The 125,677-nt window shown below is 48.0% G+C and overlaps 3 protein-coding genes, 1 long non-coding RNA gene and 1 pseudogene across 8 annotated transcripts in view; 3 read left to right on the top strand and 2 right to left on the bottom strand.

Moving 5' to 3' along the window:
- Positions 1 to 30,921: 30,921 nt before the first annotated feature.
- Positions 30,922 to 80,721, top strand: Cyth1 (cytohesin 1). Its single transcript, XM_010618507.3, has 13 exons — positions 30,922 to 31,083; positions 49,329 to 49,411; positions 50,634 to 50,698; positions 55,299 to 55,365; positions 55,672 to 55,790; positions 56,088 to 56,168; positions 57,095 to 57,207; positions 58,500 to 58,648; positions 59,058 to 59,169; positions 64,219 to 64,295; positions 76,050 to 76,121; positions 76,856 to 77,010; positions 78,911 to 80,721. The coding sequence occupies exons 1-13, from the start codon at positions 31,056 to 31,058 to the stop codon at positions 78,987 to 78,989; spliced, it is 1,200 nt and encodes a 399-aa protein (XP_010616809.1). The 5' UTR covers positions 30,922 to 31,055; the 3' UTR covers positions 78,990 to 80,721.
- LOC117287385 lies at positions 38,341 to 40,868 on the bottom strand. 3 transcript variants are annotated; one of them, XM_033767978.1, is made up of 4 exons: positions 40,453 to 40,868; positions 40,214 to 40,324; positions 39,709 to 40,073; positions 38,341 to 38,590 (listed from the first exon to the last, which is right to left on the bottom strand). In XM_033767978.1, exons 1-4 carry the CDS (start codon positions 40,527 to 40,529, stop codon positions 38,460 to 38,462), a joined length of 684 nt encoding a protein of 227 aa, XP_033623869.1. In that variant the 5' UTR covers positions 40,530 to 40,868; the 3' UTR covers positions 38,341 to 38,459. The 3 variants fall into 3 exon arrangements, 1 of the variants encoding a protein (XP_033623869.1); XR_004518709.1 differs by lacking the exon at positions 39,709 to 40,073; XR_004518708.1 differs by lacking the exon at positions 38,341 to 38,590 and having other exon boundaries at positions 39,668 to 40,109.
- LOC117287457 lies at positions 76,133 to 76,265 on the top strand (annotated as a pseudogene).
- A 13,172-nt stretch (positions 80,722 to 93,893) lies between the features above and the next one.
- Positions 93,894 to 101,980, bottom strand: LOC104858359. Of its 3 annotated transcripts, XR_004518529.1 has the most exons (4): positions 100,388 to 101,980; positions 98,833 to 99,079; positions 97,150 to 97,269; positions 93,894 to 96,259 (listed from the first exon to the last, which is right to left on the bottom strand). It is a non-coding gene; the product is annotated as an uncharacterized LOC104858359 (long non-coding RNA). The 3 variants fall into 3 exon arrangements; XR_779122.3 differs by lacking the exon at positions 100,388 to 101,980 and having other exon boundaries at positions 98,833 to 99,386; XR_779121.2 differs by lacking the exons at positions 98,833 to 99,079; positions 100,388 to 101,980 and having other exon boundaries at positions 97,150 to 98,070.
- Positions 101,981 to 109,889: 7,909 nt separating this feature from the next.
- Positions 109,890 to 125,677, top strand: part of Dnah17 (dynein axonemal heavy chain 17) — a 119,743-nt gene continuing 103,955 nt past the window's right edge. The window contains exons 1-14 of the mRNA XM_010618733.2: positions 109,890 to 112,444; positions 113,146 to 113,276; positions 114,350 to 114,422; positions 115,296 to 115,458; positions 117,999 to 118,369; positions 119,636 to 119,829; positions 120,709 to 120,901; positions 121,017 to 121,116; positions 121,332 to 121,417; positions 121,649 to 121,774; positions 122,411 to 122,563; positions 122,676 to 122,762; positions 124,258 to 124,425; positions 124,627 to 124,743. Of these exons, the coding sequence (XP_010617035.1) occupies positions 115,440 to 115,458; positions 117,999 to 118,369; positions 119,636 to 119,829; positions 120,709 to 120,901; positions 121,017 to 121,116; positions 121,332 to 121,417; positions 121,649 to 121,774; positions 122,411 to 122,563; positions 122,676 to 122,762; positions 124,258 to 124,425; positions 124,627 to 124,743 (1,614 nt within the window). The 5' untranslated portion in view covers positions 109,890 to 112,444; positions 113,146 to 113,276; positions 114,350 to 114,422; positions 115,296 to 115,439. The remainder of the gene's footprint in view (positions 112,445 to 113,145; positions 113,277 to 114,349; positions 114,423 to 115,295; positions 115,459 to 117,998; positions 118,370 to 119,635; positions 119,830 to 120,708; positions 120,902 to 121,016; positions 121,117 to 121,331; positions 121,418 to 121,648; positions 121,775 to 122,410; positions 122,564 to 122,675; positions 122,763 to 124,257; positions 124,426 to 124,626; positions 124,744 to 125,677) is intronic.

Raw genomic sequence — 125,677 nt, 5'->3', positions numbered from 1 at the left:
TTTTTTTTTTTTTTTTTTTTTTTTTTTTGGTGGTAGTGATACTGGAGATCGAACCCAGGGAGTGCAGAGCTACATCCCTACCCCTTTTCAAAATTTTTATTTTGAGACAGGGTCTCACTTGGTTAACACAGTTGGCCTCAAATGTGTGATCCTCCTACCTCAGCCTCTTGAATAACTCAGACTATGTTTTTTCTTCACCTCTTCTCTTATTCCCTTCCCCTCATCACTTAATTCTGTATCTGTGACAATGAAATCTTAAGTTTGCCTTTGTCCAGACTGTAGTGACAAAGCATGGAGGAAATGAAATTCTGAAAAGATTGCTAAGGTTAGAATTGGGAGATTATTTTATAGAGTTACAGAACTAGGCTTCCATTTTGAACCCTGGTCTAACTCAGAAGGAGCCAGAACTTCCTGGGTGTGTCCTGAGTGCACCAGGAAGGCCCCTGGGCCTGTGATGCCTCAGGGAGGCTCAGCTCATCCTGCTGTTGCTGCTGTTGCCTCTCCTCTGCCTCCTGCTCAAAATGCCTCCTCACGTGCTTGGAGCAACACCTCCCCTCCTTCCAGTTGAAGTTTTGTGCTGTCCTCCACCTCCCAGCACCTGCTCAGATCTGCATCCTCTCATGACCTGCCTGTCTCTCCCATTTCCCTCACAGCTCTCATTCCCTGGAGCCATGCTAGGTATATCTCAACCTGCTCTGAGGCAGCAATCTTCATCTGTTGTTTATCTAACACAGTCCACGGGACTAAAACAGACCCGGGACCTGAGCACCAGGTATTTGGTGACTGAATCATTAAATCTATACCCCCCCCATCCATCTTGTAAATTTTTATTTTAAAAAATTTTTGGCAGTAGTAGGGGTTGAACTCAGGGCCCTGACAATGTTAGGCAAGTGGTCTGTTACTGAGCTATATCCCTGCTTTTGTTGTTGTTTTTTGAGACAGGAGTTTCACTGTGTAGTCCAGTGTCGCGAGCCGGCGACGCAGAGCACTGTCCAGCAGTGTCTCAAACCTGAAAGAGCAGCGGGGTGGAGATGGGGCAGAGAGAAAGGAAGGACGCCAAGACAAGAGTCTGATCAAGGCGGCGTTTATTGCCGGCAAGCACCGGCCTTTTAAAGCAAAAAAAACACAAACTATTATGGGATGGGTTTACCATAGTAACTGAAAGGTCACACAGGAAAAGAGCAAACAGGTTCACCAAAACAACCCACCGTGAGTAGTAGTAACCCGGACAACCACACATCTAAAGGTCAGAGACAAGAAACTGTAACTTTCAGGAATTCCACAAAGGAAACACTCTACCTGCTAAACTGGAGAAACTTAACACATATGGAGTTACTAGAGTTAACAATACTTAAAACCAATACTCACGATCCCCACAGTCCAGGCTTGCCTTGAACTCACTTTATAGTCCAGGGTGGCCTAGAACCTGTGGCAGTCCTCCTGCCTCAGCTTCCTGAGTGCTGAGATTACAGTTGTGTGTCACCACACTGGACTTCCCCATTTTAAAATTTAATTTAATTTCTTTGTTTATTTATTTTTGTGGTATAGGGCCTTTGCTCTAAGCTGTAGCCCAAGCTCTTTTTACTTTTTATTTTGAGACAGGATCTTGCTAAGTTGCCCAGGCTAGGCTTGAAGAGATGATCTTCCTGCTTCAGCCTTCTGGGGTGCTGAAATTACAGAAATAGGCTTCCACACCCAGTTCTCATGTTTTGTTTGTTTGCTTGTTTAGACAGGGTCTCCCTATGTTACAGAATTTGAGATTGGTGAGCCCAGTGGGTAACACAGGAATTTGTTTAGTGTGCACCATCCCAGGGGATTTATTTTATTTTATTTTTTGGTACTGGGGAATGAACTCAGGTTCTTGTGCTTGGGAGGGATACTGTGGAACCACTCATCCTAGTGGATTTAGATCCACAGGCTGAGCTCTGAACAAGAGAAAGAAGGGCTCTCGTTTTATACGTGTAGTCGATGGGGTTTGTCTACTTAGTGGTGTGAAACTGGTGGGTGGGCAGGCCGGTTTCCAGAGGCAGGACAAATGCAGTTAATCAAGTAGTGACACTTTTGCAACTTAGCATAACTTGGTGGGAGATGAAGGACCTTACAGAAGAGACGGTTCTTAAAACCTTATTTATAATAACAAAGTTAACAGCAGACACGGGGAAGGGAGAGGCCTGAGGGGGAACTGTTTAAGGTTGGGGAGACTTGTTTTTTTGTTAAGTTTTGCTTCAGCTACGCAGTTCAGGCTGGCCTTGAACTTTCCATGTATCTCAGGTTGGCCCTGAACTTGAAGCAGTCCTCCTGCCTTATCCTTTTGGGATGACAGGTGTGTGCCACCAGGACTGGCTTCCCATGTGTTTTTGATAGTAGAAACTAAGGTCACTAGAATTGCTCAAGGGCCCTATGAGTGGTCATTGAAACTGGGGCCCTTTTACTTCATTCATGTGAAGCCCCCCCTTGTCATCGTTGTGTTGTTTTGTGCTTACTTGGAGGCCTGGTCTTGCTGTAGCTGGCTATGGGATAATCTGTCAAGTTCTTCACCACTGATGTGTAGGAGGATAATGGAGATACTTTCTGTGCCTTCAGGATTTCAATGCAAATCCTTTAAAAGAGACATTTACTTCTGCCACCTGCCTCACAAGCACAAGGTTCTGAGTTTGATCCTTGGTACCCCCCCCCAAAAAAAAATTTCTGAGGGCTGGGGATTTAGCTCAGTGGTTCCACCTCCTGCCTCACAAGTGCAAGGTCCTGAGTTTGATCCCCGGTACCAAAAAAAGAGACATTTACAGGCCAGGGATTTAGCTCAGTGGTTGCAGTGCCTGCTTTGGAAGCACAAGGACCCCAGTTCGATCCCCAGTACCACCCCCAAAAAAAGACAGAGAGACATTTACTTGAACACTGATTATTCTGTGCTTGAAAGATAAATGTAGCAAATAAATTATTTAAAAGGGGCTGCTATAACCTACATTAAGATGATTTGTGGTGTGAGTCCACTTTAATTAGGAAGTATTAAGGTATTTGACAAAGGCATCTTTAAAAATTTGTAGTTGGGGTGAAAATTTGTAGTTGGGTTGGGGTGTGTGTGTGTATTGAGTTGAACTGGGGTGTATGAAAAACAAAAAAGTTAAGAAAGTGGTGTGGAAGTCTTGGTAGGATGCTGCTTTGACTTGGGAATCATTTTTGGACCTCGGCAAAGTAGAGAGACAAAAGAAGTGGCTCCACTGTGAAATTAATTATTGTTGCTTTAACAGGGTATCACAAATTTAGTGCTTAAAACTGATGCTTTTATTATTGTACAGATCTGGAGGTCAGAAGTGAGGAGTGGGTCTCCCTGGGCTAAAATCAAAGTGTCAGCAGGGCTGCATTCCTTCGGGAGTCCCTGGGAACCATCTGCTTCCTGGTCTTCCACCTTCTCCCGGGCTACAGCCCCAGCCCCTGCTTGGCACTCAGCCCCTTCTTTGGCTTCAAAGCCAGCCCTGGTTGGGGGAGTCTCAGTCCGTCCACGGTGCTGACAGCGACTCTCCTGCCACTCTCTTCCTCTTGTAAGGACTCTTGTACCCTCCTGGATGAAGGTTAACCTGACTCCTTCAAGGTCTGCTGGCTAGCAGCTTTAGTTCTGCTTGCTACAATCATGTATGCACAGGGTTCAGGGATTAGGGTGTGGATGTCTTTATTGATCATTATATTACCAACCGCATGTAGCCTGGTGTCTTTGCTCCTGGAAGTTTCTGGTGAGGACAAGCAGTTAAATTCTTTCTGCTGGTCTGTTTCATCTGAAGTAAGTGTGGGTACCAATATTACAGTATTGATATATTTTTTGTCTAGCTATAGAAGAGCCTTCCTAATTCTAGGAGAAGGGAAGCCATGTGCAAAAGCAGCAGTAAACCTTGACCCTTGCAGCCTGTGTTCTCTCTCCTGTCAGCAATTCTGTTTGTCATCAGATTACTGGGTCAGAGAATTTCTTGAGTCAGAGTGTTATGTTGTTGCTGCCCCATTTTAGAATGTTTTTGTGCTCCCTGAGAGTAAAGATACTTTTTCCTGTTTTCAAGTAATGGAAACATGCCTCAACAATGGCGTTTGATAGGAAAAAGTAGCCTGTTACTCAGAAGGAGACATTGGCAAAGGCATTATTTGGTGATTATTTCCGCAGACACCTGCCTTTCCCCCATGTCACATGATGGATACCTCTTGCAGAGGAAGCAGGCTGGGTATTGTTATTCTTTCTCCGGGTTGTGTGAGAGGCTCTGTTGGCTTAATTTCCCCCTAACAGATTTAAAGGACAGAAAAGTAAGTTTCTGGCGAAATGCTGCTGTTCTTTCTTTTATCTGCCATTGTTTTAATCTCCTGTTTTTCTTAAACATAAAAATGTATGTGTCTTTTGTATCCGACTATGAGGAATTTAAACTTATACTGAACGGAAATAACATACATCACTTTACACTAACAATCTGTTATAGAGAAAAGCACAGTTAAAAATCACTTGATTTTTGGTACCAGGGATTGAACTTGGATCCTTGCATTTCAAGCTAGGGGGTGGAACCACTGAGCTAAATCCCCAGCCCCCCCAAATCACATGATTTTTAAAGGGGGTTTAATGGGTTTTTTTGAGGTTTGAGTAGTTTTACTTAACTATATTATCTTACCTTCAGGGTCAGTTGATTTCTGCATAAAAATAGGTCATGCATCACCTGTCTAGAGCAGAACTCCTAAGGGAGTTCTTCACCCTTGAAAAAAATCAGTTTGGAGCGAAAAGCCGGAGTGCTTGTGTGTGCAAGCGTAGGTATGCGAGCAGGATGTTTGCTCCCAGCTGGAGGCACTAGGAACTTGGAGCCGCTCGGCATTAGCACTCACTGTGTTATTACAGGTTCATGCTGTAGCACATTAGGTGACCATGTGATGCAGAGTGAAAAAACAGTTGCTCAAAAAATATCCCATTTATGAAGAAATATACTTTATCAGCTCTCAGTTGTGCGTGTGCAGGAAAATTTTTGCAGCCTTCATAAGGGATTCAGAACAAACCCTGACAACAAAACTCTAAGCCCTGGACCCACAAAGGGAGAGGTGGCAGAAGGGGGCTGGGCACGTGTATCTTCTACCATTTTACACATAGGTGTGGACAGTATAAAAATGAATATTAAATATTGTAGCCTCTGAAAATGATGGGGCTGAATAATTAGATAAATTTTGCTTTTGTGAAGTGATGTCATTTGACTTAATTTGGTATCAGTAACTCTTATTTTTTAGTTTTTCAGTGCTGGGCATTGCAAACCCTCAGCTCTGTGAAAATTGAAATTACTTTTTCACTTCCCAGAGTGCTGGGATTACATGCGTGTTCTACCACACAAAGCTTGGTAGATTTGGATTGAGATAGTCTTTAGTAGTCTGCAGGGTCACCTGGGTAAGTTTTTTTCGAAAGCATCTTATTCTGCATGTCTTCTCTAGCATATCTAATGGACCGGGACCTTCGAGGCCAGGATCTAGGAATGAATGTGCACACAGGCACACATATTGTGCAGTCATACCTTGGGACTGGATTGCTTTGAAACTCCTTGGATTGGATACATTTTGTCCCATCAGTCATTTGTTAGGAACTTGATATAAGCTAGAACTCACTGGTGTCACTCACCTCATGACTCGCTATCCTTTCCAGCCAAGGCTCTGTGTTTGGTACTCATTGGTTTTGGTATTTGTCATGCCTCCTGGAACCAGTTAACAAAAGTATTGAGACACCACTGTGCACGTGTACATATCTTTAAGGCTTCTATAATCGGGAACCCCAGGTGTAGAAGACCCTTTCAAACTTCAGCCTGCTCTCTTCAAGGTGAGACTACAGTACATTTCATTGCTGGCTCTGACTGGCTGGGTCAGAGAGGTTCCAACGTTTCCTGCATTGGTTGTACAGGACTGTGAAGGGTCTGCTGGGCCATGAATGTAGAGAGGGGTGGCTGAGTGCAGAATGCCCTTCTCCAGCTGACTTGTGTGTTTTGGGCCATTCACTGTTCCCTTAGAGAATTGTGGGTATTTTCAGAGGTTTTTATGAAGAGGCTCAACATATCAAAGAGACAAAAAATAACTGAGCTTGAATTTTTAAAAACTCCTGTATTATACTGTAGTTACCAATTTAACAACCCACCTACTTTAGCTTCCTCCAGTGTCTTTGTGTGGTTTTCTGTTTTGTTCCTTTGAAGGGATGAACCTCCCCTTATGCTGCTGTTGTTGCTAGGCAGCCCCAGGACGGGTGCCAGCCAAGAGCCCTGGTGTACAGCAGAGGGGAAGTGGCCCAGAAGAGCTGTCCACCTCCTTCCTTCTTGGACCAAGGAGAGGCTGGGCACCAAGACAGATTGCTCAGCATCAGAGACCTGTGAAGAGTAAAGCTGAGTCACTTGCCCAGGGGTCTTCTCAGTATGTTTTCTCCTCTCAAGGCTGTTGTTGATGGTCTGGAGACAAGCGGCTGCTGGCCATGTGCCAGGCTTGGCTGGGATTGTGTCTTCTTACATAGTACTTGGACAAACCTTGAAAAAATTATGATTATGATTATTATTTTTGAGATAGGGTCTCACTATGTAGTTCAGACTGGTCTTGACCTTACTATGTAACCCAGGCTGGTCTTGAACTCATGGCAGTCCTCATGTCTCAGCTTCACAAGTGCTGGAGTTGTAGGTGTGCGTGCACCACCATGCCTGGTGAAAGATTATTATTGCAGAAAATTTCAAACATATGCAGAAGTAAAGAGAAGAATGTATGAGCTCCCATAATTGTCTCCTTTCACACTTGGCCTGGTCGCCTTTCGGGCTTTTTTTATTCGTATTCCTGCATGTTCACCTGTCTTGATTGCTTCCTGGAAAATGTGAGATGTGGGATATTTTGTAATTTGCTTTTTACAGATTTTTTCTCCATCATTAAAATTCATATGAACATAATATTCAGTGATATCCCTTCCTCGCGGAGTTCAGCAAGGAGGAGCAAGACTCCAGCAATGACAGCAACACCAGGAAGTAGCTGGCTTGCCACGTTTTCACAGATGCCAGCTCAAGCTCACAACCCAGCAAGTGGCAGGAGTCCTGTTCCCTGACCTCAGGTCTCGGGGGACAGGAGGCCCACACGGTAGTGGCTGCGTGTGAATTGGTTGTTCTGAGCAGACCAGTCAGTCCCCTGCTCACCTGGGCGCTTCTTTATCCTCATCGCTAGCTACAGGAAGGTGGCCATGCCCTGCTGTTTGGCTCTCCTGGTAAGGACTCGCAGGGGTGCTTGGGGTGAGCAACCTCAGTCAAAGGTAGCACAGATGGATGTGTCATAATTTAATTAGCTATCCTTTCTTGTCCGTATTCAGCACTTTCCACTTTGTGCCTGCAATGAGTAATCCTATAACATTCCTGTTGGCAAAACTTTGTCTGCATTTCTCTTTCTCTTTTTTTAGGTTGCATTGCTGTAATTAGACCCACTGGGCTGAGAGTTTAACTTTTTAGTCTCAGTGTGCACTACCAAATGAATTTCTGGAAAGTTCTGTCAATTTATTTTTCATACTAGTAAGTGATTGGCAGTATATCATCCCCTTCCCAACCTTGAGTTGTTTTGTTTGTTTATTTGATTGTTTTGAGACAGGGTCTTGCTATATAGTTCAGGCTGGTCTTGAGCTCACTGTGTAGCCCCGGCTGGCCTTGAACTGGAAGCAATCCCGGTGCCTCAGCCTCTTGAGTGCTGGGATTACAACTGTGTGCCATCATGCCTGGCTTTGATTTTTTTTTTTTTTAATAGCTTCTTGTTGTAATTTTAAAATGTTTTCTCTGTGTTGGTGGGATGAACTTCATTCTAAGAACCTTGTCTCTTGTTGGTATTAGTCAAAATTATAGCAGCTTCTTTCTCAGGCCATTTTAAAAAAAATCACTTAACAGATTTTTGTGTGTGTGTTTATTTGTTTATACCAGGGATTGAACACAGGGCTTTGTACATGCTAGGCAAATGCTCTACACAGAGAGAGAGAGAGTGCTACTCTTCAGCAGATATTGATTGGACACATAGTATGAGGTGGGTCCTCCACAGCCTTTGAGATGCAGGTCAGAACAGAACTCTCAGGTACCTTAAGTTCTGGGCAGAAAAGAACTTTGAACTTTAACCAAGAAACGAAGCTCATTCCTCCCTGCAGTGAATGCTCTATCCAGTTGTATGTCTGTTGAATTGACAGGGTTTCCTAGGAGTTAAAGTTACAGTAAAAAGTCATTTGTTTTTCCACCTTGTGAATAATCTTTGTGTAATTTTTGCTGTGTTTGTTGAACACAGGACTGTGGTTGAACTTTTCCTAACTTCTCAGCATTCCTGTGTCCCCTTGTGACCAACACAGCATTTTTTGTAGATGCCTGTGTCCCCAAAAGTGCATTTGAAAATGAGTCTGCAAAAAAAAAATATGATTTAGTTCTAAGAGGTTTCAAAATTATTTTGTATTTGTGTAGGGAAGACACTGCCTGTTCAGGACACCTGGTTGGTAAACGCCTCGTGACCTCTCTCAGCTTTACTTGGTGACTTTGTCCTTTTGATGCATCGTTACGGACCTTTCATCACTTGGCTGTAGTTTTACCTGCCTCTGACACAGTCCTCTCATACCTCGGGCGCATCATCTTCTCTAAGGGACATGTTCCTCCGGAGTTGGGGCAATGGCAGGGATGTGGGGTGTGCTGGGGCTGTTGTGAAGAAGGCTCTGACTTCAGTCTGCAGGGCTGGCATCAGACACCGAGCAGGTGCCTGATGAGTGGCTGTTGTCATCAGCAGGTGCTCTCAAGGACTTCAGACCCTCAGCAGTAACTACAGATGCTAAGTGACACTTCAGACCTTTAAACTAGTGGTAATGAGTATATTAGTTTTATAGCCATTTCCTGCAAACTTTTCAGGTTATTTCTTGTAGCTTTGTTTCGGTTTTGGTTTTTTGAGATAGGTTCTTGCTGTGTACTTCAGACTGGCCTTGAACTCACTATATACCCATACCCCAGGCTGACCTTGAACTCACTGTGATTCTTTTGCCTAAGCCTCCTGAGTGCTAGGATTACAAGTGTGCACCACCACACCTAGCTCCTTCTTGTAGGTTTTTTTTTTTTTTTTTAACTTTTGGGGGCTTGAGAGGATGTAGCTTGGTGATAGAAAGCATGTTTATTATGCAAAGGGACCTTGGTTTAATATGCCATGCCCCATTCAACTTTTTTGAGGTATTATTTACATATAATAGGTTGTATCCTTCTAAAGTATATGACTTAATTATACATGCCTCACAGATTTGTATAACAAGGAAACTACTATCACAGTAAAAATGAAGAACATTTCCGTTTGCTAGAAATATTTAAAGTCCATCCTTCCCTCTGCCCCTTGCCCCAGGTGATCACTGACCTGGTTTTTGTCACTACAGATTAGTTTGCGTTTCCTAGGATTTTGCACGGGTAGAATTACACAGTATGTACGCCATTGCGCCTAACTTTCACTCAGAATGACACATTTAGGTTGGTTACGGTGCCTTGGCTGCCCCTCTTTATTGCGTGGTAGTGCCCTCCAGGTGGCTGTCCTAGTCCTCTCCTTGGAGTGCACCTCTGCCGCTGGGGCTGTTGTGAGTGCTCCTGCCCATGTCCTGTGGGTCGTGCAGCACCACAGGCAGGATGGCTGTTGTATGGGACAGTTTTTTGTTTTTCCCTGTAAAAATGTTATACTAAGCATAAAAGGCGATGTAGGTAAAAACCAATAAATGGTGTATATAAATAGTATGTAACTAATTTTAAAATAAGTCTTTAATATAAATATAGAAATCAGTTGAATTCTTAAGTATGTTATTTTGTATTGATAAAAAATTGTAACTGGAAACAAGTACATAGGAGAGTTTTAATCACAAACTTATGCAGTTTCTTCTTTCTGTTATTGTATTAAAATCACAATTTTGTACTTCCTTAAAATGGCGGGGAGGAATGTTGCAGAAATTCAGAAGTGTAATTCTTATGGCTGGCAGATCTGCGAAAGAGCGTTCCTTGTGGAGCACCGCAGAGGTCAGGAGACTGTGTTGCCTGTGTGCTTTTCCCCTTCGGAACTTGTCTGTCTGGACGAGGTTCTCTCCACCGCCAGTGGCTGTGTCTGTGACATTGATGATGCACAGCCCGGTGAGGCCTGGCTCTCCCTCTGCGCCCAGGGTAGCTGCGGGCCAGGAACATTGCATGTTGTCACCTGGCCCACACTGTCTCCATTCAGAGTGGGGATATACTTTAAAAATATGTGTTTTAAAAGACCATTTGAGAACAACTCTGCTTACAGATTTTGGTATTTTGAACTACGAGGTAAATGATCTACAGTGCTTTGGAAAGGTTTTAATGAAAGGTTATTCTAAGGAATCAGTGATGAGTTAGATGGCAGGAATTAAAAGTAATTACACATAATTTAAATTCTGTAGAAATAGGTCCTTTCATAATTGTAATGTGGTAAATCATTTAGTAATCTGTTATGTTACTGTGTGCGATTTTCCATCCTGTGTGTTATTACTGCATGATTAATGTTTGTGATCTGTTGGTGGAGTCCCTGAAGGCAGTGTGTAAACTGTACGTGACTAACCAGGGATGTTCCAGCCTTTTCAGACCCTTCATTTCCAGGTCTGTCCACCTGTCCTCTTGTTCCTGGTGACTCCAGTGCCCTTTTTCCATTCCAGACTCACTGAAGTACACCCTTAATATTTCAGGATGAGCCAGGTGTGGTGCATGACTATAATCCCAGTACTTGGAAGGCTGAGGCAGGAGCATTACTTCGAGTTAGAGACCAGCCTGGGCTACGTAGTGAGTTCAAGGCCAGCCTGAACTATATAGTAGAACCCTGTTTCAAAGCAACAACAAGAATAATAACACCAAAAAATTTTGGGGGAAGTGGAAGAGTAAATCTTTGGGGGAGATTGGTGACACTATATGTATTCTTTTCTTTTTTGTTTTTTGTTTGCTTGTTTGTTTTTTGGTTTTTTGAGACAGGGTCTCACTATGTAGTTCAGACTGACCTGGAACTCACTATGTAGCCCAGGCTGGTCTCGAACTCACAGTGATCCTCCTGCCTCAGCCTCCTGAGTGCTAGGATTACAGGCATACACCACCACGCCCGGCACATACTGTTTTCTTGATGTGTCCTTGTGGGTCTTGTTACCTGCCATTTTGGCAAGAAGGATCTGGAAGTAGCACACATAGAAAGTTTCATGCTTTACAGTGCTACCTATAGATTAGATTTCTATTGAATTATGTTCAGTCTGTGTACTGCTTAGCTGTGTAAGGCTTTGTGATGAGGGTGTGCTACCACTTCCACCTCCCTGATCGCATGCAGAGTTCTTAGTCCTCCTCAGCTGCCAGCAGACAGCATGCTGATCACTGCAGCCCCAGAATCCAGTAAGGGGTGGGAGAGATGTTCCCCGATTAAGTCAGTTTTAGATAATTTCTATGAAAGTCTCTATAAAAAAAATGAAAAAAAAAACTCATTTTGTATAATAAGAGCAATAAACAGTTTGTTTCTTTCCTTCCCAAGCATGAACCACTTAGAAACAAAAAGAAATCAGAAAGTAGAGAGCAGACCATTGCCCCTCAGGCTGGCGAAGAGCAGGAGGAAACACTCCTCTCAGCCTTCATGCGTGTAGGGAGTATGCTTCATGTCTGTAAACAGGGTTCCTTCCCAAGAGTCGGATCATTGAACCAGACTATTTGGAATTAAGTTGTCAGCAGCTTTAAGTACTACATATACTCTGATGTTTCTAAAATGTAGACAGTCAACCCCCATTTTTTTGTGGCATCCATATTTGGGAATTGTCTACTTACTGAAATTTAGTTGTAACTCCCAGACCAATACACAGTGCAAAATTGGTGCTTTTGTGGTCATTTCTAGACATACACAGAGCAGTGAAAAATGCCGGCAAGCCCATTTCCCACCTTTCTTGTTTTAGCTCTCACACTGGGAGCAAGTATCTGTCCTGTGGCCTTTCAGCACTGCTTTTCTCTTTGTGTGCTTTTTATTTGTACTGAGGTGTTTAAAATGGTCCTTTTGCATGTGCGCAATTGCTGAGTAGTGTCCTTGAACGAGGGCAAAGGACTAGTGTGCTTTAGGGAGAACACTGGTGTGTCCGGGACACTTTGCTTAGGGCCGGTTGTAGCATTCTGGCCATGAGTTCAGTGGCTGGTGAATCAGCAGTTCCATTAAATAAGGCTTCTTTCACAGAGATTCAGAAAGCAAGGTTTTGTATTAATAGGTTAAAGTTGTGACTAGAGGCTTTTAGGGACTCAACCTTGTATTTCCCCTAGGAACAGATTTCATCCTGAGCTACACAGTGAGACCTTGTCTCAAAAAACAACAAAATTCAACTACATGTAGTCCTTAATTTACCGTGGTTTGACTTGCCAATTTTTTTTCCTTTACAGTGGTATGAAGTTGGGTGTGGTGGAGTATGCTTATAATCCCAGCACAGGAGGCTGAGGCCAGCCTGGTCTACATAGTGAGTTCAAGCTAGCCTGCATTACAGAGGGAGACCCTGTCTCAAAACAGGAAAAGAGAAAAGATGGTGTGGAAGTCTACTCATAACAACCATTCAGTTTTTCTCTTTTAAAATATAGTATTAAATAAATCAAATCAGATAGTCAGCAGTTCATTATGAAATAGGCTGTGTTGGATTCTTTTGTCTGATTGTGGGCTAAAACAAATGTTCTGAGCATGTTTAAGTTACTTGGTTAGTCAGGTTTACTAAGTGCATTTTGGACTTTAGGTATTTTCAGTTGATGATGGATTTGTTGGGACAGAACCCCGCTGTAAGTCATGAGCCTGCGCAGCCCTCTTCTTGCTCCTAAGCTTCAGGCTCTTCTATCCCACAACCTTACTTGGTATCTCCTCTGTGATGTCTGGAGTGTCCCTCACACCCACTACACCCGCAGCTGAGCCCTGTTCCTATCTTTCCCACATAGGACCCAGCTTGTCTGCCCACATACGTGTCCAGTCAGTGTTGAGAAATCAATCCTCATTGCTTCCATTCTCTCCTATTCCCTACCCACGTTGTCAGCGTCCTGTCCATTTTGCCTCTAAAATATATCCCAGAATAACCTGCCTTTCTGCATTTCTCTTCATCCGTGTTATGGAGACTGGCATTGCTCACCTGGGTGCGACAGTAGCCTGCTGCAGGGGACATTGCTGTGTGCACCCCTATCTCATGTTCTCTCTCTTCTGGGCACATGGAAGACCATACTTCCCATCCTTGGCAGTTGTTTAGCTGTCCCTTTTATAGCTAGATACACAAAGAAAAGTCTGAGAAATATTCCATGGAATAAATATTTGGTACTCTTGTAGGAGTACTTAGTATTTTTTCAGGTAATGGTAGCTTCTGCAATTTGAAGACTGCTTCTAAACCTTCTGGGGATGTTTTTGGGACTGGAATGGAATTTTTAATAGAAAATAAACATTTGAACAGCTTAAGGATAAATTTGTGGGGGAAGAAAAGCCCACTTTAAAAAGATTGTTTTAGAGGGTTTGTTTGTTTTTTTCCTCCTTCTTGAAACTACCTACCTTCTAATGCAAGGGTTTAGACCAAAAAACAAGGGTTTCTGCTTCATTTGTTTTCAGATCAGTGGCAGGGTGATGCCAAGGAGTTGCATGGCTGACTTGGCAGGGCTGACCTTGGCCTGACTATGGGCTCCTCTGTTACATGTGTAGAAGTGGCAGGCTTCACTGGTTCAGCTGCTCTCACAGCTGAGTAAGACCATGGGTGGAGTGCACAGATTTTGTAACGTTGGCCTTGTGGTTTTGCAGAGAAAGGCAGAAGGAGAGCAAGGAAACAGGAAGGGAATCTGCAGTGCTTGTGGATCAGAGCAGGTCTCCAAAGCAAGAAGAAAAGCAAGCCAACCCCTTCCCCATGCCCACCCTATTCTTACTTACTCATGTTGGAGTTGTCACACAGCTTTGCTTTCATAAAACAGGATAGAATTTCACACCATGACAATTTTTATAAACTTTTTAAAAGTTTCAGTGAAGGCTAGAATTTTTTTCTCCTAAAAACTACTATAAATTTGGTTTAGAAATACAGGGATAAGCTGGGTGTGGTGGTGCACATCTTTAAATCCCAGTACTTGGGAGGCTGAGACAGGAGTATCACTGTGAGTTCCAGACCAGCCTGGGCTACATAGCGAGTTCCAGGGCAGTCTCAACTACATAGTGAGACCCTGTCTCAAAAAAAAAAAAAAATACAGGGATAAACCGGGTGTGGTGGCACGTGCCTGTAATACCAGCCACTCTTAGAGGCAGGAAGATTTCAAGTTCAAGGCCAGCCTGGGCAGCATTGTGAGATCCTGTTTTAAGAACAAAAAATAAAATAAAACAAAGCAAAGAGAAAGGCCAGTGAAATAATTTAATTATCTCTTATTCCTTCTCCAGAAACTTATCTTGTACTCTCCAGCTAGCAGAAGTACTGAAGAGATCATTTTGGAAATGTGTACTGTTTTATTACATGTCTGGAATTTGTATATAACTTTGATCCAGTTAAAGAGCAAGCTTTTACCAGGCACTCTGGTGATGGAGGATAAAGCAAAAGGATCTCCATGCTCGAGGCCAGGCTGGACATCTTAGCAAGACCCTCTGTCATAATGAAGAAATATGAAAAGGTCTGGGGATGTAGCTTCGTGGTAGGGTGCTCCTGGGTTCAATCTCCAGTGCCACAAAACCAAAGCCAAACCAAACCAAAAGCTTACCTGGTGGCACAGTGACCAGTAGCTTCTTTGATCTTTAAACATTTTCTTTTGATCCAGAACTATGTTGAATGCATTTGCTCATCACCCAGTGGTATGGTCAGTAGGCACACTGTGCTAGTGAGGCACCAGATGGTCACCTAGAGCTACAGGAAGCTGGCCCAGCAGATATTTGTCATCTTGGAGAATGGTACCCTTATGCCTAGAGTATTTAGGGGTGAATCTTGGAAAGCACCTTTGATTCATTTCTTATGTCTGGGCACAGTGTGTAATAGAGCCAAGGGAGGAGCCTCTGGAGCTGGACTCTGCGAAAAGGAGGGGTTCAGAAAGAGAAAATATTTTAATGTTTATTTAATCAAAGTGATACACATTATAGTTTTATTTTATTTTTTGGTTTTTTTCCTTCCTCCCCTTTTTTTTTTTTTTTTTTTTTTTTTTTTTTTTTTTTTTTTTTTTTTTTTTTTTTTTTTTGTGCTGGGGATCGAACTCAGGACCTTGCACTTGCAAGGCAGGCAGTGGCATCACTGAGTTAAATCCCCAGCCCTGCAGTTTTGATACAAAATGGCTGAACTTTGAAATGGTATGTCAAATGGGGGGGGCAGACAGAAAAGCCATACATTGCACACAGGCAAATTCATGGAAATAGAAGGTGGTTAGTGGTTGCCAGGGTTTGGGAATGAATGGGATTTTCTTTCAGAGGCAATGAAAATGTCACAGAATTAGATAGGGGTACAGGTTATAAAACTGGATATGTCAAGAACCTCTGAATGTGGTTTTCACTGGTGTTAATTGAACACATTAAAATAATATATTTTATGCTTATGAATTATGTTTTGAAGAATTCTACTTTAGTGAAATTCAATATGTTGATACCATTTTAAGGTTAAAATCATTTTTCAAATATTGTTAAATCTTCATGTAAATAGTAGAGGCTTCTAAGTAACTAGGACTAATTCTTTGGAAAGACTAATTTTAGCTTCTCTTGTAAAACAAGATTGAAAATGATTTATAACCACACTGCCTTTCTTGTACAACTTTTTTTTTTCCTGGAACTACTAATTGCCTCAATTTGTCATTTTCCTGGTTTTCTTTGAAATTACTAGTTGTTTTTTTTTTTGTTTTGTTTTTTTGACACACTTTATCTCTGCCTCATGCTTGTTTGTAATATCTCTGTCTTCTTAACCACATCACTTGACTCTGGTCCCTCTGGGTGATACTCATCATTTTTCTCAAGTTTTGACTTTTCTTCAGAGTTATTCTGGGGCCACCCCATGTCACACCTCTCTGGGGGATCACCTTTTCCCACATCCCACGTCTTTCCTGTTTTCGGTGTTCTTAAATTTGGGAAAAAAAAAAAAAGAAAAGCGCATTCTCTAGAAGTTTCCTAAGAAAGGGTATTTAAGAGGTCTTTATTCTCATTTTCTCTGTCTTGGTTAGACCATAGTCGCTGTTTTTGGCTTTAGGGTAAAGTTCTTCCAGTAAAGTTTCCCTCCAAGTTTTGAAGGTTACTTTTGGTCTGTATAATGTTTATGAGGTTTGTCTTGTCCATGTTGTGTGTTCATTTTTACCAACATAAAGTATTTCACTGTTCTCATAAACCACAATTGAAAAACACCTGTTCTATTTTTGATGGATATTTAGGTAGTTTCTAGTTCTGCAGTAATACTGAGATTGCTGCTGTGAACCTCCATACTCATATTTCCTGGTATTCATGTGCAAATCTGCATCCCCATCAGTACTTATGGAAAAACCAGTCCGCTTGGCACTGATCTGCATTGTCTGCTCCATCATGTGTCAAGGGTTTCTCTCTGGAGAGATGTGTTTCTGGGCTCTGTATCTTGTTCTGTTGGCCTGTCTGATGCAAGTACAGCAATATCGAATAACAAAATAAACAAGTAAAACGTGCAGGGGTTGTGATTTGTGATGCCACTGAACCTGTACGTCATGTGGAAGAAATGTCTTTAGTGTGCCAGGTCCTTGTATTTGTGAGCACAGTTTGTTTCTCCATTTCTTTCAAGTATTTCCGTAAAGATTTTAGAATTTTTTCCCCATAAATACTGTGTACATTAGTGGTGGTTTATTAGGTACTTTACTGTTGGTTGCTAATGCATTGAAGTACATTGTGCTCTGTATATTGATTTTGTAGCTAGCGGCCTGGTTAAAGTCTGTTAAGGAGTCTAACAATTTATCCTTAGGTTCTTTTACCTTTTCTATATGGACAGTCAAACCTACTGAATAATAATGCTATCATTCTTCTTCTTCCTTTTCTAACCCCTGAGAGTGTTTTTCTTGCCTATTTGAATAGAACATGAGGGGTTAATTTCCTCTGGGATTCAGAGATTGGGGTAGAAAATCCTCTAGGATAGCGTGAATTGAGGTGTTGATAGTGGGCAGCCTTTTTCCCTGGGGAAATTTTTCACCAACATCCATAAAGTATAGTATTTACTCTGAGTTGCTTATAGACAGAAACCCTTAATCAAGTTAAAAGAAGTTCTTTTGTTTCTTCTTTGCCAAGATTTTCCTCAATCAAGGGTGGATATTCAGTTCTTTGAATACTTTTTCTGTGTGTGCATGTATTATAAGGTCAAAAGAATGTGCAACTAAGTCAATGAAGTAGTCCGGCCCCGTTTTGTCCTGTGTGGTAAACCACTTTTAAGCACTTCAAATGAGCTGCAAGTGTGTAATACACACAAAGAATGAAAAATGTGTGATAGTTTTTATGTTGATTATTGTTGAATGATAATGTCTTAGATATATTGGGTTAAATAAAATATATTATTAAAATTAATTTTACCTGGTCGTGTTAGTTGTTTAATATGATTACTCAAAAGTTTCAAACTATGCATTTGGCTAATTGTACTTTTAGGGACATCACTGATCTAGATAGGATGTTTGCATGTAAATTTAGTTTATAATAATCATAGCTAATATGGATTGTTACTAAATGCATATACTGTTTTAAGCACTTCCACAATGATGCTATAAAGTGGGAAAAACTTCTTTCCATTTTCTAGGTTAGAAAACTGTAAGACACTGATGAGAGAGCAAGCAGTTTGGATACAAATATCCTCAGATGTGGGCGAGATGGAATCAAAACCTAAGCAGTTGACCCCTGAGCCTTGCTGCCTCTGGTGACATTTCATATCATTTTAGTAGGTGGTGATGACTGTCAACTACCCATTCAGAAAAGTTGACAGCTGGGCATAGTGGTGCACGCCTGTAATCCCAGTACTCAGAAGGCTGAGGCAGGAGGATCGCTGGGAGTTCGAGACCAGCCTGGGCTACATAGTGAGTTCCAGGTCAGTCTCAACTGCATAGTGAGCCCCGGTCTCAAAAAACAAACACACAAAACAGAAAAGTTTACAATCCCTTTGTTATTCTGTACCTTAACAAAAGCAAGTATAGGTAGATTATAGGTCAAATGTATGAGATATACATACACACACATATATAATAAATTTTAAAGCAGATACTTTTCTAATTTGTTCAGTAGTTCATTAAGCCCAGAAGTCATAAAACAAATGAAATTGACAGATTATATGTGATCTTTTGTGTGACAAAAAAACTGTCAGATGAAGTTGAAATAGGCGGTGTAGTTGGAGAAAATATTTGCAGCACATGTAAGGAAAGGATTACTAGCCAAAATATAGGAAGACTACCTACAAACCAGTAAAAGTCAAACAATAAAAAAGGACAAAAGTGTAAATTCACAGAAGAAACAGCCAGTAAACACACTTTCAGTATTCCTAATAAGCAAAGAAATGTACAACAGCCCTCCGATTACCAACATGTGAAAGAGTGACGTGAAGTTGGGGGGTGGACAGCTGCACAGGGTGTGGTGGGAGTAACTGGTGTGGTCTTTTAGGAGGTGGCTGGGGAACATGCCTCTTACGGTCAGGATTGCTCTGGTGGGGCACTCATACCCTTATCTTAGTATCTAAATACCTACCATTCTTCATTAAAAAGATCTGGGGATTCTTGGGGAAGCACTTGATCCCGAGAGAAAATACAGAGCAGGCCTGCTGGGGCATTCCTGTGATGCCAGAGACTGAAAAAGTGCTCAAAATGATGAGGATCGTTGAAAGACTCAAGAACCAGCCTGAGGAAGTACTCTGCCATCGACTGGCATTGAGGTTAGTGGGCAGAACGGCTGGGGAGCAGGACGTATGTGTGCTCAGTATCTCCCAGCAAGATACCAACTGTGCTCACTGCTCAGGGGCAGCGTCGCTGGTAGAAAGATAAACGTTGTGCACCTGTGACCACCGAGAAGGGCACAACCTCATTTCTGGTACTGTTCTTGCCAAAATGGTGTGGTGTTAGTCTCATCAGATAAAACCTCAGACAGATCCAAATGAAGAACATTTTGCTAGTTAACTGACAAGAAGAGCTTGGCAGATGTGTCAGGTCCATGAAATGCAAGAAGGCTAAGGAACTCTCACAGACTAGAAGTGACTAAAGAGACACGATTATTAAACGCAGTGGGTCCTGGGCCGGAAGAAGGGCATCCGTTTGAAAACTGGCAAAGTTCAAATAGGATTGCTAGACTAGTTGTTAGTGTTGTAGTGTTGATTTTCCAGTTTCAGTCATTGTGCTATGGTTATGTAAGATGTTCCCATTAGGGGAATTTGGCTGAAGGGTAAATAGAAGCTCTCTGTTCTTGAAACTTTTCAGCCACTCTAAAGCTATTCAAAATAAAAAGTCAAATGAACATTCTAGTTGACTGTAATTCAGCTGTCTGATTTTCCTTTTCAGATACACTTCCTCAGGTGCAGAAAGATGGGTAAAGAATGTTCATGACAGCCTGGGTGGGGTAGCAGTCATGGAAACAGTTTAAAGCCTTTCCAGAAGAAATTCAAAATAAGGCATAGGCTTTTCTTTGGGTGCATTCGTTTAGAAGGCAAAAGTGAGCTGAACCTGGTGATACATTCCTGGAATCTGGGAGACTGAATAGGAGGATCACATGTTTGAGCACAGCCTGGAAAACTTTTTGTTGGGTGTGTTTGTTTGTTTGTTTGTTTGTTTGAGACAGGGTCTCACTATGTAGTTGAGACTGACCTGGAACTCACTGTGTAGCCCAGGCTGGTCTCGAACTCACAGTGATCCTCCTGCCTCAGCCTCCCAAGTACTGGGATTACAGGCGTGCGCCACCACACCTGGCAGCCTGGAAAACTTTTTTGAGACCCTGTCTTTAAAAAAAAAAAAAGTAGCTCAGTGGAAAGGCCCTGGTTCAGTTCCTAGTACTGCCCCTCAGAAACAACCTAAAGTGAAATTAGATTGCTCTGATACAGGGAAATTTCTTAGATACATTAATTGGAAAAAGGGAAACATACAAGCACATGTTATTTAACCTGCTATATAGAAAAAACTTACAGGGCTGAGGATTTGGCTCAGTGGTTCCAGCACCTGCCTCGCAATACAAGGACCCAAGTTCAATCCCCGGCACCCCTTGCCAAAAAAAAAGGAAAGAAAAAAAATTACACAGTACCTGCCTCGCAATACAAGGACCCAAGTTCAATCCCCGGCACCCCTTGCCAAAAAAAAAGGAAAGAAAAAAAAACTTACACAGCAGTTGAATATGGGTAAGTTTGTTGCATATAAAAAATGGTGGGAAGAATTGTATGAAAGTGTTGACAGTGATTTCCACTAAGGCCATCAGTGGGCTTGGGATGTGTCAGCAAAGGGGACTTTTAGCTTTTGAATTTGTATGCTCTACACTTCTTTCTCCAGCAGTATTTTAGAACATGTTTTCTTTTATGTAATTTAAACATAAGAAATTAAGTATGATGTAGTTTATTTCAGTGAGAAAATTATTTTTTTATCTCCTGTTAAAAAGAAAAGCTAAGAGAAACATCTAATATCTTTGCTTTATGTAATAAGCAGTGTACTTTGATAAAAAACAATAAAAAAGCCTGGAATGTAGTTCACATTTGTGGTTGATAAATTTGTTTTAGTGGAGAAATGTCATTTGTCAAACTGCACTCAAAGCCTGTGCATGTCTGCTTGGTTTCTGCGGCAGCAGTGTAGGTCCGGGGAAGGGAGGCAGCAGAGGAGAGTTCAAAGGGAGGGGTCCCAAGGAAGTAGTGAGGGTGAGAGCAGCATGGCAGACCAGAGGAATTGAGTAGGCTTTTGTTGGCAGGTCCGGGCTGGCTTTGCTTCACAAGGGAATTGTGATGCTCAAAAGAGATTCTGTATTTTTATACAAGTGTCTCTGTATTTCTTTGCAAGCTGTTACGTACTTTTTTTTTGTACCTGGATGGAACTCAGGACCTTGCCCTTGTGGTGCATGTGGCAGCACCACTGAGCTAAATCCCCGGCCCTGATACGAACTGTTAAAGCTTACCTGATCAGTTCTCAGACAGTAGCCTCCATCCCTCTAGCTAGCATTAACAGAACTTACCAGGCCATCTGGCATTGTGAGGAGCTTGTTTTCTGTTCAGACTCCATATCCTTTCACCTTTGAATCTGTGTTTCCGCCATCTCTGGTACATGTAACCTTTTCTAGGTTCCTTGATGAGGAAGAGAATTTGTGGTGCAGCTAACAGATACATTTGTTCTGGAACTTTGGGCATAACATTATTTTCCAAAGAGTGTAGTAACTGGACTAAGAATGTGTTCACCAGAGGAGGTCAGAGATGGAGCTAGATTCTTGTAAAGATGAAATGAAGGCCGGGTGTGGTGGTGCACGCCTATAATCCCAGCACTCGGGAGGCTGAGGCAGGAGGATTGCTGTGAGTCGAGATCAGCCTGGGCCACACAGTGAGTTCCAGATCAGTCTCACTACATACATAGTGAGACCCTGTCTCAAAAAAACAAAACAACCCCCCACAAAAAGAAAAGAAATGTCATCGTGTAAGTACAGAAGTTCAGGTGGAGACCGGAGATTTAGCTCAATGGTACTGACACCTGTCTCCCCCAAGTGCAAGGTCCCAAGTTCAATTCCCTGGCGCCCCCCCCCAAAAAAAGTGCAGGCGCCTCTCAGGGTGATGGGTGCACAGTGGGCGGCTGTTATAGATGAGGTTGGGGGAGCTAGGCAGTGCCAAGTCTCCAGGGCTCTTGTGCTGTGCAGCTCTGTCTAGAAAGATTCTTCAGTCCCAGACAGAGCCTCCTTACCCCAAAGGCTCACCTCCAGATTCTCCAAGATGGTGCCACAGTGCGGATCTCTCCAGATTGCCGACTGAATTGCCAGAGTACACCATAAAGTTGTGGATTTCCCCCAGACATTACCCTTCTTTGGTCACTTACTCAAACATTCTCCCAGGAATTTTTTTGATGTTATCCGTCTGTGATCTTGGAGCACCCTGGGCCTTCATCAGAGCACCCAAGGCCTTAGCATGCCTCGTAGTCATTTAGGTTGGTGCTGCCACCACTTGTGTCCTCCAGGAAACCACCATGTTTTGGGGGATGTGCTGTGTTCTGGTCATCTCTGTTGTCCTGGCACCTGTCTAACCTGGTTCTTAGCACAGGTTGATAGACACTGTTTAGGGTGAACAGAAAAGATCAACAACTCTTTGTTGAATGGGCACACAGTACCAGCATACACTTTCTCATTTTTATAATATGTAAAATATGCACAAACACCAGCCGAACAGTTGGAGGATGGCTGTTCTCAGTGTACAAGGTGCTTTCAGGTAGGCACAAGATGGGGAGACTTTTTCCTAAGAAGACCCAAGGAATAGTTGCTGCATAGTTTCTATTGGTCATAGCTCAGGCCTCCTTATGGAGTAATGGTCTTTGTGATCAAATCTCATATTGCATAATTTCATTAGTTTCTGTGGTGAAGAATAGAAATAAGTTCATAGAAGAGTATAAATATATTTTGTACATCATAGGACCTTGGAAAAGAAAAGCCTAGCTGCATTCTGAGGGGTGGGGAAGTAATTGAGGTTCAGATTTTGTCGTATCAGTGATGTCTGTTCTGACCCCTTATTTAATACTTACAGACCTTCCCCAAACCCACCACATGCTACTCATTTCTTCTGTTCCCCATTGCACTGCTCAAACATTCTGTTTAACTTACTGTTTAGTGTGTGTGTATATATCTATCTATACATATATTTTTTTGCATCAGTGCCTGACAATGGAAGTTCTCATCAGCAACTATTACCTACTCCCCCAAGTTAATATGTGTGGGGTGTTGAGATTGACAAAGTGTTTCCAAAAATAAGCACTAGGCCGGGCGTGGTGGCGCACGCCTGTAATCCCAGCGCTTGGGAGGCTGAGGCAGGATGATTGCTGTGAGTTTGAGACCAGCCTGGGCTACATAGTGAGTTCCAGGTCAGTCTCAACTACATAGTGAGACTCTGTCTTAAAAAAAACAAAAATAAGCACTAGTGAGAGCCCAGTATACAAGCCAGACGTGAATTGCCTGCTTTCTTCCTGCATTATGTTCAAAAGATAATTTAACATGACTTGCCTGTTAGCAGAACGGCTTTATCCTTTAAACAGTCTCTTCTTTTAGCCAGCAGAGGGCAGCACAGATTGAGCCTTCGCAGTCATTCATTCAATGTCTTTATTTCAAGTTTTTTGGTTTTGTTTTTAGCTTTTTTGACTATTTTAGGGGCCTTTAAAACTACCATAGCAACCACTTTCAGGTAGAGTTTGAAGTTTATTTCAGCCTCAAGGATCAAAAGATGCAAGATTCCCTTGTTTTTGCTGTCTTCTGCTGCCATGAGCTGTTGCCTCTGCCATGTGTCATTCTGCCTTGGAACCAGCTAATTATGGATGGAAACCTGTACATTGAGCTAAATAAACTCTTTCCCCTTTAACTTTTGGTGTCAGATATTTTGTCTCAGCAATAAGAGAGAAGTAACCAACACACTATCCAAGAAAGAAACATGGAAATCAAAGAATGGAATCTAGCATTGGACACTGGCCACTGGTGTCCCCAGGATGGTGGCTGTGAAAACAGACCTGAAGAGCCACCAGACGGAATGGTGTAGAGATATGGAGGCTTCCGGAGGGACATCCCTGAACACACACTATGTGGTGTGTCTGGCTGTTGTAGTCAGGATTTGCAAGGGAAATAGATTTAACACAGGACACATAATTTATAGGATTTTTATGATATCCACCCAAAAAGTGAAATGCAGAGGACTACAAGAGATCTAACCACACACCAGAGACCCAAAGAATCCAGCTAGGAGCATGGATCCCACAGCAGTGTTCTGCACAAGTCCAGTTGAAAGCCTAGAATCCAAGGCAATATCCTCAATGAGTCCAGGCAGAGGCCTACAGCCATGGCAGGGCTCAGTCTCATGCTTGCCAGTACCCAGAAGGCCCAAAGACCAGTGGTGGAAGCCAGAAAATCTGTGCTGGTCAGGTGAAGGATCTGTGCCACCAGGCTGAGAGATCTGCACTGGAGCCAGGAGGCGACACTGAAGGTGAAGATCAGAGCTCCCCACATGAGAACAGCAGCATTCCCGGTGACGGTGAGGACTAAAGCTTCTCTGAGGAGAACAGCCAAGCTTACTTCAGGAAAACCAACCGCAGCAAGCTTCTAGAAAATCGATAGCCCACTATCTTCCTTCCCTTCAGTTCTCTTTTTTTATGCCATTGGCAGTGACCCTCTCTCTGGTAGGCCTTCCACACGCAAACCACGCTGATTCATTTCTGCTGGGTGTTCCATGTTGACCATTAGTTAATCCACCACACTGGCCCTGCTGATGCCTTCTGTGCTATAGTAGAGAGTTTGGCAGTTAGTGACAGACGAGGCAAACAGGAAGAAAGACAATGCCTTTGTGATAATTTTAATCACAGTACACTGTGTAAGCAGTATTTATGGAAATGCTAAATAATGGGATCACCAGAAGTATACACGTATGTAACTGCAGGGCTGCGGAGCGAGAGAGGTGTGAGGTGTGTGTGTGTGGGGAGGCGCTGCAGCAGGCAGTTGGTGTCCTAGAATCGAAAGGTCAAGGGTTGGTGGTAAAATGTGTGAGGATTTAGAAACGGGGCGAGCATCCAAAGGGGCTGTCTCACTGAAGCAGGATTCAGGGTGGAGGGTTAGAGTTAGGCAGAAACTGTTGTTTTTCAGATTTAAGCCTTAAAAAGCCTATTTGCTTAAATTTTTTTTTGGTGTGTGTAATTTTAATTAAAGGAAAAAACAAAAACAAAATTAACAAGCCAAGTGTTGAAGGGTCAAGGCTGGAGCAGCAGTGGGGTCAGATTGGGAGGGGTCTGGACCCCAGGACGAGATGCTGGGACTGTGCAGCAGCAGAAGCGCTGTGGCAGGTTACAGCGGGGGTGCTGCGTAGGGTTGCTTGGGGCAGCTGGTCTCAGGGGCCATCGGGTCTGTCACTGTCCAGTGAGTGGACAGTGGAGGGAAGCAAAGTGGGAGTTACTCTAATCCCACCACCCAGAGAGAGGAGTTTGCTGTATGCTCTTCCAAGCTTCTTTTTCATTTTTAAAGAAAAAAATGAAATTTTACAATCCATATGTTGTTATATGGTTTATTTCCTCCAACAGGGATATCGTTTTACTAATGTAGATTTACTAATGTAGGTTTTACTAATGTAGCATTTTGTTTCTAAGTGTCGTGAACGGAAGGACGCATGTCCACATTAAATAAGCACAACGTCTGACATCACTGACATCACTGATAATCAGAAGTGTGAACATTAAAACAACACTTTTTGTGTTTTCTGCAAATGTTTCAAATGATAGTCTGTATTGGATATGAAGTGATGATAAGGGTAGCACTTTTGAAGACCGGTAAGTGGGAACAACTGTTTTGGAAATAATGTTATCTTTTTCATGTGTACTAAGTCTTAAAATAGTTTTGTATCTCCCCTTCCTTTCTCTCCACTCCCCTGTCTGTCTCTCTCTTTCTCTCAGAGTATTGCTGTATTAGCTGGGCGTGGTGGCGCACGCCTGTAATCCCAGCACTCAAGAGGCTGAGGCAGGAGGATCGCTGGGAGTTCAAGACCAGCCTGGGCTACATAGTGAGTTTCAGATCAGTCTCAACTACATAGTGAGACCCTGTCTCAAAAAAACACCAAAACAAAACAAAGTATTACTGTATAGTCTAGGCTGGCCTCAAACTCCCAGTGATCCTCTTGCTTCTTGGGATTGTAGTTGATACAAGTATCAGGCTTAAAAACAAACTTTTCCCAGAATACTACAGAAACGTTCCTGACATTTTTCTTCTGGTGTCATCTCTAACACTCCATGTTTGTATGTTCTTACCTCATCTGTCCTTGGGAGGAGAGTTTGGAGCAAAGGATTAAGTCTCCATGAAGCATTAAACATAAAGTATTTTAAATCAGAATACCTCTGTATGTAGGGTGAGCATGTCTAGAGATCTGTACAGCATGCACCCTGCTGGTGATCAGATCATTCTTTGTTTGGGATTCATGTTAAATGAATAAATTTTAGTGGTTCTTGTGATGGAGACAAAAGGATGATCATGTGAGCTGAGGGATGTGTTTATTTGCTTCGGGGTAGTGAACTTTTTATTTTTTATTACCTATATGTCTTCCATAACATAGTGTATAACTTAAGTATACGCAATAACATTTATTTTAAAAAAACAACCTCTTGCCTCAGAGTGCTCTGACGTGGTTTCTGTATGAGCAGCTATCAGGCACTCTCTTCCTCTCTGTAGGGCCTGTGCCAGCTCCAGTATCCGTCCCATGTCATTTGCTCAGATCCTGTTTTGTAATATGCTTGTATTTTTAAAAGTTATTTCAAAGTATATTGCAAAACTTCTCAACATGGCGGCGGAGTGGGGGGCAGAAAAAAAAAATGAGTGCCTGGCAATCTTCTGTAACTTTGGCACTGACATTGAGTAAGGTGGTTATACGTTCTGGTTGGTGGTGGACAGACCCAGTGCATGCTGGTAGGGTGATGTAATTGTTAATGATACCCACCTTTAATTTCAGAAATGTCTCCCTGTGGATGATAAATCATGCAGTCACTTTCCCCAGGAGTGAGTCAAACACATTTGGTGCTTCAGTAGTTAAATGTTTATTTTAAGGAATTTAAGACATACCTCTTCATTCATTATTTCCTTTTTTAGTATACAGTGTTATTTGTTGTTCTAGTTTGAGAAAAACAAATCAAGCGAAGGACAGCTTGGTGTGGGTGGGTCTGCCCTGCAGCACTAAGGTTTCAAGAGAAGCTGAAATTGGCTCACATGGCCCTGGGGCAGTTTTTCTGCTATGGCACAACCCTGTCCAGCCAAGCCTGTAAATAGCCTGCTGAGCCCATTAGGGAGACAGCTCTTACATGGGCTACTTCAATTCCCTCTTGAGAACAGGAACTGGGAATTACACCAAAAGTAGAGCAACAAAATGTGGAGCAGAAGCTGCGAGTCACAGGGCCCAAACAGGAGGGGACATGAGTGGCCACAGGGGGACTGAAGGACTGGGCTGTGTGTGTGAGAGAGAGAGAAAGAAAGAGAGAGGGAGAGAGGGAGGATGTTATTGAGGAAGAAGGTGGGACGGAGCCACTGTCCCCAAGGCACTTCAGCACCACGGTCACCTTCAGAGCGTGCCTGGAGACGGTTGACACACCTGCGTCTCATTCAGTAATGGGGACCTGGCCAGGGCAGGGTGCGGCCAGCTCTAGACCTCTGGTAAGTTCCACAGCCCTTCTGGGTGCCATTGTTCACATCTGTGGACTGGGCATTCATCCCATGGGGGCTTTCGCCATTACAGAGGGTAAGCCTGATCAGTCTGGGCCCAACCTAGGCACCGAGCAAGTCACCTCACAGTGACAGTGCCTCAGGTACCACTTGTTCTCCTTTTACTTGTTACTCACCAGTATAAATAATAAGTTACACAGTCCCTTACTTCTTCCCAAGAACACATGAGAAGCTATATTTGTATTCTACAGTTTTACTTCTAAGAATTTTTGTTTTGTTTCGGTACTGGAGATCAAATTTGGGTCCTTGAACTTGCAAGGCAGATGGCAGAACCACTGAGCTAAATCCCTGGCCCTCTAAGAATTTTCCTTTGGAGATAATTAAAGGGATGTGCCCAAATGGGTGCGCATGGGTATTGAGATTAGCAGAAAAATGGAAACCATGTGAAAGTCTTAGAGGGTTGTCTATATTACATTAGTCTGTATTACCTTAGACTCTGAATATAAAAAGTGTGATAGATGTCCATTTATAAGTGTGGAAAAAATGTTTGTTACAAAGAAAAAGGTGATTATAAAACAGCATGCAGAATATCCAATTTTGTGTATGTATTATGTCATAAATGTATTTTTCCTGTGTGAGAAATTTTATGTGTGCGCCTGTGTGTGTGTGTGTCTGTGTGTGTGTGTGTGTGTGTGTGTGTGTGTCTTTGTATATAAAATAGGCAATAAAAATCTGGAAAATAAAGTGTCATCAGTGTTTATTACTAGAGGACAGGGTTAAAGTATTTTTTATCTTTATTACTGTTTTCTACTTTTTTGGGGGGAGTACCACATGTAGAAATCAGGACATTGCACTTGCAAGGCAGGCATTGTGCCGCTGAGCTTAAATCCTTGGTCCTATTTTCTAATTTTTAACCATAAGTTTTTACTTATCAATATAATAAAATTATGCAGAAAGAACATTATGATTGCAACACATTAGCAATTAGATAAGAGATTCTACCCAAAGAGACTTACAGATTGAAAATAGTCACCATCAAAATCCAGTAGCTAGTCTGCTCCTCGGGATCATTACAGTTGGCCAGGCATGGTGGTGCATGCCTGTAGTCCCAGCACTCAGCAGGCTGAGATAGGAAGATTGCTGAGTTCCCGGCCAGCCTGGGCTACATAGGGAATTCAACCAAGGCCAGCCTGAACTACACAGCAAGACCTTGTCTCACGAATGAAAAAAAGAGATCATTTCAGTTAAGAGCAACTTGGCTTACTGTAGTCAGATTAAGCAATCAACACATAAACCCCAGGCAAGCAATTTATTTGACTTGTTCTTAGAAAGTACTGTAATTTAATCTGATTCTAGATCACTGTTACTTCTTCCAAGGATGTATTCATTTTAAATGAACATGGACTGAAAAAATGGCTTTCTTGTCAGAGATTAAAAAATAACTAAAATTCATATGGAACCACAAAAGATCCCTTAATCATCAGAGTATTCTGTGCAAAAAGAATAAATCTGAAAATGTCGCAACATCTAACTTTAAGACCTACGACAAAGAGATAGTAGTGAAAACAGCATGGTATTGGCATGAAAACTGACATAAAGGCTAATGGAACAGAATAGAGAAGCCAGAAATCACACGTCTACAAGCAGCTGCTTCTGACAAAGGCACCAAAAATAAGTTGGAGAAAGACCAATCTCTTCAATAAATAGCTTTAGGAAAACCAGATATCCATATGCAAAAGGATGGAACTTGATGCCATATCTCACCATATAAAAAAATCAATCCAAAATGGAACAGTGGCTGGGTATAGTGGCGCATGCCTGTAATCCCAGCACTCAGGAGGCTGAGGCAGGAGGGTCGCTATGAGTTCGAGACCAGCCTGGGCTACAGAGTGAGTTCCAGGTCAGTCTCAACTACATAGTGAGACCCTGTCTCAAAAAACCAAAACAAAAAACAAAACGCATCAAAGATTGAATGTAAGACCTGAAACTGCTAGAAAAAAAACATAGGGGAGGGCCAGGATTGTAGCTCAGTGGCACCATACCTTCCTGGCAAGCACGAAGTTCTGAGTTCAATCCCCAGTACTGGAAAAAAAACCAAAAGGAGGGGGGAGGAAACATTAATGAAACATTGTTATAGGTAATTTTTTGGATAAGACCCTAAAAGCACAGGTACTAAAGGCAAAAATAGACAAATGGGATGACATACTAAAAAGCTTTTCTGCACAGTAAAGGAAACAACAGAGTGAAGAGACAACTTACTGAGTAAGAGAAAATATTTGTGAACTCTTCAGGAACTAATATCCAGAGTATATAAGGAATTCAGAAAACTCAGCAACAAAAATAAAACCTAAATAATCCAATTTAAAAATGAGCAAGTATCGATCCCCGGTACCCCCCCAAATGAGCAAGTGATCAAAATAGACATTTCTCAAAAGAAGATGTGTAAACAGCTAACTAAATTAAAAATACTCAACATCACTAATCATAAGGACAATGCAAATAAACAGTAAAATAATCATCTCAACCCAGTTAGAATGGCTATTATCAAAAGACAAAAATACCAAATTCTGTCAAGAATGTGGAGAAAGAAGCCAATACAGCCTTGATGGGAAAGTAAATTAGTGCAGCATTATGGAAAAGTATATGGAGATTCCTTAAAAACTAAAAATAGAGCTGCCATACAAGCTAGCTGTTCCTACCTCTGGGTATGTATCCCAGGGAGATGAAAGCAGTGTACCAAATAGACACCCAAAGTGGGGCATATATCGCAGCACTGTTCATAACAGCCAAGCTATGTAATCAACGGAGGTGTTTACCAACAGAGAACGGCTCCAGCAAATAGGGTATAGTTACACAATAGAACATGACTTAGCCATAAGAACAGTGAAATCCTGTCATTCATGGCAACATGCATGAAACGGGAGGGCATTATGTTAGTCGAAGAAGCCAGGCACAGAAAGGCAAATACCGTATGTTCTCACGCATGTGGAAGCTAGGTAGAATAGTGGTCCCCAGAGGTTAGGAGGGGCCGGGGGAGGGGCAGATACAAAATAGTGTTAAATAGGATTACAGGTTATTACAGATATTATAAAGAAAGGTGAGGGAGTTCGGTTTCCCAACTGCCGGTTATCTCCACTGTGTGCCCGCGATTGTATACATGTATGAACCTCACTGTACTGCATTAATAGGTCCAGTTATGTGTCAGTTGAAAATAAGATAAAGGAAATCAGAATGGAGATAAGATTGAACTTACACTGATTGAGAGATTGGCCCTTGGATATTTATTTATTTATCTATTTATTTGCTTCTAAAACCTGCCTTTTGCTTTTAGCGTATGACCTCATAACATATTGTAATAATTGTGATCTTAGTCACCCTCTTGGGAAATGTGCTCTTCTCATCGTGAGAGGAACAATTTTGAGTGATTGTGTTTTAAGAAAGTGCTGGAAAGTGAAGAGGAAATGTGCAGTTAGCGCCATCCTTTGCTTTGGTGAGTCAGAAAAAAACTCAAGTGCTGTGGCTGCCGCTGAGGTGGGGCTTGGGCTTGACTTCAGGAACTAGGCGGTGGCAGTGACTGACTCCTTGGAGGCAACAGGCTGATTGGCCTGGGCGTGGCCAGCCATTTCTCCGTCAGTTCAGGAAGCAGCTCTGAGCTGTCCCTCTGACTGGACAGCCCCACCCAACCAATCTGCAAATTTGGCCATGAGTTAGCTGCGACTTTCAAGCTCAGACAGACGAGACTTTTCTGTGTCCTATTGGAGTGCAAGATGGTCCTTAAAACTGAAGCGGAGGATGGTGAGTACCAGCCCCAGACCAGGACCAAGGTGACCTGAGGCGCCTGGAGTGGAGTTCTGAGGGTCGTCTTCTATTCCTGTGTGAAATCCTGGGAGGGTGGCCCTTGGGGAGGAGTTAAGGAACAACCCTAACTCTGGTTTTTACCTTGTTCTCTTCAGGAGGAAGAGTGCAGAGTGTTGAGTGTTGGCATGCTGAGGCGGGGATGTGTGTGTGACAGAGCGGGCACAGTGTGTTTTGAAACCCTTTAAGACCCCGTCCCATCAGCTCCAAGGCGGGTGTTTCTTGGTGGTGCTCAGCCTCCTGCTGGGTGACTCTTCCTCTCTCTCAGTAGCAGTGGGTCAGGAGGTCTGGGAACTGCATGCCTCTAAAATGAGCCTGAGCTGAAAAGTAACACGTAAGAGCCTAGATTGAAAGTACCAGTGAGATTTGGGATAAATACTAGTAACTTTTGTTAAATGTAGCTAAGGGGAAACTTGGCCTTCCTCTTTCGTTGTAAGGTGGAAGCCTCCGGGCCTGCAAAGCTTCACCTCGCCCGCACTGTAAATCCGGAAGCTGTGAGTAAGGAGATGACCGACTCTGGCTTCTGACCCCAAAGGTTGTGCTGAAGATGAGCTCAGAAGGCCGGGCTAAGGGCAGAAGAGCCAAGTGGACATGTGTATGTCACAGTGACACCTTGACCTTGGTGTTTTAGTGCTGTAGGACAAGCTAGAGCAAAGTATATGCTGGCTTGTAGCTCATAATGAATGATAAGAATACGTTTGAAATAAAAATGAGGCTACATTTCAAAGTAGATTTCAGGAAAGTTACAATAAATTCTAGGAGTCCCTTGCATGCTTTTCTTTCTCTGGTTCATGTGTATTTAACCCTTTGGAGCCCACGGCTGATATGAGAGATACAAACTCAGTTACATGTTAAGGGTAACACCTGACCTCAAACTTCATGTCTCTCCCCGAGCCACAGATTACCTTGGACAGTGTCCATGGGGGCACTTTAGAAAGCTATGTCACATGTGAAAGATTTTGGAGAGAGACAAACAGGTGTTTGTAATAATCCTTTTGCATTTGAGGAAGGGGACAGTAATGAGATTTGATGTCAGGTCAGTGCTGAACTGCCCAGTTGGGAAATTTTGTATCTGAAAGGGGAGTCCAAGCTAGCCAAGGCCTTGAGTTCAGAGGGAACAAGGCTGAGGACATAGTCATGATAAAGCAGAACAGTAGATGCTAGAGCTCCTGGAGGGGCAGCAGTGACTGGTGGTCACCATGACACTTTCTTATGCTAACTTGCTGCTGGTCCTTCTAGTGAGCCTGGCTTCAGACCCACCCAGGAGATGTGGTTCAACAGTCGCTTCAAGGGCTGAGTCAGGTCACATGTCCTTGGCTAGAAACTTCAAAAGTCAGCAGTGGCTGCCCTGTGTGTGTGTGTGTGTGTGTGCGCGCGCGCGCATGCTTGGCCTCAGTGGGTCCCCAAGCTCCCAGGGGAGGGAGCAGCGCAAGTCAGCTTGGTGTGTCTCAGAGCTGCTTCTGCCAGGTTCACAGTCCTGGAGTTCACGCCTAATAGAGGTTAGATGAGGGTCTTTGAGAATGTTCTTGGAGAAGTCAGATTCTTTCTTGCTGTAGAATCTCAGACCTACAGTCCTCAAGTTGAAAGTGTTACCCTTTGTTTCCACCTTTACCTGGTGCCTACCTCCTCCCATGTTCGGGCCAGAACTGTAAGTGAAAATTAACCAATGCAGTCAATGGGGTGCTGTTTTCTTTAATTGCCATGAATTGGGGTTTTATTTTTTTGGTCTTATCTCTTTTTTTTTCTTTTTTTTTTTTTTGGCCCCACTGGGCATCGAACTCAGGACCTTGCACTTGTGCGGCATCACTGAGCTAAGTCCCTGGCCCTAGTCTTACCTTTTTAATGTTCAGTCCCCCTTAATTTGCCATTGACCCTCTTTCTGGGTTGAAACTCAAGCTTCTTGGTGTGGGCACCAAGGCCCTTCACAAACAGACCCTTCACTGTCTTCCCTGGGCAGCCCATCCCCAAGCCCTGACATGTGGTGTGCTCACCGTCCCCAGGCTCCTTACCTTGACCGGGACTGTCCATTCCCTCTGCTTCTCTATTTGGGGAGATCATTGGTCCTAAGCTTTGGCTCAGAGGCTGGCATCTCTGCAGCCTGTTGGCATGTCCTGGTGTTTCCTGAGTCCTTGATGTGTGTGGCTGCTGTGACTGAGTGGCCACTTACCTGGTCCTGTCCACTGGGCAGGGACTGGAGCTATTTAAATCCCAGCTCCAAGCACAGGGTGCTTTTTTTTTTTTTTGTACTGGGGATCAAACTGGGGACCTTTCACTTTAAAGGCAGGTGGCAGAACCACTGAGCTAAATCCCTGGCCCCTAGCACAGGCTGCTTCTGTGGCAGATGCTTGGCAAATACTGGCTGCATTTGAATTTGTAGATTTCAGTAGGAGAATAAAGAGTTGAGGTCTAGGCAGGGACAGCAAGTGAGAACTGGCCTCCCTCTTCTCTGGGAGAAGCTTACCTTAAATGTCTTATTTACCCTCATGGAATCTTGTACCTCATCTGCAAGCCGGAGGGAACAGTTCGTTGTCAGGAAATATGCAGGGCTCATAGTTTAGCTTTATTGTCCAATTTTCAGAAAGTGGACATGGAAAAACATATAAAGCCATAAGATACTATGTGGATTTAAAATGGTAATTGTTTATAGGAAAATAGGCCACATAGAAGTAAATATAGTGGTGCTGCAATAAGACATTGAGTTCTCAGGTTGCATCTGAAATGACTCACCTTAAGTTAGCTTGTGCCCCATTACTCTGTTCCTGTGTTCCAGGTGATTGTGCAGACTAGTTTTAGGTTGAAGTCTTAGCAGGAAGACATGGGGTGCGATAGCTCTAAAGTAATACCCTGTAGATAGTTTTACTCACTTCCTTACAGATTTTGAAGTCTGCAGAATGAAAAATGGTTACATCTTTATTTTTAAGCGGGAACATGTTTGGCATTGTGCAAAGTACATACCAGGGTAAGAAACCTGTCACCATCTGCTGTGACATTCTTGAAGTGGCGTTGCTCTGGCTGGATATTACAGGCTTTCTCGTTGAGCACACTGGGAACAAATGTGTACAGTGTCGTGCAGAGGTTTAGAACTGGCTTTTCTTCTTGGTAAAGAAGATGAACACAAATAAGGGCTTGGATTGTGTGCCTCTGAACAGTGTACCTTTATCCATTGACTGAGGGTTTCTGCAGCCTCCCAAGTTTTCCCCTTTGTAATGAAATATAAATGTGTGGGACTGGCTGCACTTGGTCAAGACCCATGGTTTAGTTAGAAAGTTTGTGGGAGGCAGCAGGTGGAATTTTGTAAGAAGCCCGTGTTGGTGGGAAGGAAAAGAGAAGGTATTTTAGGTCTTGGCAGGCTTAGGTGTGGGATCCTGAGCCCTTGTTCGCCTGCAGAATGGTTACCTGAGGTAAGGACAAAGCTGGGATCTGTGAGTCCAGATGGAGTGGGGGCAGTGGCCCCAGGAGCAGGAGACACTCTGCTTTTCAGCCAGTTCTCCTTGTGGCTTCAAAAGGCTCACCAGAATATATGTGTGGTGGGAGCTGGCAAGTCCTGGGTCTGTCAGAGATGGAGGGCTAGCCCTTCTGGAGGTGTTTGGGAGTATCCATCACATTTTCCCTTGTATCTTGGTGAGCCTCCAAAAGCTGCTTCATTGAAAGTACAGTGTTCTGATGTCTGCTCTTCCTTCTGTCTGATATTAGTGCAGCAAAGATTTCCTTTTTAGGAAGGGCCTTTCTGACTTCTGCCATTTTCTGCTCACCTTCTGAGGACCTTCAGCTTTCAGGACATTTATGTGACTTCACTGTACAGCCTGAGTGTGAAACGATTAGCTGGGACAGAGTCACTAACAGCAGTATAGACACAGATCTCTAGAGCTAGAGAGTACCTTTGGAGTTAGGTAGCCCAGCCCTAATCAGCTCTAAAGAGGGCCTCTCTGAACCTGCATCAGCCAAGAATACATTAAACTGCCACTGCTGGGATATGGTCATCCATGTCCTAATACATGTGATGGTTAACTGTGATTGTTGACCTGACTGGATTAGGGGACACCTAGCAGATTAGTGAAGCACACTTGTGGTGTGTCTGGTTGGGTTATGGTGGCATGACCTTGGCAATGATATTTGGTCCCTGGCTCCTTCCTCTCTGGCTCTCTCCCTGCTCTGCTTTCCAGCCACCATGAAATGAGCAGCTTTGTTTCACCACACTCTTCTGCTGTGATGTTCTTGCCAGCATATCATGAACCAAAGCTCTGAAACTGTGAGCCAAGTTAAACCTCTTCTCCTTTAAGTTGTGGCTGTCAACTGTTTTGTCCAGTGACAGGAAAGCTGACTAGTACAGTAAGTCATCAGTTAGCTTTTTGTCTTTCTCCTGCCTACACAGATGTTTGGCTCTGTAGACTGAGGTAGTGGGCTAGGAGAGCTGCAGAGGTGCAGCACCAGTTCCTCATGTGGGCCGGGTACCAGGATCCACGCAGCACTTTCGTCTTGTTCTTTACAGAGAATTCATAGAAGCTCAACACCTGACCTCAGAAAGATCCTGTGAGTTTCTTTTCCAAGTTAATGGCTGCCCCTGAATCCTCTTTCTCCCCTGGGTCTGAGCCTCTTTCCTTTTGTGTTTTTTTGCTAAGAGTCAGGATTCTGGGTCAGAGAATGAATTTGTAGGCCCCCTGTGCAACCCAGCCCTATGGGAGTAGTTACACCAGGGTGCATGGGTGTCAGAACAGCTCAAGGAGGAACACTCCAACATTAGTCTGGGTAGATGTAAGTGGCAGGTGGCATTTCTGCCTTTTCTCTGAATAGAAAACTTAATATTAACGGTTGTGTACATCGTGGATTCAGATATGCAGAATGGAGGCGAGGGAGGACTTGAAGCCTCCCTCCCGCCTATATAGTCCTTGTCTTAGTGGTGTTCAGTGATCTCCGGTCACGCATCATGCATGAGCAGACAGTGCTCTGAACAGTGCTCCGAACCGTCCTGTTTAGGGTGAGCTTTGCAGAGCACCTCACTCTGTAATCACCGTATACTGTTAAAATAGCTTTCAGTTTTTATAATTTTGGCACCATATCTGTTCAGTAAATTCTTAAATATAACTTAAGATTTTAATTGAGTGTATATTTAAGAGCTTAACCAAGCTCTCAGATTCAAATAATACTTAAGGTATGCACATTTTGTATGTGGGTAGTGCAGAAGGCTGTGCCAGTTCACACTGAGGGCAGCATGCGGGACTGTTGTGCACCCACCTTGACTGTCATTTATATTGCTACGCATTTCGATATCTGTCAGACTCATGGGAAATGGTATGTTGTTCATGCTGTCATTTGCACTTTTTAAAATTGAGTGTGAGTGCCTTTTCGTGTTTGACCACTTGCGTTTCTGTAATGTGCCTTCTACATCCTGACCTGGATCTCAAAGGCACAAGCCTTTGCCTGCCTCTGGCCTCCACCGTGCTGACTCTCCTGAGCCTGCCTCTGCTTCGGTTCTGCTGTTTCTTCTCTGTGTCATTCTCTTTCTGCCCGAGCTGCCTCCTGTGCATAGAGCCAGCCAGGAGCAGCCACTTCGGAGATGAAGCTGCCCCTCTGGCGCTGAGCCTGGCCAGGAGGCTGGTGTGCCACACTGCCGCAGCCTTGGCCTGATGCTGCTGAGAAGCTGTGGCCAGGGTGTGCCAGCTGCCGGGGCCTGGCCAAGACTTGGACAGCTGGGGACCTCTCCAGCGTTCTCGTGCTTCTCCTCAGTGCTTTCACTGCTGCTGTGCCTCTCTCAAACTTGGGCCCAGGACAGCTCTGCTGTGGGAGAACGTCTGGTACTGGGAGTCAGTATTTCTTTTCTTTATTATTATTATTATTATTATTATTATTATTATTATTATTATTATTATTCGGTACCGATTGAACTCAGGACCTTGCGCTCCCAAGACAGGTGTGGTACCACTGAGCTAAATCCTCTGCCCTGGGAGTCAGTATTTTTACTTTGAGATAAGGGCAGAAATGACTTCCCTCTCGAGACCTTGAGGCCTTCTTGCACAAGAGCAGATGCTAGTTGGTGCTTCTTTGAAGAAGCAGCTTATGCTTCTACTAGTACCGAACAATCATTTTTAAGTAGAAAGAACAGAATAGAATGATAAAAACTTGAAAGGGAGGGAGACTGAGAACCTGATTGTAGCCTGAGACTCTGCTCATTCTGCACTAGCATTGGAGCTGGGTCGGGCTGCTGGGGTGGGGCCAACACCTCTTGTGTGGAGAAGGTCTGTGAGCAGCATTGTGCATCCCAAGTTCACTGTGGCCATGAATTGAAGGATACAAGTTATGCCTCACAGTGTGCCTGCATCATCAGAAGTGCCTACAGCGACTGAATGATAGTGTGCATTTGCTCTGCACACTCGGCAGTCACTTCTGCTTCAGCTGAGTCTGTGTTCTAGACAGAGGCCGAGAATGGAAGTCAGCAGTGCCTTTGGAGAATTAGTATCAGAGAAGGAAGCCCTATGCCTGAGAGGGCAGAAACACTTGGCTTTGCTTCCACTTCTGATGTTCTGCGCGAACCTGGCAAATGACTGTGTCCCTGTACTTTTCCTTCCTGACCCCTGGAAGCTTTCCAGTCCTTTTCTTCTCAGGCACCTCCCTGCCACTGCTTGCCCTTCCAGGAGTTCTCCTCTCTGAATTGCACCCCCAGCTCAGCAGCAGAGTAGAATCAGCTGTCAGTGTCAAGTTCAGAGGCACCAGCCGACTCCAGCTTGCCTTCCAGACTTTCCCCATACAGGCCGCCCTTCTGCCTCTGCTGTCCTCATCAGCCCGCATGCCCTCTCCTTCCCAGCGCACCCTAAGGCTGAGCACCAGGCTTGGCGCTTGGTGAGGTTACCCTGGACTAACGGGTGCCACGCTCTTCTCATTCTCTGACACAATGGCACCTTGTGGGCATGTTGATTGGGCACTTCCTTCTTCTTACAAAAGCAATAGCGATGCATGAGCTCTTTGAGGGCAGAATCACATCTTACCACCTGTGCCAAGTGGTATTCCCTAAAAAAAAGGGGAGCTCAGTCCACATTTGTATTGTAAACTTGCAAGCTGAAGGCAGAAGTTTCATAAATAATTTTAGGGTTTGTTTTTCACAGACTCGGTATGATTTTTTTAACTGAGTTCTATCTTTTTTTTTTTTTTTTTTTTTTTTTTTTTTGGTACTGGAATCCAACTTGGGTCCTTGCGCTTGTGTGGCAGGCGGCAGACCCACTGAGCTAAATCCCCAGCCCAGCTCTACCATTTTGACACAAGAGTAAAATTATATTGTGCCTGTTTCTTAAAAGACAGATTGGAGCAAGCCCGAAGTATTTGGGTCAGATCTGGTGGCACTGCCATGGTGACGAGGATGTCCATCCACATTCAAGCTGGGCTGAGAAGGTCAAGTGGAAGGGCAGGGCTCGCAGAGGAAGGGGTGCCTTCTCAGCAGTTCTGTAATGGCAGGAGGCTGGAAGGGAAGGAGAGGAGAGGGTTTCCTGCTGGTGTTTCACTGGGGCAGTAACTGCCTCCAAAGGACATCTGCTGATGTCTGGAGGCATTTTGGGTAGTCACACCTTGTGGTGTGTGTGTGCTTGCATTTCGTGGGCAGTAGACACCCGAAAGTGCCTGAGGAGGAAGCCCCCACCTCAGAGAATGGTCTTCCCCAAGTGTCAGCGGTGCCCGATTGAAGAGCCCTGCCCTGGTCTAGTGCATTAATTTACTGTTCTCCTTTCAAACTTGTTTGGTACTTGTTTTAAATTCCTTATATCTCTGCTCTTTTGTCAGAGGCAGTGCTTCTCTCAGTGTGGTAGGTAGTCACCTTGGGTCCTGTTTCACTGGGAAGCCTGGGCCAATGGAGTGTATGTCTGGGGACTGGGCCCCGTCTCTGGATGTTTGACAAGTGCCCTTGGTGACTGTCATGTCCTCAGAGGTCAGAGAGCCGTCATCACACATTACCATCGCCAAGATGAACTTGCCTGACCTGTCTAACCTGGGCAGCCCAGACTGCCCACAGCAGCCTTGGTGCTGGCCTCACTGCTGGCGCAGGCACGTCCTTGTTGGCTGAGGGGTTGGAGGGTCCCATGTGGAGACTGAGTGTTTGACACCCCCCCACAGGAGGGTCACAGAGAACACTGCCTCTTGAGCCTGTTCGGGATGGTGTGAGTTGTCTGGCCAGTGCCACTTTGCCTGCTGGCCTGATGCAACGCCAGGGGAAGAATAGCATCTGCAGACCTGGCCTCTTGTTTGAGAGTAAGGGTTAACATCCTCCCAGTGAGAGCAGCCATCAGGTTTTGCTTCTACAGGGGAAAAGAAAGCAAGCGCAGCCTATGAGCGAATGGTAGTGGTGCCTCCCCTCCCCCAGGAGGCCGAGAGGGGGCGGCGTGATTGCATTCATGGAAATGAGCCTGCAAGGAGCGGAGCAGCACACACTGTCAGCCAGGGCTGCTGCTCCAGCCCGGCGCCCCCAGCCCCAGGGCCAAGGCAGCCTTCCCCACCAAGCTCCGCTCACTCCCACCCGTGGCTGGGCCGCTTGGCTTTTGTCTCCTCCCGCCGCCTCCTCCCTTGCCCTTCTGTGCTGGCACTCACATGCTGTCCCTGCTCCAGCTCTCCCTGCACCCAGGGTTGGGGGAGCTCCAGGGAGCCTGGGCCTGTGGGATTGCTGCACAGAGCCACCATGGCCTCTGACGCGGAGAGCTGTGACCAGCCGAGGCTTTGATGTTGCTGCCCAGGGCTTGCCAGGACACTGGGGCCACTCCAGAGGGAACTCGCCACGGGTAAGAGGTGGGGTGGATGGTGTGTGGAACCAGTCTGCAGCTCCCTCTGTTATGCATTGCTGCCGGCAGCAGGAGCTATGTGTGGAGCTGATTCTCTGCATGTCTGTTCTTGGGTTCCCATCCTCTGCTTTTGGGTAGGTAGTCAAGCATCCAGCATAGTTTCTTCTTGGACTGGGACTTAAGGATAAGCTAATAATCAATTTCTGGGCTCAGCTGTGGTGAGGTTAGAAGCAGGGTGGCAGAAAACAGAGGGACAGATTCAGGCTGAGAATCTTCCCCTCAAGGCCTGCCCACCTGCTTAGGAGATTTTTACTTACTCATTCTGCACTCTGGAGCCCTTCCTGGATGTCGGCAGCCCTGGTTCCAGTGATGTACATGGAAAGGAGTTGGAGTCATACATCCAATTTGATCCGAGGGGCCCTTTCCAGCTGCAGTATGAAGAAGAATGTTTAAGTGTACAGAAGAATTCAGGGTGAGACAAGGGGCGGCCAGCACACAAATAGATTTTAGAACAGGTGACACGAGAGAAAGCTGACTTCTTAAAACCCCACCAGACCTGTTTTGGAGACAGAAGGGGTATGGTAGCCCAACTGTGCCGGGTGATAGTGGATGTAGCCGGCAGCAGTGTTTCATCCAGGAGACACAGCCCCTACCCCCTTGGAGGAGGGGCAAGCACCATCATTCAGGTCTCTGGTGAAGTGGGGAATTCCCGGACCTCCCTGAGAGCTGAGTACACTGCTTGTCTGCTATCTCCGGAGGCTGGTGCAGGAGCGGACTGCTTCTCACTGACCATGGCCCACCCCTGCCTTCAGCCCCCGGATCTTCTTGGAAACAGCAGCTGTGACAGGCTTGATGCCCAGTGCTGGAGAAAAGCTGCTGCAAATCCCAGCTTTAAGGTTTTAGAAAAAGAAAACGTCCCTGCATTGATTCTCTTTTGGCCATTATTGAAAGCAGATGTTAAGTTTGTTTTTATAAACCACATTTTCAGAATAAAATTTTATGGCTTAATTTGTTACTACCTTGAAATTTGACCTCATTTCCCTCTAGTTGTTTAATCACAACATGTAAACTCAGTCTTGAGTTCTAAGACTTATTAGATAAAATTGTTGATTCCCTATAAGGTATAAATACCTTCACTTTATAAGTCAGTTTATGGAGCTTTAAAATATACATTCTCTTATTAAGAAGGATTGGGTCCCAGTGCCTGCTTGGCAAGTGCAAGGACCCGAGTTCAATCCCCGGTACAAAAAAAAAAAAAAAAAAAAAAAAAAAAAAGAAGGGTTGGGATAGTGACATCCCCATTCCCCACTTGCGGAAACTGGTGTGAGGAGAGGTCATGGTTTGACCAAGGTCACAGAGAAGTCAGTGCAATCATAAGTATTGTTTGGACTCCTCCCTATTTCACCCCTGGCAGTGCCCCTTCTGAACTCATGAGGCCTGATTGTCAGGATAGTTGCTGGAAGACTGAAAACAGGAATGAAGTCTTCCTTAAACATGCAGAATGTTAGGCAGCCATGGAATGGTGTCCATGCCTGTCCTCCCAGCACTCTGGGAAGCTGAGCTGGGAAGTTCACAAAGTTCAAGCACAACCCAAGCAAATTAGTGACTTAGATCCTGTCTCAAAATAAAAAAGTATTAGGGATGTATCTCAGTGAGAAGGCCCCACATTCATTCCTGAGTGCGCGCCCCGCATGATGCACGTGGTGGGGGGGGAGTACACACGCACATGCCTACAGAATGTGGCAATAAAATTTCCATGGACTTCTAGGCAGGAGACTGGGTAGTTTTGCCTAGAAAGAGTTTAAACTAGAATTGTCGAAATATCTGTATCTGCAGTTTACTAGAAGGTACCTCTGTCTCTGTTTAAAATCATTTATGCTAGCTGCATACTAATTTAATTCTTTTGGTTTGGTAGCGTGTATAAATTCTTTAAAAATCTCTTAGGCTGCAAGTGGTAGTGAGATTCTTGACGTGCTCCTCACAAAAGTCAAATCATATAGTTTCTTGGAAAAGGGGCCAAAGTTAGCAGAATTAGGAAGATTACTGTTTATTTTTAATTATGGTAAAGTACATATAAACAAAAGAAAACACTTTAATTATAAGTACACAGTTCAGTAGTTTTCAGTATATTCACATTGTTGTATAGCAGCCTCCAAAATTGTTTTATCTTGAAAAACAGAAGCACTATCCCCATTAAACACTAACTCCCAATCTCTGGGCAGCCCCTACTCTGCTTTCTGTCTATGAATCTCTCATTTCTTGAGGTCCTGTGGCTGGAACCCAGGGCTTTGTGCATGGTAGGCTGGTGCATCCTAACCCTAACTTCTGACTTCATGAATGTGACTGCTCCAGGGACCTTGAGTAAGTGAAGTCCAGCAGCGTCTGCCTATTTGTTTCTTGTTTTGTTTGTTCTTTGAGACAGGGTCTTGCTATGTAGTTCAGGCTGGCCTTGAACCTGAGGCAATCCTCCTGCCTCAGCCTCCAGAGTGCTGTAATTACAGACATGCACCACCATGCCAGGCCAGTATTTGCCCATTTGTGAATGGCTGTTTCACTGAAGTGACTTTAGCGCTTATCTGCGTTTTAGCATGTGTCAGAATTTCCTTCATTTTCAAAAGGAAGCCCGGAAGACATAATGTCAGGTCTTAGAAAGGATGCTAAGGTTTTGACTCAATAAGAAAGGAATGTACAGTCGACAGACTTTCTGTAAAGGTGTTATGTGAACTCAGCATTGTGTGACTGAGTCTCTGACTTTGGTCATACCCTTTTCTCTGACCACCCTCCCTTTGTCCGCCGATCATGAGATCAGTGATCCTGAGAACTCTGGATTTGGGGCTTTCCATGAAATTTTGAATCATTTCAGTTTTTTGTTTTACATCTGCCTTCTCTTACCTTTTGTCTGAAAGATTTCTCAGTTTTGGTTGCATTCTTATCCTTGTCTTAAAGACCCGACACTTTGTGCATTTGTCACTTGGCGTGGAGTTTTGTGAAAGGTGAAAGCTGCTTTTCTCAGTGAGGAAAACAGTTCAAACCTACCCACTCTCCATTTCCTGTAGTGACCCCTGAGAACTTCTTCACTGTTTTTGAGTTTGCACTGCTTTGTCTAGTGTCTGCCTCACCTGCAGTTCTTGGGGGCTTTACGGTGCGGTCCTCTTATTGTACAGCTTCTAATTCACCCAGGGTGATTTCACTCAGGTGGGCTGTGTTGCCCTGTGATATGAAAGCTGTATAAAAGAGGTAGACAGGATTAAGGAGCTGCTTTTGGAAGCAACTCTTTGTTATGCTGTGCCCTTGAGGTACACATAGCTGGGCTCGGGAGCCAAGGCAATCTGTCGGGGCCCCTGGTTGGGTGGAGTGTTGAGGCATGGCCCCTTAACAAGCCTCCTGAAATGCCCTATGTGACTGTAGGTATTTCCCGGGAAATACAGGAAACGGACAGGTCTGTGTCCAGCTGTGAGACAGTGGTACGTGTGGGTTCAGTGAGCACGGTGGTCTAGAAGGAAGAAACCGGACAGGAAGGGCAAACTGGATCTGCAGATAAGGCTTGGATGGGTACCTGCTTGTGCCTACTGTTGTGTTTTCCTTGGCCTGCGCTTGACTCTCACAGTGATGCCTGCAGTGGATAGTAGTAGTTCCATTTTACAGATGGGCAGAACCAAGGCCCAGTTGCCAAACATTGGCATGGCTCCAAAGCCTGAATTCTTTCTAGTACTTTGAAGTTTTTCTTCAGATTTCAAGTCGCTTCGATTTACTTACCAGAAGACAAGCTGGTTTGGGCCTGTAGAGGTGAATAGGCCCTGGCCCTGCCGTTGAGGTCTCCTAGCAGGGTACCCTCAGGAGGGTGGCTAGGTGATGCCCCATGCTGTCTCCAGGGCTCCCCGCCTTTGGAGTTCTCTACCCCGAAAGCACTGGGATGGTGCATTGGGGAGGCTGGAGGAAAATGTCCTCTTCACCAGGCGGCTTCCTGTGTCTACTTTTGACCCTAGCGATGTAGCATGGGAAGAGCCACCTGGACCCTCAGAACAGGCACCAGTTCATGCTAGCTTACCTACTGAGAGGTGGGAGATGAAAGGACGCTGGTTAATTATTTTGGTGGGAAAAATAAGGCAAGTGGTATATTCTAAAGCCAGGCAGAGGACCCTGGGGATAGCAGGATGATCTCAGAGAGTGAGGTCTTAGTTCCAGCGCATGCCTAGGACCTCTGACTTCACAGCACTCATGGGGATTTACCACAGCACCATCTGTTTGGGAAGCAGCTGCTGTGTGTCCACTGAGCAGAGCCTGCAGTCACAGGGGCTTCGTCTTCCATGGGCCTTCATCATGCTTTGCAGGTAGCTGCCGCGGCAGCAGAGCAGCGCCTTTCTTGGGCTCATTTACTTTCCCTTGCCTTGGACAGAGCGTGCTGTCCCTTTAAGACCTCCTCCTTTGTATGTGCTGGCTGCAGCCCATTTCAGCTCTGCTTTCTGCCGACTGTTAAAATCTGCAAAGCAACATTTAAATAAATAAATGAAAGCTTTCCTTGTATTGCTTTTCTATTCACAGTGAGCACAATGGCCCCTTATAGTTTATGTCACTTTAATCCCCTTCATTACATTGGAACCATGGAAAGGAAGGGCGAGGGGCCTGGTGCTGGACCATCCCCTGACTGCCAGCCAGACACCTTCCAGATTAACCTTTGTGGGCGTGGATTCCAGGGCCCTCAAGGGGGCACTGAGCAGGGGCGGTGCTGATGTGTGGGGACAGCTCCCTGTCTGATCCATCCCCATTGTGCTCGGGCTGGTGGTGGGGACAACCTGCTGCCCTCCCCAGCATCCGTTCTTTTAGAGAAAGGGTTTAGCTGCCTCCCTGGCACAGAAGCGTGGCTGCAGCACGTGGCAGTGGGGGAAGGAGCAGTTGTTTGTCGCTTTGCCATCTGGCCCATCAGGCTAAGCTGCTCTTGGTCTGCACTGATGGCTTCCCGCTAGGCCCGGGTGCAGAGAGGATGTGGCAGCCAAAGTCCTAGAACAAGCCCCACCTCCAGCACCCATAGTGCTGGTCCTCAGTTCTGTCAAATGAAACCAAGCCTCTTGTTACTGGAATTTCTTTTTCTCATGGGCAGATTAAGAATGAAGGCTTAAAGATTTGAGCCGGGCATGGTGTCTCACACCTGCATTCCCAGCACTCAGGAGGCTGAGGCAGGAGGAGCCTCATGAATTTGAGGCCAGCCTGGGCTACATAGTGAGTTCAAGGCCAGCCTGCACTACATAGCAAGGCCCCTGTCTTTAAAAAGAAAGGACGTTGCGTTGATTTGTTGAATCAAAAGGGAAGCAGTGCTGTTACTTAAGTATGAGATGAAGAAGTAATTTAGAAATCACGTGATTAATGTAAGAGCCTGGATCAAAATAAACAAGAACAAACGCCTTGCTTATTCTAACTGCAAATTGACTAGTAGCCTTTTCTGACTGCCTACAAGGACACAGAGGCTTGTCTTTTCTAGTAACCAGAGATTAATGTTTGTCTTTCACTTTCAAACCAAGTTGTACACATGTGTGTTTATTTTAAAGCAAGTGTTCAGGGGCTCATATGCCTCTTTCCCATTCCCAGACCGACTCCACAACAGCTGCCCTTAAGGAACTTTGTCTTTAGATCTGATAGGTCCTGCCAAGTTCTTATGTCACTGATAATTTTGTCAGAATTAAAGATTATTTTCTGACTTCTTCCTACCATGGACAAGAATACAGCTCACATCATTTTGTTGCTTCCTTTTTGATAGTTTATCACGTTTTTAGCTCCTTGATTTTCACCTTTGAAGTTTTCTTAGTGTTCTTACAGCCTGGGTTCCTGCCCCACGGTCCATACCCACCCTCCTACCTCCTGCTGGGCCCCTGCTTTCCCCTAAGTCTGCCCTCCCCTTTGGCATTTGTCAGCACTTCCTTCGTGTCAGCGTCACAGTCAGTAGAAGGTAACTCCTGTTGTTTAACCTGTGCCAGCCTCCTGTGCTTTGTCTACAGTTGACAATGCTCAAATAGCACTCTGACAGGAATGTGCATACCACTCCGAGAGCCAAGCGGGCCCTGCCCACCTCAGGAGCAGCCCCATCCCTTCCCCACAGGATGCTGCTGCCAGTAGCTCGCCCTGTCCCCTCCGTTCCCTTTAGTTCTGTTTTTCCTAATTCCAAATGGTGCCTCTTCATCTCACAGATATTTCACGGCTGCTTTCTCACCCCTTCCTTATCTCCAATCTGTGTCATTCTTTGTGACCACCTTCCATGCGCAGCCTTTTGGCTTCTTCCTGACCGGGTCTGGTTCTCTCTGTCCCTCCCAGGTGAGTGCGCTTGGCATGTCCCCAGGTCCCTCACCCCCTCACCCCTTGTACCCACATCTTGCTATCCTGACGTCATTTCTTTGGAAGAGGTGCATAAGAGACTGGCTTTCTGCTCCTCAAGTGGCTGAGATGATTCTGATTTGCCCCCCAACTCAACAGACAACTCTGGGATCGAATGATTCTCAGTTCCGAAGGCCCGCCCCCACTGTCCAGTGTCTACCTCTTCCTGACACCTGTCAGCTTCTTCCTTGTGGGTGGTCCGATGAACCACCTTCCCACTCCCTGTGGAGATTTTAGGATCTTTACTCTGAACTTCTGAACCTTTATTTCAAATACTTATTTCTTGGAGTCTCTAGAAATTTTACATACTGAATGGATAGATTTGCTTATTATTTTCAGATCTTTTCTTTTATTCTCTTCTACAAGAATTCCTCAACTTCTTCAATCCTTTCTTGACTTTTTTGGTTTTTAGACTTGTGCTTGGGGGCAAAAATGTTTAATGTGCAAGAGTGTGTTCTTTTTCTGTGATCGTCCCCTTTTTGTAACTTACTGTTTTAGTTTTCTTTTGCTTCCTAACAGTCTGTTTGCTACAGGATGGGTTTTTCTGTTGCCAGCCGCATTGTTTGTCACTGGTGTTTTAGGTCCTGATGAAACAAACTGTGCTCGCTGACAAGGGTTTGGTCAGCAGGGTTGGTCCTGAGCTGCCTTTGGGATGATCCCTACGTGCTCCAGGTTTGGTTAAAGCTGCTGCTGGGGGTGGCTTGGGCTCAGGTGGTTGTCTGGAAAATTCATGTGCAGCACCCTCCAGCCCCTGATGTAGAGAAATGCTTTCAAACCACAGCGCTCAGTGCTCCAGCAGCTATGAAATTTATTTAGGGACTTCAGCCACTGTTAGGGAAACTAAAGTGGTATAACAGAAGATATCAGTGCATTTCACGTTCTGTGAGGTATGGCGTTTAGTAGTTCTGTGTATGGAGAGTTCGGCTTGTGATGGAAAGTGCATTTCTTGCTGTCCATTTGGAGAAGTTTAAGGCACTGTGTTGGAGTGGGAAGGGAAGTCTGGTGAAGAGGAAGCCAGCTGTGGCTCTGGAGCTGCTTGCTGGGCTGCAGGCTCCGCGGTAGCCCTTGTTCCCACCCTCCCCTGTTGTCTGAAGTGATCTTTATGAAGTGTCAGGACGTAGCTGCTCTGACATGGCGGATGAAGCCTAGGTGCCACAGGCAGTATGTGAGCATCTGTGCCCTTGGACAGAGGGTCATTCCACCTTGGGGCTGCCCGCGGGGTACTGTGTGATTCACAAATGCAGTTTTGTGTGCTAGTGTCCCCTGTGGGGGCAACTCAAATAATACAGCTAACTGATCAAGTCACTATCCTGTCAGTGTATCGTCAATGTAAAATGCTCCTGAAGATGTGTATTATTTATTTTATATAGAAAGTGTGTTTCCAGGTGTGCAGTGGCCCCCAGGGCTTGTGGCCAGCACACTGCGGCACAGCTTTAGCCCAGCCGGACTCCTGCTGAAGAACAGGGGGAGTGGGCTGGGCTTCCCCCAGGTATGGGAGTGCCCTGGGCCTTGCCACAGAGGAGGGAGGCACTGTCATCATTACCCCCCAGTGTTCTGAGGATTCATTTGTCCTCAGTCACCGACAACCCAAAAATATTAAAAAGAATTCCAGAAATAAACAATTCATAAACTTTAAATTTTGAGTTGCATGCTGTTCTGAGTAGTGTGATGAAATCTTGGGTCCATCCCTTCTGTTCATGAACTTCTGTGAAATTGTAAGGCAAGAAAAAGAAACTGATGCAGACGCAGCCCACTTCAAATCTGGGCACAGTGCAAGGCAGTGTGTAGTTAAGGTAGAGAAGGTATTCAGTACATGCATGTGTGTCCAGGAAAGACACAGAATTTACAGGGTCCAATGCTGTCGTAGTTTCTGGCACCCACTGGGCTCTTGGAACACGGATAACGGTACTTCTGAATCGCTTGCGTTGTTTTCAAAACACCCTAGACTTTATTGACAATAAAATGTGGCCCAGGTAGATTAACTTCTCTGGAGGGCCTGATGTAGTCTGTGGTAGATTAGAGTTAGGTTGGTACCTGGTTCACCTAGTTTTTCCACGCGGCCACCTGGCTCCCACAGTGTTCCCAGGAGGGTCATCTTGGAGGGGGCCTCCTGCCCGGCCCTTATGCAAAGGGACATGGAGATTTAGTCACTGGAGGGCTGTGCAGCTGTTTCGTGGTAGGAACTGTGATCTGGGAATTTAAGTAGCTCTGCTCTGATGATGGAAACACCTTGTAAAACCATATTTAAACCATGTAGAAGGGTATAAAGCAGGAGAAAGTCTCATACCAGAGTTAAGTACTGTTTCACTGTATACACAGTCTCCAAGCCCCCATACCGCCCCAAAATGGCACAAAGCCTCCAAAACCCATTTCTCTATGTTGCAGTCCAACTCAGGGTCATGCAGTTCTGGTTTTTTGTTGTTTTGTTTTTATTTTGATTTGTTTTGTGGTATGGTGGGTTGAACACAGAGTCTTTGCACTGACCTACAATCCCCAGTCCTTTTTACTTTTTATTTTGAGTAAGGGTCTTGCAAAGTCACCAAGTGGCTCAGGCAGGACTCAAATTTGTGATTCTCCTGCCTCAACCTCCCAGAGTGTTGGGATTACCACCTCATAATTCTGCTTCCATTTTTAACCATGAGGCAGCTAAGATCAAATCAGCAGTCTGAAGTCTCCCAGTTAGAAGGGCAAATGTAGCCATGAAGTCAGCCAGCACCCACTGTTGTCATCCATGGCCTGCCTGACTTAACCCTCAGCAGTCTTCGTCTCTTTTTCTTTCCAAATGTTCCTTTCTAAGAACACTTCTGTGTAACTGAGGTCCCTTCCTTTCTTTAGCAAACCTGCTGAGAATTGGAGCCAGAATGATTCCTAGCAGTAGATCATAACTGAAGCAGGCTGAAGCTGGCTTCTGCCTGCCTCCCTTCCTCCCTTCCTCCCTTCCTCCCATCCTCCCATCCTCCCTCCCTCCCTTCCTTCCTGGTATCTGTGTCTCTTTGTGTTTTTGGATTTTTTTTTTTTTTTTTTTTGGTGAGGTGAAGGCTCTCAGTAACATTGGTCTTCTCTTCACAGTTCCTAGTGACCTAACTGAAGAAGAGCGTCAAGAGCTGGAGAACATCCGGCGGAGGAAGCAGGAGCTGCTGGCCGACATCCAGGTAAGAGGACATGGAGAGGCCAACTGAAGTAGAAGCAGATGTGATGTACTGTGTGTGTGCATGTGTCCTTCAGGGTGTCTCTTAAGTCGCACTGAACTCACCTCTTCTAGTTACAGGCGAGAAAGTGGGATCTTGGCAAGGTTAAGTAATTTATGAGGTTCGCCCAGCTGCAGGCCGTCAGAGCTTGGGGAACCCTGAGCTGAGTCCTCACATGTTTCTCCCTGACTGGAGGGCATTGAGGGGGTTGGGTCTCAGGTTTCCTGATCCCCTGTGCAGGTGCTGGTGCTGCCACTTTCCAGCAAGGTGATTTGAGAGAAGCGTTTAGGTTCCATGGACTTCACTTTCTTCCTTCTAGGACAAGAATGAAAAAACCCTCATAGGTTGATACAAGGATTGAATGAGCTAATATTTATGAACACTGAGTATAGTTTCTGGTTCCTGGAAATACTTGGTCAGTGACAGTAATTTTATTGTTTCTCCAGGTTACTTTGCATACCTGTCAAGCTTTGTAGGAACCAAGACATAGAAAAAAGCCACATGTTAAATTATTTTAGCCCTGAGGCACTAAATGTTACTCTTCTAGAATTCTTTGTAAAACTTCAGGAGTTGGGAGGGACCTGAAACCCTGAGCTATGAAGTGTGAGAGGAAAGACTGACTTGCTGGAGTGCTGGTGTGAGAACAGCTGGACAGTCTGCCTGGATTTCTTGGTCCCTCATTCACTGGCAAATGCTAGAAAGTGGAGCAGGTCTCACTCAGACCCCTTTACTGTGACAGTCCCTCATTCCAGGGCTGGCTGAAAAGAAAGGAAGGTGGCAGATGGCAGTGGATTTGGTCAGACATCCCCTTTGCCACCCACATGCCATTTGGGTTTGGTGAGCCACAGGCGTGTTGTGAAAGACAGGGTCAAGGCAGCCATCCCTCAGTGAAGATATGATTTTACACAGTGTATGTGCATATAAACTCCTTTCCCAGACCATGGACTCAGAGGCCAAGAGCTGTCTTTCCTCCTTGGTGTCCCTGCAGTGCTTACTCTCTCCTAGGAATGCAGTCATAGTTGTTGAGTAGATGAATTTTCTCAATCTTTGGATTCGTTATGTGCCCTATTTTTGTTTCACTCTGCCGTGCTTTATGTTATCTTGGGTGGACGGTGTTTAGGAGCTTTGGAAGTGTCCCATTGGCCCATGTCTCCCCTCTGGGTAATTTGGAACCATCTCCTTACAGAGGCTAAAGGACGAGATAGCAGAAGTCGCTAATGAGATTGAAAGCCTGGGATCCACAGAAGAAAGGTGAGTCTGCCCTGCCGGGGCCTCCAGGCATGGCTCCTCAATGTGCCCAGCCCTTCCCCGTGAGGGGAGTGGGTTTTCCTCCTCGACGTTTTGGGGTGCATACAGCCTCACCCTTAGCTGCCAGCCCACACACAAGGCTGGGGAGCATTGGCAAAGTGGACTAGAGAACTTCAGAGATCCCAGAAAGTCTTACAGTGCTCTGATTTTTGTGTGAAGTCCTACGTCTTGTCTGCAGTGTTTGTATTACAAAATTTCTGGTTTTCCTTTTGGGTAAAGGAAAGCCTAATAATGTACACTGCTAATAGAATTTCAGAAGGCTAGTGTGCTCAGTTATGTCTGGGCACATTTTTGAGCTGATTTGCACGTCTCTGTTACTAAAGGGAAGATAATACAGAAATTAAATTGTAGTGTAAAATGACAAGAACTCTGCACATGTGTTTTATGACATAAAACATTAGTGACTTTTGGGGTTTAGTTTTGAATGGGGGTTCCCAGACTGTTTTCTAAGTGCTTAATGTGGTAAGTGGACTGTTTCCAAGTCTGTTTTTCTAAGTCCAAGCCTTCCTGTCTGGCTTCATAAGGCCATTTGATGAGTTGTTTTAAACTCCTGTTAGTGGCACCATTAGGGACGAGTGAGGCTGTGTGTTCCAATTTATTCCTTCTCTGCTCTGAGTTGTCATCTTGGACTTTGGTGTTACAGCTTTCATACGTTCCATTAAAAAATCATAGCACAAAAGAAATGGATATTAGAGTTCATCAAAGTTTAAAATTTCTGTTATAAAAGATAACTGTTAAAAAGGAAATGAATAGGCAAACCACAGGGTAGGAGAAAATATCTGTAATGCGTATTTCAGAAAAAAGATCTGTATCCAGAATAGACAATACATGTAGTTCAGTAATTAGAATGCCTACCACTGGGTGTGGTGGCACACTCCTGTAATACCAGCACTTGGGAGGGTGAGGCAGGAGGAACGCTGTGAGTTTGAGGCCAGCCTGGACCACATAGTGAGTCCTAGGCCAGTCTGAACTACATTGCGAGACCCTGTGTCCAAAACAAAACAAGAAAAAAAACTGCCCAAGTAAAAGATAGATAAAACCCTGAACAGGTACTTGGCACAGGAAGGTGTATGTGTAATAGACACATGAAAAATACTTGTCATCTTTAAGTGTAAAGGGATGTGACATAAAATTTCCAGGAGATGCCACTTTACACCCTCTAAGATGGCTGAATTTAAAAAGATTTGCTGTACCTGGTGTTGGCGAGTGCTAACCAATATAAGAGAGAGTGTAACCACTTGGGGAAACAGTTTGTCAGTTCGTATGATGTTAAGTACATGTCTTGGCTGATTCTTCGCAGTTCAACTCCCAGAGAAATGAAAACATGTTTCCTAAAAGACTTTCACAAGGATACTTACAGCATTCTCATTTTAAAGTAAACCAAATAGAAAAGGCCTAATGCCTACCAACAGGTGAATGGCGGCAGGCAAGGGAACGGACTGATTTGGGAATAGAGAGTGAGCTGCTCACCTGCAGCAGTGTGGCTGGGCCTCGTGAATATCGCCTCAGTTTGGAGAGGCCATGGGGAAGCCACACTTGCAGTCTATGGGGTTCTGAGACAGGAGAAACCAAACTGGTGGTAGAATTCACAGCAGTGGCTGCCTCACGATGGCAAGGGGATGGCAGAAGGGACATGAAGAACCTAGAGGGAACAGGTTCCACCCAGAATGGTAGTCACGAGGGTATTTGTCAAAGCTGTGCAGTGCACACATAATATGTGCATCGTGTTGAATATAAATTATACCTGAATTTTTAAAAGAAAAAAATGGCCCCTTCTGGGGGGCGGTTCGAACTCAGGCCCTTGCACTTGTGAGGGAGGTGGCGGAACCACTGAGCCAAATCCCTGGCCCTGGCCCTTTTCTTATTCTAAAGGTAATATACATTTATTGCAGGAAATTGGTTAAATAGAGAAAAGCATGAAGAAAGCAATTTTTCCATAATCAGTTATTCGGGGAAGTTTTGGCATATTTTCTTTCTATGTGTTTTGGTGTACACATACACACTTGCAGGATTTAGAGTACCATTTGCTTAATTAAACTTCCGGGGGTGCCAGACGTGGTAGCGTACGCCTGTAATCCTGGCACTCAGGCAGCTGAGGCAGGAGGATCACTGTGAGTTCGAGACCAGCCTGGGCTACATAGTGAGTTCCAGGGCAGTCTGAACTACATAGTGAGACCCTGACTCAAAAAACCAAGAAAAAAGAAAACTTCTGAGGTCATTGTAGAGCAAGCAAGAAATGAAGATGTCAGGAGCATGGGCAGCTGGCACACTCAGCTGGCAAACTTACTGAAAACTGGGGTTCTCATCAGCTGCAACTGAAGGTGTGAGTCAGGCAGCTGTAATCTGGTTATTTATCTTTTAAATCTAGAACTTAAAATAGTTCTCCAGTATTGAAAGTCCTGCAGGGGAAGTATTCTGCAGATCTAGGGCATGCATACACATAGAATCTCTTAAAATCAGGTAGGCATTACCTCAATTCTGATTTTTCCACAAGACAATGGTCTGATGCCTAATGCCACTATTTTATAAAAATGCTCCTAAATGCTATTTAATCAAATAGAAATGATATACTTACCCTGCAAGATTAAAAACTTTGTAAAGTTCAGAGGCACCAGTTAGCTACAGTGACACAGTAGCAGTACCAAAGCCATTTTGGAAACCCTGTCGAGGTGACACGTGTGGAAAGTGGGGACAGCCTGTTAGAGAAGTGGCTGCTGTGGGCCTGGGTTTGGGCTCAGTGCTGGAGCTCAGTGCCGGAGCTCTGGGAAACCAGTGAAGGTAGTCAGCCGTCTCTGTGTGTGTCCCAGGCAAGCGCAGTGAGCAGTGATGAGTGATCATAGCCGCAGGAGACCTGGAGTATACTGCTGCAGGCAGGGTTGTCTGTACTGTGTTTCCTGGGGCCTGGAGGATTTCAGTTAGGGACCTCTCTGAGGCCCAGGACACTGAGATTCACTGCTGATTGTGTGCCCTGCCTCTGTGGGGCCATGAGGTTGTCCCACACTGTTGCAGGAAATCACGAAGCAGGCTTTCTCTTGAGGTATTTGTTTGGAAATGCAGATCAAAGTAAGTCTCCTGGATTTAGAAAAAAATAATTAATCAGCGATTTAGATTCAGTGGGAATTTCCAGACATCTGGTCTCAGCCATTTGTTCTAGCTCAAGTGAAACTTCATGTTCCCTTCATGACTATTCCCATGTGGACCTCGTCACCTTGTGTCTTGGTCCCCTTAGCATTCTCAGAGTTTTCAAGTACTCCTTTGAAAAACCTCAAGACAGGTGGATTCAGCCAGTGAGTTTAGCCCATGAAGACATGTTCCTCATGTTCCTCAAGGCAGTAATAGTTTAAATTTTAATTTCTGAGCAACATTTTTTCTCTGAAGCTATAAAATTACTATTGTCATTGACGGCAAGAGTTGCCAAATTAGGGTGCACACCAGAATTATTGGGAGGGAATTTTAAAAATTCGAATTCCTTGGCCCTGCCCCTGGAATGTCCTCATGACTCAGTGGCTCAGGCCCTGCTGCTCGGAGTCCATTTGTGGGATTGTGTAAAGCACAGACCTCTGAGCAGGTGTGTGAAGGAGAACTGAGACTCTCCAGAGACTCCTCCAGCTGTGGGTTTATGGACCGCACTTTGAGAAGTGTGTTCTGTGAATCTCCATTTTTCAGTCTGATGCAAGTCAAAAAAACTGCTTATTTGGGAGGTTTCTTCAAAAGTTGATATAAATGTGCTGTATGACCCAAGAGAAATGAAAACACACACCCAAGCCAAGAAGCGTGTAGAGATGTCTTGTGCATAACCACCCCAAACTGCAGACAGTCTAAATGTTTATCACCTGGTGTGTGGATGGAAGATATAACATATATGTACCCACATAGAAGAGTACTACCCAGCAACAAAGGGGAATGTAGTTCCATTACCTCCTATAAGCATGGATAAATCTTGAAAATGTTACGCTAAGTGAAAGTTGCCAGATGCAAAAGGCCAGTTATTGTATAATACTGTTTCTATGAAATGTCCAGAAGAGGCAAATTTGTACAGGCAGAAAGTAGGTTGATAAGTTGCCCCGGGGCAGAGGTAATCCTACCTCAAGGGATTAACTGGAAATGGGTGTGAGGAATTTCATTCAGTTACCAGAAATGATCTAAAACTGGATAATGGTAGCACAATTTAGCAAGCTTACTAAAAACCTTTCAAGTATACACTTAAAATGGTATGTTATAAAGATAGATGAATTATACCTTGGTGAAGTTTTTTTTTTTTTTTAATTTGGTACTGGGGATCAAACTCAGGACCTTGTGGTTGTGAGGCAGGTACAATGCTACTGAGCTAAATCGCCAGTCCCCCTTGGTAAATTTTTAAAAAATCATCAGAAAAGCTGATGAGCATGGAGTTCAGGATTTTTTTAGACCAAATTATGTTTGTTGCTTTTCTAGACCAATCTTTCAAAAACCTCTGTATGTCAGTGGCTGCATGTGGGGTCTGCACAGCTTCCCAGGACGTCCCCCTGCCAGAGCAGTAATGACTGTGGTGGTTGTCTTTCAGGAAAAACATGCAGAGGAACAAACAGGTAGCCATGGGCAGAAAGAAATTTAACATGGACCCTAAAAAGGTAAGCAGAAAGGAAATGGCAGACACCCGTAGGTTTTAAGATGGGGGTTTTCTGGTGTACAGATGAAAACCAGAGGTGTCTCTCCCAAGCTGCTGTTTCCTGGAGGGAATGTCATGTGGCATAGCCTGGTTGAATCAGGGGCCCTGGCTTCTGACCATGACACCCCGACCCTTTATATCCACTGGTGAATGTTTACCAGATACTTACGCTGTGTCCAGTGCACCCACGTGGTTGCTGCCCCTGCCCTTCCTTCCTCTTTCCAGCTGCTTCAGGCTGGCGTTATTGGCTTTTGTGATCTTTCTCCAGGGCATCCAGTTCTTGATAGAGAATGACCTGCTGAAAAACACCTGTGAAGACATTGCCCAGTTCCTCTACAAGGGAGAAGGGCTCAACAAAACAGCCATCGGTGACTACCTAGGGGAGAGGTGAGGTCTTGATGAACAAGCTCCTAAACACCCCACATTCTAGAGGAGATCGTTGTCTGTGCTGGCATTGGGTGGCAGTCTTCTGGAGAGCAGTGGCTGGTCTGTCTGGGGGTGGGGGCACCTTTAATATTTAGTCAGTAAACACAGCAAGCTGGACACCCTCCTGATTGTGGGTGACTGTGCCCAGAGGCCTGGCAGTGCTGGGTGGGACTCAGTTCAGGGACCCCACCTGGCATGGGTTAGGTTCTTGGCATCAGTGTCTGACTTCTGCTTCCTCTTCTCTCCTGTTCCTGACAGAGATGAGTTTAACATCCAGGTCCTGCATGCATTTGTGGAGCTGCATGAGTTCACGGACCTGAACCTCGTCCAGGCCCTGAGGTATGTCTCAGGGCTCCTTGGGGAGAGGCAGGCCTGGCCCTGTGTCCATCCCTTGCACCATTTGACTGAAGCTGCATCTGGGGGATGATTGTGAATGTCTCAGATATTCTGTGTGTGGTACCGGGGATTGAACTCAGGACCTTGCACTTTCCGGGCAGGCACAGTGCCACTGAGCTACGTCCCTAGCCTGTCTCAGATCTTCTGAAGGGAGGCAGTGTACTGGCCTATAAGTGAAAGGCTGGATGTTCAAGAGGCTAAATTGTGCTGCACCCTGCAGGCAGATGCTGTGAAGTCTTCCTCCAGGCTTTCACTTAGGTTTAGGAAACTAATGAATACTTACATTTTGGAATCTTTTCTACTCTTCAATTTTTAAACCCCTTAATTTCTTACCCTGGAATAGGTAGTTGTGTATTTTATTTCATTTTTGAAAGGAAAACTAAACTTTAATTTATACTAAATCTTCATTGGTGCCTTTTGAGAAGTTGTCCTCCCATGTTTTCACTGCTGTAGGTGTGAATAACAGGGTTGCCTTTTGTGCTGTCATTTAGATGAATGCAGAAAAAGCAGGATTAGACCCGCTGGCCATGGATCTTCTCTGACTTGCAGGGTCAGTTGTGCCTGCTTTGCCTGCCACCCTGCATCGTGGAAGGTGTAAAATGAGCATTTTTCTGTATTTCAGTCATGATTATTATCCTGGGGAGATTATTTATTTGAAATACCAAAATCTTAATTTCTCACTTTTTGTAAGCACTTTCCCTTCAGTTAAAGTAGTGATGAGGTAGCCTGGTATGCATCTATCTGCTCAGCGTTGCTGTAACAGAAGACTGAGGCCCAGCGGGTCTCCCTGTACCCTCTGATACTGAGAATCATTGACTCACAGATAAACTGTTTCCACAAGTCCTGAACCCAGCTGTCCTCTCTCTCAGGCAGTTCCTGTGGAGCTTCCGGCTCCCTGGGGAGGCGCAGAAGATCGACCGGATGATGGAGGCCTTCGCCCAGAGGTACTGCCAGTGCAACAGTGGGGTGTTCCAGTCCACAGGTGAGTGAGGCACCCTCTCGGCCCAGCACAGGCGGGCTCTTCCCACCTGGTCCTTTCTTGGCTTTGGATACTTTCTAAAATGAAAGGACTGAAATTCACGCATAGGAACATTTATTTAATATTATTTATAATAGTAAGAGGTTGGAAGCAATCCAAAGTTCAACATTAAGACACTAAGAGTATAAATGGTGGTTTCTCAACCATGACATATATAAGGATTAAAAGTCACATTTTTAGAAGCTGGACGTGGGGGCACATATGCCTATAATTGCAGATACACAGGAGGCTGAGGAAGGCCAACCTGGATAACACAGAGTAATTTTTTTTTAGTGATGTTTTAGGCTGGGCCTGGTGCTGCACACCTGTAATCCCAGCACTCCAGAGGATCACTGCGAGTTAAGGCCAGCCTGAGCTACCTACTGAATTCAAGGCCAGCCTGAACTACACAGTGAGACCCTGTCTCAACCTCCCTCTAAAATGACGTTTTTATATAGAATTTTTATTGGCATGGCAAAATGGCAAAATTAGCAAACAAGTATATGTGTATATGCAGATATTCCTCATTTCATGACCTTGTTTAACAGCTGTTTGGACTTGCAACCCATTTTTTTTCTTTGCATGGTTCTGTACATCTTGTTATAGAACTTCAATATCTTTTTACAGTATATCCTTTAAAAAGTATACTCTGTTTCCACAGTACTGTAATTTTGCTGATTGTACTGTACAGTACAGTGCGATAGTTTTGTGTTCTGTGTACAGTACTGCATGAAGAATCATGCAAATAAAAGCAAGGTGATCACATTGGAGCTCCCTTTGATGACTACTTCGTTCTGGCCATTGGAAAGTCTGTAGTGTGTACAGTTTCTCATTCAGCGACCAGTTCACTCCACCTAGTCGCAGGAACTGAACTTAGTTGCTAAATGAGGAGCGTCTGTATGTCCACTCGTATATATCAATATCTGTTTGACTCAAGTTATGTATCTGTGAGGTAGCATTTGTGATATATTACATAAAGGAGTATTTATATAAAGGAAATGAAACAAAATAACTTACTACCCAATAGTGAGATTATGGGTATTTGTACATAGTTTTTTACACTTTGTGTTGTTTTCCAATTTCCTGCAGTGGACATGTTGCTTGGTCCACATGCTTTTGTGTGCCCTGCCCTTTGCAGATAGCGCATGCCTGGGAGCAGTGTCCATTCACAGAGCCTGTCCCTTTCTTCTGGGAGTGCAACTTTATGACTCCAGGAGGCCCTCTCTGATCACCCTCTGCCTTTCTCCCATCTCCAGACACTTGCTATGTCCTCTCCTTTGCCATCATCATGTTGAACACCAGCCTGCACAACCCCAACGTCAAAGACAAGCCCACCGTGGAGCGATTCATCGCTATGAATCGTGGCATCAATGATGGGGGCGACCTGCCCGAGGAGCTGCTCCGGGTAAGCAGGGCCAGAGTGGATTCCTCTCCACAAAGGAAGATCATTTTTGTAGGAAAGTAGAAAGATGTGTAACTTGTTGAGTGCCTACTCCCTTACCTCACTTCATTATGTGAGTTTCACATAAGAAGTTGGCAGTGAGGCCCAGCAAGGAAGGGGAAGTGTTTATAAATCTGAAACTAAGGGCTTGGGCATAAGTCAGACTGCTTTTGTTCCTTTCTTAATTATCCAGTAGGCATCTTACTTTATCCCTGTGAGGTACCAGAAAGTAGACAATCATCTTCTTCCTCTAATCTTGACCCTCATGGGGCTCATGGTTTACTGCAGGGACAGTATGAATGTGAGTGGAGAGAGAGGGAGGAGAAAAGTTACTTCTGGAATCAGAGCCATGCAACGTTGTCTTTTACCCCAGAATTTATATGAGAGCATAAAAAATGAGCCCTTTAAGATCCCAGAAGATGACGGGAACGATCTCACTCACACTTTCTTCAATCCAGACCGAGAAGGCTGGCTACTGAAACTGGGTAAGTCACGCCCTGGGTTGAGTGCCACAGGAAAACTCAGGGAGGAGGCAGTGTGTGTACCACCCCCATGGTGCGCAAAAGGGGCGGGGCACAGGCCTTGGAGAGATTCTGTTCCAACAAAGGTCCGCCTCTGAAAGGAAGTGATCTGCACAGCCAGCCCCCTGTGTGTCTGTTCTTGAATCCATGGCCAGTTTCTTTCAAGCAGTTCCCCTAAGGACCTGGTCCCATGCCCTTCCCTGACCCCTTGACTTTGGGCAGGTGGCCAGCCATGTCCATCTTCCTACTCCTCATCCTGGTTTTGTACCTGGCACTCCTGCCCCACTCCGTACATCATCACCTCCTTCTGCATCTGGCTCCCACAGGCAGTCTGCATGGCAAACCTAGAGCCCTTGGCTGCAGCTCAATCCACAACACTCTTACTCATTCTCCGGGCAGTGGTTCCCACCCTTTCCAATCTGAATCAGCCACATTAATGATTTTGTTCATTCAGAAAAAATTAAGAGTGTATTCCTCTTCCTCTGCCGAACGTGAGTTTGTATTGCCTAGATTTGTGGTCCTGGCTTACCATGGATGTGACTGAGTAACCAGACAAACAAAATTAGTAGGTTTTTCATGCACATTCCTGTCCGCATATGATTACTGTTGCAGCACACAGAGAGATCTCTGCACTCTGGGGGCATAATGGTACCCATTTTTTTGGCCACTAGAGAGCATTTTCCCATGTCTTCTGCCTTTGTCTTTGATGAGCTGGAGCCCTGCATGAACAGGAGGTGTCCTTTTAGAGACCCTCCTTTCCCATCTCGGTTACTTGCCCACTGTTACCGGTCATGACCTTCTCGGCCATGACTGAAGCATCTAGAAAGGCCAGGGCAGACTCTTTTACTGCTGACTCGTGGTGATGGAAGTAAGATTTGCATTTCCTTGTGTTCATACATAATGACTTCATTCATAAATTCCCCTTAAAGCACCACTCACTGATCTCACCTTACATACCTTTGAAATCAGCCAATGCTTCACAGATCTTTAAGCCAGTACAATCTCTGAAGTTAAGGCTCTAAAATTACTAACCTCACTGGCAACCTTCTGTTCCGCATTCTCGTTTCCAAGCGGATAGAGTTAAAATGTACAAAATTTTAGAAATGTGTCTAAGTTTGGATTTACTTCCTCCTCCAGCAAAATTTGTTTAAATGCTAATGCTAAGTGTTAGCTCTGACAGCTTGAATCCTAAAATTAGAACAGGCAAAGATTATCTTGGTTCTTGCACCAGGATGACATGCAAATTCATGAGACATCCCAAATTTTTAAAAATTAAAAACTTAAGCCAGGAGCAATGGTGTGCTCCTATTGTTCAGCTGCTTGGGAAGCTGAGGAGACAGGAGGATCCTTTGAGCCCAGGAATTTAAGGCCAGCCTGGGCAACATAGGACCTATCTAAAAAATAATATATTTTTTAAAACTAAATGTGGGGCTCATTTTTGGGTCATTGCATTACTTTTTCTAAACCTTCACCATGCCCTTCACCAAACTCTTTGATACTGTTTTGCATTGTAGCACACTTGGAGTCACTCCTGTGTGTTCGTGTGCTGCGGAAGGCAGGACTTCAGCCATCTGTACTCTGTGTGTGTGTTTGTTTATGCATACAGCCACTAGCATGTATGTTTCTATGTATACACATACGTACTTGTATAGTCATGGGTATATGTGTGTGCATTCTTGCACACACTCTAAAAGTGACAGCCATCTAAATAAAGTCAGTAAAATTTCCCTGAAGTAATCTCTACCCTCTTTGCTGTGGATTCTGGACAAACAAACCTCAGCCTTATAAAAGCATTTATGGCACCACTGGGGCCAGGGTTCAGAGTGCCTACCATTTCACCTGTACCTGATGGGAGGAGGCCACTGTCCCCTGCCAGCTCTCTCACAGGCAGACATGAATGTGACTGATACATTGCACTTTAAGATGAAGGAATCGGCTTTAATTTCTTTGTTTTAATTTTCTTTTCTCCCTCATTTGTATGTTTCCATGATTTTGGCTCTCCTTTTCCTTGCCCCAAACTCCAGGAGGTATGTAACCCTGCAACCTGCTCGCTCGCTCTGCCCAGGCCACTGTCATTGCTGCAGTGTTTTCTTCTTTTGTTATTTTTGGTTATTTTGTTTTTTAATTGCTGGTGGTAGTGTTAACGCTGCTTCTAACTTACTGTACAGTCCCTAGGGAACTGGTCAGGATCAAGGACTTGGAGCAATGTCATGTTCTCCCTTCCTGGAGGAGAACATAGTGGAGCAGACAGCTAGGTGCCCAGACGCAGATTCACCTCACTGCACAGGCCTTGCGGGCACACAGCCCAGGGCGGGTCTGTAAGGCAGAGGGGGACCTAATGCATTCTCTTGGGAGGAGCAGCCAGGCACGTGCTGTTGGTTGAATTCAAATTGACATCCACAATCGATGTTATGAAAGGTAGTTTCTGAAGGGAGGAGAAAGAAGAGAATGAAACCCTGACTTCTCAAAGCCAGGAGCCTCTGACACCATGATTGATAATCAATTAAGAAAAGCTGAAGTGGCATTTAGAGCATTTGTCTTTGTATGAAAAACGATGTCAAGTGAAATTTAAAGAACCTTGAAACTCAAAACTCTACCTGCAGTGTTTTGATGAAGTTGCCTGAGTGTCAGGGCAGGGCCTTATAGCCTCAGCTTTAGAGTTTATGTTTTCTTTAGTTTTTTACTCCCCTTTTTTCCCAGTGAGTCTTTTCTTTACAATCTGAAATTGGCCTCTTAGTTATACTGTCGGTGTCTACTCTCTGTTTGCTGACTTGGGGGAGCCAGAGAACTCCTCGGGTTTGTGCCTAGGCATGCCATGATTAGAGATGGACCTGAAAAGAACCACCCTAAACACTGGCATTTACTCAGATGTTTTGGGGACTTGCCAGGTTGTTTTCAACTGCTGGGAAGACAGCTTTTGGATCTCATATCTAAAGGGATCATGGGCAGGCATGAAAAGCCAGCAGTGGGAGGAGTCCTGTCAGTTCCACAGGGACTGTCCTAGATGCACAGCTATCTGTTTGCTTGTTCCATGTCTGTTTTTCTCCCCGTGTGGAAATGTTTCCCATGGGCTCGCAGCAGTGCTTCACGTGGAGAGCTCTGTGACACAGCAAATTGTCCAGGGGAGGTGACCAAGCGTTTATAAATCAGAGCTTTTCCCAGCTTTGCTTTTTCTCCTTGATTTCCTTCCCTCTAGCTCTTTATGGCATCTGACCCACTTTTTCCATGATCTCCTAGGTCCCAGTGTCACCTGGGGTAGCGTCCTATGGTGGGCATGGGAGGTCAGCATGGGTTGGTGGCCATGGTGTGCCCAGACCTTCAGGGGGAACCATCTGCCTGCAGGGCTGGAAGACCTAAGCTCTCAGGCTGTAGTGGGGGAGGGAGTTCCTTTTTAAGAACATACTGGCTCCAATTCCGAACACATCCCCTGCCTTTTTTCTCCTCCTTATTCATTTTAATTCTGCCTAGCCTTTCCTGTTATCCACATGCATGTTCTTATCATTTATGTTTTTTTCTTAACTCATGTCACTTAACCTTTGGACTGCTTACATAAAACTTACAAATCACAGTGAGGGAGAGTGTCCCTGCTCGACACCTGCACAGGATGGGCAGCAGGCAGTGTGCACTTACTTAGGCTCGTGCCCTGGAAGCCTAGGTCTGTCCTCTAGAGCCCTTCAGTCAGTGCTCACTCACCCTGGGGTTCAGGCCCTGGAGCAGCACTGTCAAGTGGAGCAGAAATCCAGTGCTGCCTCTACCGGATGTCCTTCCCGTGACATTGCTCGCATACTCCTGTGTTTCTCGGGGTGAGCCTTCAGGTCCTGGCATTTGGAAATAGTCCCTGTGAAACCACTCTGTTCTTTGCTGGGCTGTTGGTGAGGGGGTGAGAGGGGCATGGATGGGGCCCTCCACGACTCACACTCCAGGGGGAGAAGAGAAGGTGGTGTTCTCTGTAGGTGAGGTCTGTGCAGAAGGGCAAGTGCTAGAAAGAGCAGGGTGCAGTGTTTGTGGGATGCCATGTGTGTCTTAGGAAGGAATACGGATAATTTCAGGTGGTTCTTGTCAAGAAAGTTTCCTCTTGACCTGAGGTAAGTGGAGAAGGAGAAGAGCTCCTGGTCATGATTTGAGAGGAGGCGTGGCTGTATCCAAATTGGGCATAGTTAGTGTCCAGATTAGCTTAATGTCATGACTCCCACATTTTGCTTATTGAAGAATGTTAAAAAGGACCAAGGGAAGCCATCACTAGGTCTTAGACACCAGTCAGTGCTCATCTGGCCCATGACTACCTCTTCTAGCTATTTTTGTTGTAAATGTGGGATTGCAGAGCTCCTGAACCGATTTCTCCACACAAGCCACCTCTTTCCTGAGGGAGGAAACCTGCTTTGATTCTCACCAAGGCTTTGGGAAAATTTTATTTTCAGGAGACTAGCTTAGAGGGCTAAGGCCAGGGTAGAAATTTACTACAGCCAGGAAGGTAGGGTAAGAGCTAAAGCTGCAGCAGTTTGGTTCCATGCTCTAGGGAAGCTGGATGTATTGTGAAGAGGAACAGCCCTGTTCCTGCCCTCTAGTCATTTCCATGGCACCTCCGTAGGCACCAGGTGATTGTCAGGAGCAGCGTAGCCTGCACCAAGGTGCTGACCCTTACCCCTGCCTCTTTTCTTTTCCCATTTCTGCCACACATAGCTTTGGTCGGCCTCCATAGCCCAAGGCACATATGTGTTGCCTGTCATTATCGCCCCAGATTTCCTCCCCACCCACGTGCTCATTTTGCTGTCCAATTTCATCTGGGGGTGTCACCTGGACGCGCTTGCTCTGCTCGTACCATAGACTTCACTCTGAAAGATGCTTCTGTCTTGGCTGTGTCTTGTCATTGATGCGAACTTTGCCATGGTCTGAATGTTCTCCAACACCCTCCCTGTCCCTTCTCCCCTCCCCGAGAGAGAGCTGTGTGTGTGTGGTGGAGCCTGTGCTTGCCTGGGTGTCTGTTGTCCAAGTGCATCTCTTTTTGCACTGCAGGTGGCAGGGTAAAGACCTGGAAGAGACGCTGGTTCATTCTGACCGACAACTGCCTTTACTACTTTGAATACACCACGGTGAGCACCAGCGCTGAAGTGGGATGGGCCAGGGCTTTGTTTCTAAACTGCTCCAACCACACATGGCTAGAGGGATTGTGGGGGAGATTGGATTTGTCCCTCTGCCTCTTTGGGCGTCTGTCAGGGCAGAATTGAAGCAAGTGGGAGAACTCAGGTTGTCTCCGAATGAGAGCCCCAGGGAGGGTGTGGAGCACCCAGCACATTTGTCCCTCTGCCTCTTTGGGCGTCTGTCAGGGCAGAATTGAAGCAAGTGGGAGAACTCAGGTTAAGTCTCCGAATGAGAGCCCCAGGGAGGGTGTGGAGCACCCAGCACGGAGCCAGGGCTCACTGACAGAGCCTAGTTCCAGGTGGGGCGGGGAGTCACAGGCCTAAGACAGTGCCAGGAGCCAGTTCAGAGCTAGGCTAGCAAACATGGACTTGGGTCCATTACCAACAAGTGTTTGTGGGCTTACTGAAAGGGACGTGAAAGAGAAAAAGAAAATAATTGTGGTTTGGAGATTTCACATTTTTTAGAGTAGTAGAAATATTGAAGGATTTAATTCAGATGGAGCAACTTAAGGCTAAAATATATAATAGAGGGAAAGGAAATTAAACGAAATGGGAAAAATTAAGATTACCTGGAGTTTTAAGTAATTGAAATTTTCTCAAACTGTGGTAGTTTTCTTGGTTTTTAGTCGGCACCAAAAGACTTAAGTCAATGTCACATATGCATCCCTTTTTACAGCAATAGCCTATGAGAATAATAATTAGAAATAAAAGGGCCAGATATTTAGCTCAGTGGTGCCATACCTGCCTGGCAACTATAAGGTCCTGAGTTCGATTCCTGGTACTGAGGGGAAAAAAAGAAATAAAACTTTTCAGGGGTCCTTATGAGCAGAGTACCCAGAAAACGCAGCCGGTTTGTAGTTGGTTCCCAGACTGTCATGTGCAGGTGATCTGATGCTTTTCGGTTTCTGCCACCCTCTTGGTCACAGAATTGTGCAATGGTTGTACTGCCAGCAGTGTTGGACTTGGGTCTCTACACTAACCAAGGCATTGAGTGGGAGTGCTCAACTTTTTCTCCAACCAGATCTTCACTGAGCTAGAGGTCATCTGTCCCACTGAGGAAGTTAAAGATTTAGATTTCTCTTTTGTAATAAATGTAGAATTAAAGGGTGCCTGAGTAAAATATAAGAACGCTAGCCCTGCTGTGGGCTACTGGAAGTGTCTCGGAGTCAGGGCTCTGTGGAGGTCACAGGAACACGGCCCCTCCAGGGAAGGAGCTGCCTGACAGTGTCAGGTTGCTCTTCACAGCCTCTCATCCTCATGGTGACAGGGAATGATTCTAAGGGCATTTCTGACCAGAATTTTGTGTGTCGAAGGGGTACAGTCATGCCATGGAAGCTCTGCAACTGTCTCTGCTTTTCTATATTTAAGATATTTTCAAATATTAGAGCAATAGTCTTCAAATGGATAGGATAATAAAGATGTTTCCTGTTGCACGGCCAAGGCACTGCTGTTAACAGACAGCTTGGTAATTAGTCCATCTAGTCACCCTTCTTATCTTGCCTGGAGTCTGCTCTCTGCTCTCTGGTTTGGGCATGGAGGCAGTGTGCTTCTGTCTGTCTCCTGGCCGACCCTTGTGACGCCGAGCAGTTTGGGTTGGGTCTGTTGGGCATAGAGCTGTGTGGTGGTACGGCCTCCACGCAGCACAGCAGCATCTGCTCAGACCCTTGTCAGGCAGTGGGGCAGAGACTGAAAGGTGTCATCAGGCCAAAGACAACTGATTGAAACTTACACACAAAATCAGCTAGTGATACGTGGGGAAAAGTAGGGACCAGACAAGGAAAGGACCCGGCTGGGTCAGTGGGAAGACAGCAACAGCTTGGAGAATGAATTGCTGAGGGGTCTGGAGCTTTGGCTGGAGGATGAGAGCCAGGGGAAGCAAGCTGCTGGAACTTGTGGTTGTTCCCTCTCTGATCCAGTGAAACAGGAAGTAAACAGCCTCCGTTAGTGTTTGGAGGCAAAGGCACAAGACTGTGTGTGCAACTGGGAACCTACCACACAGGGTCTTCCAATAGGTGGAGCCAATACTACCTGCACGTCCACTGTCCAGAGGAGAGCGCTCAGGGAGCCTCAGATGAGCCCGCCCGCCACTCGCCATTCTCTGTGATATTACAGAAAGTGCTAGAATGCCACAGGTCAGGCGCAAGCTTCCACCACGGGGAGCAATGCCTCCATCAGACACCCAGTGGGAGAGAATCCTGAGATCACTGGAGCAATTTGGAAGGGCAGAACAGGGAGGCTTCAGACTTCAAACATGGGACAGCCAGACCTATCCATTTTAATACAACTGTGCAGCTGTAGAATTGCAGCTTATTAGTTTACCAACGGTTAGAGTAAGACTTTAAAGAGTGGAGCACATTAGCTGAAAATACTATCACTCTCCTAAGGGGAAGCCTTTAGCTAGAGATTATATTTGAAAAAGATAAATCTTTAAAAATTAAAATAAAGCTATCTGATGTGGAAGATGAGACAGTCCTCATTTAATGACCCAGCTCCAGTCCCTCAACTAGGTTGTAGCTGAATCAGTCACTAAATGAGGAACTGTATAGAGTATGTACATTATAGTATTCAGAGCAAAGAAGAGGTCAAAGCAGAGTACGACTTAATGACTTTGCTTTTATTTGCATAGCTCTTAACATGCAGTACTGTAATTCATAATAACAGAAAAGTATAGTACTGCACTGTATAATCAGCAAAAAATATCATAACTGCTCAACAGAAGGCCACGTCATAAGTCCCAATGTTGTTAACTGGGTAGGTCATTAAGTGAGGAGTATCTGTACCAAAATAATTGACACCTGCAAAATCAAAGATACGATGAGTGAGTGAGATTACGTCTCTGAAAAGGAGAGAAACCCAAAAATCCAGCAGTCCTGCATCTTCAAGTCAAGAGTGCACTGTGCTCCAGGAAACATCCTCCTGCTCAGTAGCTGAAAGAGCAGAGCCTCTCGGCAGTCTTCACTGCCTGGGGGATAGTGGGTCGGGGTCTGCCCGGACCACAGTGAAGAATGACTGAGAACCCTATGCCTAGCCACGTTAGCCATTAAGAAAACAGAGCTCAGCCAGCAGCATTATCAGGTAGAAGAAAACAAGGGAAATGCACACTGCTGACTCTTCTTGAGAAACACTGCTTGTCAGTGAAAAGCCATGCGGGAAGAGAGTGATCAAAGGAAGTCGCAGAGTGGTGGCCAGCACTTAGCTCGTTCATTCCCTTAAGTATAGGACAGATGCCATGGTGGCCTCAGGGCAGAGCCGGAGCCAAATGTCCTGACATTCGGGTGCTTGCTAGTACTGTAGGTGGTGAGATAAGAGCTAACACCAAAATATTCCAAAATACACTTAAGTACAAGATTAATGCTCAGATATACTTAATAGAACTGACATGAACTATACTCACCTATGCAACTGATACTCAAATATAAAAACTAGCACCAAAATATACTTCATTAAAACTGATGCCAAAATATACTAAAATGTAGAACTAATTCAATTACTATTGCCTCAAACATCAATAATTTAATTATCCAAGGAAATAAAATTTATAGCTGGATTTTAATACATAAGCTCCAAAACTAATAGATAATGTAAAAAGCTATTGTATTTTAAATTAACCTTTTATTCCAAAATTAAACCATCAAATGAGTTAACACAGAATGACAAAAATTATGGTAGGTTTATGATGTAATCCCACTGCGTGCCTTAATGCAGCAGATACAGTGGTATTTCCTTTGGACAAAAAGGTAACTTCATTGTTTGTCAGTGGCCCTTTGAAGAACCAGTGTAACTAAATATCAGGAGAAACAGCCACCTATTCATTCAGGTGGCTCAGTATGGAGGCTTGGCACTGTGTCTGTTATCTGAAGGGTAGTTTTAGTTTCCTTTTGTAGTTACGTGTAGAGGGGATAGTTGGTTCTTGTAGTCTACAGCAGAAGATCATGGAATTCTCTGTGAGCATCAAATATGCAGTGGTTAATTGCATCCAGGCTAGTAACAAGTTCATCTGTGCACTAAATGACAACACAAGCAAAGTGCGGAGCTGAATCGTGAGGATCAGACACGTTGTGCTGCAGATATCAGCAGAGGATCCAAATAGTTAAAACCTTTAAATTCAGACTGATCGGTCTTCTCACAGCATTGTCATCATCTGGAGTAAGCTGCACAGGGTCAGCAGTGAATTGAGAATCAGGTGACCAAACCAGATTCTCCAGAAGTACTTGGTTTCACTGGAAGTACCACCTGCTTTTGCCCCATCGTATCCCAGCCAACATTTTGAAAGAATGGATGCCCCCGAATACCAGCAAATCCTGTTAGAGGGTGCCAGCCCGATCATTCCCTTGGATCCTTGTTGAAAAACTCTTCAGGACACTGGAGCTTTTACAGACTGAGAACCCTGTATGTGAATCTGGTTTTCCAAAATAACTTGAAAGAGATTATAGCTCCTACCAACATCAAATGGATGTTTATGTACTCTATAACAAAAAAGTCTACTTTCTGTCTGAAAGCAAGAATTGAGACCAACCAGAAAAGGATGATTAATTAGCTGCCTCCAAAATATGCTTCTCTCCCTGCACCCAGTCAGTACCCTCATCATCACCGACAAGTTCTTTTTTCACAACTTTCATTGCATAAAAACAATCTTTTTTTTTTTTTTTAATCTAACCAACGGTACTTTCATATAATTTCCTCTCTGTGTTGCCTGGAGTAAATTGAAGTCCTGAAGAGAGCTAAACTTGATGAAGCTTTGCCACTTTCTCTGGTGTTCACTGCCTCCCTCTCTTTACCGACTTAGTCCCAGCTCTCATGAGTTGAACGATTATGTGGAATTACTTACTGTCTTTGCATAGGTGACTGACCCATTGGTGTCATGAGTTCAGGTGGCAAAGCCTGTCACCCACATTCAATCGTGACAAGTTTGTGGCACTCATGAGCCAAGAGTTTACAGTTGACACACTTGTATCCCTGGCATACAAGTCCCCAACAGCACGCTTATTGAAACATTTGGCTTGGAAAATATGGCCATTTGTACAACGCAGCTTTTTCCAAGGGTGTGCACCTCTCAGGTACATTGATTGATTTTCTCCTGGACAGGGTGTTCCAGGACATTCTGGTACACAAGTTGAGTACATGACTTAAGAGTTCAGTCTCTGTTTAGCTCATAAAGCCTAAAGGCTTCTTGTAACTCCAACTAAGATGGTACGGTACGAGCCTCCTTCCTCATTACTCATATTATTGTCAAAAGAACACACATCTCAAACTTCACTGTTAAGGCCCTCAAAGGAGATGGAAAGTTCAACATGTGTTATGATATCTCTTCCCATCATGAAGGTCTGTTGGGTGGAGGGCAGGGTCCTGCAGGTGCTAGGAAGGAGGGATCATAGAGGAGTTGTCTGCTCAGGAAAGCTGGCGCTGGGGGCTCCTTAAGAGAGAGCAGCCTGATTGCCTGCACTGACCACACTGGCCAGATTCTGCAAGTCTCCTGGCTGAGTGATCCCCAGTAGTGGTGGCTGGGCCAGGGTGGACATGCGCTGGGCTTCTTGGTGTCTCTTGGGTCTGGTGGGTGGGCCTGGGAACACCGTCTTTGGGTTCATTGGTGTCTTCTGGGTTTTTGGTGGCCAGGCCTGGTGAGACTGTCCTGGGCTCTCTGTTGTTTTTGTGCCCTTGGTAGTTGGGCTTGGGGAGGCTTCCCAGGGGATCCTTGCTTTTCTGCGTGACTGGTGGCTGGGCTTAAGGAGAACTATCCCGGCCTCTTTGTCAGCTCTGAGCACCTAGCAGCTGGGCCTCGGGAGACCTTTCCTGGGCCCCTCTGGGTGTCTAGTGCCAGGCCTCAAGGGTGGGGGTGCTAAGCCTGGGGAGACCTGCTCCGGGCTTAGAGTTGAGCGGCTCCTGAAACATGGCCTGAGGCTCCTGGATGGAGTTGACCATCTTAGTCACTCAGAAAGGCTTTCCCTGCCTGCGTCCTGAGGTTGCAGCCCTGCAGAGTAGAGAAGCAGCTCAGCAGGTTTGCTGTTGACCGTTTCCAGCAGGAGACTGTGCTGTCTGTGAACAAGGTTCCAAGTTCTCTTTGGATACGTTGTCAAGGAAGTGAAGTCGTAGGCCAGGCGTGGTGGCATGCACTGTAATCCCAGCACTTAGGAGGCTGAGCAGAATAATTACTGGCAGCCTGGGCTACATAGTGAGTTCAAGGCCAGCCTGAGCTATAATGAGATCTTGCCTCAAAAGGAAAAAAAAAAAAAGTAAAATCACCTCTTGGGGTTTACAGCCTGAATCCCTTCTCTAATAAGAAGACCTTATGGCCCATCTTTGTCTTTCATACTAAGCAGATCAGTGGCTATTTACTTAATATTTCTAAGTATCTGTCTGTCTGTATATATCTTTATCGGTTTTTTATTTTTGTAGTACGGGGGTGGGCCTTGAACCCCACATCTTCACACTGAACTACATTCTCTAGACTTTTTTTTTTCAGTCACTCAATTGGCCCAGTAGTTGGGCTCCTTCTTGTGATCTTCTTGCCTTGGCTGCCCAGAATGCTGGGATTAGGGTCTCACACCATCATGCTGCATTTAGTGTGCTATTTAGAAACATTAGAAAAAACCTAGGAGTGCTTCCTGTAATATTTGGCATTGGTGACATTTTAACTTTTAAAGTAATGTGTGCCTTGACACTTTGTATATGGCAGGCACAGTGCTGAGGGGTCTTTTTCATACAAAGGAACCATTTTCTCTGTAGATGAAGGGTGAGGGCATTTACACTTAGAGAGCTGTGAGATTTCAGGATGTTGGATTGATTATATCATCGTTTTCATTTGAATATGGAGTATTGAGACATCCCAGGAATTTCTGCAATAATTTTCCATAGGAGATAGACATGTTGGTTTCAAATTGTAACCTCTGGAGTGGTGGTGGTGGATCCCTAGCAAGTTGCAGCTTTTAGATGCATACACATGATTGATTATTCATTCTTAGCTAATGAACTTACTACCAGAGTGTAACACCGAGTATTGTGACAGGGATCGAGGACAGACAGCCTGTGGGGCTGCATGGTGATGGTCGCTATCCACCTTAGAGACCGCTGCCCCATGGTGATGGTGAGCGTGTACACACTTCACAGTAGCCACTTGTGCACTTCCTGTCCTCCCATCCCAAGCGGCCCGGGTACTTCGTGTCCCAGATAATAGCTTGAGTCTTCTAGATGGAGAAATCTGTAACCACTGAGCCTGCAGTTTTTCGTTTCATGCAGAGTTTATCGCATCAGTTCCCCCTGCCGGCCTTCGTGTGTGCTGCTGCTTCTCAGTGGCAGAGCCCTCGCCTGCCGCTGTGTGGATCAGCCAGACTGCTCACGTGCCCATCTGCTGTGGCCGTTTGTGTGGTTCCACTTTTGAATGTGGGATTAGGCTTCACTGGGACCTGGTGAGAATGGTGCCCGTTGCCGCTGCCATGGGCGTGGTGCTGTTGTCCCTCTGGGTTGGCATCTCCTCACTCCCCCATCTGGACTTGGGAGGCCACGGGAGCGTGACATGGAGGACTCAAGCCACCCACACCTGCTGGAGAACTTGGCCTCTCACTTGCCTACCTGCCTGCCCGATTTGTGGCTGACCCTACAGCCTCGCCCCAGCCTGCCTACCTGCCTCCAGAACTAATTCTGAAACACACTTAACATAGAGGAGCGCTAAAATATACTGAGGTACAGAAGTAGTGCCAGAGTATACTGAAATACGGGACTGGTGCTAAAACATACTGAAAATAGAACCTTAATACGCTTAAATATAGAGCTAATATGTATGCTTAAAAAACTGATACTTAAATATACTCAAATGCAAAAACATTCTTAGATATCGAACTGATGCTAATATACACTGAAATGTAGAACTAATACTGAACTATACTGAGATGTGGAGTGGGTTTGTCTCAGTGTGGAGCTGAATGACTGGGGACTGGCTGCAGGCCACACACTCAGGCAGTGTAAAAAGGAAATAGGCAACAAAAGTCAGGAACAAAAAGAAAAGTATGAAGAATTTTGAAAATATTACTTATCTTTCAAAACAAGGAGTCAAGAACTGTTAAAGTGAGCGTGGTGGCGCACTCAGGTGATCCCAGCAGTTGGGAGGCTGAGGCAGGAGTATCGCTGCAAATTTGAGGCAAGCCTGGAGTACATAGAGAGACTCTGTCCTTAAAAAAAAACAAACAAAAAAAAAACCTCTTAAGGTTTTTCATAAGCTGTTTTTCTCTTTAACTTGAATGTGATTATTTTAGGAATTATCTCTTATGGTAAAGAAAATTTACTCTGATGTTCAATATTTTTCAGTTCGCTTCATTTTTTTCTCAAGTTCTGTGTAACTGAAGTAGAGTGTCCATGTTGACATTGGGAACAGCCCATTTTCCTGAACCTACTATTCCTCTTCCTCTCTGTATACACACATAAAATTGCCTCCTGCCAGCAGTGATAATTTATTAGTGATCGAATTTGGAGTGTTTTAAAACACTTTCACCTTTGTCCTTTTCTGTAGCATTTTAAGTTCTTTAAGATGAACAAATATTATTTCTACAAAAATAGTAGTTGCTCTTAAGGGAAGTCAGTAAGCCAGAGGTGTTGGTGTTGGCTGGCTCTGCCCCCCGGGGAGTGGGTGTTGCTGGGCGGGAGTGCATCTGTGAGCAGGCAGTGGGGCTGCCCCAGCCCCGGCAGCCCAGTTATATCACTCGGAGTTGATGCTGGCAGTGGCACCCAGGGCGAGTGCACACTCAGTGCACTCCATCTCTGCTGATCCAGCCCCTGGGACCCAGTTAAGTTCCAGGGTGGGGATCCGGGTCGGGGAGCTGTGGTGATATCTGGGATTTTCTGCAGTTGCCAGGAACTTAAAAGTTGTTTGGCTCAGTAGTTCTCAGTCTGCCCACCCAGTCCCTGCAGGATGGATGGCTGTGCTTCTGAGTAGCTGGCTGTCTCCAACCTTTCTTGGATGGTAGGACTAGTGTGAGGAGCACAGTGTGCCAGGAAAGGTAACAGGGCAGGGGCTACCCAAGTGGTCCCCACTTCTGGACAGAAGGCGATGGGTGTAAATCCTTTGGGTGTAAAGTTGTCTTGGGTCCAAATATGTGTCATGCGGATATAACCCTGATGTCTCTGCCTCAACAGTCATTAAGAGTGTGAATGAAGTCACATCCTCATTACGGTCCACATTATGATGACTGTTACCCTACCCTCCTGCCCACCTGGTAATGACTGTACCACTTAACACAGCAGAATCCTCAGGAGGGTTGGGTGCCAGATAACCCTGGAAAGGGAGGAGGCTGGAGCTGGGGTGGCTCCCTGGACACTGCTGAGGAGGCAGATCATCCGGGTCCTTCATTTCATGTCCTGAGCTCCTGCCCCCACCGCCACAATAGTCTGGGCACCCATTCTCAGGAGAGGGTGACACCTCAGTTGCCAAGACTGAGGACTCTTAGACAGTCGTGGGTGGGGGTACTAGATTGCAAAGCAGGGTTGGATAAGCTCCGGCGTCCTGGCCTTTCCCACCCTCCCTTCTCAGATGCAGCCAAGCAGGCATGTAGCTGGGCAGCCTTGGGGGTGGTGAGGACTCAGCAGTAAAGAAGGAGCAGAGAGCTGGAGCAGATTTCCCCACAGACAGCCTTGTGAGAGGAGCCCTGTAGAGCAGTCACAGGTCCATACGCTCCTAGGACCTCCCCAAATGGTGAGTCCCAGATGTCTGAGGGAGGCCTCGGCCTGAAAGCAAGTGGATACCAAAGCCATCACGCAGTGAAAGCGCAACTTGGAGGACAGGGACTCTAGGGGAAGGAAGCCTCCATCCAGGGCACTGTGAGGACCTCCCCTGCAGCCTCTGAGGTGACCCCCGCAGCTGGAAACCAGGAGCAGGCCCGCAGCACAACAGTCCCCATAGACCCTTGGAAGTCAGCAGTGTGCGGCATAAAAGCTCACCAGAAGCAAAACATCTAAAAAATCTCCCAGAAAGAGCTAAAAAGATGAAAAGTAATGAACGAAGAGTTATATTTATTTTTAAAAAGCCAAAAGCTGATTTAGGATACCTCACATGTTTTAGAAAAGGCAAGAAGCAATGGGTAGGTGATCTATGACAAGATGATTTTATAAACTTTCCCCAGATACAAGATGTGTTTTCAGGTTGAAGAGCTTACCAAAAGCTTGTGTGATGGAAGAAATAGGTCCACACCAAGTCCATGTCCTGATGGAGTGTCAGAGAATGGAAGATCTAGAGAAAAGCAGCGGCAGCCAGAAAACCTGGGTAGGGAACTCAGGGCCTCAGTACTGCGCTCGGAATTCTGGAGGGTGTCGTCTCCACCTGGACTGCCACCTCCCAGCTGTCAGTCTCCGGAGAACATTGCCAACCCGGCACGTCTGGCTTGGTGTCTGCAAAGCCTCTCTGAGGATGCTGTGAGCTGTGCCTGGCCAAGGCTGGCGTGCTCAGTAAGACGGGCAGCGCTTTGGCTGTGAGGAGTCCTGAGAGCAAAGAGGGACATCTCCAGCTTTTGGTTTTTGTTGGTGTTGTTTTGGTACCAGGGATCGAGCTCGGGACCTCGCACTTGCCGGGCAGGCATGGCACCACTGAGTTACATGCCTAGTCCAAGTTTCAAGCTTTGAGATGGGGTCCTTCAGCTGAGCAGCCAGAGGGATTTTGCCAGGAAATTGACATTAGTATCGTGATTGATATGACTTAGCACACGAAAGGGAATTTGATTAGAGAGGGAGATTATATGGAAAAAGGTACCCCCCCGCCCGCCATAAAAGGTGATTTTTGGTTCCAGAGGGAGAGTTTTTCAGGGAAGAAAAGGAAAGAGATGTGTTGTTACACATCACAGTCTGAAGAACAGAGGGACTGGGGAAACCTGTGTGGCTTTAGCCAAAGGGTTCTGGGAGGACAGGACAGGGAGGAGGTGATCTACAAATGACGTCTAAAACCAGATGCACAGAGCGGCAGTGCAGAGGTGACAGTGTCCTAAGATTTAGAGGAAAATAGTTGGTGTGGGGATATGGAGTGGCTTAAAATACTAGTTTTTACTTTTGTAAAAAGCAGATGATCTGGTTGGTTTTTGTGCATGTGTTACTCTGATCAATACAGAAACTTGCGAAGTGACAGGCCTTGGTGTGGTTAGCCAAAGGCGGAGGTGGGGGCATCCCTGGCAGGCAGATCAGCTAGGGGAAGGCTGGAGTGTGGCTCCATGCTGCATGTGAGCACAGGTACCTTCACCATTCCAGGCAGGGCTGTCAGGAAGGTGCTGCTCTCTGAGAGCCTCGGTCTGGACATCCAGGTGGGCAGGAGGCAGTGAGGGAGGGGTTAGAGTGTGTGACACAGCTGCAGTCCCAGTGTGGGTGCGAGACAGGAGTTCCTAGTTGGAGGCTGGGAAAGGCTTCCAAGAGTTGCTGGCACCAGAACCAAAGCTGAGGTGAGGGGAACCCGGTGAGAAGCAGGGGAAGGGGCCTTACACATTCCCGGCTGGACCTCAGATGTGCAGTGGTGGAACCTGTTGGACCTCTAGCCTTCTGCCTGCAGAGGACTGGATGTTGGGTCCAGTGTACTGTGCGACGCCGAGGTTACTGTTGGCTGTGTCCTCGCTGTAGATCCTGGGGTGGGCCTCAAGCTGATGGCCACATCTGCACAGGGGCAGCAGAGAGGGAGGGTGTTGCAGGAAGAACACAGCAGCGAGTATGTCCCTGAGTGGTCTTTCTGTCTTCACTGCTCCGCAGGATAAAGAGCCCCGTGGAATTATTCCTCTAGAAAACCTGAGTATCCGGGAGGTGGAGGATTCCAAAAAACCAGTGAGTATTTCTGCTTCGCGCAGCAGCAGTATGGTAGCCCGTGAGGTTCATCCAAGGCACCATTATTGCTAATTGAGATATTGGGGAGGGGGAACAACAGTTCTTTGAAAAAAGAAAAGAAATTTCAAAGACTTTTTAAGAAAAGCAACTTGAAAATACTATCATGGCCTTGGTATGGCCTTACTTTTTAAATTATCTTTAGGGTTCAAGCCAAAGGTGAGACTCTTAATAACCTCTTTTTGCTGTCCCTCTGCTTCAGTGTCCCTTACGTGAGGTACAGAGATCGGTCCTTCCTGAAGGGCAGCAGCAAGCTCACGACTGAACCGCTGCTTTGTTTCCTTGGGGCACACCTTGTAAACACTGTTCCTTTGCTTGGAATGCTGAATGTTTCCAGGTTGGGTTTAGGAGGCAGTGAGTAACTATTTCTCCCCCTTAGGCATGGAGCTAACATCCGCAGACTAGCTGGTCTTTGCTCAGAGGCCTTTCCATACATGTGGCCTCCATAGAAAAGCATGATGGTCAAATAGAGTTTTCTGGGAATTTGCTATTTCCTTGGACAGCAGCTTTCCAAGATCTGTCCATTACTCTCTTCTTTTTATGTGTTTTTTCTCTTTTTAAATTTTTATTTATTTATTTTTGGGTACCAGGGATCAAACTCAGGACCATGTGCTTGTGAGGCAGGCACAGCACCACTGAGCTAAATCCCCTGCCCACTCTCTTCTTTTTAATCACAGAACTGCTTTGAGCTCTACATCCCTGACAATAAAGACCAAGTAATCAAAGCCTGTAAGACTGAGGCCGATGGGCGGGTGGTAGAAGGAAACCACACAGTGTACCGGATTTCTGCTCCTACACCTGAAGAAAAGGAAGAGTGGATTAAATGTATTAAGTAAGTGACGCCTGACTTCCCCAGACTAGGACTCTCACCTCTCCATTTCCTGCCATGCCAGCTGTTGGATTTGCCCATGTGTCTCCCTTAGGGGAAATCCCAGACTAATTGCAAGCAGCCCTCTAGGTTCTTAGCTGTTGTGATATTGTTTTGTGTTTGGTGTTTTGTTTGTTTCGGTGTTAGATATTGAACCCAGGTACTTTTTACTGAGCCACATTTCCAGCCTTTTCAAAAAAAATTTTTTTGAGACAGGGTATTATTATTATTATTTTAATTAATTTATTTATTTTTGGTACCAGGGATCGAACTCAGGTCCTTGCGCTTGCAAGGCAGGCTGTGGAAACACTGAGCGAAATCCCCAGCCCTTGAGACAAGGTTTTAAATTTTAAGTTGCTCAGACTGTGCTTGAACTTGGATCCCGCTGTCTCCGGCTCCCAGAGTGCTAGGGTTGCAGGTAATGTGCCTGTGTGCCCAGCTTGTCGCAGCACTTCCTGTGTGCTCACAGGCGCTGAGCGGGCCTGGCACAGTGCTGCCTGCTGGATAGGCTTCCCTGCTGGGTGGCACACACCTCATGTTCACGGCCGTCCGGCTTCATAATCTGTTCATCCCACAAGACCCCGCTATCTCACACACAGAGACCAAGAGGTTCGGCTGAGGCTAAGAAAGTCGCTGATGTGTGGTCACAGGACAGAGCCCTGCCCCACAGTGAGCCACTGTGCTATGAGGAAGCTGAGGAGCAGCTGCAAGTCCAGGGCTGTGACTTCTGGTTCTCTACCAGGTTCCTTGGAGTGAGGTTTAGCAGGGGGACAAAGCTGTCCTGGCTGGCCTGTGTCTAGAAGTTCAGCTTTCCAGAGCTCATTGGCTTTGCATTGTTTGTATTCCTGTGTGAGACCTGGTCCAGACATCCCGCTATTTCCTGAGGCCAGCCTGGGCTCCTGGCTCACACACTGTCCGATGTCATTTCTCCCTTGAGAGCATCCTTGGGCTTCCATCAGCACTTCAGCCCTCAGAATTTGCCCAGGTGTTTCCCGTAGGAAGTCTCCACTGCTGCCTGGGCCTTGGTGGCCTTCCCTGGGAAGTGGGGAGAATGTGCCCGCCGAGGAGCCTGGAGGCCCTGGGGGTTCTCTCAGCAGACTGTGCCTTCTCTTCAGTCCAGTGTTTGTTTTTTTGTATTTCTGTTCAAATCAGCATGGTGTTTTGCCAAGGTTAGGTACTGGATGAGTGACGAAGATGGAGATGGGATGGTGGCTGTGGGTGAGTGGATGCTTTGTTCTCACATAAGGAATCTGAGACTCTGTGTGGAGACAGGAGTGGTAGGGGCATGTGTGTGCAGGAAGGCCGCCCTACGTGGAGTCCCTGCTGTCTCCCAACAGAAGGGGATGCCCACTCCCTGGGCTGCTGTGCGGATGAGATGAGCTCGTGCATAGGCAGGCTGATACACTGCCTGGGTGACAGCTGTCACAGGAAGCGTGGCAGATTCCCTCAGCAAGCCACTTTGGGTGCCAACCTTATTGTTGGTGGGGCCTTCACCACCTATCCTTGACGCTTCCTGAGAGCTGTGGAAACATTGTCCCTGGTGAGCAGGCTCTCAGTTAAATTACAAGGAATGTGGTGGTTCTGGCAGTGCCTGCCATCATGTAGCTGGTAAGCTCTGAATTAGAGAAGTTACGAGAACATGTCGTGATTACCCTTCCGAATGCAGGTATGAGACTGAGACAAGCAGGGCGGAGCCCCTTCTTGTCCCATGTCTGGTGTCTCTGCACAGCTGCTGTGTGGACACAGCAAGTGCTGAGGACACTGACTTAGCCATCGCGGGGACAGTTGAGTGGGGCATACACAGGACTGATGCTTCTACTTCAGTCCCTCACTTTTTTGTTTTCTCCCATTTTCTGTGCTCCAGAGCGGCCATCAGCAGGGACCCTTTCTATGAGATGCTCGCAGCACGGAAAAAGAAGGTCTCCTCCACGAAGAGACACTGAGCACACTGCCAGGGGGTCGTCCAGCCTACAGAGCCGCGGCCTTTCTCCTGCCCTCCACTCCTGAGCACTGCAGAGCAGAGGGGTCCTGGCCAGCCCTGCCTGAGTTCTAGAGACTAGCTTCAGCTTTGCATTTTTTTAAGGGGAGAAAGGGTGGGCAGTTGTCACTGGAAAGGGGACTGACACCCGCAAGCCCGGGCTCTCAGCCTTTCTCTCTGCTGAGGGGAGATCCTGACACAGGACAGTGCACTCCTCCGCTCAGCAGCTCTGCAGCAGAGCTGGGAGAGCCCTGTGTACCTCGCAGTCACTCCTGCGCAGAGCCTTCCTCCCTGCACCGTGTACACTCTATGTATGCATTATTATATAGTAAGCGGAGAGGTGGATAGGAAGAGAAGCCGCGTGCTATAAAGATCTATTTTTGTTTTCTAAAAAGAAACAGAACACAGCTGCCCTGCCTGTTTGGGGGCCCCCTGGAGAAGGACTCCCAGGCTGACGCCTGCTCAAGAGTGCTGCCCAGTAGCCCGTCTGGGCGAGAGAGGGCTGGCACTGTGCAGCGAGCAGGGAGGCCTCTGTGGCGGAGGCATGGGCAGCTCCCGCCCAAGTGCCTGCGGGCTGTAGGAGAGGAGGGGAGGGAACTGGCTGGACACCTCTGTCATCTTTCTCCCTCAGAACCCAGGTCCTGCTGGGCTTTAACTAGAAAGTCAGCATTTTCCTTGAGCTAAATACCTAATAACCAAAACTGTGAGGAGGTTATCCCAACAGGTTCTGGGTGATCTCACTGGTTCCTATCTGGTTTTTCTTTCTCGTCCCCAAACTCCATTCCTCGTTCTAGAGGAAGGAGATCTTACCTGATTCCCATGGGGCTTCAGCTTTTTCTGCCTCAAAACGGGCCCTAATGGGCCTCCCCTGGTGCGCTGTGTAGTGGCCTCCAGGGGGGCGGGGCCTGGTCTGCTCTGCAGGGGCAGTGGACCGAGAGGAAGGGTTGCTCTCCCTCCTCTCCCCTGCCCCTGCGTGTGCCTGTGAGTGGGCTGCCCCTCCTGTGCGGTGTGAAGGAGCCGCAAAACACAGCGTTCTCCTGCCGTTCTCTCAGGGACTCTCAAGGGCAGCTCCTGCCACATGGCCAGGGCCAGCGTGCAGGGCCGGCAGAGCAGGTGGTGGCTGGCAACTCGGCATACCCTCCACGTGTCCGGGTCGGGGCGTGCGGAGGGTCCTGGTCTCCACAGGCCAGTGGGCCGGCTCCTCTGACCCCACAGGATAGGGGCATCTCTGGAAATAGCTTTGCAGAAGAGTGGAGGCAGGAGGAGGGCAGCATTCTAACCCCTTCCTGTAGATCCTGCCTGGAGCGGCTTCAGGCCTTCACCCGGAGCTTGTGAAGGTGGTGGAAGCGGGTCTGGGCTGGAAACCTGAGCTCTGGGGCCCAGAAGCAGAGCAGTGCCAGCCAGAGCACTGTAGCAGGCCCAGGCCCTTGCACTGGTTCTCACTAATGTTTCCTGGACAGAGGCACCTGGATCAGTATTAGTCTATTTATCAGAGGTGTAAATAATCCATGTATAGTTTTTCTCCTTTAGATTATTTTGTATTTGTTTTAAAAACTTTTTGTCAAAATACAAAATATAAAGAAATTTGTTGACAGGGTTTTTTAAAAAATTATAATTATTATTCGGATTGTTTTTGTTTGTTTTTTGCCTTGTAAACTAGCGCCAAGGAACTGCAGTAAATAAACTCCAACTCTGCCCAACCACCTTTGTTGTCTGTAATATACTACAGTGGTCGTCTTCCTGCAGGGCTCCCGCAGGGGCGCTGTGGGCCTCTTACTGGGGCTGAGGCAGTGTTTGTCACCCCATACCAAGTGCAGCTGTCAGGGAAACTGGATGTGGGTAGGGTGGGAGTCTCTCTTCTCTTCAGGAGGGCAGAACAAAAAGAGTGGGGTTAGTGTTGCCTCTCCACCCTTTCAAGGAAAACACATCAAACACTCAACTTCAAGATCAAGGAATGTGCCTTCAGGGCCAGGGATTTAGCTCCGTGGTTCCGCCACCTGCCTCGCAAGCTCAAGGTCCCCGGTACCAAAAAAAAAGTAATATGCCTTCTTCAGTCAGTGTGTGTTTCAGTATATTTCACCCTCCCGACTCACCCACACAGTGCCAGGACATAAACGCCAAGTTGCAGAGAGCACTCAGGAGCAGAGCAAGCCCTTGGTGATGCTTCACAGAGCCAAGGGCCAGGAAGCAGAGAGGTCTGGAGCCTCACTGGGCGTCGGGCCATCAGCTGGGCTTCTCTCTGGTCCTTGCAGACGATCTCTCCAGTTGCCAGGAGAGGTGGGTTCTTAGATGTGGAGAGCAGCTGCCCACTGTTGGGCCCCGCTTATGCCTGTCCTCTCTTTGTGTCCTTCCATCTCCCAGAGAGGTGGCCTTGTTTCTGCCCGCTTGTCAGGTTTCCCTTTCTTATGCATATTCTTAGTCTCCTTGCCCTCTGATCCCTTTCCCTCAAACTACAGAAATGTTCAATTTATTGAGTTTCTCCTTTGTCAGGAGCAGGATGGAGATGTCCACCACTTGTATGCAGCATTACACTAGAGGTTTGAGCCGGGGTGGTGAGGCAAACGAAGGAACAGGAGGTATCCAGGTAGGAAAAGAAGAGGTGAAATGACATCAACTTGGATATAGAAAAGCCTGAGGAATCTACAAAAAGACTATTAGAGCTAATAAATTAATTCAGCAGGATTGTAGGATATAAGATCAATATATAAAAATCTGTTTTCAGTGCGTTCACAGTAAGCAACAAAAAAAAGTTCAGTTTTTAATAACATCAGAAATAAAATACTTAGAGATGTTTCTTTGGTGTATAAAGCTTCTATACTAAAGATATTAATGACTTAAAGATCTCATTTATGGGTTGCAGGACTTGACATTCATTAACAGTACTCATCAGATTTATCTACAAATTCAGTACAGTCGTTATCAAAATGCCAGCTGCCTTCTTTGAGGAAATGAAAGCTTATTGTAAAATTTATATGGAAATGCAAGGAACCAGGAATAGCAAAAACAATCAGAACAAAGTCAAGAGTGAGAACTCCCAGTTTTAAAATTGACAAAAATCAGGCTGTGGTACTGGTGGAGGATGAATATGGGACTAGTTGGGGTATCATTGAGAGTTCAGGAAAACGTTGCATACGTTTATGTGCAGTTGATTTTAGACAGATGCCAAGACGGTTTGGCAGAGAAGAGCAGTCTTCAAATTGCATTGGGATGTTTATACCCACATGCAAAAGAATGAAGTCAGACCCTTGAATCATCTGCAGAAAGTGCCTCAAGTGGATTAAAGACCTAGTAAAAGCTACAACAAACTCTTAGAAAAAAAATCTTGTTAGGATTGTATTTTTTAGGTATGACACCTGAGGATATAGAAAGAGAAACCAGGTAGACTCAGTTTCTCCTGTACACTTACGGACATCCCTCCTGATGTCAGATGAGTGGGGATTTCCCACACCCCAAGCCAGCAGTTCCACGGTAAACACCAGCTGTGTGAGCTCTGATCCACTCTGGTTCTCTCACTGCCTGGAGGCAGGGTCAGATCCCACAGGCTGACAGCTTAGTCCCCAGGACTGCCACCCCCACTTTTGACTGATGCCAACTAAGACCCCTGGCTTGTTTTTCCCTGTGCTTTTGACCAACTGGTGGAAGTTGGGGCTCACACAGTCCCCTGGTCAGGTATAGTTAGTTTGCCTTAGCAGCCACAGAACTCCGGGAGGCACACCAGACTGATGTAAAGGACCACACAAAGGGTACAAAAGGCGGGTGGACGGGTGAGGCCCTCCAGTCTGGGTGTTCTGGAGCCCTTGTGCTGACAGACTGTCTGCTTGGCAGTCTTGGCTGCTCTGGGCAGCATGCCTCCCTGCAGGGTGTGGGCAAAACCCCTCCAGAATGAGGAAGGTCTTACCATCTAGAACTACTACCACCAGACAAAAGTCGGTCAAAGGGATGAGCCAGGATGAAAACCAAAAAGTAACGGTAAGTTCAGCTTCATCAAGACTGAAAATGTGTGTCCTTTAGAGGATATGGCGGGCATCAATATCCCCTCCAAACCTCTCGTCAAAGTTTGATTGCTATGGTTAACAGTACGGAGAGGCGGGAACTGTAGGCAGCGTTTGACACCATTATTTTGGGAGTGAGGAGTGGGATTCCCTGCTCTCTCTCTCCCCCATGTCTCTGAATCGAATCTGGTTAGCTCTAACTAGCACACGGCCCACGGCGATGTGGCTTTACTCCAGGAAAGGCATCTAAAGGCTTCAGCTCCCACTAACAAACTGTTACATAAACTGGAAATGGATTATGTCCTGACCAACTCGGGAGTCAGCAACAGAGGAGAATAATCACAGCTAGGGCTGGGCTTCTAATCTACCTCAGTCCGGTCCATTTCAGTACATGACCCTGAAATTTGCTTATCTCCTCTTGGCTTAGATAACTACATACTCAGCCACATGGGTTTGTATTTCCCGCATGACTGTGAGGCTCGTGACTCCTGAAGGTTTTTGCGGGGGGTACCGGGGATTGAACTTTGGACCTTGTGCTGTGCCTCTGCTGTAATTCAGTCACTCCCACAAGCACTGCCTCTGAGTGCAGGAGGCTCTGGGGGGCATTCCAGATCCACACTGCCACACACGCGGCCCTGTCAGCCCGAGGATGACCAGCTGCTCTTTGCTTGGGTGTCCTCGGTCTTGGGGATGAGGTAGGCTGCAAATTTAGGATTAGTAAACTTTCTCTGAACATTTAATGTAACTCCTATCCAACACTTCAAGGTGATAAAGTACAAAATGATGTTCCCTACGGTGACCTATCTATCCGTGGGCCCAAGTGAAGACAGCTTTTAGCAAAAATCAGTTGCTGACTGCCTCAGAATAGGACACAAATCATTCTTCTGAGGAGTAACAGGTTAAGGGCCCGGTGGTCTGTCCTGTGTCTAAAGGTAGTGTCTGTCATGGCTGTCACTAGCAGACCAGGACAGCACTCCCCTAAAAGACCCAAAGCAAAAGAGTAAAGCAGAAAAGGAACTTAGTGGGGCCACACTAGGGAACAAAGCAGCAGCCTGGCAGTCTGTCTCTGCGTTCCTGACGGCAGTATGGGGCTGCATAGGGAAGGACCGGAGGCAAAGGTGGACCCTCACAGCGGTCCAGCTCGGTCAGCTGAGGTCTGGCTGCTCTTTGTCTCCGGTCGGTCACGGGGAGCTTGGTCAAGGACAAGGGAGTTGCTGCTGCCTGGGCACTCGGGGGCTTTGACTCGTCATAAATATCTGTCGCTGCTGGAAGCCAAGGTGCCCGCAGGAGAGAATGACTAGCATGTCGCAGGATGGAGTGGGTTACATCAGCGACTGGGCCTCCTTCACGGTCGTGACCAGTGTCCTGTTAGTAAGCATGAAGTCAGTGCATCTTGGGCACAGCATCCTTACTTTCTTCTTTTGTTCCAGTGTCTTTTCACTGGAAAGGAAGGCTGGTCATTCCCAGGAAGCTGAGGCAGGAAGGGATTGATGCAGGCAAGATGAGACTCTAGGTGGGCCATTTGTGCAGTGCAGATTCAAATCCAAGTCTGACTTCACAGTCATTAGCAACTGTCCGCTTACTGCTTTAATCCAGACCTGCAGGACACTGCCAGATCCCGAGGCCATTGTGAAGGCGTCTCTGGGACCTGCCTGGTGTTGAGTCCCTGCTAACAAGGCTCTCAGGCCGTCTTGACTCAGCCTCCAAGGCTGGGCACCTGGGGTGGCTTCCCACGATCCACACAGGGCCTGTGGGCAGATGGATTTTCTTTATTCTGTGCATGAATCTGTGGTGTTCCAGCTGAGTGCTGGAAGCCAGCTTCCTGCCGAATGTGCAGAGGCTTGGTCACGCAGCCTCTCCCTCTCCTGTACACTTCAGGGATGGGGCACTGCCTAACCTGCATGATCCAGGCAGGGCAGCACCTGGCGAAACCAGTGTTCATTTCATGCCTTGGGCCAACTCCGCCCAAGTTTCCCGGTCCACCCCACTGCTCAGACTACTTGCTCCCAGCCACATGCCTTCTGCCCGCAGTGCCCACCTTGGTCACCTCCCTACCCCTGGACAACCCAGAGTCTTAGAGCTGTGTGACCTGTGCTGGCCCCTCCCTCCCTCCCAGGCTCCTCTTCCTTCACCTTTCCACCCCAAGCACTCCCCGGTTTCTGCCACTGGATTCCCATAGCTCTTCCCACCCCCTGACCCCTTAGCCTGCTGGCTGCAACTGCTCTCCTCCTTGGGGGTTCTCCCAGTACCCTCCTGCCCAGGGATGTTTCTCCTCCCTCCTGTACTGTCCTTGAGACCCCATTCCCCGCTCTCTCCCTGTCACGAGTATCATGCAACACTTGCACGCGAGTGGTTTGCTGAGGTTCGTGGATTCACACTGAATATCATTATCCCGGAGATTTAACCCAGCCCAAGCTGTGGTCACTACAGCTGCTTCTATTTCGTGCTCACAAAACAACCTGCAAAGGAGGAATGGTGCCTGGTTTTACAAGGGGAGAATGGATGGACCTGAGCCTGTGATCTCAGAGCCCAGGCCTCCTCTGGGGGCCCTCAGCTCAAGGATTTCCATCTCCTAGCCCTAACGCTAACCCTAACCCTTGCCTCTGAAGGTCTGAGGTCGGGAGCAGAGGGGCCCAGCCCACAGTTCTAGTTTAGTAGCTACCAGACAGCATCCTACTGCATGCAGGCCTGTCATGCAGAGGTGGGAGCGGCCTCTGCTCCCCAGAGCTCTCAGGGAGGAGGGTCCCAACCACATCCTACAGAACCACAGGCTCCCATGGGCACCCCAAGAGAGCCCCCAGCCACACCAGGCCGGGAGACAGAGACATCGGTGGAGATCCTGGAGGAGGAATCACTGACCTGAGTCTTCATGACCGTGTAGAAGCGCCAGACTCTCACCTCCTCTCACCTGCTTTCCCAGCCTCATCTGAGTGCCCAGGCTCCCATTTGTCCTGGCCACGCTCCTGTGTGACTCCGTGCACCCAGCTCAAGCCAGGGTCTCCAACCCTGCCAGGCTGCTAACATCTTGTTTTATTGCGTACCAGGGGTCGAACTCAGGACCTTGCACTTGCCAGGCAGGTGTGGCATCACTGAGCTACGTACCTGGCCCTCGCTAACATCTGAGGGTAGCAGCCCCCTCCCCCGTACTTGGACAGATGCTTTCTGAACTTTGAGTGTCACCTCTTCCCCGTCCTCAGACTTCTGTCATGTATGTGTGTGTGTGTCGGCTGCGCTCTGGCAGATCCGGCAGGAAGAGGATGGAGTCCACCAAGTCCCCAGGATGTGCAGGGCACCTCTCAGTGGTGGCAGCCCATGCGTCCCAGCACAAGCCCTCCTGCCTTCTTTAAGGTGAGGACGGAAAAGCTGCCACTCAGCACCACGGGACATCAGCAAAGCCAGATAGATGCCGGGCAGCCCATCAAACTGGAGACCAGGGGGGTCACCAGGGGAATTAGGAGACCTTTCACTGGTTTTAAACCTGAGCTGAAATACAAGCAGTAAGTGCTTAACCACATCGCTGAGTATTTCTTGGAAGAACTCAGTCCCTTGCTTACAGCTCTCTACCCAGGGGACAGAGCCCAAACCTGGAACAGGTAAGGCCGACATGCAGATTTTGCTACCACGCGTTGGGCAGTTGGCCTTGTTGCACTTTCCAAGTAATTACAGCTAACGACTTTCCCTGCAGCTTGTGATTCAAAGGTGGGGTCCCCATGTGTCCCCAGACTGAAGGGTGTCTACGGACAGCCGAACAATAGCCCTCCTTCCATCCAGTTTCCTGTGGCTGCTGCAACAAATTACTTCAAACTCAGCGGCTTTAAAAGCCACAGAATAACTTTCTTATACTTCTGGAGGTCAGAAGTCCCAAGTGGGTCTCACTGGGCTGAAGTCCAGGGGTGAGCTAGGCGGGGCCCTTCTGGAAGCCCTGGGAGACCCCGTTTCCCGGCCTTTCCATGTCCCAGGGGTTGTACACTTGGCTCATGGCTGCTCCTCCATCTTCAGTTGCTGCAGCACTGGCAGATCTTCAGGTGTCTGACTCTGTCTCCGTCCCCCTCCTTCGCGCACAAGGGCCTTAGGATCCTGCTGGGCAACACTGCTCTTGCAACCTCCCTATAAATGTTGAGGTCAGGTGAGTGGCCACGTTAGCCCTCTCTGTGTCACTGTGAAAAATACCAGAGAGAAGCAGTTTGTAAAGAGGAAAGGTTTATTTTGGCTCTTGGTGTCAGGGTCTCAGTCCATGGTTGGTTGGCTTTTTTGTTTTTCAGCTTGTGAGGCACAGCGTGGTGGTGTCCGGAGTGTGGTGGAGGAAGCTCCTCACCTCCTAGTGTGAAGCAGAGTAAAGGAGGGTGGGGCTGCCACGTCCCCATGGAAGCCACGCCCCCTAGTGACCTAATGCCCATGCGCTTGGCCCCACCTCTTAAAGGTCCCACCACCTCCCACTGACACCTTGGGCTGGGCCTTGTGGATCAGGCACCAGTCCATAGCCGGTTAGCCCTTGTCCTGGCTGTCTTTGCCATTCCCTGTGACTTTGAGACGGGACACAGTTGACCAGTTCCAGGGATTAGGATGTGGACAAGGCTGGGGAACATTTCCTCCCTACCTCACCATTTTTGTTATTTGGAATTTTAAGACTATAGGAGAATACAAAGAATAACCTCAAAGTCCATATTCCTATTACCCAGAATTTCCCAGTGTTAACATTTGGTCATTCGCCCCTCTAATCGTTAAAATGACAAATGTCCCAACCTCCACTAGGATGTAGAAAGAGCAGTACCCCATCTCACCAGGGGAAAGGTCTAGCTACTCTGCGAAATTATCCTGAGCCTGTGACCGGGTCAAACTCGCAGGGCCAGCACTGGCTCTGCCGGAGAACGGTTGTCACTGATGTCCCCAGACGCCACCCTCCACGGGGTCGTTTGTGTCACCTTGGAATTGCTGAGTGCTTCTGAGGGAGCTGCGCGTGGCTGCCCCTTGGCATACGTGGTGCCCTTGTTCCTGTGGCATTTCATTAAGAGATCAGGACTGCTGTTCACAGCCTCCCGGCCCACTGCTGGTGCTCTGTGCTGTGTTAGGCTGTGTCACCACGCTGCTTCCTGGAAGCAGGTGTTTGGCAGTCAGGAGCCCGAGGGGAGGTCCTGGCTGTGTCCTCCAATCGGCAGGTGGCAGGTGGCATGGGCACCTCTTTCTATGGCTGTGATCCCCACCCACACCTGGCTGGCACTGGCCTCTCTGGCTGCCCCCAGGAAGGTCATGGTCACCCTCTGTCTACAGTCGCCCATGCCCAGCCTTCCTATGACTGATCTGTGGCCCAACCTGAGCTCTCCTCTCTCTGAGGTCCCTGCAGGGTGCTCCCATCGGTGCTGGTGGGCTGGTCTCAGCCCACTGTGCCATTCAACACTTGTAAAATATTTTATTTCAACTCACATCAGAACTGCAAGAATATTACAGGTAAAGAAAACAAGCAAACAAAAAAAGAATAGTGCAGGGAGAGCAGTCCCATCTACCTGCCTCTGATCGCCAGTTTTAAAACACTCTCCTCTTCATCATCTTTTTTTAGATTTGAATTTCTAGTTCTAGCTGTTTCTTTTTATGTCTGCAAGCACTTGTTAGAGGGTATTTAATTAGTCTGAGGACTGAATTGCAGCTTTCTTCTGCCTCAGGGCTGCTCCTCAGGGAGCAGAATCTGAAATGCTTTGATGTTTTATTCTCTTTGTAAGGTTTTATTTTATTTTGTGGTACTGGAGATTGAACCTAGGAATTTCACACTGAGCTAGATCCTCAACCCTTTTTATTTTGAGACAGCATCTTGCTAAGTTGCCCAGGTAGGACTTGAACTTGAGATCCTCCTACCTCGGCCTCACAGAATGGTAGGATTATAAGCATGCATCACCATACCTGGCTTCTTAAGGTTTTACATGGAGTTGCTCCAACTAATCTTGGCTGAACCTTCTCATTCACTTATTCATTCTACAAACATTGACTGAGGTCTCTTAGACCTGGAAGCCAAGTTTCAAAACTTGGATCAATAATGCTGTTGAAAGAAAGGCTGTCCACACACTTCAGAAGCAAGAATTCCAGCCAACATGTGTGTGGTCAGCTGAATATGAAGAATTTATCCATCCTTTTTATTTTATAAACCCCTCTCTGCCATACACACACACACACACACACACACACACACACACACACCCCTCAGCTCCTGTTTTCAGTGAGCTTTTTTTGAATTAAGAATTTAAGATCCAGAAGAGAATAGCCTTCTCTGAATTATGGCTTATGAAAATCATCATCGTATTGGGACATGTCAATTAGAAAGAAAATGCGCTGTGCTAGAAGATCGGGGGCCCAGAGATGAGCCCACTGGAAGTCTCTCAGGTCAGTGTCACTGGAAGCATCCACACCACCTTACTCTGTGAAACAGCCCACTGGAGGCATGAGCAGAGACAGGTGTCATGGGTTAAGGGACAGAGGTGACGTCGAGGTTTCCCTAGCAATATTTCTGTCACGGTGCAACGTTGACAGTACCACTTTGTTTCCTTTGGCTATATGAGAGGTCAATGTTATATCTTTCTGAAATCTAAAGATTATACTGCAGAGAACTGTAATATTGATTATCCCCCAAGCAGGCTGTGAAGAGTTAATCCTACAATTGGCTTGCTTACAGAAGTGAGTCTGGCTGAAACCTTCGTGCTGAGGTCAGAGTAACTAGCACTCAAATTCTTCCCCCACAACTAAAACCTTTAGACTAGAAGGACAGTGTTCTAATTACAATCATATATTTTGTCTATTCTGTTCCTAATTCGAGAATGCTTTGTCTTTTCCTTTATGAGCCTTGTTTACATTAATTTCCATAGAAACCACATGTCACCTTTACTCCAACTGATTGCCGAATAAAGTCAGTGCCTGGGACTGGGCAATGCCTTTGTCAGTTGCTCCGACACTGGTTGTCCCAGCACCCTGCTTTTTCTCTCCTAGTTCCAGGATAAATTTCTCAACTGGAAGAATGTCTTCATATCTACAAGGGCATACATTTTTATGCCATATTTTGACCCATCACTTTTCCGTAAGTCTTTTACATTCCCTTGATTACCATGAGAAATCCCTAAGTACAGCCGACCTATGAATGCTTTCAGTTCAGCTACGGAGGTGTCATAATAAATACATTTTTGAATATTGTTATTGATGCATACAGAATGATTTAGTTGTATTTCAGCCTTTCTGTATTTCATATCTTGTAGCATTTTGTCTGTTATAATTTCTAACATTGAATGGCAGTGTTGGCATTCTCTCCCGTAGGTTTCACTCCTGCCAAGACCCTCCCTATATTTTTGGACCTAGTTCTAACATTGGATTGTTCCATTTGGTTGTATGACCATTTTGCAACATTTCGACTCGTCAAATATGCACTCACATTGCTGTTCTCTTTGTCATCTGAGCAAAGAGGTCTGTATCGGTGGATTCTTATTCTATTTCACCATCACAGGAACTATGTCTCTCATGGCCACATCAAAATCATTATCATCTTCGTGATCCATGCATGAGTAATCTGATAATTCACTTTTGATCTCCAAAATTTGCATATCTGCTTTTCATGTGCCATTGGACTAAACTGGACTACTTCTATGGAAAAATCCAAAGAAAGCTTAGAAAAAATTGTAGGGCCAGGGATTTAGCTCAGTGGCACTGTGCCTACCTCACAAGTGCAAGGTCCTGAGTTTGATTCCCAGTGCTGGGAAAAAAAATCCTAAATGCACAAAAATAGAGCAATGAATATTTCACAGGTAGAACTCACTTGCTGCTGCCTTGGAGCTCCTGGACACACCTTGCCATCTGCAGAGTGGATGAATGCACAGATGAGTTTTGTTTTGGGTTTTGTTTGTTTGTTTGTTTGTTTGTTTGTTTTGCTTTCCCCAGGTGCAGTTACTGTGAATCACACCTGTAGCCTTGCCCGTGTCCCTAACCCTTCACTGGGGCACCACCTGTAAACTGACCTACCTGGCCAGCCTTGTTGCAGGACTTAGAGCTGCTAATTTGTTCTCCCTACCCTGGAACAAACAAGGATGAATAACAAAAAGACATGGAGTCAGTTTAACACGGGGGCAGCCAGGGGACTTTTACCTCTAGTAGACAAGGAGCCCTTAGTGTCTGGCTCATGTTGCCTTTTTCACCCAAACATGAGTGCAAGCAATCAAAGTAACACAAGATTCATCTGCTTTTCAATATCCATTTGTACATACTCTGGTAAACAACTTAACCTCAGCTATCTTAAGGTTTCCCTAGAACCTACAAAATACAATTACCCCTGAGTGCAGCTTTTCTCTTTTGTGCTCACAGAGGCATCCAATTAGGCCTTAATGGTCCTCTGGTCTCCCATACACACCCACATTCCATTATGAAAAAAATGCGTGTATTCCAAACAGAAAAGTGGTGTGGGTATAGTTTACGCCTGTGATGCTCAGGTGAATATAGTCAAACCCTGTTAGATGAAGCATTGTGTGGGTAAAAATCCTTATCTGACACCTTTGCACGTGTGTACACACCTTGCTGTTTTTTGTACCAAGTGAGAAAACACAAAGATTGCTTCCTGTATCCCCCCAGGCGCACCTACTGGGATGCACACCTGGCTATTATTATGCTAAAGTACAAATTTTTAGTAGAAAAGTGTGGGATGGGTTGTTTTAACGCAGTGTTATGCCCTTCAGGCCGAAAGCCAGTCCTCGGACAGCAGGTAGGCACCTGGGGTAAAGGCATTCCAAGTTGTATGACTCAATCACACGTACTCTTGTGGGTCTGGAAAGTGGGGAATCGTGCAACAGTGCTCACAATGGCAAAGTTAAAGCGGTCTTATCTCTTTCTGCATGGATTTCACTGGCAAGTCTGCTCTGATTTCAGTATATGTGCTGCCCAAGTGAGCTCAGCAAGTCTGCTCTCAGTGGGGGTTGAGGAGTTGACCCCTGGAAACCACTGAACCTGCTGGTAAAGGATTCTGTTTGAAAGAATGGCCCTGATGATGGAAAATATAGGAACAAGAAGCCGCTTTTATGGTATTTAAAGGATGGCCTGATACGGAATCTTCTTCCAAATTCAACGTGGTTATTTATTAGCAGTGGTTTAGGTCTGTGATACATAACTAATCACCTCAGCGATTACACGCAGACACCATGTCTCGATCTTTACCATTCCTCCTACCCCCTTCCTTCCCATTACCCGCTTCCCTACAAAGTTTACCTCCGTGTTCCTACTCTCTTTTTTTTGTTCTGTTGTTTTGTTTTGTTTTGTGCTGGGGCATGGAACCCAGGGCTTCACACAGAGCTACACTCCCAACCCTTTTAATTTTCTATTCGAGACAGGCTCTCGCTAAAGTCACAGCAGCATTGCCCAGGCTGGACTCAAGCTTGTGATCCTCCTGCCTCAACCCCCCACTGTGCTGGGGTCACAGGCGTGAGCCACCATGTTAGGCTCATGGCATCATCTGTGAAACAAGCCACTCCTGTCCACTGCCGATGGTTGGGTTGGGATCCTGATCCTCCAGTTTCCTCTGAGACTTGGGCCTCTCTCTTCCTGTCACCTCTTGGTCAGGCCTGGCTGCTCAGACCATCCGCTTTCTGCCTGTCCTGGGCTCAGGGATTCCCCGACAGCCTAACAGCTGTGGTTTTGGGGTACATGGCATGCTCTGGGGAGGGGAGTTACTATCTGTCTTCTCTTTTTATTTCTTTGGCTTAAACAATGAGGTCTCGTTGTGTCACAGTTCTGGGGGGCAGAAGTGGGAAAGCAAGGTCTGGGCAGGGCCACCTCCTTCCCAGGCCCCTCGCCTGTCTGTGGGACTTGCTGTCTGTCGCTGGCTGGCAAGTCACCAGATCTTTGCCCTCACATTTACGTGTTCTCCCTGTTCGCTTTCTGCAAAGGCACCGTTCACGTTGGATCAGGGCCCAGCTGACTCCAGGCTGACCTTATCTAAAAGGAAGTACGCAGGCAACTATCCTGTTTCCAAATACAGTCACGTCTAAGTGGATGTTAGGACTTCAACAGATGCGTGTGGGGTGCAGGGACATGAGGAAACTCAGAAGAGGAACAGAGGGTCCTTTTTTTGCTCTTCTCTCCCGCCCGGGGTAGTTTGTTCACATTCCTTGCCCAGGTCTGTAGTCTGTTTGATTACAAAGTCTGTTTCCTGCAGTGTCACAGTTCCCAAGTTGAGGGTGTACAATAATTCCTGGGGGTCCAGGGGCAAGAGTAAATCTACACTTCAGAAACCCTAGGGGGCTGGGGAGCAGGGAGTCCCACTCAGAAAGCCCTGTTCTGGGTCTCCCAACTATTGGCATAAAATGGAATTTACAGATCTCAAAGCTTTGGTCTCCTACCTGTGATTACATCTAAAGTCTCATTCCTAACATAGATTTACAGTTTCTCTTTTCTCTTGACTTATCTTGCAGACTTCCGCTTGTCTTGTTGATCTTTCCAAATGGCCACTTCTGTGTTTTATCTTCAGCTCTGGGTTGTGTTTTCCTCGGGGTCTGAGGGTCCATTTGCATTTCTGCCTCTTCCTTAACCCCGCTCCCTCCTCTGTTCTGGGCAGTGTCACTTTCATCTCGCTAGAGCCCAAGCTTCGCTCCTGTGCTGCTCACCTCCCCGCCCAAGGCAGGGTTGTGCCTGGAGCCTCATCCATCAGCTCTGCAAATGTTCACATGCTATTTTTATAGTCGCTCAGACATTCCTCTGACAGCATCTCTTTCCTACTTGGCAACACGTACACTAAATTTAACTTGATTGGTAAACAGTTCTGGCACGCGTTTCCCTCTAGCGTCATCTGTTTCAGGCTTCCATCGCTCTCAGGTGAACATCGGAGCCTGTTCAGGCGTTGGACCCCTGGCCTCGGCCCATCTGCGCCCCCTCCAAGTCCAGGGGGCCCCCTGCAGAAGGAGAATCCAGTGTCTGCCCCTTCCCGTCCCCGGTGCCACACCTGCAGGCTGCTGAGGCCCAGGTGGTGGGGTGCCACCCAGGGGCGTCCCTTCTGTGATGGATGCAGGTTGGGGGGGCGGAGGTTTTGCATCTGATTGGCTGCCACTTCTGCGGTGTCATTTGGCTGTGGTGCGTGTGAGGGTCTCTGGGCCCCAACTCCACCAGCCTCACCATGTTTCGGGGTCCTCAGAGGCAAAGGAATTGCTGCCCACCCATTCGGTGGCGGGGGCTCTGTCCTGGCCGCTGGCTCAGCCAGGCCCCACTGAGCCTGCCCAACCCACAGGGCTCCACTCCCCCGCAGACTTCCCCGAGGTCTGACGCAGCTTCCTGAGCCCGAGCCCTCTTGGAGCTTCAGGAGGACGATCTGGTGGTTGATGTGAAGCTGGGGGACTCGTGAAAAGATAAATGACAACAGCTCTGGTTTTGCAAAGTCTTATTTGCTTTTCTCTGGGTTGCTGTTACCGGGCTGTTCTGGGAGCCAGGCAGGTGCAGAGCTCCTGCCTGTTCAGGGCAGAAAGGACAGGAAGATGGCAGTGGGGACAGAAATGGAAATGGGGTGCAGAGGGAAGCTGAGGTGGGCAGAGTGGCTGCAGCTATTTCCCTGCATTAAACAGAGGCAGCACTATGGCCGTGAGACCTGAGTGCTCAGAGCATAGTGGGAGAGAGTTCGCTTTGCTTTTCTGGCTTCTGTCCTTTCCTTTCCTGGTCCACACTGAGAAATTCCTTCTGGTCTGCTTGCCCAGGCTTGGCTCCCGCTATGTGAAATGGAAGCTGAGGGGACAGGCAAAACCTTATTTTCTCTCAGAAACTCCCGGACCTCAGGATGACTGGCTCGGCCCAGACGCCCTGGCCCGCTGGAGCGTGGTGCCCTGTGCGTCCATCTGTGCCTTCTCTCCGTGCCCTCGTCTGTCCTCCGTGCAGGCAGACAGGGGCATGGGACAGTTGGCCTCCTTCTGTGGGTTTGGCCTGTGGTCTCAGGACCTGCTTAGGGCCACCTTGTCCTCAGCTGTTCTGTGCCAATGGAGGCAGAAGTGAAGGGCAGGATGAGGGGAGTGGGCTCCGGCCAGCTGGGCGGGCAGACATCTTAGGGCAGGAGGAGTTCCCAGCCTGGCTGGACGTGGGACTCACCAGAGGAGCTCTCAAACCCCCAATTCCTGGTCCCCCAGTGCAGCTGAGACTGTGTGCGGGTGGCCCGGCGTCGGCATGGTGAGGAACAAGGGCGGGTCTCATGGTGGTGTCCCAGCGGGGAACACGGCACCTCTTGCAAGTCCCCTACAGGTGACAGACTGTGGAGAAGGGACGGGGCGGGGAACAGCAGGGGCCCACGGTGACAGTCGAAGGCACACAGCCCGGGTGCCAGCAGTCAGACAGGCACTGGCAAGGAGCAGGTGGTCCAGGCCGCCCTCAGTGTGAGTCTCCTCCTGGCCTTGCAAAGCCACGGTGAGCAGCAGGTTGGTCTCTGCGGCCTTTGGTCCAGGTCAAAGGGAGCTGTCGCCATCCCCTCCTCAGCCCTCACCCAGCCAACGCCTGGCGGCAGCGGTGCTGTCTCAGCAGGAGCCCGGGACCCTGCGGGGACCTTCATGGTGGACACTGAGATCTGTGCCTCCTGGGAAGGGAATGTGCTGTGTTGAGATCATTTCCTTGGCAGCTGCAATAGCCGGTGCCTGGAGCTGCTCTTTAGGACTGGAAGACAGCAGCGCCCTGTGCTCCAGCATTTCCCCCGGGCGGGCTTTACAATAGGAGGCAGGAGAAAATATAAATAACCCAAAGCAGAACTTGGAGGCAGGCCTGACGGCTGTGTGGCAGCAGCTGTGTGGGTCGGTTTCCAGGCCTGCTCCCGCTGGCGGGCCATCCTGGCTCCGCTCCGTGGGGATGATTTTGCCGGTGCTCTGTTCTTTGCAGCACCCTTGAGATGCAGATGGCTTGACTGCCCATGCCGCCCGGCTGCACAGGGCTGTGTGGCTTGTCCCTCACTGGCTCATCAGAGCGGACATGGACCCAAAGGCGCAGGGCGGCAGAGTGGCATCGAATGCGGTCCAGACTCTCTCGGCTCAGCCCGCTCCTGCCCCACTGAGGTCCTTGGGGTGGCACAGAGAAGCGACAGCCTTTCCAGCCCTTGATGTCATGTCAGCTCAGATCCTCCATCCCGCAGTCCCCGGCAGCCTGGTCTGGTCTGGCTTAAATTCGTGTAACTCTCACTGTTGAGGCTGAAAGCCCAGGGTGGCGGCATTGGGAGTGGGACTTCAAGAAGGTGGGCCTCCAGGGCTCTGTCCCTGCGCAGAAGCGGATGTTCCTGGAAGGGAAGGACCCTGCTGAGTGACAGCACAGTGTCGTCCTTCATACCTGTCCACCACTCGCGGCTGCGGAGGCAGCAGTGCCCTGGGCAGAGGCAGGTGGCCCGCATCTCCGGCTTGCACTCCAGCCTCCAGAGTTGAAAGAAGTAAATTTCTGTTCTTTCTAAGTCCCCCAGACCGAGAGTGGTGGTAGCAGCCCACGTAGATTATAGCCTGGTGCGCTCTTTCCCCATATATGGACTCTGATAAACGCCCGTGGTGCCATTGGCAGAATCCATGGACTTTAACCCATATACTTGCAGGGCACCCTCCGTTAACCAGCAAAATCTGGGTCCACAAGGTGGCACCCCCGATTCTCCAGCGGGCCGGTGGACGCAGCGCTGTGTCTCTTCCGGTTGTGTTTGAGGCCGCCCTGTTCTCTGCCCATCCCAGTGGATGCTGGGTCTTTGTGCCATGGGAGTACCTCTGCCTACCCATCATGGCGCCCGCCCTCTCTACTCTGAACCCTCAGGGACCCTGGGGGCCCAGTTCTGTGGCTGTCTGTCCACCCTGTCAACTCCAGGCCCTTGGCAGACAGCTGCCCCCATCATCTCCCTGGTATCCTGGGGTCCTTCCTGGGGAGGCCCCCGAGCTCCATCATGAAGTCACCCTAGGATTGCTATAGCCCTGAGCCGCCTGCGTCAGCTGGGCACTTTCCTTCTCTCCCTCGGTGCCCAGAGGGCGATGGGCTGGAAAGCTCCAAGGAGCCATCCACACAGGGTACTTCTTCAGGTCCCTCCATTGCAGGCCTAGAGCAGCGACAGGTCAGAGACTCTCCTGACTCAGCCTCTGTCCTGGCCCAGGCCCTGACCACATGTGTGTCCTCTGGGTCTTGTGGACCTCCAGTTACCTGTGTGGTTTCTTCCTGTGGTGGATGGTTGGTGTTCCCCAGAGCAGCCGTGTGGCCGGTGAACCCCTGGAAGGACTTGAGGGCCTCAGGGTACCGCATTCCTACTGGCACAGCATGCTCCTGTGAGGGGAGGCCCGAGAGCACCAGCAGGGAAAAAACACAGAGGAGTCCCCGCACAGGCTTCTCTTCCCTTCTGCCCTTGGGCAGCACACAGCCCCCTCCTCTGTCCAGCAGCCAGAAATCCAGCAACATCCATGAAATGAGGCTAGGAACATTGGCTCGCAGCCCTGTCATGCAGAAGCTGCTGCCCAGCCAACCATGGGTACCGTGATCAGAAGACTCCTCTACGTGGTGGCTCACCTGGTGACAAATCCTCCAAACCAGGTTTTTTCATTTATCACTTGATTAAAGACCTCCCTGAAGCTCAGTGGTTCTGCTGCCTGCTTTGCAAGCGCAAGGTCCTGAGTTCGATCCCCAGTACCAAAAAAATAAATGAAGACCCCCCCCTGAAATCGTGTTGTTGCACCCTCAAAAGTGCTCCAAGGAAGGAGGCATGGCAGAGAGGCCTCACAGAGGAGAAGCAGTTCATGGTGGGCAGAAGGCAGCAAAGCAAGCAAAGGACCTTAGCAGTTTTTTTCTGCCCCTTTTATATTCTGTCTAGGCTACTAGGATTAAAGTGGTGTCAAACCAATCAGTGTACTGAACTAGTAATCACCCAATCTTAATCTTAGCATTGTACCATGAGTTAGTCACACACTCTAGATCCAGCCACCTCTGAAAGAGCCCCACCTATGACTGCAGGAGGCTTTGGCGGACACCTACACACAGCCTGAACAGGGGAGACTGAAAATATGCATAATAAATAAATCAAACGATACAGTAGAAAGCGACACACTGGCCAGGCATGGTGGCGCATGCCTGTAATCCCAGCACTTGGAGGCTGAGGCAGGAGGATTGCTGTGAGTTTGAGACCAGCCTGGGCTACTTAGTGAGTTCCAGGTCAGTCTCAACTACATAGTGAGACCCTGTCTTAAGCACCCCCCAAAAAAAGAAAGAAAAAAGAAAATGACACGCTGTGCAAATTGAAGTGGGGAAGGAGGTTAAGGTTGGTGAGTTGGGTTTTCTTCTCCTTGGGTGAGGGTATCACAGTTTTAAATTCAGTCATTAGGGATAAGGACTACTGAGGATCCCACCTACGGCAGGCTGGGCATGGGTGGCCTTCTTAGCTCACACTTTACTTTTTCTTTTTGGTTCTGGGGATGGATCTAAGAGTTGCTCTACCCTGGGCATCATCTCCACACCACCCCCATTTTTAACATTGAGACTGGATCTCGATAAGTTGTCCGAGTGGAATTCGAACACTCGATCCTCCTGCCTCAGCCTCCCAAAGTGCTGGAGTAATAAGCATGCACCACCGTGTCCTACTGACACATTTTTACTTTAACAGGACTTTTTTTTCAGCCAACAAAGAAACAAACAAAAAGCCACACACACAGGATGAGACTGAACAGATGGCAGTGGAACTGACCCCCGTCTCTGCCCCAGAGGCCAGTGGCCTAGGGATGGGACAGTGATTGCCCAGTGCCTGGTTTTGCCTGTTTTTGTCTCAAGCCCAAAGAAAGCATATGTGCCCCAGCCACATGGGTGCACCAGCATCCCAGTGGCCATCTCCACTGGGCTTACCTGCAGCTGCCCATTTTCCTTTCCACCGGGGGACAGAGGCTCCCTCAGACAGGACCGGGACTCATGTCCCTGTCCTTAGAATCTCTGTGCTCCCCTCTTCAGTTGAGAGCACACAGGTGTTTTTGTCCCAGTGCTTTGGCCTCGGGTTGTGATGGAAAGGCCAGCAGGAGGCGCTCGGGAAAGTCCAGCTTCCTCTCTGGGCATGAGGAATCTGAGTTGGCACTGGGCTGTGTGGGCACCGGCCATGCTGAGGTAGGATAGAAATATAAAGATAGGTACAAAGGAGAAAGAATCATAATTTTAAAATGGTACTTCTAAGAAAAGCTGCAGCTTTTGGATACATGTGGGGGACCAGCCCCCACTAGTCGAACAGTACCTGAAGGAGAGAGTGGGGATTGAAAAGGAAAGACACTCTAGGCAGAGTGGAGACAAAAGACCGTCTGCTCTAATTGAGGCAAACCTGGCTCTTTATACACACATTATCAGCACATTATCTTGTGTAGATACACAAGAAACATCTGCAGAAAGACATCACAAGAAAATGTTTAGACACCATAATATTTTACGATTCCTAAGGTCAAAAGGTATTCACATGCACTTTGGGCTGGAATGTGGCTTCATTACGTTGATAGATTAGCTCCTTGTTAACCACTTCTAGTTTTCTGCATACTATTGTTAGGTGAGAGTTTCAGTTTCCCCACAGATACAAAAGTTACTCAGGTCCTCTTCCCTTCCAAGAAACTCGGAAGAATTCCCATGGGTCTTCAAGAGCCTACAAGTTAGGCTCCGGAGCCCTGCCTTTCCCCTGTGAAGTTGCTCTTGAGTATCCCAGCTTCCAGCCCAGGGAAATGGTTTGCATTCTGGCCTACCCCACCAGGAGGGCACACCCTCGATGACCCATCCGAGAACACCCCAGACCATGGAAAACCCTCAACTCCAGACCACACTGCTGCTCTCCTGAGGGCCCGCCCTCTATTCGATTCCTACCGCTTCTGAGTGTATACTTTTAAATTTTGCCGCATGAACCCCTTTATGATTCTTACTGACAGGTCTTGAAAAATCTTTCCAGGACAGAAGTCAGCAAATGTGCAACCTGTGCCGGGGGTGGGGTGAGTCCAGCCCCCTCCTGTCTCTGCTTTGGGGACCTCCTCCTACTGTCTCTCTGGGTGGCCTGAACTGGGGCTTCCCGGGTTGGGAAATGGTCTCAGAGGATCCTGGAGTGCGGGAGCTCTGAGGAAGCAGCGATGTTCCCCCCACCCGGGCCAGCTCTGACTTCCAAGAGGGTCATTGGGTGCTTCTGAGTCAGGTGGCACAGTGGGTAGGAGCTCAGACATGGTGCCAAGTTGCCAGGTGTAGTGAATTCTTAGAGCTGTGTTGCCTTGGCATGAGCTTTGCCTGTACATTGGACTCTGTGCCAGGAGTGGAGCTCAGTCACCCATGTGACCGATTTCTAGTCCCCACCTCCTCCTAGCTCCTCAAGGTGGTCAGTCTGTGCCTCTTGATGGCCACGTCCATGTGGGACACCCCTGCTTGACGTGCCCCACAGACCCCATACCTTGCAGGACACACAGACCAACCAGTCACAGTGCTGTCGGGTAGTCCCTTTAAAAACGGCTTGCCAAACAGAACTATCCCAGGTCCTTTTGTCTGGAACAAAGAAAAGTATATTTCAAAGGTGAGGGTTGAAGGGGTAAGGGAAAAATGAAAGAAAGGATAAAAGCAAAAATAAAAGTGCAGGAGACACAGGGTGGTCTACCATGAAGAATCACAGTAGTGGATCCTCGTGTCGTCTTGTCTCTTTACGTTGTCCACATCTGAAGGGAGCCTTCAAGAAGTTCTACATACGGGGCCCTGGGAATTATTTGGCACTGTCCTGGGACCTTGTCATTGGCAGATCCTGCCTTCTTCTTCCAGCCAGCTCTGCCACGCCCACCTCCGATAGCAATGGTGTTAGTCCACCTAGCTCATGCCTGATTGGTGCCCTAAACCCACCAATCAGAGTCCCTATGGGAATCCCCCCCTGGGGAATGTTCTGAACCCAGAGAAGGTTCTGCTCCACAAGTCCCTCTCTCCTCTCCCTTCCCTCTTCCACTGGTGGAGCTCCTGCTATCTCTGGACTTCCTGGGGGCCCTGGAGGGTCCCTTCCTCTCTCAGCTTTGGTGAGTTGCCTCATGCTGAAGCAGGACTTACAGAGAAACAACTTCTTCCCAGCCTTGGGCAGCCCCAGCCCTTGGGTCACACCCTCTCCCTTGTAGCTGTAACTCCTTGTTCTGGTACAAGGAGATAAAATTGACAACTATGTCCTGTAAGCAAAGTTTATGACACCCTGTTCTCATATGATTCATAAGACACTGTCTTCTTTCAAGGCTAAGTTACAAAACTGACTGCCCTCAACCTGTTCTGGTAAACTCATTTGCTGTGTCAACAGAAAGACTACCCATCTTCGATCAAATGTATAAAAGCAGGAACTTTTCTTTGTCCAACACTCTTCCTTTGGACAGGAGTCTGTTGTGCCTGCGTTGACCCTAAAACCTGAAATAAATCCTCCCGATTCCCACTGGTCTCTCCTGTCTTTTGGAATCCAGTGACACTGTGTTCCCCCGACCACCACCAGCCCACCTCTCTACCCTCTGGTCCATCCTTGGAAGTGGTCACTTGCCTTTTCGACACTGTCCAGAGAAAGACCTCAAGGCCAAACTAGAGGAAAATGCATTTCCAGGTGTGCGGTGCCCCCTCTCCACCAGCTGCATGTGGAGGGCAGGCCACGCTCGAAAGCCACATGGGTCCTCAGCGTTGAGTGGGATTGAAAGTTCCTCTCGCTGCAGGTAGCAGCAAGGATGCAAGGCTCCCGGGGTGTGTAGTGGGAACTGGGGACACCCGCTTAGACTCTCAGCTGTCCCCACTTTATGGATCCCTGGTAGAATGATAAACTCACGGTCACACAGAGTCTGCGCCCTGAAAGGTGAGGTGCACCCCGTTCTCCAGCCTGGGTGCCTTCATTCGATTCTTTGCTTCGTGGTCATGCACTGTCTAGTGGTTAGCACCAAAGAGCTCATTGGTGTTGCCAAGGAATTGCTAAATGAGCAAGGCATGGAGGTGCATGCCTGTAATTCCAGCACTCTGAGAGCTGGAGGCAGGAGGATTTCAAGTTCAGATCCAACCCAGGCAACTTAACAACTTAGTAAGACCCTGTCTCAAATTTTTAAAAAATAATAAAGAAAGCTGCGAATGTAGCTCAGGGCAAAGGCTCTGCATTATTCAATCCCCTAGTACTGGAAAAGAAAAAAAAAAGAGAGAGAGAGAATTGCTAATTGCAACAAGATGAGTGTCTCTGTGTGGTGTTAAGTTTGTGTGTCTCACGGTGTCTGCTCCAGCACCTCCTTCCCCAGGAACCAAGGTAGGTGAGATTTTGTCAGTCTTTTCCGTTACTTTTTCTTCGCTCCCTCCTCCTACCTCCTTGTACCCAGTAATGCTGACAGGCTCCCAGGTCCCAAGGTCTGCCTACCCTAAAGCCTTCCCTGTGTGTATCGCCCACTTTTTTCACAACCAGTGTTTGCTACAGAATAGGAACCTTCTTCAGGGCCTGATCTCCACAGCCTTGTGCTCTGATGGGCAGTTGTCCCCGGGACAGGAAGGACCATGGCCCGAGGGCCAGGCTCCAGGAGGCTCAGTGCACTGGGTGGGGAGAGGGCACATTTCTGTCATCTCTCCAGGGGCTGCCGTGGGACTTCCTCTCTGGCTCTCTCCATGGGGAGCCAAACAGACCCCCAAGGATCTGCCCAGCCATGCAGCTCTAGCCTAGGGAGCCATTTAGCTCAGAAGAGCCTGCAGCTGGGAGCTGGGAGCAGCGACAGCCTCACCCCAGGCTCCTCTCCGGTTGCCTTCCAACGGTGCCCGCACTGTCCTGCACAAAGTCAGGACTGCCCCCCGACTGGGCTCCCTCTACTCTGCCTTCTGCCACCTGAAACTCTGGAGTTCACAAGTGTGCACCCAAAACCCCTAACACCAGTGCCCTCGTCTATTCCTGCATTTATGGAAACCCAGGGGTCCCTCTGCACCACCTTTTGGGGTTAAAAGTCACCAGTGCTGCCACTCGCTGTGCTAAACAATGTTTTGGGGGGCTTCCTTTCCTACCTGCCTTAAGAGCCAGGACAAGGTGGGTGCCATTTTTCCTTGAATGAAAACAGGGTGGAGGGAGAGTCCGAATTACTGGTTCTAGGTTCTTTTTTGGGGGCCCTGGTTCCAGTAGTGCCCAGGATGGTGACATTGCCAGTCCCATCTTTACGTCAAAGTTGGATATTTGTTGTTGTGAATTCTTCACATTAACTTTGTCTTCAAGTGTTACACTAAATGATGAGAGTTCATTTTAGTCGGTGAGTTTCGGGGATCCCCCAAATCCCCTTGGAGGTGAAGCCTTGGCACCCGTGAAGCCCCTCCCACCCAGCTCCAAGCGCTCCTTGCTGTCTAATGTTCTGGGGTTAGCGAGGCAGCCCTACGCATCTTAAGTGGCTTTTAGGGTATCGGTAATGATTTTCTCTTATCATTTTGTTAATTAACAATTACTTTGTTGTACAGATGTTCCAACAACTGTGCTAGAGATTCGAGATCTAGCAACACCCACGTGGGTCCTCACGAAGCTGGTGTGGTTCCTCCACCAGGCCCGGGGCCTACAGTCCCCAGGTCCCTGTCCCGTGTGGCTTTGTTGTCACCAAGGGGGAGAGCATCACCCTGCCTCTAGGCCTTCTTCCATCAAGGCGACGATGGGGCGCCCGCCCTCTCCCCACCCTTGCCAGGCACATTCCTGCCTCTGTAAACACAGCATTTTAGAAACAAGTTCCTCCAGCCCCCAGCCCAGGACCTCACACGCAGCACCCACCACAGCCAAGATTGTGCGGAGGACACAGTGATGAATAGAGATCCCTGAGGGTCCTGTCTTTAACTCCCTGTGTGTCCTCTGTCCTGCAAATCCAGGGAAATCCTTCTGATGACAAAGATCTGAGTGCATTTCCCAGTGAGGAATCCAGGCAAGGTGGGTCCCTGGGCAACTTCAGCACTGAGGCGACTCACAGCAGCAATGTCTCCCTGACCCATCAAGTGTGATTAAAAAAAAAGCAGTGAATGTTTAAATCTTAAAAGTTTTTACTACAATAAGACACGCTGTCATTAATCCCCTTCAAAATATCCCTCCTAACTTTAGAAACATTTATCCGGTCTTTCTTGCCACCTTCGGCAGCAGTTCCGGAAATCCTCTTTTGTGAGGGTCTCTCTGGCTGTCTCAGTGTCCTGGTTCAAAATGCTCACAGCAATCCCCATCGAGGAGAAACATGCTGATGTGTCCTCGTCTACCTGATGCACCAGATCTGGCCCTGCGTGACTCCGGGCTCTTCCTTAAAGTCAAAAATGGCCGCAGAGGTAAATGCTTTGAATCAGTTGAGGGCAGCGAGGCAGCCATGACCCTTCAACCAAAGACACTCCCAAAGGAGGACTCCCAGGCCGCCTCTCGAGCGGCGAGGACAGTGGGATAAGCGTGTTCAAAGTGAGAGTATTTCGAGGGGGATTCATGGCCATGCGCCTTTCACTCTAGTGGATATTTTAAAAACGTAGCTGTTTGCCTCCGGCCTTCCCTGCTAGCCAGCTGAGTCATCGAGGTCAGATTCCATAGTTGCGTGTGGTTCTTTCTCATTTTGGGTATTAAAAGATTCGAAGGCCTAAATCATAACTTTAGCTTCTCTCATCCGCTGGGAAGCTTCTCCTGGTGCTCCTGCCCTTCCTGTCTCTCTGCTCCACCTCGTCCCCGGCCCTCCCTCTCAGCTCTTGACCTCCCCATGGGAGACAGGTGCATAACACGGCCTTTGACGGGCTGGATCTAAACCTCCTGTGGTGCGTGCTCCATCTGTTTCTAGCCCGCTCCTCTCTTCTCCTGCTTTCTTTCAAGTTGTGTACCTTTTAGGGTCCCATTTTATCTCCTTGAACGTCTTAGCAGCCACACCACATCTCTTAGTGGTTTGTTCCACATTTTGCACTGTATTAGCTGCTTGGGATCAATAAGTGCAGGTGGAAAATTACTGTACAAAACACACAAGCCTGTTATGAGGCTTGTCATTCATTTGAAAATACTCCAGTACTGTTGGTGTGACATCAGGTATGTGCTGACCTGTCGAGTAGGTCAGGCATGTCACATGTTAGGTACTTGCTCTCCCGTGTGCGGGTCCAGGGGACAGTAGGAACTTTCTGGAAAGGCCCCCTCCCTCTAGGTGGCGATGGCCAGTCCCGCTATCCTGGCCTGCACCCAGCACTGTGCCTAAATGGTATCCCGGTCATTTCTTCTTTACTATTAAAATTAGTCAGAGGCCGATGACCACAGTGGGCACATGGGCTCCTCAAATCACAAAGAGACACCCCCCACATACACTTTTTGGGACAGCTAGAATTTAAAGAGGCTGACCCCACCGACCGCTTGCAAGTATGAAGGCTGGAAACGGCCCTTTGGAAAACAGCTCAGCAGTTTCTCAAAGAGTTAAATGTACACTGACTCTAGGATCCAGCAATTCAAATCCTAGGGATTTATCCAAGAGAAATGAAAAATGGCCACAAGACCTATATGCCAATGTTGATGGAAGCGTCATTCAAAAGAGTCAGAGTCGCTGGCAGTGCCGAGTACTTGCCTAGTATGGGCAAGGTCCTGGCTTCTAGCCCCAGCCCCAGCAATGGAACGAAAGAAAGAAAGAAAAGAGCTAAAAGAGGAAATGGTCCCAATATCTATGACAATTAGATGTGCAAGTTATGATACATATATATGATACATATTATAATATAATTATAATAATGTATAATAATATAATTATAATTATACGGTAATAGAATTATCATAATATGATACATATTATAATATAATTATAATAATGTATAATAATATAATTATAATTATACGGTAATAGAATTATCATAATATGATACATATTATAATATAATTATAATAATGTATAATAATATAATTATAATTATACGGTAATAGAATTATCATAATATGATACATATTATAATATAATTATAATAATGTATAATAATATAATTATAATTATACGGTAATAGAATTATCATAATATGATACATATTATAATATAATTATAATAATGTATAATAATATAATTATAATTATACGGTAATAGAATTATCATAATATGATACATATTATAATATAATTATAATAATGTATAATAATATAATTATAATTATACGGTAATAGAATTATCATAATATGATACATATTATAATATAATTATAATAATGTATAATAATATAATTATAATTATACGGTAATAGAATTATCATAATATGATACATATTATAATATAATTATAATAATGTATAATAATATAATTATAATTATACGGTAATAGAATTATCATAATATGATACATATTATAATATAATTATAATAATGTATAATAATATAATTATAATTATACGGTAATAGAATTATCATAATATGATACATATTATATATATACATATATATATATATATGTATATATATTGCTACTCAGAAATAAAGAGGGACAAAATACTGATGGAAACAAAAACACGGCTGAACTTCAGAGGTGTGGACAGTGAAAAAGAAGCCAGATGCAAGAGTCCACTTACTGTATCTTTCCATTTGTAGGATATTCTGAAAAAGGTAAACCGTAGGGACAGGAAGCAGATGAGCGGATGCCAGGAGATGTGGGTGATGAGAAGAGAGGAGGGAATCTGGGATGGCAGCAGCACCCTCCCTGGGACTGGGGATGGTCACACCACACACAGGACACACGGTGACCGTGTGCATTTGTGAGACTCATCAGGCCCTGCGGATGCTCCTTCATGCAACCTAGACCTCAAAAAATCTAAATACATAAAAAAAAAAACAGTCTAGGGCCGGGGATTTAGCTCAGTGGTGCCACTGCCTGCCTCGCCAGCACAAGGTCCTGAGTTTGATCCCAGGCACCAAAAAAACAAAACAAAACAAAATGTCTGAAAACAACTTGGACTTTCCAATCAGATGTTTAACTATTCTTCAGAACATATTCAATGACAAAGTTTCTTGTCCTAGTAAGAAATTATAGACTTTTTAAAATATTAAATCCAGTTGGTTTCCTTCTGAATTTTCCATCTGTATGTGTCATAAAGTATATACAAGTACTGCAGGACACAAAAACAGTTCACACATAAATCCCACACGTGTCGGGACACCCGCTCAGGTCTTGCTCATTGATATGGAGGGTCTGGCAGCAGAGGGCGGGGCAGGGAGGCTCCCCGGGGCGACCCCAGCCCACCCTGGTCATCCACTCACTGGAGACAGGATGTGGAGGTGCTGAGCAGGGACCAGAGGACTCGGAGCCTTCCAGAGCTCTCTGGCTTGTGCCTTGGGAGGAAGTAGAGCAGCTGGCTGAGGCAGCTTCCCCATGAGGAGGAGGTGAGAGGCCTTTCCCGCTATCCAAAAGTCCCAGCAACAAAGCAAAATGGGAGATCTATAACCTCTAGGATTTGTGGGTCCAACCAGTCATTCTGTAATGCACCCCACCTCAGCAAGCCCCTGGGTAATAGGCAGGTGTCTTGTGGGGGGCTGAGGAATACTAAGCAATGCTGGATGCTGGATCAGGGTTCTCCTGATGCTCCCTGTGCTCTGACCGCTCCCCCACCCAGGCCAAGCTCCACACAGGCCCCTGAGCGCCTCAGGAGGGGAGGGTGAGGTGGAGAGTGAGAGTGGCTGGGAGGGAAGGGGTTGGGCTGAGATGAGGGCTCCGTGGCAAAATTGCAGTTTGGTGGAACAGAGCTGGGAGGTAGGGAGGACAAATGGGGGGTAGGGCTGTTTGCAAATAAAGTGTTTCCGAGGAGGCAAAGGGGAGGAACAGTTTAGAAACAAGAGTGCACCTCTCTTGATCATTGGTTGACTAAAGTGGACCCAACAATCTGGCCTTCTGCCTCCTTTTATAAATAAAGTTTTATTGAAACACAGCCATGACCATGGATTGTCTAGGTTGCATAGATCATGATGGCCCAAATCGAATGGTTGCCATGGAGACCATCTGGCTGCAAAATCTAAAATACTCACTCTGGGCCTTTATCAGAAGTTTGCTGACCTCCAGGACCCCTGCGGTAAGCTGTGGACTTGAGGGGAGGATTGGGATAGGCCTATCAGAAAGGAGTAAGTAAGAACAAGCAAGAGCCTGCGTTCAGGGCTTCTGCGGCTCCCAGGACTCAGTTTACAAAAGCCAGGGGCAGACAGTCCTCGGGAAGCTCTTTGTTTGAGGACAGATGTAACCAGAAGGCCTGCAAGCTGCACAGACACAGCCAGCTCTGTCCCCACAGGGCCCAGACCATGAAAGGAGTGTGGCCCTGAGCACCAGTGACCCACAGCCTGGACAAAAGCTTGGGGTGGTGTCAAGAAGGACTTGGGCCAGACAGCCTTGTGAACAGAAGGAATCTCCTATGGGCATCAACTTTTAGGGGCTGAAGGACGGGGAGCAGAGTCTCCACAGCCCGCGGGGGCCGTGAGGGGACAGAGTTCTCCACCCATGAGTCTTGGTGGGTGGCAGCCTGCCCACCCCTCCCGCTCCTCCCAACCCAGCAGACCCTGGGTCCAGTCAGAGAAGGCAGCCAGGGCTGAGGGGAGCTGTTGTTCATCTCTCCAGCTCTCTATAAGAAAGCGTCCTTTTGAATTCAAACTTGACATTACCATTTACTCTTTAAATAGAGTTCTGTTTTTAGTCATTTGCAAGGACAGAGTAAGCAGAAGTGGGGGTTCCCTTCCTCACCCTTCCTGCCCAGGGCCTTTAGCAGGGCAGATGGGGACAGGGTTGATGTCCAACATCCAGAAAGGTCAGAGATCTTGAGAGGCCGGGATGCTTTGGCTGGGGCATTTTTCTCTTTCAGGGGGTTCAAAATCAGACCTGGGGTGGCCGATGCAGACTCTGGATTCTTCAGAGTGGGTCTCCCATCCCAGAGGTGACGGCCTGAGTTGGGATACGGCCTGGGACCCTACGACAGCAAGTGCAGGTAGGGCAGTTGAGCACGGTGCCCAGAGCCCAAGCACCAGCAAGAGGCCAGGATCCTGGGGAGACGCCATGCAGAGGCTCTGGCAGGAGGAGTCAGTGCCTGGGTGGCCCTGGCTGTCTCACCGCACCTCTTCCTGCCTCTGAGAATGGATGCCGAGAGAGGACCCGGCAGGGTTACTGGAGAGGCTCATGACTGGGCTGCCTGGTGCCAGCACTGAACACGTCAGCTTCTGACCGTGAGGAGGGGTGCAATTCATCCATCCTGCAGCAATGTCTGCCGGGAGCAGGGCTCTGGCTGCGTGGCTTCTGCTAATCGATTCAGGGAGAGCTGGCTGATTCGGGGATCAGATCTCTGAGCAGTGCGGAGCCTTCGGACGCGGGCACACTGTGCGTCTGTCTCTCCGCTCTTCGCCACCACCTCCGTTCCCCTCGAAATGTTTTTATGTTTTAGCATCGGAGATTCTCCATTCAGGGCGATTTTGTCCTCCAGGGGATGTTTGGCAACTCCTGGAGACATCTTTGGTGGCCACGATTGTATAATCGGGGGAAAGGGCATTCTGTTGGGCTCTGACAAGTGGGCCAGACACACTGCCGGAAATCCTCCAGCGCCCAGGACGGCCCTGTGACGACGCTGGGAGAGTCCAGGCTGAGGGGCTGGTACAGGGGTTTGCAAACGTTCTATTGCAGTATTTGTGTCCACGATTGCTCCATGTTTTCAAAGTGGATGTGTACATAGAACTTTTAAAAGTTCACGTTCCCAGTGTCTATTTTTAGCACGCAGAAATATAAGTTTGCATAATGGTTGTATTTTTTGTACAGTTTGTATGTTGGTCTTGCGTCTGGAACAGCTGATAAATTGACTAATAGTTTTTGTAGCTTTTTGGCAGATTCCTAAACATTCTCGAGGTACACAATCAGGTCATCTGCAAACAGAGGCCGTTTTATTTCTTCCTTTCCAATATGGATACCTGTTTTTTATTTATTTTTTATTTTTTTGGTACCCGGGATCGAACTTGGCTCCTTGCACTTGCGATGTAGGCCCTGGAACCACTGAGCTAAATCCCCGGCCCTGGATACCTGTTTTTTAAAAGCCAGCTTTACCGAGCTGCAACTTGCCTGTTGTATAAATAACCCAATTAGAGTACGCAATCCAGTGATTTTTAGCACAGTCCCAGAGCCAGGCGCCCATCGGCACACCATGTTTAAAACATCTTCAAGCCTCTCAGAGAAACGCTGGTATCCCGGAGCACCGCCTCCGACTTCCTGCACCTCCCCAGCTGAGCGTCACCACTTATTTTTGCAGCTGCCTCTTCCTGGATATTTCGTAATAGCTGGAATCACACCGGGTGTGGCGTTCTGTGATGTTTTCCGCTCATTTGTGCTGTGCGTGGTATCAGCTTCCTCCCCGCGAGGGCTGAGTAACGTTGGCGGGCACACACACAGCTCGCTCTCTGTCTCCGTTCATCCACGGGCGGCCGTGGGTTGCCCTCACTTCCGGTGATTGCACACAGCTCACATTTGCGTATGTTTTCGCTCTTCCTGACTCCACCCGAGGGCGGGATTGTGGGATGTTTGCGCTGTGTTTGTCATTTTGAGGAACGGGTGACTACTTTCCGTCGTGCCACCGGGGGTGTGTGGAATTCTTCTTATTTGAATTGCTGGTAGCATCTCTCGCACCATGTTAAACAGAAGTGCTGGCAGTGGCCTTGTTGGTTCCTCGTTCAGGGAGAAAGTCACCTAGGAAGATCACACTCAGCCCCAGGCAGAGATCCCCGGCTGGGTCAGGAGCCAGCGCCCCCTGTGATGTGTGGGAGAGGTGAGGTCCCTTCAACTCTCATATTTTCCCTTCAGTTAGGAAACTGATTAATTCCAGTGACACGAAATGCCCCACTTTAAAGTGTGCCTACCAGGAGCATCTGCACACACACGACGACGACTCTGTCCTCCCTGCCTAGTGCCGCCACCTTCATCCCCACAAGGCAAACACACTCAGGGTCCTCTCCCTGCCCTCCCCCCGGCCTGGCAGCCACAGATCTGATTTCTGACTCGGGTTTTACCCGCTTCATGTAGATGGAATCATAAGCTAATGCATCTTTTAAAAGCATTGTCATAAAAGATGTCTTTCATGTAGTAAATAATTAGTTTTCCCAATTTTATTCAAAGATGCATGTAACTGCTGCTGCTAGAATCTTGCTATTGTCCTTACAACCTGGGCAGAAATATGTACCACCTTCCTGTGTCTTTTTAAGCTCTCCGTAGTGACTCCAGCACCTCCTGCTGGAAGCCCGGGGAGCAGGACCCCCACATTCTAGCTGTGCTTGTAAATCTCCTGGAATCATCAGAGTTTTCCAGCGGGGCCTGAGACTCTGTCCCCAGCAAGCTCCCAGGTGAACTGGTCCCAGGAGCTCAGGCTGTAGGGGACTCTGAGGTCTGAGACCTTCACTAAAATTTGGCCAGCCAAGCAACCCTTGAGGGTGGAACCACATCATTTGGGATGCTGAAAAATCAGGACCCAAACCTGACTCCTCCAGTTACCAGCGGGGAGGCGCTGGGAAAGGTCTTTGCCCTCTCTGAGCATCTGAAGGAATTAGTCCGCTTCCCCCCAGTCCACGGAAAACAGCCAGCCTGGACTCCTCTCCTGCAGCTCATAGCTCCTACTTAGTTTGGAGCTGGCCACAACTTCAGGGGACCCATCAGTCAGCCTTTGCCTGGGACTTCTCAGGTTACAAGGACAAATCCCAAGTCCTGAGACCACCTCAGCCCTGGCAGATGAGACCGCCCTGAATTGGTCTCCTTTGTCTCTAGCCAAGAAAGATGCTGAAGACAATGGAGATGCCTTTAGGAAGAGGAAGGAGGCCAGCCACACAGGAGCGATGCTTGGTGATGAATTCCTGACTCTGATCATGGCAGTGGAGTGGCCAGGAGGTTAGAAGTCAGGGCAGCGTCCTCGGTCCCTACCAGTTTCCTGTCTGCTGTGGATACTCTCTCCTGCCCGGGAGCCCGGGCTGTGCAGACGTCGGCCCTCTCACAGTGGAATGGTTGCCCTGGGATGGCATTAGACAGGCAGGCCTGGGTCAAAGCATAGGCAGGAAATTTCATTTCCAAGCCTTATTCCTGTTCATCTTTCCTGACTCGTGACATTCAAGGCACGTTGAATTTTGTAAGCAAAGTGGAAGCCGCCCCTGGCCACACGGTCACTCTCTCCCTTCCCTTCAAGGTAGGGTTAATCTTGAACTCGCTCTGAAACAGGACCGGAGGTCAACAGCCAGGCAGGGGCAGGAGGCCGTGGCTGTGGGAACGGGCAAGGGCCGGGGTCCAGCCGCTCCCTGCCACCGTTTCGATCCGTTTTGATCCTGTATCACGCGATTGTCACGTGGGAGAAGCCTCTTTCTAGTGTGAGCGATTATAGTCTAAGTCATCGAAGGGGAGAGAGTTCTGTGACACAGTTTAGGTCTTTTAAAAAATACTTCAAAGAAAAGGCATCTTTGTCCTTTTAGGAAATAATTTGATCTTTCTAGGTCGCTGGCAGGAGCTGAGCTGTACTGCGAGAAGCCGGAAGGGACCCAGCGTCCCCAGAGGTAGAGTGTGCCGCAGGGAGGAAGCAGGAGCAGCACAGCCAGCCCTCACGGGGCTCTGTTGGGGGCCTGCAGACTCCCGGGGTCTGTCCCCTTGGGGAGGTGGTCACCACGAACTAGCCCAAACTACGGGAGCCTCGGTGACAGCTGCTCCGTATTCTCAGTCCCAGACGCCATCTGGCCTTGCCCCGATGCACACCGTTTGTCTCTGAGTCAATCTGCTCAAATTTCTAATTCATTTTCTTAGGGTTTCCCACCAAAATGGGCCAAGGGCAGCCAGTCATCTCTGAAGGCCACTGACCCCGACCAGGGATGCCTACCCTGCCTGTGTTTGGACCCACACAGGAGCTTTGAAAACCTTCACACGTGGCCCTTGCCTCTAGCTCCAGGAGTTCTGGGTGCTTCTCAGCTGATACCACCTTCTGGCCAGAGGGAGCCTCAGCTCTGAGGCTTCCCTGTGCCCAGGCAGATATCCCAGGAGAATAATAAAGGCTGGGGCGCGGCTTGGTGGTTTGACTACCATGAGCAACGCCCTGCTTTCCATCCCTAGCACTGCAAAAAACAAGCAAGAACTATAGGATGTTGACCTTCTATTATATATATTTATGTTTGGTACCGGGGATCGAATTTGAGACCTTGCATTTGCAAGGCAGGCGGTGGCAGCACTGAGTTAAATCCCCGTCCCTTCCCCTCTCTTTAATAAGAATACAGATTGCAGGCACCGCAACAAACCAAGCACGAATTGCCTGTGTGACTGAGGCGCAGGAAGGCGTAACCTGGGTCGTGCATCGCCTGAGGGGCCGTGCCCTGGCCTGGAGACCTCAGTGTCGGCTCAGTGAGTGTCGCCCACTGCTGGTTCTTGGGGACGCAGGGAACTGGCAGCAGGGACCAGGCCCTGTGACATTTGCATCTCCTGCCACAGGGTCCCAGGCTGAAGGGAGCCTGCCAACTTCAAGGAGGCAGATGCCAGGCGCCTGAGAGCAGACCATGCCGGGGGAAGCGACACCCTGTCCCGGAGCTCTTCCTGACCGCCCTGCTGCACCCCCAAACTCAGAGCCCCATTAGGCTGAAGCCAGACAAAGGCTCTCCTTGACCCAACATTAGACAGGCTCCAAGGCCCCTCAGGGCCATTTTGGTCTCATTCTGGAGCCCTTTAGCCTATGGATGTGGTCTCAGAAGGGGTCCTGCTATGCACCCCAGCCGTTGCCCTCCCCTCTCCTGCTTTAGCAAGAGCCCCGGCCCTTGAAAGCCTCCACTTAGTCATTGCCTTCCAGAACCCCTGCTCTGCCACTGTCCTGTGCCTACGGCTTGGCTGTATTCTGAATGGAGCTCGGCCCTTCCCTTGTAGTAGTGCCGAGTCCAGCTGCTTCTCTGTGGCAGGGAAGCTGTGTCCTTCACTGCCACCTGCACCGGGTGTCGTGTACAGCCAGCCCTTCACCCAGGACAGTGTGGCCAGAGTCCTCCCGCTGACACCTGTTTCCTACCTGGAGACTTGCACTCCTTGTGTGTCTGCCGTTTTCGGGGCCACACTAGGGCCCGTAGGCCGAGACGCCGGGTGCAGAAACGTCCCCAGGCCTTTGCAGTGCCCGCCTTGCCCTGCCTGACCTTGCAGGCGCAGGCTTTTCTCTGGCCACTCTGCCCTGCCGGCCCAGCCTGGCTGCTCGGGGCTCAGCCTCCCTTTCATCCCAGCACCAGGGGCAAGGACATGACTAGGCAGAAGGACAAAGGTCTCAGCGTGAGGACATGGGGCCAGGCCAACACAAGCAGAGGAGAGGCGGGGGGTGGCCTAATGAGACCCAGATGGCCTGGCCCCCACCTGGCTGCAAGAGTGCCCGGCAGCGGAAGTTGCCCTGCAGTCGTACCTCATGATAGGGAATGGGCTTTGACGGATGTGCCTTCCACGTCCAGGGGACAGAAAGCAAAGGAACCCTGCCCGCCTGTCCCGCCCCCAGCACATGTGGTGACTGTCAGCAGCATGGAAGTAAGTGAATCGCTCCTCCGTGGGTGCCCCCTGGAGGCCTGGAGCTTGGAGGAAAGTGGTGAGGTGCGCATGGCTGCCCTGGCCTCCTCCCAGGGCCTGGCGCTCTGCTGTGACGTGGGCAGTGTGTCCCTTTGAGCCAGCCGTGCTGCCCCAGAAAGTGTCCTCCATCTGCAGCAGTGTCCTGGGAAGGCTTGGGGTGACTTGCTCCATGCCAGACAGAGGAGCCCCGACAGCAAGGATGGGGGCCTGGGGCGTTTCTCCTGCGCCCTCCGGAGTCCTCCCTGTTACCTGCAGATACCCAGTCTTTGGCGTGGGGAAGCACAGCGTGGCTGGAAGCTGAGGCACAGGGCTTGGTGCAGCGCATTTGCACTTCTGCTCGGGGAAATCCTGGGCGAGGCAAAGCGTGAGCAACCCTTGCAGCAGGACTTCCCACAGCCTTTGGCCTCCGGTGACGCAGAGCTGGGCCCTGGGTGACTGCTTCTCACAAGGGTGGCCCCAGGAAGGAGGGAGGTGGGCGACTCGTGTCTTGTCGTGTGATTGATCAACTGCAGCTGTGACAGGAGCTGTACACGGGGCACAGGCGCCCGAATAGCCTAGCAGGGACCATGAGGGAACCCATGGGGGAGCAGCACTTCAGCCGCCATCTTGTAGGCGAGTGGGACTGGTTATCTGTGTGTGCATTGTGTGCACACATGCGTGTGTGTGTGTGTGTGTGTGTGTGCATGGGACTGGTTATCTGTGTGTGCATTGTGTGCACACATGCGTGTGTGTGTGTGTGTGTGTGTGTGTGTGTGGACAGGGAGCTGCAAGCACAAGAAGGCCGTGGCGGTGAAGTCAATGGCCACCATCTTTTATATCTTCTCTTAATGTCAGATCCAGGCTGTCCCACACAGGACTCCAAAACTGCTCAATGTGGGCACCTTGGCCACGACTTGATGGTGTCCATGATGGACGGGTCACGCCCAATTGCACGGCCTGTTTGCTGTGCCCTAAACTTCTACCTCATATGAACAGAAAATGGACCACGACAACAACGGTGAGTGAGTTGAGAGAAAAGTACAAGAGTCAGGGTGCTCAGGTGCCCTGTCCAGAAGGCGCAGAGATGATAGAGCATCTGCTCTGATGATGAGTTGGGATTCATGGCGCGACCTCCATGAGAAAAGAAAGTGCATGAAAACCAGGGTCATTACAGCACAGGGATTGGAATAATGAAAATCATTTAGTCCAGAAGGGAGAAAGGAAAGGGAACACAGAGGAGGCCAAATGAACAGGAAGTCCTTAAGACGGCAGACTTAATGCCAATGTGTTAGTCATTCCACCAAACAGAATGGACCAAATGCCCCAGAAATGAGGCAAAACAGGCTATTTGGACAACTGCAGCCTGGAGCCTTCCCACTGTGGGGACCATGGGTAGTCACTTGTCCACTGTGCTACCCTTACCTGGGTCCTCAGGGGAAGGTTCCAGCGGCCCCAGGTTCCCTGAGGAGACTTCCAGAAGTTCTGTGACAGTTGGTGCCCCTTAAGGGATGGTAGCCATTTTTTTTCCCAGCTCAGGGAAGATTTTTGTCCCACTTGTGAAGGAGCAGGCATTTCTGTGAAGCTGGTGAGCAGTAATGAACTATTTTAGTGGTGAAGAGAGCTGGGAGGTCTTGGGAAACAGAAGGAGCTCAGGCCAGTAGACAGAGGACCTGCCACTCACCTAGTCATGGTTCTGCTGGCCAGTTGGACCAGCCTGGACACTTCCTGGGCTCCTCAGCGCCCTGGCTTCTCCCTGAAGTCATTAACCTTGTCCCTGTTCTCCAGATCACTGTGTGTGCCCTCCTCCAGAAGCACCACCATGGGGTGGCACTGTTAACTGCCACCATCTTGTGATCTCCTTCCCAGGACATGGCAGGGTGGGAGTTTGAGAGGAGAACACCCGTATGGGAGAGACCTGCGGGACCTTGAAGCCTGTCAGACCATATAGGGATCAGGAGGGCGCCTACTCTGATGCTATTCTTGGTAGGAAAGCTTGATTTTGTAAGAGCTCAGATTCACAAAATGAGTAGCCCAGAGGATGTTCCCTTCAATTCCAGTAGCATCACCAACTTGGCAGGACTTCAGGAAGGAGCCTAGGCATAGCGGGGCTTTCTGTGCATTCCCTTTCCCGAGCTGTCAGAGGAGGACAGGGCACCCATCTCCAAGAACCCCGTGGAGGTTAATTCAGCACTGTGCACAAAGCCCTCTGGGATACCTGACTACTTGTGGCTCCTCCCATGGGGCTGAGGTGCCTGGGGGCAGTCGTCCCCTTTTGGCCACAGGTGGGCTTAAATTAGATGGGTTTTGCTCTCAGACCACAATGAGTTTCTGCTGCTCACTGTACGTATTTGTCATGTGTCTGAGCTCTGAGCAAATTCGAGATCTTTGGAACAGCAGGCAGTCCATTCCTGCTTCCCATCACGGGGCTGGGTTTTGCTGTAGAGGTGCTGGGGTGAAAGGCTACCTCTTGTCTCCTGGGGACCAGCAGATGGCAACTTGCTCCAAAGCCTTGGCTTGGCCGGTATCTGTGTGTGATGCTGACCGTATCTGCGGGAAGGTGCCTGGTTTGGAGCTGATGCGGCCAAGGAGCCCCGAGCTAGAGGAGTACTCAAGTCCCCCCCAGATCAGGGCCTGCACGACCCCTAGACTGGTGAACAGCCTGCATCTGACTTCCTTACCCTTCATCAAATGCAGGACAGACTCCACCTGCCCCTGCAGATTCACCTCCCTGACCCCCACCCGGGTCCTCTTCATTTGAAATTTGGGTATTTTCTAATAAGTATGTTTGCACTAACTTTGATATTTAAAAATATTTCAAGAGCATTTTGTCATTCTCTTAAATTGGTGCTGAGTGAGCCCCCAAATGGCTCCAACTCTGGGACTCCAGTGTGCTTTTTAGGGGGGGTCCCCAACTCTCCTGGTAAAGGGAGAGCCAAGGAGGAGATTTCCCTGGGCATCTAGCAGCATGGGAGGGGTCTGCAGGAAATGTGCAGTTCCCCCACTTTATGGGCATTTGGTGGGGGCCGGAAGGAGGCGGAAAGGACAGGGTACAAAGCTAGGCAAGAGCTGGGGAGCATCACGGCTGGAGGGGAATGGGGTGCATCGTGGCCAGGCTTAGAATGGGAGGGAGTCGTGTTAGATGTGCCTCCTCCTCTTTCCGTGTTTCTCACATACTCTGGGAAGCAGTGTCCTTTATCACCTCTGAGACCCTTTCAGCAGCCGCTTCTACCCTCTTCTTTTCCAACTTCCCACCCATCACCTTTTGGACTGTCTGGCTGTGGTCACTTCTCCTTTTCCTTTCTAAGCCTATTAAGTTCGCAGTCACAGCTAACAGGAGCACACACCAGGCCAACGGCCCCACAGCAGAGCAGGGCAGGACAAGAGTCCAGCTTGAGCACAGGGACAGGACCTCTTCCCTCCCAGCCCCTTCACGGCTGAAAACAACCTGGTCCCAAGGAAGCCCTTTCTACTGGCGTGGTTAGAACACAGGGTTCTGGCATTGGGCACGGGATCGGGAAGCCCAGGAAACAAGTGGCTGAGTTTCTACTCAATTTGCAGAGGTCGGAGGCATAGTAAGTGTTAAGATGACAATTACACCAGATGTCAGACTCGAGTACGTGGAGCAAGTGGCTTCCATCATCCTCAAATTCAAGCCAGACAAGTGGAGCAAGCTGATTGGAGCCGAGGAGAACATAGCCACGTTCACAGAGTTCTTCGAGAAGCCGGATGTCTCTGTGCTGGTGTTGACACTCAATGCCGCTGGCATGATCATCCTCTGCCTGGGCTTCCCAGAGTCCCTGAAGTCCAAAGGCGTTTACTTTATCAAGACAAAGCCAGAGAGCATCAACAAGGACAACTACAGGACCCGCCTGCTCTATGGGGACATCAGCCCTGCACCCGTGGACCAACTGATCACAGTCGTGGAAGAGGTGCGTGCACCTGGGCTGACGCGTGGACCGCGGCTCCACAGTGCAGGAGAATAACCTGCTCCTGAGGCCTTCAGTGCGTGCACCTGGGCTGGCCCATGGACCGCGGCTCCACAGTGCAGGAGAATAACCTGCTCCTGGGGCCTTCGGTGCGTGCACCTGGGCTGGCCCATGGACCGCGGCTCCACAGCACAGGAGAATAACCCACTCCTAAGGCCTTCGGTGCGTGCACCTGGGCTGGCCCGTGCACCCGTGGCTCCACAGCACAGGAGACTAACCCCCTCCTGAGGCCTTCAGTGTGTGCACCTGGGCTGGCCCCATGGACTGCGGCTCTATAGCGCAGGAGATATAACCCGCTCCTGAGGCCTCCCATGAGAGGGTGGGGCCTGTGGTCTGAGGTGTAGCAGCCAACAGACCTGTGCAGTCCCAAGGCCTCCGAGTGAAGTTGCTGGAGTCCAAGAAGCCCCGGGAGCCGCATGCAGCTCCCACGGCACTAGAGGTCCCTCCCTGCCTTACCCAGGGAAAGAGTGGGCCATTTGTGAACCCGTAGGTAGTTCTGGGGACTAGGGGGTGGCATTTTCTGCACCTCTCTGTCACTGTCCTGCCCCATCCGGGCCCTGGGTCACTGCCAGCAGGTGCAGTGGCAGTGGAGGACACTCAGGCCCCAGTGACCACGGGCTGAGTTACTTAACATTCCTGGCCATCAGAGAATGAAGACGCAGGTCCCTTCCTGTGCACAGCCAAAGGAAAACTAGTACAAACCCAGCACAGGTGATGGGCGGGGCTTCTCAGTCTCAGCTAAGAGCTAGGGGCAATGCAGGCCAAGGCTGGAACACGCAGGCCTGGTCTCAGTCAGCTCGGCCCACGGACTTGGGGCTTCCTCATCTCTGGCTCTGGAGGCCGGAATCTGAGACCAGGGTTGGCCAGTGCTTCCTCCTGAGGTCTGTCTCTTTGGCTTGCAGGTAGCGACTTCTTCCTGTGTCCTCACATGGTTGCCCCTCTGTTTGTCTTATGTCTTTTTATGAGGACATAAAATCCTTTGTCTTAGAGCCCACACTGCTGACCTTAGGTTACTTTAATTACCTCTCTTAAGACCCCACCTCCAACTATAGTCACATCTGGAGGTGCCGGGGCTTGGAACTGTGCCATGTGGCCATGGGGATGGAAGACGGGCTTAACTTTCCCAGGACCACGGGTACAGAGCTCTCCATCTTCTCTGGGCCGCCGAGCTTGGAGCCCAGGCACAGCGACAGTGGCATCTCCCTGCAGGTGCTCCATTCTCTGCTGAACCAGAGTGAGAACACCTTCGGCTGGCCCCAGGTAGTGTCGGAGGACATCGTAAAGCAGGTGCACAAGCTGAAGAACGAGATGTTTGTGATGGGGGGCAAGATCAAAGGGAAGACGCTGCTGCCCATCCCGGAGCACCTGGGGAGGCTGGGCAGCATGCCGGACTCCATGGAGAGGTAGGAGGGCCATGTGTCTGGGCCGGAGATGCCTGAGACGGGACCGGAGTGACAGGGAGAGAGTGTCACCAGCAGGCTGGTCCTGTGTCTTGAAGCTGTTGAGACACTCAGGGCCAAGAGGATGCTGTTAGGTGGCACCAAGTCTGGTGTAGACACAAGGGCAGGGAAGGGGAGGCTCAGGAGCCCCGGGATTCTAGTTCTGGCCACCGCTGAGCAGCGTCGGCACCCAGGAGGGGCCCCACCCAAACCCCAGGCCCTCACTGGGCCACACAGGTGTGCAGCCACCACACAGCTCGTAGGCGATGCCACACGTGTGGACGTGGCCAGTGAGCAGATGCCCACTCAAGCCTGGGTACTGAGGAACAGAGAGAAGTGGAAGGGCTCTCAGCGGGTGGACCCAGGACCCCAAGACGTGCTGCACCTGCCCGGCCACCGTGCGCAGCTCTTACTGGTGTGACAACTTGCTCCACACACGAGTATCTGACGGTGACCGCTCTAGGGGGTCCTGGGTCCTCCACGGTTTGACTACTGAGCCCCCAGTCATGACGGAGGTGGACCCTGTCAGAAGCGCTGGATGGGACTGTCTTAAACGGGATTCCTTCTGAAGTCCTGGCCCCTCTTCGTCTTGGCACTGGCATCTCTGAATTTACTCACGCAGTTCTTCTCCTGTGTGGGGAACTTGGAGACTTCCTCAGCCTCCTTGGGGTGGCCTGAAGGCGCCAGGGTCACAAAGCTAACATTCTGCTGCTGCTAGGGGTTTGGGGTCCACCAGCAGCAGGATGCTGGGAAGGGGTGGAGGCACGCCCAGAAGGCTGAGGAGCCGGCGGAGCCCCTGTGTCTGTGGCCACCAGAGCATCATCCCAACCTTGTACCCAGCAGGATCCCCTCAGCTCTGAACAGCTCGCTCCTGCACGCCATCGAGACCATCATCATCGACTGGTCCCACCAGATCCGGGACGTGCTGAGCAAAGACTCCGCTCAGGCCCTGCTGGACGGGCTGCACCCTCTGCCCCGGGTGGAATTCGAGTTCTGGGGCACCCGGCTGATGAACCTCGAGTGCATCCATGAGCAGGTGGGGCCTCCGCTCTGCAAATTCCTCGGCTCCAGTGCCCCCGAGGCCGGCTGCCCTCATCTTCTCCATGTGTGCAGAGTTATTTGAAAGGCCCGCACCCTTCTCTCTTTCCCAGCTGAACAGACCCAAAGTCAACAGGATCGTTGAGATCCTGGAGAAAGCCAAGAGCTGCTACTGGCCCGCCCTGCAGAATGTGTACGTGAATGTCACCGAAGGTGAGCCCAGGATGCCGCCCGTGCTTTCTGGGAGGGGCTGGGATGGGCCAGTTGCCTCCCTGAGGGTGCAGGGTGCAGGTCTCCCCACAACTTGCACAGTCCCCGCCTGGGAAGGAGCCTGAGTTGGAGTCACACATCTCAAGAGACACGCGGGGCTGCCCAAGAAAGCTACTGTCCCTCCCTAGCGGACCCACTGTCGTTCCTGTTGCACTCAGGGCTGAAAGAAGCCAACGACATTGTTCTCTACCTGAAGCCCCTGCAGATCCTATTGGAGGAGATGGAGCAGGCTGACTTCACATTGGTACGTCGGCAAGAGAAAACCCACGCTGTGTGTGTGTGTGTGTGTGTGTGTGTCTGCCTGTCTGCCTGTCTGTGAGGGTACGGGAGGCTGCAGGCTTCTTGGCTGTCATCAGGCTCAGGAGGTCCCCTGGAGCCCCTCTTCTGGGTGCCCAGGGCTAGCCCTGGGAGTAGGAGGCTGGGACCCTGTCACAGTGCCGGTCCCCTGCAGCACCCTGCGCCTGTCTCTCTCCAGCTCCCATCCTTCATCGCCAAGGTGCTGGACACCATCTGCTTCATCTGGGCCACCTCCGAGCACTACAACACACCCTCCAGGGTCATCGTCATCCTGCAGGAGTTCTGCAACCAGATCATTGACATGGTGACTTCTCCACCCTCGGCCTGGGCCCTCTCCCCATTTTCTTCTCCACTCCGTGGCTGCCCTCGCTGCTCACAGCGGGCTGAGATGTTGGCGTGGGCACTTTCCATCTTGAACTGAGGTTCCCAGGAGCAACTAGAGTTTCCCAGAACCTGGGCTGGGCTAAACCCATCCTGTCCCCTACAAGGAGGGAAGAGGACAGAGGCTCGGCACCCTGAGATCTAGTCAGGCCTTTGTGGGGCATAGCAGCTCCTACCCGGAACCACATTCTCTTCCCTTCTTCCTGTCCCAAGCACCTGTTAGCAGCTGCCAACACTGAGCCAAAAGGTTGTGACCCCAGAGGCTGCATGGATTGATCCCTCTCGGAGCCTGGTCTACAAGTCCAGAAGGGCCTGTGCAGCCTCTGTCCCCGGCGAGCCCCTCATTATCTGGAACCCAGATCCATCTTAGCTGCAAATTTGGCACAGGGATGAAGAGCCAAGGACAAGAGGGAACCCAGTCTCCCCAAATCGGCCCAGCACCTAGGGGCCAAGCCCAGAGGGGACAGATCACAGCCCGAGGGCGATAGTCCCTTGTCCTGCACCTGCTGGTAATCACCCAAGAGGCTTCTCAAGCCACCTGTCTGCTTTTCCATCACAGACTCGATCCTTCCTGAGCCCCGATGAGGTGCTGAAAGGCTTGCAAGGTGAGATCGAAGAGGTCCTGGACGGCATCTCCCTGTCTGTGAACGTCCTGAGGGAGCTCTTCCGCACCTATGACTTTTGCTGTGCCAACATGAAGCTTTTCTTCAAGGTATGTGCAGGGCCTGGGGCAGGGCAGAGAGGCAGGGCCACAGCTGTCCCCTGACCCAAAGCTGCAGAGATGGGATGTGCAATCCGACAAGCCCTTCTCTCTCTCCCAAAAGGACAAGGAGTCCGTGCCGTGGGAATTCCCTTCCTCCCTCGCGTTCTCCAGAATGAACGCCTTCTTCCACCGCATCCAGACCATCGAGGTAAAGACAGAATTTGGATCCCTGACACCTTTCACTTCGACTTTTCAGGCTGTCAACTGCAGAATGGTCTCCGAGGGCTCAGGCCCAAGAGTGCCAGCCGCCTCCCTGTCGGCGGGCTTCAGGGTTCCAGCTCTGGAACTCCAAAGTTGAGGTGGCCATAGCCAGGAAGCCTGGAGGCTAAGGTCAGAGTTAGGAGACTAAATTACCGTGAAGGAAGGCTTAAGAAGGTCCCCGGCATGCAGCCAACTGAAACTTAACAATGGGTCAGGTCCACCAGGTTACCTCTGGGGAAAAGCAGTGTGGTTTGAGATGGGAAGGCAAGCGAATGTTATTTTCTTTTGTGACCTGCCTGGTGATTTTTTTTTTTTTAACATCGCACACAAGCAATTCACATAAAAGGGGTGATACAACCCCGCAACCACTGAGCCCCGCTATTAGGGTGGACACCACAGTTGGGCCTTTCCCAAGCTTACACTCTGCTGCCATCCACAGTGCTAGGATGCAGAGGGGAGCCCACTTTGGACTCCAGAATCGAAACCACTCTTGACCCCCTGCCCAAAGGTGCCCAGGTGGAGAAGTGTGGGTGTCACGGTCGAGTTTCCTGCCAAGCAGCTCTGAGTCTGCATGAAGTTTCTGGGAAAGGGAGTTGGAGGTGGTGTCGTGGCCTTACTGTCCACCCCTACGGGCCGGCTCAGCTCACACCGGTGCCCGTTCCTTGCTCTCCCCCGGATGTGCTTCTGTCTTTAGGCTGGTACATCCCAGACCCTTAGGGAAGATGGCCCAAGCACAGCAGGACCCCCAGTCTCCTCCAGCCCAGTAAAGGGACCCCAGTTACAATGCCTGGGACTCAGAGGGGTGTGGAAGAAGCAAGGCTGCTAGCTGCCCTTTGGGAGCCTTGGAGCCCTCACCTGGGAAGCCAGAATGTCACGCACAGGCACCGGCTTAGGGGTGCAGCCCCTGAGGTGACGTGTCAAGTGGACAGCCTGGGCTGAGAGCCGAGATTCAGGAGCAAGCGTCACCGTGGCTGGCGTCCCTGGGGAAGATTCTAGAAGCGGGGTCCACCCCAGAGGGTGCAGGACGGATACACACGTGTCCACGGCATCTTGCTTCCTCCCCGGTGTAGGATGTCTTCCGGGTGGCAGAGGACTGAAATGCTCCGCAGAAGCATCAGAAATGCCACACACTTTCCCTGGGGAGGCAGGTCCCGGGGAAATCCAACATATGCCGCCAGTGCAGGGTCAAGGACCCCAGCCCTCCGTCTCCCCTCTCTCCACACTCCTACCACGGAGGCAGCTCACCGCCCTCCTTCCAGGCCCTCTCTCCTCTGCCTTCCAGGAAGGACTCCAGAGAATATCAGCACAGGTGAATGCAGGGCCTCAGTGACTGTCTCCTGTACCCGGCCCGCTGCGGTCAGAGCTGAATTAGAGACAGGACCCTTCAGTTTGGCTCTGGAGCCGAGTGGACTAAGTGTATTTCTTTTTTATCCCTCTGCTAGGATCTTTATAAAACTGCTATTGAGTTCCTGAAGCTAGAGAAAATCGAGCTGGGAGGAGTGCGGGGGAACATCCTTGGGAACCTGGTGACTCAGATCTACGACGAAGTCTTTGAGCTGGTGAAGGTTTTTACTGACTGCAGATACGATCCCCTGGACCCAGGGGACTCGGTGAGTCCTATGCCTGGACCCGTGAGCACGGCCGGAGGAGTGGGAAAGCACGGGAGGAAGTGGATAACGCACGGTCCTGCCCCCTCTGAGCAGCTGTGGCGGAAGCTGCCTGAGGAGCTGTCCCCGCTCTGTGACATCTTCCGCAGCCTCGCCCCTGAGGCCTCCCTGTGGCTTCCACGCAGACTGTTTCGTTTGTTGTAGAGTTTTGACAACGATTACGCCGATTTCGAGACCAAGATCGAAGACCTGGACAGGAGGCTGGCTACGATCTTCAGCCAAGCCTTCGGTGACTGCAGTTCCATCGAGTCTTCTGCTAAGGTGAGCTCGGGGGTGGGCTTGGCCAACTGTGAGACCTCAGCAGGGTGGACAGCGCTGGGAACCAGTGAGAGAGGCCGCGGCGCCCTGCGGGGCTGCTGAGCTGGCCCAGACAGGGAGGGTCCCATCTGTGCTGGTCCGGGGCAGCACCTCAGGTGTCTGACAAAGTTATCGGCGAGTCTCTAAGAAGAAAGTGAGGCTGGAATGGTGGTTATTTCACCAGTGCCCAAGAACTAAGTTTCTTTGATTCCCACCACTTAAAAGGACCAAGAGTTACAGGGATCAAAGCACCAGCACAGCCCGGTCTGGCGTGCAGATGGCCCTCTGCCTGGTCTCCAGGTCTTCAATCCCCTGCCTCGGCCTCCCAAGTGCTGGGATCACAGGCGTGCGCCACCCGCGCCCCCAACTGCTTGGCAGGGACAGAGGGGGGCAGCCTCTCCCTCCCCGGAGACCCAGTCTCCTTCCAGATGCCCCACCCAACCCTGAACATTGAGCGTCAGGACTCCAGCTCTCTGGGTGTGCCCACCATGCCAGCCCTTCGACTGGCATTTGAGGGGCGCATGCTCAAGGTCACACAGCCAGCCAGATCGGGGAAGCCGGACGCCCAGTCCTGAGTGCTCCCGATGTCCTGTTCTGAACCGTTAGACGGGTGGGCTCAGGGCGGGGCTTCACCTGTGGAGGACGTCAAGCTGCCAGCCCCTGAGCACAGCGCTCTCCCCCAAGCAAATGCCAAGGCTGTTCCTTTGCCCTTTAAGTGTTTTTTTTTTAATGCAGATCCATGGGCATTTGAAGCTCTGCAAATATAATTACCAGCTAAACCTTGGATTGTTGGCGCTCTAGGCAAAATATCAACGAATGCAAATGGATGCATTTAACGTTTTTGCTGGGGTTAAGATATATATATTATATGTGTGTATATATATATATATATTATATA

Source organism: Fukomys damarensis, unplaced genomic scaffold (genome assembly GCF_012274545.1).
Source record: "Fukomys damarensis isolate Sample0158 unplaced genomic scaffold, DMR_v1.0_HiC HiC_scaffold_23, whole genome shotgun sequence".
NCBI lineage: Eukaryota > Metazoa > Chordata > Mammalia > Rodentia > Bathyergidae > Fukomys > Fukomys damarensis.
This window is presented reverse-complemented; position numbering and strand designations above follow the sequence as displayed.

Coding starts and splice junctions, on each gene's coding strand:
- Cyth1 (XM_010618507.3), top strand. CDS start 31,056: ATGGTCCTTAAAACTGAAGCGGAGGATG. Junction 59,170..64,218: donor AGGCTGGCTACTGAAACTGG/GTAAGTCACGCC, acceptor TTTGCACTGCAG/GTGGCAGGGTAAAGACCTGG. Junction 64,296..76,049: donor ACTACTTTGAATACACCACG/GTGAGCACCAGC, acceptor ACTGCTCCGCAG/GATAAAGAGCCCCGTGGAAT.
- LOC117287385 (XM_033767978.1), bottom strand. CDS start 40,529: ATGAAACACTGCTGCCGGCTACATCCACTATCACCCGGCACAGTTGGG. Junction 40,325..40,452: donor CCCTTCTGTCTCCAAAACAG/GTCTGGTGGGGT, acceptor TTCATACTGCAG/CTGGAAAGGGCCCCTCGGAT. Junction 38,591..39,708: donor AGCTGGAGCAGGGACAGCAT/GTGAGTGCCAGC, acceptor CTTCCCTTCCAG/CCTCCTGCCATTACAGAACT.